This window comes from Mya arenaria, chromosome 17 (genome assembly GCF_026914265.1).
Source record: "Mya arenaria isolate MELC-2E11 chromosome 17, ASM2691426v1".
NCBI lineage: Eukaryota > Metazoa > Mollusca > Bivalvia > Myida > Myidae > Mya > Mya arenaria.
The window spans coordinates 38629031-38773201 of record NC_069138.1 but is presented as its reverse complement, the minus strand read 5'-3'; the positions used below and the strand labels follow the sequence as shown (position 1 = coordinate 38773201).

At 35.1% G+C, this 144171-nt stretch overlaps 5 protein-coding genes across 13 annotated transcripts; 3 read left to right on the top strand and 2 right to left on the bottom strand.

Moving 5' to 3' along the window:
* Window positions 1-33101: 33101 nt before the first annotated feature.
* On the top strand, window positions 33102-52857 carry LOC128224575 (sodium-coupled monocarboxylate transporter 1-like). Of its 5 annotated transcripts, none has more exons than XM_052934475.1 (17): window positions 33102-33190; window positions 34511-34581; window positions 37177-37528; window positions 38479-38547; window positions 39598-39649; window positions 40524-40591; window positions 42049-42129; window positions 42443-42516; window positions 42923-43063; window positions 43447-43668; window positions 48161-48276; window positions 48818-48888; window positions 49451-49537; window positions 49724-49893; window positions 50819-50919; window positions 51431-51558; window positions 52079-52857. In XM_052934475.1, exons 1-17 carry the CDS (start codon window positions 33170-33172, stop codon window positions 52247-52249), a joined length of 1995 nt encoding a protein of 664 aa, XP_052790435.1. In that variant the 5' UTR covers window positions 33102-33169; the 3' UTR covers window positions 52250-52857. The 5 variants fall into 5 exon arrangements, with proteins under 5 accessions (XP_052790435.1, XP_052790437.1, XP_052790436.1 ...); XM_052934477.1 differs by having other exon boundaries at window positions 33137-33190; window positions 34511-34792; window positions 37173-37528; XM_052934476.1 differs by having other exon boundaries at window positions 33154-33190; window positions 37173-37528.
* Window positions 52858-58003: 5146 nt separating this feature from the next.
* LOC128222760 (WD repeat-containing protein 31-like) lies at window positions 58004-71378 on the bottom strand. Its single transcript, XM_052931871.1, has 10 exons — window positions 71240-71378; window positions 66897-67089; window positions 66622-66696; window positions 65839-65980; window positions 64771-64871; window positions 64365-64432; window positions 63672-63813; window positions 61382-61538; window positions 60811-60880; window positions 58004-60602 (listed from the first exon to the last, which is right to left on the bottom strand). Exons 1-10 carry the CDS (start codon window positions 71278-71280, stop codon window positions 60515-60517), a joined length of 1077 nt encoding a protein of 358 aa, XP_052787831.1. The 5' UTR covers window positions 71281-71378; the 3' UTR covers window positions 58004-60514.
* A 4649-nt stretch (window positions 71379-76027) lies between these two features.
* LOC128223155 (uncharacterized) lies at window positions 76028-94372 on the top strand. 3 transcript variants are annotated; one of them, XM_052932439.1, is made up of 4 exons: window positions 76028-76240; window positions 82832-82933; window positions 87028-87414; window positions 93177-94372. In XM_052932439.1, exons 2-4 carry the CDS (start codon window positions 82879-82881, stop codon window positions 94010-94012), a joined length of 1278 nt encoding a protein of 425 aa, XP_052788399.1. In that variant the 5' UTR covers window positions 76028-76240; window positions 82832-82878; the 3' UTR covers window positions 94013-94372. The 3 variants fall into 3 exon arrangements, with proteins under 3 accessions (XP_052788399.1, XP_052788401.1, XP_052788400.1); XM_052932441.1 differs by having other exon boundaries at window positions 82832-82936; XM_052932440.1 differs by lacking the exon at window positions 82832-82933.
* Window positions 94373-96600: 2228 nt separating this feature from the next.
* LOC128224589 (uncharacterized) lies at window positions 96601-125480 on the top strand. Of its 3 annotated transcripts, none has more exons than XM_052934504.1 (22): window positions 96601-96695; window positions 104437-104607; window positions 106690-108270; window positions 108617-108695; window positions 109011-109138; window positions 109515-109658; window positions 110112-110190; window positions 111868-111959; window positions 113332-113430; window positions 113536-113617; window positions 114276-114358; window positions 115266-115556; window positions 116209-116303; window positions 117085-117147; window positions 117629-117717; window positions 118026-118101; window positions 119070-119196; window positions 120087-120556; window positions 121168-121275; window positions 122695-122794; window positions 123217-123284; window positions 123480-125480. In XM_052934504.1, exons 2-22 carry the CDS (start codon window positions 104470-104472, stop codon window positions 123565-123567), a joined length of 4080 nt encoding a protein of 1359 aa, XP_052790464.1. In that variant the 5' UTR covers window positions 96601-96695; window positions 104437-104469; the 3' UTR covers window positions 123568-125480. The 3 variants fall into 3 exon arrangements, with proteins under 3 accessions (XP_052790464.1, XP_052790462.1, XP_052790463.1); XM_052934502.1 differs by having other exon boundaries at window positions 119931-120556; XM_052934503.1 differs by lacking the exon at window positions 96601-96695 and adding an exon at window positions 102201-102237 and having other exon boundaries at window positions 119931-120556.
* Window positions 125481-128463: 2983 nt separating this feature from the next.
* On the bottom strand, window positions 128464-134111 carry LOC128223465 (heat shock 70 kDa protein 12A-like). The gene is made up of 4 exons (XM_052932745.1): window positions 133818-134111; window positions 131998-132133; window positions 129843-130837; window positions 128464-128718 (listed from the first exon to the last, which is right to left on the bottom strand). Exons 1-4 carry the CDS (start codon window positions 134109-134111, stop codon window positions 128464-128466), a joined length of 1680 nt encoding a protein of 559 aa, XP_052788705.1.
* Between the last annotated feature and the right edge of the window lie 10060 nt (window positions 134112-144171).

Below are 144171 nucleotides of genomic sequence, written 5' to 3'. Positions count from 1 at the left end.
TATATATAACCCATCTGCCTTAATTTATTTTTCTACGCATTCCTTAACTATCTAATCAAGACACATTACACATGGTTACAACATGGGTACGAACTTATTTGAGCATATGTCTTAAGTCACAAATTTAAGTTTTAGTTTTGTAGGTTTTTTTTTAAGTTATAATATTTTTGACCTCTACCTTTAAAAATTAATATAAATGTATCAGGTCATGATTATCGGTAATCTGGGACATGATGCGGAAAAACAATGTTTCGGGTGTTTTAGGTTCAAAATCATACGTAAATCTCGCCTAATATTTTGCATGTTTTATTACAAACCATCACAATTCTCTCTAGTCAAGATACCAGTCACAGGAGACAACTATATATGGGCGCACATAAGGTTTCCTTCCAAACCATCCGTCTTTATGGTCCAAAGCATATCTGGTCAAGACACTTGTCCAAGTCGGCTTTGGAGACTTCGATATTTAAATATTTGGTTTCTGTAGTTTTTCGCATAAATATTCAATGTATAGTATAGTACAACAAAGGTAGACTTAGAGGTTTGGTCTCGGATTCTAGTATATTACAGGTTGGCAATATTGATTAGAAACTTAAAATTGTTCTAATGCGTTATTCCAATTTAAAATTGATGTTTTGGAACAACTGTGTTATCCAAGCATGTACTTTAATGTAATTTGACTTCACCTAAAAATGCATTTGATCGATTTTGAGATGATTTCACCGTGAAGGGCCTCCACATCGCAAAAGTCGTTCGAATGACAAATGCGAAACAATATTCAAACAATTCATTTATAATTCAGGTTTGAGGTTCAATATTAATAAGCATACATACATCCCTTGCAACATGCGTAGGTGTAATTTGGAGTTGGATAAATTTTATGAAAGAAGATTTTATTAGATTTTCATAAAAAAAAAGATTTGCATTTTTTTCCGGATTGGGTAGACTGTGACACAAAAACGTCATGTATTTTTTTCCCTTAAAACTCAATAACACATGAACGTTAGAAACATTTTCATTTTTGGCTTTCCCCACCCACTGTTGCATGGTGGAATGCCCTTAAATAGTTACACAATTCTAATGTATGCGGTATAATTTTACATGTTGTTGTTTAACTACCTAACTGAAAATACCCAAACTTACGTTAAGAGTTGGACTATGCACGCGAACTTCGGCTGTATAATATGGTGTCGATGTTGACCATAAGGTGACCCAATTTTGGCCATCAAAGGCAAGGATCCTTGTTGTGAAGCCTGCATGATATGTTTCATAAACGTCCACACCGGTGAGCAACACTGGTTTCGCGAACATTACCTGCATCGAAGAGGTACATTATATGTTTTATAAACATCGACACCGGTTACCAACACTTCAGCATAACCTGCTTCAAGGAGGTTCATGTAAGCAATAACTGTTTCAAACAAATTGTGACTGGTTTCACGAATTTCGGACTATAGGAATTTGGGCATACAACATAATTTTTTAACCTTTCTCAGATAACTTGTTCAAAAGCCGGATTACAATTATGTTTGGCTTAGTGGTAGAGGTGTCATAAGGCAAAGGTATGGACGTGAATTAAGCGGCGACGCGGGCTATCTGAATGAAATTGGTGGCCAAGCGGCCTGGTGGTATGAAACTGACGGCCCTAGTGGCGTTTTGTTAGCAGCCTGCAGCCAATTGTATAAACGTGGATAACTCATAACCAGCGGTTATCTTTTGGTTATCTCCATGGTTTGGTCAAGTTATCCGAAAACCGATTGTATAAAAATTAAGTTATCCTAACCAGCGCGTGATTCGGCTAACTTTTGGACAAAATTTAACCGACCATGTTGATCAGTGCATTGTGGGTATTTTTAGGAAGTTTTGGCTAGGTTAAAGTTGTCCAAGTTGGTTAACTTAGCCGCCGCATTTTCTGCCTTTTTACAAACGGATAAACGGTTTGGATAAAATGGCCATCTTGGTTAAAGTTAACCGCTGGACAACTTTAACCAGCGGTTAAATATAACCAACTTTTATACAATTGGCTGCTGGTGGACTAGCGAAATAACAGACTTTTTTAAATACTGAAGAGGTATCATTAACGTTTCTTCGAATTAAGTGCAAGCTGATGGTACAATACTAATAGGTATACACACAAACTCGACGTTCTACCATTCGCTGAAAGAAAAAATCTACAGATGCACACTATTGCTAGTGTTTTAAACGGATGTCATGAAAATAAGCCTCATGTAGCCAATTTGAGCAGGAAAAAAATGCATTTGTGTTTTCAATGAATTTAAGTTTTTACTTTTGAATGAAGGTGCTTGCCAAGGTAGTTAACCAATGTCCCGCTAAATTTAATGTTTAATATTTCTGGGGGCCTAGCCGGTGTGAAGTCAGCTGCTATTTTCATAGTTATAATGTAGCAATGACATTACTTTTTCATATTAAATAAAGAGCAAACTAATACATTTTGCCGTCTTCTTAACGGACGTCTCATGATATTTTACAATTTTCTCGCCAAGTGGAACCCTTATACTGCAGACAATAACTTTGTATTTATATTTAATAATGAGCGTAATACAATTGGATAATCAGAACAGAACAGAACAGTACAGAACATATTACACGTAAACTATACAAAGTTTTTTTTTGTGTTTCATATACATATTAAATATATTACAATTACAATTATACAATGTAGTGTGAAATATTTAATCAATATTATAATCAATTTATGTTTAAGGATGAACTGGAATAGTAAATCACAATTCTATCAAACTATAATAGTATACAATAAAATAACCAATAGTTTGCTTTTTATATACTAGTATATGTTGGAACAAATGGTATTCAATGAATCACTTTCTAACATTAAAACAGACTAACATTGTATCAACATAAATGGTAACACATTTTCACCGGGGAGGTTATATTCGACTCACATGAATATTACAGGTTCACGTGGCGCTTGCCAATCAAAATCTGCAAAAATCCACAAGAGTCGAATACGACTTTCAGGATTAATATACAGTTCTAATAACCCTTTTATTATACACGTTACTGGTTTAAATCCCCTCAAACACAAATGATTTTATAATGAATGTCGTTTTAATAACGCTCTTTTTTGTTTCATGACGTCATGTTTACATCGCACAAAGATGTAACTTGTTACTACGTGGGTTCAGTTAAGTGGAAAACGCAGAAAATAGTGCACTGGATTAGAAACAGTGTGTGTTTACCACGTGATAAATTATGTCATATATATACTACGTCGGAAGGCAACATTTTGACTTTAATAAAACGAAGATAGCTTTTCTTCTACTACACTATTTAAAATCAAACATTGGACAGTCTATGTGACTTAAAAAGCACCGTCTCCAGTTTATTACTTGAGTTTGATAAGGTGATAAATTTTATCAAACACTTCGACAAACCTGTTTCAAAAATAATGTTTTGACAGTACCACGTCAGACGGCGTAATCGGGGTTTTTCTAACAATATTAACCCTTTTGTCGCTTACTTGAACTTTTCGATGTGTTTTGGTATCGGCCTGGCGGCCACCCGATATGAAGTTGCAGCTCTAGCTGCACTTTTTAATCAACATTTTTAATGGCTTAGGCTGTAAAGTTTTTTACTTTAAGTTTTGTCAAAGATATGTGAGAAAAAAAAAATACTTAAGCACCGTTAATATTATTGCCTAGATTACAACGGGTCACATCGGATCACATCGAAGTATAGTACCGTATTTATCCATTTCGAGGAAAAGATATTACTTGACAACATCGACCTGATCCTATTTCTAAAATTATTTTCGTGCCTCATATAATATATATACGTGGTAAATAAAAACAACATGGTACTCATTTTCGGCTACTGGGCTTGTCCCTGTAGTTTTCATTGTATAAACGGTATTCAGTGTAAGTTTTATATCGTCTGGCAAAATGGCTCAAATGGTAACAAGCTTGTCAATAAGCTAACGCAGTACAATATACATTTCTGACCGAGAATGCACGGAAACTGATCTCTCCTCCGTAATCCTTCATAATATATACACGCATAAGAATTAGTGTTTTCCCATATGAACACGGAGTTCCAGCAGCATAATACCACATCTATCAAACGAGAAAAATGGGATTTGTATAACGTTAGTCTTTATTTTCCAAAATAAAACAAATTTGAACATAATTAAAAGACTATTAATGAGGTATACCTGGAGATGTTCGTCATCATCATAGTTGTCACTAGACGGACACCAGGCAAGTTCAGAACTCATGTAACTCGGGTAAACATCAGGAGGACCAATAACCTGAACAGCGCCCCATCTGTAAAAATGGTATTAGTTTATAGCTATTTAAGTTTTGAAATAACGCCAAAAACTAATGTCTTAAAAAGGGAGAATGTTACCACAATGCAATATTGAATGACTATAATCATTCTTATAAACTAGTGCAAGATACATGTTTATGTTTCATATAAATATCTATGTAGGGCGGATATACAACCTTAATATGGAATACAAAATTCCTCAACATTTTGAAATGCATTATCAGTTAAATTGTTAAATAATAAATAGCATCAAGACATTAAAAGCTGTGTTATTTGTTTTAAAAATATACTTTTATTGGTTTGCTCGAAAGGTTATTTGACATGAATTAGTTTCCAGTAATACATAAACAAAAACATTTACGATTCGGTCGTAGGGTATTCACTGGAAAATCCAGTAATCGAGTCCACCCACTGTGCAATCTCGGGACAGCTTTGTCCTGCAATGGACACAAACATTCAACACGTTGCGGAACCGTGTACGAGAACATGTACGCCGCGTTTAAGGGACTCCCTTATGGTTTTGGACGAAAATAAAAAACCCACAGTAATATTAAATTATTTTACGATTTGATATCTAAACTGCAAAAAAAATACAATTAAAGTTTAAGGGACTCCCTTATGGTTTTTGGACAAAAAAAATCTCACAGTAATATTATAATCATTTTATATTTGATATCGAAACTGCGAAAAAATACAATTAAAGTATAAACAACTGGTAGAAATGGGAAGCGAGCCCACGCCAGTACATCAAGATTTAAAAAATGACATCAAAACCGCTCGCCAACAAGGATTCGTACATAAACTGCGGGGTAAGTTAACCTTTAAGCGTCTTGTTGAAATTCGTTACGAGTGCTTTTCAAAATCGTGGACTTCATTGTAAACGTAAACGATACACAGTGTGAAAAAAACACATACAATGCAAGTTCATTTAAAGAACTTTACTTAACATATAGTTATGTTATTTATGTTATGAAACGTCAATCAGAGTAAATATAAAAAGAATCTTCATTGGGTTAAATACATGTTATTGTTTTTGTGGAATAATTCAGCATAATATATACTAACCATTACATGCATGCAGATACAACACCAGCACATACGATTTAGCTAGATTCCACATTTTTGTAAAGCACAACACCACGATAATTATTTCGGAATATTTTTAAAATCCCAATAATAAATGTTAAGTACAAGTTCAGCTGAAAAGCATAAACAAATCTACGAAGGCCCTATTTCAAGCTTAAGGTAAAAGCCGCTCACACTAAATAGTTTAGGAGGAACGTTAATATACTTTAAATTTTATTGACAATTAGTTTATATTTGAAAGCCAATCATGTTCATTGCTTTTTATATTATCAAATCTTCATTGGACGTGTTGGAAGTTTGCTAGGCCTCTGAACATTTACCTGATTAATAACTATATTATGATATTGTGAACAAGACCTGTTCAGTGAATTCGATAAACAGCCAATATGGCAGACGCCGCCTACTGACAAGGTTCCATGACGCTAAAGACTGAAATAGATTCAATTCAAACAAACTTGGCCTTAAAGGTGTGGCAATTCATTGTACATCATTAAGTTGTATTAACTGTTTGGGTATAATTAACATTGCAGTTTTCATAGCTAATTCCTCGACTCAAATATACGTTAATATAATGGAATGAACCCACAAAGTGCACTCGTCCAATCTGTCCCAATGATGCTCCGAGCAGAACGTGGCATGTTTTGCAACAGACATACATAATACACGGTATCGTTATCTTATTTAAGATTTGGTAAAACTTGAAATGAGAACAATTGCACAAACAACACTGCAAAAGGGCACAGCACCTTCCCGGGTACCGGTAGCGGGAATGTCTAGCTATGAGGGCACGACACCTTGCCGGGTTCCGGTACCGGGAATGTCTAGCTATGAAGGCACGACACCTTCCCGGGTACCAGAACCGGGATGTCTAGCTATGAGGGCACGACACCTTCCCGGGTACCAGTACCGGGAATGTCTAGCTATGAGAGCACGACACCTTCCCGGGTACCGGTACCGGGAATGTCTAGCTATGAGGGCACGACACCTTCCAGGATACCAATACTGGGAATATCCAGCAATGATGGCAAGACTCTTTATGAGAGCACGACACCCTCCCGATTACCATTACCGGGAATGACTAGCTACGAGGGCACGACACCTTCCCGGGTACCAGTACCGGGAATGTCTAGCTATGAGGGCACGACTTCTTCCAGGGTACCAGTACCGGGAATGTCTAGCTATGAGGGCACGACTCTTTCCCGGGTAACAGTACCGGGAATATCCAGCTATGAGGACACAACCCTTTCCCGGGTACCAGTACCAGGGATATCCAGCAATGACGGCACGACACCTTTCCGGGTACCAGTATCATGAATGTCTAGCTATGAGGGCATGAAACCTTCCAGGGTACCAGTACCGGGAATGTCCAGCTATGAGGGCACGACTCTTTATGAGGTCACGGCACCTTCCCGGGTACCATTACAGGGAATGCCTAGCTATGAGGGCACGGCCACTTCCCGAGTCCCAGTACCGGGAATGTCTAGCTATGAGGGCACTTAACCTTCCCGGGAACCAGTACCGGGAATTTCTTGCTATGCGGGTACGACAGCTTCCCGGGTAGCAGTACCGGAAATATCCAGCAATGAGGGCACGACACCTTCCCGAGTACCAGTACCGGAAATGTCTAGGTATGAGTACACGACACCTTCCCGGGTACCAGTACCGGGAATGTCTAGCTATGCGGGCACGACAACTTCCCGAGCACCAGTACCGGGAATGTCTAGCTATGAGGGCACGACACCTTCCCGGGCACCAGTACCGGGAATGTCTAGCTATGTGGGCACGACAGCTTCCCGGGTACCAGTACCGGGAATGTCTAGCTATGCGGGCACGACACCTTTGCGGGTACCAGTACCGGGAATGTCCAGCAATGAGGGCACGACATCTTCCCGAGTACCAGTACCGGGAATGTCTAGGCATGAGTACACGACACCTTCCCGGGTACCAGTACCGGGAATGTCCAGCTATTAGGGCACGACTTCTTTCCGGGTACCATTACCGGGAATGTCCAGCTTTCAGGGCACGACACATTCCCGGGTAGCAGTGCCGGGAATGTCAAGCTACGAGGGCACGACTCTTTCCCGGGTACCAGTACCGGGAATATCCAGCTACGAGGGCACGACTCTTTCTCGGGTACCATTACCGGGAATGTCAAACTTTGATGGCACGACACCTTCTCGGGTACCAGTACCGGGAATTTCCAGCTATGAATGCACGACTTCTTCCCGGGTACCAGTACCGGGAATATCCAACTATGAGGGCACGACTCTATTCCTTGTGCCGTTACCGCAAACAACAAACTATGAGGGCACGAATTCTTCCCGGTTGCAAGTACCGTCAGTCAAGGAAATCAATTTTGTTTAAATACCCCTTACTTTTCATTAACTGTTTTAGTATAATGCATCATTATATTTAAATATCTGGACTATACGTGCTATATTTGTGTTGGCGAAATTGATGAAAATTACGTTACACTAGTTAAAAGGCTTGAAAACAGCTATATCAATCATACTATTGGAGTACCTGATGGGCTTTTTTGTATCACCTTTCAATAAATATAAATGCAACTCTGGAATACAACATTTAGTCCTTGCAACACTTGGGTTCAAGTTTTACAAAGGTACAGCCAACACTTTAAACAGAATACCAGACACTTAACGTGCATTTCGATTAAATTTAAAACAGGCATAATCCCCACAAAATGTTCACTGCACCCAAATAATCATGGTATTATTTAAAGGAATACAAAGTAAAAGCAGTGTTAAATCGCACTTAAATTTACCAAAAATGATAAATGTCAGACAGATACGTTACAGTAACATATGCGTTACAGAAGCAGTTCTAAAGAGCTAATTATCAAGTGATTTCGCCTATATACACTTGTAAGGGTGTATTATTTACTGGTTGTTACATTTGTCTTCATGTCTCATACATTGTATTCTTGTAATGTACACTACTATATTATTGTCAGTATGTGCAAATCCACTTTTCAATTATGTATGTCAGTTTTCAATATTTATGTCAATACATTCAACTGCATGTACATCGACACCAGCTAATTGGAAATTTATGTTTTGTTTTTATTCATTGTACATTCATAATTGATCATTCTATAACATATATTAAAATGTCATAATTTTGTTACTTCTGTAAAACCCAACATCATATATTAAGACGTTTCACAGTAGTGAATTATGTATTTGTTTGTTTTTATTATAAGATCATCTCAAAAGTGACAAAGATACAACGGCATGTCACATGTAATAAGTTGTTTTCTATGTTTTATTGTTCTTTATTTCGTTTTGAAAAATCCACTGGCACATATAGCGAGTAAATTGTACGTTTATTTTGCTGTAGCTCTTCAATTAGCGCCCAAAATCGGCCCATAAAATGAGAGCTTCGAATTTTGTAACCCATCTCACGCTATAGTTACATGGGTTACAGCCAAATAAATAGAACATATTACATACAATGAAAACAAAGTCAAAGTTCAACCACAAAATATCGAGTTTTCAGGTCGACATATGATCAGAGTTATGCAGTTACATTAGTTACAATGAGTTACAGCAAAGTTTCTGAAAAGTTTGAAAAAGTGTTTTTTTCTTTCTGAAATAGCGGGTTACGCGGTTACATTGGTTACAACCGGTTACATCGGTTAGACCGAAAATTTTCAAAGTTCAACATCAAAAATCGAGTTTTCAGGTCGACATATGATCAGAGTTATGCAGTTACATTAGTTACAATGAGTTACAGCAAAGTTTTTGAAAAGTTTGAAAAAGTGTTTTGTTTTTTTTCTATCTGAAATAGCGGGTTACGCGGTTACATTGGTTACAACTGGTTACATCGGTTACATCGAAAATTTTCATCAAAAATCGAGTTTTCAGGTCGACATATGATCAGAGTTATGCAGTTACATTAGTAACAATGAGTTACATCAAAGTTTCTGAAAAGTTTGAAAAAGTGTTTGTTTTTTTCTATCTGAAATAGCGGGTTACGCGGTTACATTGGTTACAACTGGTTACATCGGTTACATCGAAAATGTTCATCAAAAATCGAGTTTTCAGGTCGACATATGATCAGAGTTATGCAGTTACATTAGTTACAATGAGTTACAGCAAAGTTTCTAAAAAGTTTGAAAAAGTGTTTTTTTCTATCTGAAATAGCGGGTTACGCGGTTACATTGGTTACAACCGGTTACATCGGTTACATCGAAAATTTTCATCAAAAATCGAGTTTTCAGGTCGACATATGATCAGAGTTATGCAGTTACATTAGTTACAATGAGTTACAGCAAAGTTTCTGAAAAGTTTGAAAAAGTGTTCTTTTTTTCTATCTGAAATAGCGGGTTACGCGGTTACATTGGTTACAACTGGTTACATCGGTTACATCGAAAATTTTCAAAGTTCAACATCGAAAATCGAGTTTTCAGGTCGACATATGATCATATAACTGCATAACTCTGATCATATGTCGACCTGAAAACTCGATTTTTGATGTTGAACTTTGAAAATTTTCGATTTATCTTTTTCGAAATAATGAACAAATGCATTTATTTTATATCTGTTATTTAACATACATTATGAAGTACTTCTATATTTAATCATGAATCGATTATTTTCATTTTATTTATTCATTTTATTCATATCTACCATATATCGATGTTTACCTTCTGTAAAGGTGAGTTAAACGGCTTCAGAATGCCCATGTTTGCTATGACATGTCCTTGTCTTGTTGGTATGTACTAAATAATTAATTAGGGTTATATAGAATTCGCCCATTTCTTCAATTGATAATGAATTGACTTGTCTGTAAACTTTATTGATCAAGACTGTTTTTGTAGATAGTTGAGAAGCAATATGCTCATTATGTTGGTGCGGTATGTTTGCCCATATATTTGTCAATATGGAAAACATTGAAACAAAATTATTTAAAAATCCCTCAAGCTGAGTTTTAGAGATAATAAATATTAGGCTTTATGCAACTATCCCCCATAGAATTTTCCCAGTCTATGTGAACTAAAGAATATACTTATTAAAAAGTCCATTTGGTTCTGTTCATTAGACTCAATTTCAAAAACCGGTAAGTCATCTTCTTGATAAGCCATCAATGTGTCCTCTGGAATATATGTACGTAGGTATGTATGTCAGACACATATCAGAGTCAAAACTATGAAGGTTGTTTTTGGCCACATTCGAAAAGTAATGATTTCCCTTAATGGGAACATGCTTGAAGAAATGTGAATGCATATTGAATACAAATTGTCATTTGTCGATCATCTACGTTTTTCGAATTCTCTTTGGAAGTTTTAGTTAGTTTTTGGGCATTTGTTTAAGAAATCAAGGAAAAGTACGATGTTGACACTTTCTTGCAAATTTTCTCCTTTGTACTTTTTATTGTTACTTAAAAACATACCAAAACCTTATTTTAAAACTTCCAATCAGAACTCGATTAAACGTAGATGATCGATATATGCTTTTAAAAGTTCATTTTATATGCATTCACATGTCTTAAAGCATGTTTCCATTAAGTGGATGCGGCCGTTTTGGAATGCGGCGTTTTAAAAACAACCTTTATACTTTTGACCCTGAAATGTGTCTGACCTACATACCTACGTTTTGCAGACAACATTGCTGGCTCATCAAGAAGATGACTTACCGTTTGTTTGTTTTTAATTTGAGTCTGATAAACAGAACTACATGGACTTTTTAATAAATATATTCTTTTGTTCACATATTCTGGAAAAATTCTCTGGGCGAGAATTGTATTAAACCTAAAGTTTATCATCTCTTAAACTCAGCTTGAGAGATTTTAAAATAATTTTGTTTCAATGTTTTACATATTGACAAATATAAGGACAAACATATAGCTCCAACAAATGTATTTTAAAACAGCATGATCATATTGTTTCCAAATTAATACAAATACAGTCCTGATCAATTAAGTTAACAGACAAGTCAATTCATAATGCAAAAATGTAATGATATTACGTAATTGAAGAAATGGGCGAATTTTATTAAACCCCTTAATTATTTAGTATAAAAGAACAAGACAAGAACATAGCAAACATGGAAATTCTTTATGCCTTTGAAAATGCAACGCACCCTTACAGTTAAATAAATAAATGAAATGAAAATAATCGATTCATGCTTAAATATACAAGTACTTATTGTGTGTTTAATAGCAGATACAAAATGAATGCATTTGTGCAATATTTCGAGAGAAAAAAATGACAAATGCTTAACATACTTGCCGTATGTGCCATTGGCTTTTCAAAACGAAATAAAGGACAATGATATTTACATAGGCTTGTATAATCAAGCTGATTAAGTTTTGGGCAGTGATAAAGAAAACTGCTTGTTACATGTGACATATTGTTATATCTAAGTCTCACCTTTGTTACTGGTCAACTGGAAAGTACAATGAAAATAACCGTATTAAGGTCATACAGCATCTGCTTTAAATATGTTCGGTGTATAGTATATATCAGGTTGTTTCAAACGATCTTAAAAAAATAAAGCACTTCTGTAAAACGTCTTATATACTGTTACAATGGGCTTGCACATACTGACAATAATATCGTAGTGTACTTAATAAGAATACAATGTATGACATATGAAGACAAATGTAACAACCAGAAAAGAATACACCTTTACAAGTGCATATAGGCGTAAACACATAATAATTAGGTCTTTATAATTGCTTCTGTAACGTATCTGATTGATATATATCATTTTTGGTAAATATAAGTTCGATTTAGCATTGTTGTTACTTTGTGTTTCTTTGGTTGATACCGTTCATTTGAGAACAGTCAACATTTTGTGGGGATTATGCCTGTTAAATAAATCGAAATGCACGTAAATCATCGGTTCTCTTTTTTAAGAATTGGCTGTTAGACTTGATCCCTCGTATTGCAATGACTAAATTTTGTGTTCCAGAACCTATTGTGTATTTATTGAAAGGTGATAAAAACGCCCATCAGGTATCTAATACACATGTAGTATGATTAATATCGGTGTATTCAAGCCTCTCTCTCCCAACTCTTTATACTAGTGTAACGTAAGTTACATAAATTTCGCCGACAAAAATAATGCATATATGATTCAGATATTTTAACATAAGAATGCATTATACTAAAAAAATAATGAAAAGTACAGTCGAAACTCGTTATGTCGACTTTGTCGGGACCTAGGGTAAAAAATCGACACAACCGGAAAGTCGAGATTTCCGACGTCGACATAGCGAGTTTGGACTGTAGTAGGTATTTAAAATCAAATTTCACTTAATTTACTTTCTTCACTAACGGTACATGACGACAAATGATTGCAAACCGATTTAACGTCAAAATATATTTTAGGGATCACGTTAAAAACTAACAGAAATGAATCACAACCTAAAACAACCGGCACTCCGTCTAGGTACCAAGATGTATTTTTATAACTATCACAGATAAGGTGCTTTTAACACGTGACTTATTTATCCGCGAAATGGCACTTCCGGCCCTGACAAAATGGAGTTTTCATTCCGCGAATCTAATTTTTATGCCGCGAATCAAGTTTTTACTCCGCGAATCTAACGCCGCGCATTTGTGCCTTGAAATACGAACGCTTTCGAGATTGTGTGTCGCAGTCCGGGCAGCAGTAACAACACTAAGTAGACACACCACATACATTGAGTCGCAGATACTCCTCAAGTTGTTTGCCTGGTCAGGGCTAGTGTGTATTTAAAGTCCTCGAATTTTCAACGACGTGCACACTCAGAGAGTCAACACCATATCAATTGTTTTACTTCAAAACATGCAGACACCACAAAGTGCATCACTGGCCCACCTTAGATACCTCTAATTGACTGACCATCGAGTAAGTTCGGCAGCAACAGCATGAGTTAACCTGCATTACATCGTACCTCCTACACGGAGCATCATCGGAGATTTTGGCCGAGTCCGCTTTGTGGGTTTTGTTTGTTGTGTTTGGTGCTGTTGTTCTATTTTTCTGATTTGTGATTGGTTTTTTTTGTTCTATCTCCTTGGCGTTGACCCTCTGTCACAAAACGGGGTTTATATTTGGACTTTCAACTACTATACTTTCTCTGTAGTTTCCATATAAATATTCATTAAGTATACTATCTTATGTGTCAGTCGAGAATTTATATAAGAAAACGGCGATTTTAATTATATTCAAACAGTTCAATGAAACTAAATGATTGAAAAGGCTTTATATTTCAAAATCGTCACACTTTTACGGCCCTTTTTGTTTAAATTGAATCTATAGTCACACACGTACCCCATTCTAAAGCGTCATGGAACCTTTTCAGTAGGCGGAGTCTGCCATATTGACTGTTTATCGAATTTACTGAACAGGTTTTGTTCACGATATCGTAATATATTGACATCGGGTAGTTGTTCAGAGGCGGAGCAAACTTTCAACACGTCCAATGAAACATTGACAATATAAAAAGCAATGAATATTAGTTGCTTTCAAAAACATCAACACTGATTGTTAATAAAATTAAAAGTATATAGACGTTCCTCGTTAAATATTTAGCGGCTTGGAATCTTAGTGTTGAAATAGGGACTTCGTAGAATTATTTATTGCTTTTCATCTGGACTTGTAGTTTACATTTATTATTGGAAATTTAAAAATATTCCGAAACAATTATTGTTGTGTTGTGCTTTACAAAAATGAGGAAACTAACAGCATTGTATGTACTAATGTTGTATCTGCATGTATGTCAAGGTCAGTATAACTGATGTTGAATGATTCCCATAAACAAAAACAATACAAAATAACTTCCATAGTATAAGTTAACATCATTTGAATAACAGAAGATTTAGTAATATTTTATAACACACGTAAATGTTAAGTAAAGTTCTTTAAATAATACGATGTTATGAATTATTAGGATTGTTTAAAAAAGATCCTGACGGCTGGAACCCTTGTGATATATGCTCAAATATTGTTTTAGAAATTCAAGATTTTGAATAGCGTTAATAATGCTTTTCAGCAAGAGACTTAAAGGTTATTATATAAAGGTTTATTAAAGACTCCTTGTGTTCGAACGTTTTTCTTCTTTTTTTCTTAACTGTACCAGCATATATAACTATACCTATTTTTAGACCTTATTTTTTTCTGCAATTTCGGTATCAAAGAGTTTAAAAGTTATAATAGAAGTGTTTTCAGATGCATTACCTTGTAAAAAATGTTCGGTCCAAAACCATGAGTGAGTCCCTTTAACGCGCCCATGTTCTCGTACATTCCACAACGTGTCGAATGTTTGTGTCTTTTGCAGGAAAACGCTGTTCAGAGATTAAACAGTGGGTGGACTCGATTGCCGGATTTTCCAGTGAATACTCTACCTACAAACCGTATATCCTTCTTCTGTATTATTGAAACTTAATTTATGCCATATATTCGAGCAAAATGAAAAAAAAAAATAAACAAATATCACAACTTGTTTATGGCTTGATGATATTTATATTTACAATGTAATTGATAATGCATTTCAAACTGTTGAGGAATTTGGGATTCCATATTGAGGTGATATGTTCTACATTAAAATTATATGAAATATAAACATGTATTTTGTACTAGTTAATAAGAATGACACTATTTATTCAATATGGATTACGGTATCATTCTCCTCTTTTTGACAATAACATTTAGCGATATTTGCAACTTAAATAGCCATGAACGAAGACAATTTCATCTTTCTAGATTGGCCGCTGTTCAGGTTATTGGTCCTCCTGATGTTTACCCGTATTACGAGAGTTCTGATTTTGCCTGGTGTCCATCTAGTGACAACTATGATAAGGACGAGCATGTCCAGGTATTCTTCATTAAAAGGACTTTTAGTTAAGTTCAAGGTTGTTCAATTTTACGATTGTGGAAAAAGTGGTGAAGCTTCATACTAATCCCGATGTTTCTCGTTTGCTCGATGTGATGCGAGTATGAAATATAATGTTGAGGGGAAACTCCGTTTTCCTTTTTTCGCTTCAATCAACATGTGTCAAACTCCGTTTTCTTTAAATTCCCGGTGTATCATGGTTTGACCATAGCTTTCGATACTTTTTTTTATCTTTTTCTAAACATCTTGGTGGTATTATTCGACAACATTGATCTGATCCTGGTGATTTCTTTAAGCATATTTTCACAGCTTAATTCTTTTCTAAAAGAATCTTTGGGTCTATGTGTAAACGCAATTTAAGTACAATAAACCACGTGAGTACGATACCGGCACACGCATATGCTTTTTTAATAATTAAGTTTTTTTTATTGCATTTTTTTAGGTCCAAAGTACTTCAATAGTCGTTATGTTTACAGTATTTTGTACCGCGGCATGATGTTTTATGTAATGGCTCGGTGGGATATATAATCCATAATACAGTGGAAATTCAACAGTGTTTTAATTTAAGTTATCTTGCTCTGATCAATTTACAGGACCATTATGAACACTGTGTGTGTTAATGGTTTACAGTAAGTGTATTGCATTTTGTTCCAGTATAGAAGTTCAAATTGGCTAATTTTCATGACACTTTCGTTTCGTTAAAGATACATTAATAGCATTAGTTTGAAGCTGTAATTTATTTCTTACAACGAATGGTAGAACATCCAGTTTTTGTGTAGACTTTTTAGTATTTCACGCATTAGTTTGCACTTTATATGAAGAAAATGATACTGCTTCAGTATATTATAAAGGCAACTTTGCCGCTAGTGCGCTTATTAACCAGGTGGCTAACATGGCTCTACTTGGCCACCAGTTTCACGCCACCAGGCCGCATAGTAGACGTTTGAGGCCAACAGGCTGCTAAGCCACACATTTCATGTCGCTAGCCCGCGATGCAAGTTAATTCATGTACAAATCTTTACCTTATGACACCTCTACCACTAAGCCCAATTTAACAGTAATCCAACCCAAACTTGTCCCTCAAGATATCTAAGATAAATCAAGCAAATATTTTGCATGTCCGAATTTCTGTTGTAAAACAAGCCACTGTTTGTTTTTTAAGTAAAAGTATGTTGAACCTGTGCTGGTCACCGTTGCTGATGTTTGTGAAACCAGTCAGATAAAACCACATGTACCTCTTTGATGCAGGTCATGTTTGCTGAACCAGTTTTCGTCACCGGTGTTGATGTTTATGAGACATATCATGCAGGCTTCACAAAAAAGATCCTTGCCTTTGATGGCCTGAGTTGGATCACCTTATGGTCAACGTCGGCACCATTCTTTATTGAACAAGTTCGCGTCCATAGTCCAACTCTTGAGGTAAGTTTTGATAAGATTTATCTTTTGCGTTTTATCTTTATTAAGAATTGTTGGGTTAAGAGTGAGGTTTGTGCACATAAACTGGTTTAAACCCCCAGTAAATTTTCATTTTACTGACCGTTCCAAGGCGGTACCTAACAATTCTTGATAAACATACCAATTATATATATATATATATATATATATATATATATATATATATATATATATATATATATATATATATATATATATATATATATATATATATATTTAGTATTTATGCACTGTGTTGTTTGTAGAGTTGTGTGCTGTTCTATGTTTCTTGTTTGTGAATTTGTGTTCTATGTCTTTGGCGTTGCCCATTGCCACTAAACCGGGTTTATGTTTAAACTTTTTGCTACTGAGCATGTTTCTGTAGCTTTTTGCATATATATTGGTTTTTCCAGTTAGGTTGTTAATATCGGCATTACCCCATGGGGACGCAAAACATGTACAAATGCCGCAGACATAATAAGACTTAAATTCCCGATACGGTTAACTGTATTGAACACAGCTATTCTTCAGGTGAAGTCAGACTAAACTGACAATTACTTAAAAGTACTTTCCTGTTCAAGCTTATTTTTTGTTGGGAACAACTTCATCAACAATAATTGATAGAGGATTAACCTCCACATTGTTTTATTACGTGCGTGACCGCACGCCTTCTACTGCCAGTCGTTTAATGTGGTTTACTGACAGATATCAAACAAAATATTTTCTTTGCGCGATACATGTGTTGGATCTGTTGGAATAACGCATAAGGACAATCGTATGTTCATTATCACTATTGTCGATCTGTAATCTGCTAAAATCCGAGACCAAACTTTAAAATCTACCTTAGTTTGTATAATATTATACATTGAAACATTTCAATATCGATAATACCCGAGCCGACTGTGACAAGTGTCTTGAAATAAGATATCCTTTGGACCATAGAGATGGTTGCTTTGGACGGAAGTCTGACTGGTATTTAGATTAAAGATAATTGTGTATGCTTTGTTATAAAAGCATGACACATATTGAGCGAGCATGTACGCAACATGGGAGATATACGTATAACTTTGAACCTTAAACACCCGAAATATTATCTTTCCGCATCCCAGGCTACCGATAATCACGATCTTATACATGTCTATTACTTTGTTATAAAATAGCCAGAGAGGAGGTCAAAATTAGTCCAGTTTGGGAGAAATCAATTACGAAATTATAATTCAAATTTGTGACTTAAGACATATGCTCTTGTATGTTCGTGCCCACGTTGTCACCATGTATAATGTGTCTTTATTTGATCTTTAAGGAATGCGTTGGCAATTTAATTAAGACAGGTTTATTTGTAAGGACGTACAAAATAAACAAATAATGTTCGTTCAAGATGTTTGTTCCAGGTGACTGGTATCTTGACCAGTGAAATAAGAGTACATGGGGACTGTAGGCCAAGTGGCGCTTGGATAGAAATTGACGCAATTCAGCTTCGCGGATACCCTACAGATTGTGGTACGTTTTGTTGATGTTTTCGTTGTTAATTGTGGCAAGAATTTAGGACACTGATTGACTGCTTTTCAATTGTCGGATAACAATTATACGTATATGCGATCAATTCCGTTAGTTTAGTTTAAACATATATATTTTACAACGATCGTGAAACAAGTTATTACAACATTATATTAATCACTCTCGTTGGCACGATTTTACGCTAGAGTGTGGTCTTGTGTTGTGGGGGAAACCGGAGTACCCGGAGAAAACCCACTTGTCCGGCTTGGTGACCACGAACCAAACTCACATGCGCCCGAGCCGGGAATCGAACCCGGGTCGCCTAGGTGAGAAGCGAGTGCGCTAACCACTGCGTTCCGTTACATCCCATTCATCAGTGAATAGAGACAGACGGAATAAGTCAGCATTTGGTTTTATATGATGCTCATTTCTAAAACAATATGAAGTATCTTTCACAAACCTTGTAGGGAATGCCCCTAAAACATACTTATAAAATCTTTTTTTTTTTTTTACCTTTGAAGTACAATATTACCCGTTCATACTCACGGGCACGCATAATTTCGCAACGTGTTGAATGTGTTTGTCTATTACAGGCCCAAACTGTACCGAGCTTGCACAGTGGGTAGACTCGGTGTCTGGATTTTCCAGTGAATACGAATATGCACAAGAGTATATCTTTTTATGTACTTCTGGAAACTTATTTATGCCAAATAACCTTTAAGGAAAATGAAATTCAAATATATAAATACTTTCGATGCATTATATATTTGATTCTTTTATTGACTTATCAATAGTGAGAAACTTTAAATAGATACATTTTGTGTGTTGATAGGCTCATTAACGCAATTGTTGTTAGTGTCATTTACTTTATTTTTCCGTTTTATAGTCTCATTGATTTAAAATATTCGAGATAAACGGCAGCATATATAAATTATTCATTATCAAAACAATTAACACCATGATGCTGCATTTGTTTAATAATTTAATAATTTGCAACAGCTAATTCAATTAAAAATGTAAAGGAAATGTGAATTCCATATTGAATTTATACTGTACATCAATCCTACATTTATGATTATACACATCTTGTATTAGTTCATAAGAATAATAACAACTGTTCAATATCACCTTACGGTAACCCCCCCCCCCCCACCCCAACCCCTTTTAACAAAAACTTTTGGCGTTATTTGGAACTTTTATACGAATATACTTATATCATGTCTTTCTAGATGGGGCGCTGTTCAGGTTATTGGTCCTCCTGATGTTTACCCTAGTTACGACGATTCTTATCTTGCCTGGTGTCCGTCTGATGACAATTATGACGATGACGAACATCTCCAGGTATTGCTAATTTTTAGTCTTTAGTTTAGTTCGAAGTTGTTCTTTTTACAACGAATTTAGGAGACGACAGTTTAAAGATGCACTCGTACTCCCAAATAAGATGTTCCAAAATGACTACAATTGTTTCAATTTACAGTAAAGGATAAATAAATATCGAAAACAATGGTTCTTGTAAAGGATACTGTGTTAATGGTATTTCTACCTAATGAAACGATAGTAGATCACAGTAAATATTTTAGCACTCACAAATCATTTAATATGTTTGCGTTTTCAGCGATTAAATACACGGCTACTATCTTGTAATCAGTAATTATTATCCTCAAAAAATGCATTATATAGTTAGTAGTTAAATGTTTATCACTTAAAATTTATGTTTGCTATACATGTGTATGTATTTATTTTGATGAGAGTGGCACTTTAAACAAATCAAACAAAATGTCTTAGTGTACGGTGTTATGCGATAATGTGGTATTACGTGAGGGTAAACCCGATTCACAGTGAGAACGCTCATTTGTCTCTACAAATTTACATGCGCTCAGCTCAGAGTGTTTTTATAGTTTTTTTCTGTATATATTTGTATGGCAAGTGTTCAAGATATGCTGTATTTTTATATGTTTCGAAAGATCTGGATGGTATGTCTTGGTTGGCTTTAACCGTACTTAAGAATGTATTTCGTATTATATGCAAGCAAACTAAAACGTTTACCGCTGAAAATGATTTTTTATAAACAATAATGATGTAAAAACTATTGTACATTATCTTTTATACAGAATGGTTATTTCTTTCAACGATTTGTAGAAAGTATGTTTTTGTGTAGACCTTTTAGCATTTTACGAGTCTTTTCAAATGTCAACACAGCTTTTACCCCCCACATATTTTGACAATATCTCTGACCCGAGGTTGCTTACGTGTATAGACGACAACTTGACAACTTCCCATCAATAAGCGTTAATAAGATCTAGGGTCTCTAGTACGTCAAGGCGCTTGTTTTACGTCGATATTTACAGAAATAAATATTAAAGGCGAATAACACCATTTCGGAATTGTCTACTCAGTGTTTCATGTGTGTTTTATTAACACATACCAGTGAACAAAGGTAGTTATTCCATAACAGATCATTGGTTACTTTCCATTTTCATAGGTTCTAAAGCTGAATGGTTTTCGATCTACAAAAAACTTTCGGAACATGCTTTATCTACTAGTTCTATTTGTTGTTGTTAACATTCTCATCGCATTGTTTATACTCCTAGGTGGGATGACGTAACTTATCGATTACGACCCTTTTCTAATGATGTTATATCCGTGAAGTTGGCAGTCCAGACTGCCAGACTGCTAACTTTACGCTGTCAGGCTGCCAGACTGCTTAGTTCACGCACGCTGCCAGACTGCTAGGTTCACGCTGCCAGACTGCCATGCTGCCAGGCTTCTAACTTTACGCTGCCAGACTGCTAACTTTATGGACATAATGTTTTTTAATGTTTGGTACACAAGATGAACTGTCATTCCATAAATATTGTGTTGTGGGTCGGAAAACACTATATACCAGTGTTGTTTCGCGTGGAAATCGGTCATTTCAATATTAGTATATAGTCAATTTATTTAGTGGTATATCACCCCTACACTATAAAAGCTCAAATTGGGGGACAATTGTTAATCTCATGGCACGTTTATTAATCAGACGGCAAGGGGCATACTTTTGAACTTTATTTACTGGAAACGTTTATGTAATTTCTATTGTATATCAAAAATAGAAATAGGCCTAAAAGCCATTAGGCTGCTTAGCCACAGGACCGACATTTATAGAAAAAGATATCAAAGGGACCAATCAAGCTCTGTATTAAATGAAAACGCAGATGCATGCCCTGAAGAATAGATGTTGGTGAGAATTTTCACGAGATGTTCGTTAACAGGACGGCAAAAAGCATTATTTTGCACTTCACTCAATAATAAACTGTTGTGTTATAGCTACACAATAGGAAACATCAGGTCGCCATACCGCTGAATTTATGCCGCTAGGTCGCCAGTTCGCCAGATCATTGTCTACAAAAATATCAAAATTTAAATTTAGCGGGAAAATAGTTCAATTCCATGGCAAGCACCTTGACACGATGGTAAATACTTGAACGTATTTAATGCAGTATAATATTTCAGATTGGCGAAAAACGGGTAATTATCATGTCACTTTCGTCAACAAGACATCAAAAGCAATTGTCTGTATTTTATTAAAGAGAACGTTAATTATACTGCTGCAGTATATAAATAAATAGGCCATGAGGTCGTTAGTCCAACGTCCGCTAGGACGTCATACTGCTAAATTTGCGCAACCAGACCAATATGCCACCAGTTTCACGCCACCAGGCCGCTTTTCCACCAGGCCACCAATTGTATGGTGCCAGGTTTACACCACAAAGCCGCCAAGCAGCCAACTTGATGCCGCCATGCCCATGGGGCACCAATTCCATGCGGCTAGGCCGCTAAATTTATGATCAAACAATCATCTCATGCACCTCTACCACTTTACCAATCTGACCCACTAAACTGTAACATAGCCCTGAAATTGGTTCAACAAGATATCTAAAGGTCAAGAAACTGTTTTGTATACCCTAAATCCTATAATCCGATATATGTAAAAACCACCACTGTTTGTTTTAAATATTTGTTAATGTACCCCTTTGATGCAGGTAATGTTCGCGAAACCAGTTTTGGTCACCGGTGTCGATGTTTATGAGACGTATCATTCAGGCTTCACATCAAGGATCCTAGCGTTTGATGGCCAGAATTGGGTCACCTTATGGTCAACGTCGGCACCATATTATACAGAACAAGTTCGCGTCCATAGTCCAACTCTTAACGTAAGTTTGGTACATTCAGGTAGATATCAATTTTATATACAAGTTTAGCATAAAGAAATATTTAACCTTTCAGCGAAAAGACGAGCCGTTTCCGGAATAAACAAACCTTTTCACCGCATAAGAAAACAATAAGTAAGTTGCATATTACAAAATTTCCGTAGCACCACACTGCATGTAGCCCTATGGGGAATGGCAAACACAATACACAACAAAACAAATTGGTTTCATAAACAACAACACGTATAAAAAGAAGAACGCAAGTGGTACAAGTGGTCGAAAACGGAATGTTATCTCCCCTGAACTAGTAAAGTTGCTTCACTTGTCTCAAGTCTCAGACCTCCTAGAATTAGAGGCTTCCTGGACAGCAGCACGCCCACCCCTAGCTTTTCAGCCACATCAACAGTTTTTTTTTCAGCCAAACCTAAGCCCATTCTACCCAATCCCAGCAAGTATTGTCGTTCTGCAAAGATACCATACCATACCAATAAACTTGTAAAAACAACAGGGCGAGGAATCACGTGACCTAAAGACGTTCTCACCTGGGTCACCTCGAGGCACAACCGATGTTAACAAACAAATAAGTGACTTTATTTTCATAATAACTTTTTTGACAGAAAAAAATATAAAAATATTTTTTAGCCTAGAAAAGACTATTCTATTTTCTGCTTCTACACAAGTGAACTATTTAAGATTTTCTTGTAGTTAAATGATGCAATCCTTGGCCAAAAGTTCAACTTGATGGATTTTTTTAAAACAATTGCATCATACGTGTAGAAGCAGAAAATAACAAAGTCTATTCTAAGCTATGAAATATGTTTTTGTCAAAACGTTATTAAGAAATTAACGTGACTTAATTAGCAATCGACAAAAGGAATCCACAAGAAGCAATTTCTGCAATACCATTTTTAATTTGATGAAATGTTGATATATATGTTCTCTTTATTTCCACCCGAGGGTGATTTCAACATATACAATATTTTAAACAATCACAATTATACAATATATACTGGTTAGCGACCTCTTTTCGGCCAGAAATGGAGGTTTTTCCTATGTTACTTTTGACACAAGTTAGCTATAAAAATAAAACTTTACACTCAGACATGTTGGCTCTTCTGACAATAAACTGTGTAATTTGTTTTTAAAAATAGCTAGGGATTCCGAATATTCCCACGTGCAAAGTACCCCTATAATTTAGCTAAAATAAGCACCCTACTGTTCCAATTATTCGCCCACCCCATAAATTCACTGTTTTTACGATGTTTTTCATATATTTCTCTCTAAACTATATCTTAAAACATTTTTTATTTTATTTGACGAGTCTAGCGACCGATTAAAACGACAATTGATCAATGTTAACTATTACATACTGTTTATAGATGTATGTTTAAAATGATACAACACCTATTTGGTAAGCCTTCTCTTTGCAAAAAAAAATAAAAAGCCACTGGGATTCCTTCTTGAAACATGACCTACATTATGTATGCATATTTATTGACTTTCGAAGAGGGACAACGCATGTCCGTACAAGAATGTAATGATTAATTCTAATTTGAGTTGCTTCCCTTCGACGTAAAATTCGGCGATTACTGTTTTCAGGTTTTACCATTTGCATTCTCGAAAATTGAACTCTAAATGCAGCAATTTATGGTATTTGTATAATTTATCACCGGTTTTATACTTTATAATGACAAATCAATAATGTCGTCTGATAGTGCAAAGTATAAGGAAAATTAAAAAATTCTTACAGGGCCTCATGCAAATGGGCGCGCGCGTGATGACGTCATCCCCGTGCAACTTACAAGGTCAAAAGTGTAAACAATGTTTATTTGGGTCGAATTCCACATACTACTTACATTTGAACGCAGTTAACAGCTGATATCTGTCAAAAAGATGCCGCAATGAAACGCCAGACTGATTTGTGTAAAATATTTCGTTTTGACTGGTTTTAACCGGGTGGGCGAAAATGCTACGGGCGAATAATAGGTCGCTAACCAGTACATCAATACAAACATGTCATGACAGGCTATATACATACAGAATTAAATAAATGCAATTTATGAGTTATTAAGATATTTATATATATATGGTAGCATGAAATTTTTATAAGACAAACGGAAACAGATACAATAATAATAAATAAATAAATATGAAAGAATAGCGTATAAGGAGAAAATAAATATGGCAATTACAGTTATAACGGAGTAACGTTATAACGTGGTAACAGTTATTTGAATGGGCCGAAAATAATTATGCCCTAAGGTTAAATCGCTTAGTTAGTGTTGCTTAGGGTTGCGTCACACAATTATTTCACAAAGGGAAGCAGCCACAAAACTGCATACGTCATTGATGTATGTTTTTTCTTCACTATGTCCCAATGTATGTAATGTCTGTTCACATAATAGATGCGTAACAAAGTCTTGTGTTGTTGCTGGACGTAATGAGGGATAGCAGTGAAGAAGTTTGTTTCTGGCCTCATAAGAAATTGTACACATGGCAATATAGTGAACTCGAATGTCATCTGTCTCTGTTTCACAATGTCTGCAAATAGTTCGATTCTGGACACGTGTGTCCGTCAAAAACCGCACAACAACTGTGGCGTTGTATAGTTCGACGGAGGATTCGGCGGCGGCCCAAAGAGCGGATCTGCGTATAAGAGGATGAACCACTTCAAACCGGTCAAAGTCCGGATCGCAAGCGATGCGGGTAAGCCATTGTTGTTTGTGATAATCAACCACACGGCTATTGACGAGACGCTTCCAGGCTGATTTGGGCGGGAGAGACGAGGTATCCTTGTATAAAGTTAGGTATTCTAACAGGTCATACTTCTTGATAATGTTGTAGAGATCTGGTATTACACCTCGTTGGCCGATGGTATTGCGTATCAGGAATAGATTGAGTCTATAGTCAAATATTTGCTTGGTTAAGTTATGTGTTTTCATGCGGCAAAGTTTATGGAAGAACATTAGTTTTCTTTTGTCAATATGGAGTATCATTGGGTACCAGCCAAGAAGCCCCAGTGCCATGTCAGTACGAGTTCGTGAGGGCATATTTTGGCACATTTTCGCTGCTAGCCTTAAGACGCGTTCTATTTTCAGAATGTCAATTTGCATAAGAGTTGACCATAACTCCGCCCCATATAACAGTGATGGAACAGCAATCTTTTGCACTAAATAGGATAGAACTAGAGGGTTAACTTCGAAGTTCGAATCACGAATTGTCATTAAGGAAAATATTGAGGCTCGTTTCTTGCTCTTGCTTCAACAGCAAGGCTGCATTTGGGCGATTTATGGAGTACTGGTCCTACGTGAGTTGCACTTTTTGATGAGCGAAGGACAGTTTTGTTAATCAGTACAGTGCCATTACAGCATCTGCTTTCTTTGAATACTAGATAGGCACATTTCGTTTCATTAAGTTTGTTAGTTTCCCCATTTATTGGCATACTCTGTAACAAGGTTGATCTGGGCCTGAAGTGATGATCTATTTGTACACACTAGCGTTAGGTCGTCTGCTAACGTCGGGTTTCCGGTTCAATGAAGGACCCATATGGGGAGTCATCTAGGTCACACATGAGCTTGTTGATGAAAAGGAGATAGAGCCAGGTTGACAGTACCCCCCCCCCCCCTTGGCGGACGCCTTGGAGGACCGGAAATGGAGGTGAGGGCACGCCGTTTGCAATAACGATACTTTCTATATCCGTATAACAGTTTATTAAGGTACGTAATGTCTTACCACGGATACCAAATTCGTGCAACTTAACAAACAGTACTGCGTGAAGAACATTATCAAAGGCACCGGAAGTGTCCAGCAGGGCCACATGAGACGGTGATCCATATTCTGCATTTGCGGCTATTGTTTCTTGCAAATTAAAGGAGACTGTTAATGAGCCAAGTTCACGCTGATAAGCGTTCTGTTGAGGGTTTGGAAAATCTTTGCCTTGGACATTTGACCAAATGATAAGTCGATCGTGTACTAATTTTTCAAATACCTTGTATACAACAGGAAACAGCGGTCGGTAACTTTTGCATTCATTCTTTGGCTTATTTGCTTTGTGAACAGGTATGATAATGCCCATTTTTCAGTCTTTTGGAACGTATGACTTTGTTAGAATCATTGTAAAGAGTTTTTGTAGATACATGCGAATAATTTTTCCACCGTAGATAAGATGTTCATTTACAACTTTATCATGACCGCCGGACTTTCGCTTTTTGAGATTACGTAACAATGTTTCAATTTCTTCAGCGGTTACGTTGCACTCCAGTATATTGTCAGTAGTGCTGTCGCCCGAGCTCAAGAAACTTTGAACTTTGTTGTGCAGTTCTGTGTGGAAGTGTGTGTTAAGATTGTCTGTATTTTTCGGACGAAATACGTTTTCGTAATAATTGCTAAACGCCATGGATATTTCATTGGGTTTGCGCACTGTTATACCCATGGTTTCAATTTCATCGGGGTATGAACGCAATTGGGCTGGTCAAAGTGTGTGGAGTCCGAAGGATACCAATAGTGCATTATTTCATTCAAGAATTGTTATAAAATGCTTATTTCATTTAAGAAAACGTTTCAGTAATCCTTTCGTACCCATTCTGTAAATAAAACTGTAATCAAATGACGTCACGATAAAGCGGGAAAAGATCAACCACTTGAAATCACTTTTAAACGTACAATAAAAACACTTATGGCAACGATACATTTAACATATCATAATTTAACACTTTCTAAAATGTTTATTTATATTTAACGGCACCTTCTGACACAATACAAATAATAACAAGATAAAAAATCATGTATATTGTTATTTGATGCATTGCGATCCGAACATATCCGGAGATGTTGCGTTCATCGATAGATAAACGCAATTGTTCATTCATAAGTTCATTTAGGGAATGGAAGTTGAGGTGTAAATATGGAGGGAGATAATTACATTCGCTATCAGTTATCTCCTCAATCCATTGTATTGTATTCTTTGTATTTTCATTAAATAAATAATGATTTAACAAAGTGCTGATCGGTTAAATTATCTCGAAGGATCTTCAAACATTTAAACTGTATCGTAAAATAAATGTAATCTAAGAGTAAAGGCAGACTAAATTATCGATGACTGAAACACATGTTAATGTTCAATCTGGACTTAATAGTAAAGTGAAACAACTGAATTAGAAATATTAAGGGGGAGGGGAAATTGACTACAACACTTTTTTACCAAAATCAGTGAAAACTGAAACATTTCTTTTACCCTGTAAAGCAAAACAAGGAGGGCATCAAATATACTCCAAATATGGAGTCAAACATTTGAAATTAGAATTATTTTTTTGACTAACGCTCGTATAAGTTCGTGCCCGTGGCACCACGTGCTGTTTATCTTGTTGATTACATGGCTGACGGAAAGCGTTAAGAAATACATAAGGACAGATTTGTGTGCAATCTGTTTATTCTAGGTGACTGGTATATTGGCCAAGGAAATAAGAGTACACATGGATTGCCGGCCGAGTAATTACTCTTGGATAGAAATTGACGCCATTCAGCTTCGTGGTTACCCTCCGGATTGTGGTACGTTTTGTTGATAGTATCGTTGTTATATGTGGCATGCGTTTAGGAACGTGGTTAACTGTTTTAGAATTGATAAGTATATATTGTCGGATACCAATTATATGCATGCGACAAAGTCTGTTACACTCAATTAATCGAGGAATAGAGGCAAACAGAATAAGTCAGCATTGGGTATTATACGACGCCCATATCTAAAACAATATTAAGGTCCTTCACTAATACAATAATTCGTGGGGATTTTGAAGTACAATATTTTACAAGGGTAAAACAGATATGCTATACTATCTGTTTCAATCATGTGTAAAAGAGTTAAGCAAGTGAAGAGAAAATTTATTCCTAGTTTAGTTTAACAATAGAGTTTTGTTGAAAATCCATTTCATTCAAAATAGGGAAGTTGTCAACGATATGAATAATTATGTTATTGGGCCAAAGCTCAAGACTATCTCGTCAACAATTAATCTTTAAACATACGTTTATGTGCCAAATTTCAGGCCCATTTACCCTTGGCAAACAGTTCGAGCTGGCGGCTACGGACGTCTCTCTACCACCGGAAGTGACTCCATTAAGTCACGTGACCACTGGTTCCCAGATGGTATGTGGAGCGGAGTGTCTGAAACTTCCGGGGTGCGGTTCGTTCTTGCTGCTTCCCGACTCCTCGCAGTGTTCGTTGTACTCCGGAAACCACTTGAGCGCACTAGTGGGCGGCTCCGTAGGAATGCAGTACTTTCTGATGTTTTAAAGGCCTCGACATGCCGGACCCAGGATTAGCTCGAGCTGCTGGAATTTGTTTGAATACACTGTTGGCATTGCTTTCGTAATAGACTTACATGTATTTGCAGTAAAAATAAAATTATTGAAACGGCATATTGAATTTATATCCACTCTTGTTGCGTAGAATATATGCTAATACAAGCACGGCTTGTTCGAAAATATGATTCATTGCAATAGTATAAGAATTCAGGCATGTTCATCCAAAAGTCTTATTTCGATGACAAAGATAAGGCTAAGATCAATACTGAATACTGGCCCTGGTCTCAATATGTTTCACTGTATAGCAACACTATTAATTCAACCGTTTCTTTATCATTTTGAATTATATTTTTGAATTATTGATTGGAGTTGTTTTAAAAATTGTCCAGCATCTGAAGCACAGTATTGACGCACTACAAATAAACCTGATTCTTCAATTTCCAAACAAAAAAATCATTAACCTGATCAATTGATAAAATAGACATCGCCATTTTAAAATGAAACATATTTTGCTTCTTACTGGCAGCAGAAGGAAGTTCTTCACTTTTATTTTAAACAATTCAGTTTTAATGCCACCAATTTGTCAAGATAACATGTAACAACTGAAAAGATTGAAATTACACCAACTTCCTTTATTAACACAAACTGTGTACCTAGACCATCAGCTTGAACAGTATACTACTTCAACTACCATTTCCTCATATTCAAACATTACTAGAAAGGTCTGAAAGGCAATCGTGCTATCTTCAGTGATAAATGAAGAATGATAAACTCCTGTGTTATAAATTCTGCTGCAACTTGAGATCACCAGTATGTACAGACATTGCCAAATTTATTGCATTTATTACTTGTGTCTTATCAGTGCTCTATGCATAGATATTGTACTTGAAGTTAACTATGATTTTATTAAGATGCAATTTTTCACTCTGTATTGATGTTCACATACTTTAATTTCTGTTGCTATACCAGTGCCACTAACAGATAATCTAGATTAATTTGTTTTTATTAGCTCTACTGGCCAAAGGCCAGAAGAGCTTATGCGATGATAATGTGTACGTAGTATGTGCATCCGTGCGGTCATGCGTCCGTGCGGTCATGCGTTCGTGCGTCTGTAAACAATTGGTTGTGAACACGATACAGTCTTCCTTTCGAAAACCAGCCAGATCCGCCCATAAATGCCTAGATTATGGGCCATGAAAGTTTTAAAGAAATGCTGTCTATTTTTAGCCAGGTCTGCATGAGCGAATTCTATTTTTAGCCAAGTTTACATGTACATGTAAATTCAAGTCTAGAGTTAAGGGAGACAATTTGCAAATCTAGGATTTTGAGAGACAATTTGCTTTTTGCTTCTGCAGTTGATTTTGTGAATTACTCTGCCTTGTTCTTGTTAAAAGCCCAAAGGCCATTTTTTAGTTCTGTAGTTTGCTCATTCATTTTAATAAAATTGGTTGTGAATGTTTAAGTTATGCACCTGGTGTCATTACTGGCCACACCCAGGGTTCACAGGTTTGGTAAACATAAATCTGGAAAGGTTTGAAAATCTTTTTGTGTGTTCGTGCATCCATCTCAGCACAATTGATTGTGAATGTTTGTTCAAATTGATCAATGTTGTCCTAGGATGCCCTTGACTTTGACCTTTTGACCAACTTTTTTTAACTTTTAAAACTACAGAAATTTTTACTATGAGTACAGTTTTGAAAGCATTTTTTTGTCAGATGACTTTTACTTGGCACATATTAAAATAGTTCATGCAACTAATCTGCTTACAATACTTTCTGGGCTCAGATGTTGAACGTGCTACGTTTTCAGGTAACCCAAACACAAAACATAAACTATATGTCTGTTGCCTTTTACCCATACATACATGCTGTAGATTGATATGACCACAAAAGCCATGCCAGTAGAGCATAGGCCCTTTTTGGCCTCTCGTTTATTTCTACAACTGTTGTCTATGATCATTTTCATATCATATAGTTAGTACACTTCATTATATACAAGGCAGTCAATGTCTAATTTCCTATAACAACTCGGCAATAAGCCTTTTGACATTTCTGCTTTCAATTGTCTTTATATTTTTCATTAACATTTCTTTCTAAGTTTGAAGTCTGATCACTGTTAAAAAACAGGCTCTACTTTATGGCTGCCTAGAAATGTCTTCCAAATTGATAATTATTTAAAATAACAATAACCTAATGCCCTTATGGAAACATAGTCCAAACATTCCTCAACGGCTATGAAATTATTTTTGAACAAACCTTTTTGCAGTTTACAGCCTTTAAAAAATCAAGATTTTCCCCCAACCAAATGCACTGCTTAACCTATAAATAAATGATTTTTGACATATTATACCGTAATCATTTTCACTCATTGCATGTTTTTCTGCTACAATGTTATCGCGTTTTCATGTGTATCATTTTGTTTTCACATTATTACTTCACTCATGGTTCATTGCTAATCTCATTTTATGTAAATGTCTTCTTGTTCAATTGTAAATAATGACAAATGCTGCCCAAAAGAGCGTGATAATGGATATACTCTTCCTGTCATTCATGATATTTGATAATTGTCAGCTGCGGCATCTTACATGAATTGCATTACTTTAATTTTGCCTCAGATTTAATAGTATGTGTGATGGTTTTATGTTGTTGTTATTAGAACAGGGGTTATTTTGATAAGCCAAATATCCTGTACATTATCATTTCGCCAAAGTAGTTCATTATAGATTCATATAACACTACAGACTGGTTAATTGTAATGGTAAGCTATTTTTCAATTCTTTTAAAAAAAATCCATCCTTTGATATAGCCTTCATCTTACACCATTATTTCCTAGAGCTTGACCTTGCATTTCTGTCATTCAGGCATGGTTGAAATACATTTCAAGGGACTAGACACCAGATGATACCATTGCAAGATGAAAAAAAAAATGTCCAAAACTTGGAATTTATATCTTAGTGTACATTTTAATTGAGTTTTTGGACCGAGTAAATCCCAGTTATTTTCAAAAATAGCTTCTGAGTGGGTCTTGTAAAAATCACAGGACCCCCACATGCTATTCTTTAGTGTATACACACAGCTGAGACAGGGATAGAAATATCTATTTTTTCATATAAAATATTGCATTTTTGACCTCATACTAGCCCTTATTCATAAGTTCAGTCTTGTTTTAAGGAAAAATTGCACTTGCTGATTTTGGTACTTTTGGTTCATCCCCAATTGATCCAATAAACCCTGGTATAATAATAATAATTATGGAGAAATAAAGACATACTTTATAATGTAATGTTAATTGGGCTCAATTCCAGACCTATTCAGATTATGAAATAAAATACTGCATTATAACTTTTATTAAATCATAGACCAACTATAAAAACGCACAAAAGAGAATGTTCCTTTTCATATACATTGTTCTTATTTTTCTGAAATTGAACTGCTGGTGTTTAGGCATTGGTCTATGACAGGTGTGGTTGACTGTTGATATGTAAATTTAACCAGCTACGATCACAACATCATATGCATACACCACTGTCAGCATTTTAACTGCTACAGATAATGAAGAACCTCCAATAGCTATACTCTTATAAATAATATTCAACCTTAAATTGTTTAAATCTATTTTGTATTACATTTTTCCTTTGAGATTCATTAAAAACATATACAACCTATCAATAAAATTTATATCCGTATGCACTTCAGTGTTCATGTTTTGTGATTTCCTTCTTAATACCAAAGCCAAAAAAGTTGTTGTCATAGCCTATTAGTTTTTACCCAATTTTTTAACATTGCAATGCTTAAGTCAGGTCTGCTTCCATTTTCCGACTCCTTGCTGCTGTATTACTATTCCCCACTATGCCCTTTTGTTAGGCAGAGCTTCCATCAATAATTATGAATTATATTTGATATTCAAAATGTCAATTCAAAAAAAGTTTAAAAATAATACAGACACATAATTGTGATACTTATTTGAGATAAAAGCAACCCTTACCATTTGTATTGGTATTGAGTGTAGTTACAACCCATGCACAATATTTTTTTAACATTGACCCTTGCAAATGCCCCATTAGCGTTCCTAATGCACATCAAAAGACCACAGTCTTTAAGTCATTCCATTTTTAATAGTTTTTCAGTTTTCAATAATGTTCAAATACTTGGTTTAACTTAAGTAATTAAAGAATAACTCCGGTCAGACTTCCATAAAAGTATATAATTAATGTCTCGATTAGCAGGCAGTATAAGAAACAAACAAGTTTCTTTTACTTTTTTATTATTCAAAAGATTGCAGCTTGTTCGTTATTCACCGCTGTAAACCATCTACTAAGTAGTTTATTTTTTGCTTTGTGCATCAATGTAATTTATAAACTGTCAGAAGCAATGGCCTTGCAACTGTAATATAATAGCAGCTGTAATACATGGTTAAGCATAATTCGTCGGTTGAGCGAATTATAAAGGAGAGAGTGTTTATCGTTAAATATAGAACGCATACAGTGAAGAGGAGGATTTATGTTTCTTATATAGTGAATGTTGTTTATGATTTACAGGGTAAGTCATGCACAATGTAATGCGAAACAAATTGCGTGTAACATCATTAAAGTGACACTATTATTCAAAATCTATACAAGCACATGTATAACAAATATATATTTTGTGTAATAAACCTTTAATTTATTACTAACTAATGCATTAATGGAAAATATGTGTAGTGTGTTTAATAGCTGAAAACGCAAAATTATCAAATGATTGGTGAATGCTAAAAGATTTACTGTGATCGACTATCATCTCATAAGGTAGAAATACCGTGTTTTCTGCACCTTTCTTTCAAATTAAACTCGGTAACCTTCATATTAAGAACCACTGTTTTCGACATTCATTCATTCATTTTCATAAATTAACAAAAAAATGTATTAATTGTGGTAAATGTTATTTTGTGAGTAAGAGTGCATCTTTAAATGTTAAATAAGACGCGTACGAAATATTCAGCAGGAATCCAGCTAGAATTTTGCAGGAAAGTGGCAGGAATATCAAATTTACGCATGTAATCCGGCAGTAATTTATTTGTGGACAGAAATGGTATGAAACTGGACTGTACTTCATTCATTTACGTTCAGAAAATATTTAACATGTTACAAAATTACAGTTGGAAACTATTTCTGGACGTTATTTTTGAAATACAAATCTTTTATCAGTGTGCTCTGATAGTTATTTGACCCAGCTGCTTTTGTTTATATTGCCTGGGCTTATCAGTTAATCTAAGGTCTGGTAGAAACTTTCAGTGAGTATGTAGATCATCAGGGCTCAGTACCGAATACACTCGGTGGATTTAAAATGTGCAGGCGTGTTTTCTTGATGTAAACATCAGCCAATGGGATTTAATATTTTGAAGATTCCTATTGTTTTGCTAGATATAAAAAGTATCTCTCTTGGTTTGAAGGTAAACACTTATCTTAAAATGTATCTTGAATTAAATGTCATTCCATGTATTTGGTACTTTATGAGTCATTAAAACAGTATGATATAGATCAGTTAAATAATGATTTCCCCTCATAGTTCATGACCCAAAGACTTTCAGATTGCGCTCAAATAGAAAACATAATTTTACATTAAACGAGGGATGATCGGGTAGCTCGTAAACTATTGCTCGAAAATAGAATAAATCACTATATACTTGGAAAGCATATATATTTTGGAAGGCTGATATATTTTGTACACGTTGTATACAAATTAGGTAAATACTTTGAAAAATAAAAAAAGAGTTACAGCAAATTACAATAACACAGTAAGGCGTACCCGGAGCACACCAGAGTAAAACAAGAAGGCAGTATAAGAAACAAACAAGCTTCTTTTTCAATTTTTATTTTTCAGAAGATTGCAGCTTATTCGTTATTCACCGCTGTAAACTACCTACTTGCAACTCGAGGGGTGAAAGCGAAAAGGTTCTATCACCTTCTTTATTTAATGCCACTTAGAAACTGTTCGTACTCACTCTAGAACTGTAATATGATAGCAGCTGTAAGGCATTTAAACCTAATTCGTCGGCTGGGTGAATTATAAAGGAGAGAGTGTTTATTGTTAAATATAGAACAGATGAAGTGAAGAGGAGGATTTTTGTTGCTTATATATTGAGTGTTGTTTACGATTTACAGGGTAAGTCATGCACAATGTAATATCGTTTGAAATGCAAACAAAATGCATGCAAGTTATCATTTAATTGAAACTATTATTCATAATCAATACAAGCACATGTATAACAAATATATATTTTTAATCATAAACCTTTAACTTATTACTAAGTAATGCATTAATGGAAAATATGAATGACTGACATCAAGATTGTAACCGTGTATTTAATAGCTGAAAACGCAATATTATCAAATGATTGGTTAATGCTAAAAGAATTACTGTGATCTACTATCATCTTATAAGGTAGAAATACCGTGTTTTCTGCACCTTTCTTTCAAATTAAACTCGGTAACCATTGTTTTCGACATTCATTCATCCATTTTCATAAATTAAAACAAATGTATTAATTCCCGTAAATGATATTCTGTGAGTAAGAGTGCATCTTTAAATGTTAAATAAGACCCGTACGAAGTTTTCAGGAGGAATCCGGCTAGAATTTTGCAGGAGAGCGTCAGGAATATCAAATTTACCCATATAATCCGGCAGAAATTTATTTGTATGCAGAAAAAATATGAAACTGGCTTGTACTTCATTTTCGTACGGAAAATATTCAACATGTTACAAAATTACAGTTGGAAACTATTTCTGGCCGTTATTTTTGAATTACAAATCTTTTATCAGTGTGCTCTGATAGTAATTTGACTAAGCTATTTTTGTTCGTATTGCCTGCGCTTATCAGTTAATAATAACGAATACAATCGGTGGATTTCAAATGATCAGGCGAGTTTTTTTGATGTTAACGCAGCCATGGTATTTAAACCTTCTGAAGATTCCTATTGTTTTGCTGGATATAATCAGTATCTCTCATGGTTTAAAGGTAAACACTTATTTTTGAATGTATCTTTAATTAAATGCCATCCATTGTATTAAGTACGTTATGAGTCATTAAAAAGTTTATGATATAGATAAGTTATGAATGGTTTTCCGTCATAGCTATAGTTCGTGACTCAAAGACTTTCAGATTGCACTCAAATAGAAAACATAATTTTACAATGTATTTTAAAAAGGGCAATGTTTAAATTGAGTGTATCATAAAGCCCTATAAATGTGTTTGTGTGACGTAATAGTTGCTGGACAAAATACATGTTGATCAGATTATAAAAAAGGCATAACCAACCAGCAAGTTGTGTCCGTGTTAGGAAAGTGAAAATTATAAAATATGCACCAAACTCACAGAGTATTCCAAAAACTTTTATTTCAAATAAGTTTGTGTACACTATAAGTGTTTCTTCATTTCTTAATAAATTTGTATTGCATTCATTATTGATTTTAAAATAACAAAATATTAACTCATGCAATTTTCATAAAAGTATCTAATAAAATAAATTATAATTTTATGAATGAAAAATATATTATTTTTATTTAAACAAAAGTCAGAAAACGTTTAAGCAATGTTGTAAATTCCAGTTACATTAATTATTGCGTGAAATTTCACGGTCACATCTTTACAGACAGACTTTTAAAAGTCCGATTAATTAAAATATTACGTCCGTTGTTATGGTCATTCCGTTTGTTTGGAAAACGTACATTCTATTTTATTTTTAAGTTCGGATATTTTACGCACTAAATTTTGAAAATTCCTGCTCCAAAATTCCGGTTAATTTAAATATTACGTCCACTTAATTACGGGCACACGTAAACTGTTCTGTTTTCCTTAATTCTGGGTGTAATTCCCATATTTCCGTACGTAAAACAGAAAGTCTTACGTATGTATTACGGTTGGAAAATTTCGCACAGGGAGTACAATTGTAAACAATTATCTTTCACATATGACAGAGAATGCTTTATTTTGATGAAAAGCGTTAGTAAAAAATACAAAAATAATATTTTAATGCTTGTATGAACAGAATTCTGCTCAAAATAGAACCTACAAGTTACTGGCTGTCTTCAAAAGTAAAATTTGAAGAAATCTAGTTGGCAATATACTATTTACAAACTAGTTTAATATTAACAGTTATCATTTTGATAACTGATAAATAAATGAATTGTAAGTTAGTTTTCAAAATCATTGCACATACTTATTTGTAATCACCAGCGGATTTAGAAGGGGGCACCCAACGCGTGCCCCCTCTAAAATTGCCCAAATTTACTTTTTTTATCAATAGGGGAGAAAAAAGTATGTAATAAATATGCTCATAGTACACAATTTCCGACTGCAAATTGTTAAAATGTTCTTGGTGGAGCAACCCCGAATCCCCATGCAAACAGTTTATGCCATATACTTTCAGTTCTACGGGTGGTGCGCATGTCAAAATGTTGCGCCCCTTAGTAACGCCTCTCTAACGTCAATTCCTGGATCCGCCACTGGTAGTGATATATAAATAATTAACAAGAATTTCATTAGACAGAATGACAGAAGACATGAAATTTAAACCATGGGACTGGGTGGTGTTCGCTGCCATGCTGGCCGTCTCCATGGTCATCGGGATTTTCTATGCAGTCCGTGAAACCCTCGGCAAAACCGAGGCCACGACCGGCGAGTATCTCATGGGTGGCCGGAAGCTTGGCCTTCTTCCGGTCTCTATCAGCATTCTCGTGTCGTTCTTCTCGGCGATCGTTATACTGGGAAACCCAGCGGAAATGTACACGACGGGGACCATGATGTTCATGTTAACGATAGGGATGCTCCTTTCAATCTTCCTGGCTGCCACTATCTTCGTCCCATTGCTGTACCCACTTCAGCTTACAAGCAGTTTTGAGGTTCGTCTTGTGTTTTTATTGACTTTCATTGACTTTTCTTTTTAAACACATCGTCACGATTCGCAATTGCTGATGGAGACGAATTTCACGTATATGTACTGTCCTTTATTTCTCGAGACCTAAATTTTCAAAGGTATACGGGCTTTATATATCTTACCTTTCCCCTTATTCAAATGGACAAAAACCACGTACATTTGATACACATGCAACGAAGGAACCTTAAACATAAGGTATACGGGCTTTATATATCTTACCTTTCCCCTTATTCAAAAGGACAAAATCCACGTACATTTGATACACATGCAACGAAGGAACCTTAAAAATAAGGTATACGGGCTTTATATATCTTACCTTTCCCCTTATTCAAAAGGACAAAAACCACGTACATTTGATACACATGCAACAAAGGAACCTTAAAAATAAGGTATACGGGCTTTATATATCTTACCTTTCCCCTTATTCAAAAGGACAACATCCACGTACATTTGATACACATGCAACGAAGGAACCTTAAAAATAAGGTATACGGGCTTTATATATCTTACCTTTCCCCTTATTCAAAAGGACAAAAACCACGTACATTTGATACACATGCAACAAAGGAACCTTAAACATAAGGTATACGGGCTTTATATATCTTACCTTTCCCCTTATTCAAGAGGACAAAAACCACGTACATTTGATACACATGCAACGAATGAACCTTAAACATAAGGTATACGGGCTTTATATATCTTACCTTTCCCTTTATTCAAAAGGACAAAATCCACGTACATTTGATACACATGCAACGAAGGAACCTTAAACATAAGGTATACGGGCTTTATATATCTTACCTTTCCCTTTATTCAAAAGGACAAAATCCACGTACATTTTATACACATGCAACAAAAGAACCTTAAACTTAAATGGTCACTAGCATTGATTTCTTTTTTTACTTTATTTTGCAGTATCTGGAGCTTCGATTTAACTCAAAGGTTGCCAAACTGACAGGAACATTCATCATGATAGTACAACAGGTATTCGTGTGCAATTATCAATAGAAAGCATGATAAAAATATATATGTAAATATCCATCATAACATTCAATGTCACTGTTTTTGATCTATGGAAATATCCATCATAACATCCAATGTCACTGATTTTGATATATGTAAATATCCATCCTAACATTCAATGTCACTGTTTTTGATATATGTGAATATCCATCATAACATTCAATGTCACTGTTATTCTTCTTGTTGGCATTAGTACATAGAAATTCCTTTTCGACATTTTTGTCGACATTTCATGATAATATCATTTCAAATGAAATATTTATGGTAACTTTGAAATGGTAACTAACACAACCACATTGAGCATTACAGAATTTGAATAAAATTTAACACCAATAAAATCTAATTGTGAAAATAAAACCTATTTTTTGTTAAAGCATGTGTATAAACCTCCGACAGGATCGCCGAACAGATTCACATTTAATCATTCATTCAACCAAAACTATATTAAACAAGGTACAAATCCTCCAAATTTCCATTTGGAAACGAAACCAACTTCCCATTTACTTTAAAAGTTTCCATTTGCCTATTGAATGGTTTTATAAAGTGATTAATTAAAAAGCTCATGCATGCACACTGACTAATATTAAGGCATTGGCGTTGTATTTCGCGCTGATCACTAAGGAAGTTAACATTAATTTTAAAGATGCACTCTTACTCACAAATAAGATTTACCACCATTTATAACATTGTTTTAATATTCCAAAAAGGATGAATAAATGTCGATGAAGGATACCGAGTTGAATTTTAAAGAAATGAGCATAAAACACGGTACTTCTACCTTACAAAACTATAGTAGTCCACGGTAAATCTTTTAGCATTCACTGATCAGTGAATATTTTTGCGCTTTCTTCTATTAAATACACGGTTACATTCTTGTTATCAGTAATTTATATTTTCCATAAATGCATTATTTAGTAAGTAGTTAAAGGTTTATCAGTCAAAATTTATTCACCGGACTGCCGACTTAAGAAGATCAAAATAAATTCTAACTTTACCTTAATTCATCTTCAGGTACTGTACATGGGCATCGCCTCGTTCGCTCCATCCACCGCACTGGAAGCTGGTATGAACTGCTGTGGCTACGTCATTTAAGGAACATTCTCTCAGATCGAAAATAAAAGAGTTAACAATATATTCAGGAATGCTATATCTATATATGTTCTATTTAATGTCAGATAATTGATATGACTTCCTTCTTAGGTTATGCATTCTAACACTGTTTAATTGAAAATCATGGTCTGTTCTGTGTCCATGGTTCCGTAATTTTACCAGTTAATATACCTGCCATTTAAAATAGCTACCGCATCTAAAACAATTCCCATTAAAATCAAAGGCCAATTATAAATGTCCACGCACTTATAACTCTGTAAGTGCAAATATGAGTGGTTGCTGTTCATTCGAAACAATCTCTCCATACATAATGTAGACCACTAAACAAACAGTCGCTTTGTTATTGGTCCAAGGTCAGTGTGTGTATACCACATGATAAATTACGTCATAAATGCTTCGTCGGAAGGCAACATTTTGCTTCGAATAATGACTTAAAACAAAGGTAACTTTTCCCTTACTTCACCATTTTAAATGAAACAAAGGGCAGTATTACCGGAGTTTGATTAGGTGATTAGTTTCCTCAAACAATTCGACAAACCTGCTTCCCAAACTAATTTTTTGACAGTACTCCAAGTGCTTTAAGAAACTAAATTCTCAATCAAACTCTAGTAAAAGACCAAAGGCGCGGCACTGTAAGCGGCGTAGGCTGCGCTATGTTTCATTTAAAATGGTGAATAAATAGTAAAGTTATATTTGTTTAAAGACTTCATTTGAAGCAAAATATTGCCCTCCGCCGTAGCATTTATGACGTAAATGATCACGTGGTATTCGGTTCTTATTTGATCTTATCTTAGTTTATCTCAAATTATCAAGCTATAATATTTCAGTGACGGGGTTTCCGGCCTGGGCGACCATCCTCATAGTCGGGTGTGTTGCAACAGTCTACACGTTCTTGGTAATTGTAGTGTTTTTTCAGCGTATTTTATCAGGTGAATCGGTAGATTTAAACAGAGGCTAGGCTAGTAGGCAAATAAGGTCTCAATAACTAAGTTCGTTAAATGGTTATTACACATAATAAGTCATTTACCAAAATAATTGTTTACCGATTGTGTCGCCAATACAACTTATAACCTTTTACCATTGCATTACGATGTATAGTATCATGTATGGTGCGAAAGGAAGAAACTTTAAATTTAGCAGATTTGTTCTAGTCTGTAATAATAATAATAATAATAATATGTTCTTACTGACGGTATGATGGTTTAGACAGACGTGTTTCAGTGTGTTGGCAAGTGATATGTTTTTTTCGTTTAGAACGGCATGCATTTTAAGGCGGTGGTTTGGACGGACGGGTTTCTGTGTGTTGTCAAGTGATATGTTCTTGTTTAGGGCGCATGAAGGCGGTGGTTTGGACGGACGGGTTTCAGTGTATTGTCAAGTGATATGTTCTTGTTTAGGGCGGCATGAAGGCGGTGATTTGGACGGACGTGTTTCAGTATGTTGTCAAGTAATGTGTTCTTGTTTAGGGCGGCATGAATGCGGTGATTTGGACGGACGTGTTTCAGTGTATTGTCAAGTGATATGTTCTTGTTAAGGGCGGCATGAATGCGGTGATTTGGACGGACGTGTTTCAGTGTATTGTCAAGTGATATGTTCTTGTTTAGGGCGCATGAAGGCGGTGATTTGGACGGACGGGTTTCAGTGTATTGTCAAGTGATATGTTCTTGTTAAGGGCGGCATGAAGGCGGTGATTTGGACGGACGTGTTTCAGTGTGTTGTCAAGTAATGTGTTCTTGTTTAGGGCGGCATGAATGCGGTGATTTGGACGGACGTATTTCAGTGTGTTGTCAAGTGATATGTTCTTGTTTAGGGCGGCATGAAGGCGGTGATTTGGACGGACGTGTTTCAGTGTGTTGTCAAGTGATATGTTCTTGTTTAGGGCGCATGAAGGCGGTGAATTGGACGGACGTATTTCAGTGTGTTGTCAAGTGATATGTTCTTGTTTAGGGCGGCATGAAGGCGGTGATTTGGACGGACGTATTTCAGTGTGTTGTCAAGTGATATGTTCTTGTTTAGGGCGGCATGAAGGCGGTGATTTGGACGGACGTATTTCAGTGTGTTGTCAAGTGATATGTTCTTGTTTAGGGCGCATGAAGGCGGTGATTTGGACGGACGTATTTCAGTGTGTTGTCAAGTGATATGTTCTTGTTTGAAGGCGGTGATTTGGACGGACGTGTTTCAGTGTGTGTTGTCAAGTGATATGTTCTTGTTTAGGGCGGCATGAAGGCGGTGATTTGGACGGACGTGTTTCAGTGTGTTGTCAAGTGATATGTTCTTGTTTAGGGCGGCATGAAGGCGGTGATTTGGACGGACGTGTTTCAGTGTATTGTCAAGTGATATGTTCTTGTTTAGGGCGGCATGAAGGCGGTGATTTGGACGGACGTGTTTCAGTGTGTTGTCATTGTGGCCGGCTTGCTCACAATCTGCATTCAGGTTAGTTATCGATGAATCGAAGCAAGACGTATTAACTGACAATATATAAAAGAAAACATTTTCGCTTTTGACTTTTATAACTCTGTTCTTGCATGTTGCGTCAACATTAACAAGTTTATTTTCAATCTTTTTCACATAAATTAAATTTTACATTTATAAAAATGTATATGCAATCAATCATCTATTCTATACAACTATTGTCATCTAACAATAACTAATTCCTTGTCCAGATTTGTGTATGAATGATGCATGCTTGGAAACTTGGGTGTGCGTGTGCGTATGTGCGTTTTATTTTGATTTTGTCCTTTCACAGGGTGCAATAAAAGTTGGCGGCATGGATCGTGTGTGGGAAGTCAACGAAGAATGGAAAAGGATATACTTTTGGGAGTATGTTTATGTTATTTTGGTTGGTAAGGCTTCTAATAGGTCTCGGATTCAGTCTGTTACACATACAAGTATATAATATGAACAGTATACATATTTAACTCTTTTTAATGACTGTATACTGCTGATCTTGACCAAACGTTTACAATATTCTAGCAAATATTTAAGACACTGACCGTGTTACACATTTTAATTAGCGCGAGCACCTGCAGTAGTTTCACGTGAAAACTGGTGTAAACTGTACGTGTGTTGTCTTCGTGCACCTTATTGTTGGATTGAATCTGTCTCGTGTTCTAAAATTGCTGCTGGGTTTATCACAATATTGGCCATCGAATTAACAGAAAGATTTCAATTATTTGCAACTAATTTTATACCAGACTAAGTATGACTTTATACATGTATATTCCAGTGCTGACCCTGATCCCCGGACAAGACACAGTATATGGACCTTAGTTGTTGGAGGGGGTGTCCTCTGGTTAAGCGCCTTTGGTATGAGCCAGCCAAGCGTCCAGCGCTACTGCGCCGTTAGCACTCTCAACAAATCAAGAGGGTACGTGGATAGCGGAATATGGGAACAACATGAGATTCTAAAAGCAGTCTGACTGAAGAAAATGCAAGCTTACCTGTTTAGATCATAACCACTGCACTCAGTAAAGGGCGTATGCACATTAGGTTGTTGAATGGTCAGATGATTTAAATCCAGTCATTCAACAATTTGCATGAAGGTATAATTAATACACAAAAAACAGCTGACTTGGTAATCGAAATATTCCCTTGTTTAATAGTTATAATAAAACTAATATATCTTAGTGTAAGGATCCTTCAGTGACTATGTGGTACTCTTTGTGAACCTTTTCTCAAAGCAAAAATAATTATAATTGTCCAATTTAAGGGCGGTCTTAACTAACATGGATTATAATTGTCCAATTTAAGGGCGGTCTTAACTAACATGGTAGGCGTCGTTATCATCATGTCGCTATCCTGTCTGTCAGGCGTGGTCGTCTTCGCTTACTATGTCCAGCAAGGGTGTGATCCACTCTCAGATAAGCAGGTCAGCAACCCCAACCAGCTTCTCCCGCTGTTTGTCATGGAGGTTCTAGGGTATCCCGGTCTACCCGGCCTCTTCATGTCGACACTCTTCAGTGGGGCACTTAGGTAAAGTATGATATGTTCAATTATTTGTTCACAATCGGTTGCAGTTTTATCTAAAGTGCAACACTCTATTAAATGTAAGATAAGTCACTCAATCAAGTGTATGCGCACGTGGAGATATATTATAGTGTTTTCATTGCATTTTACGTTAGTTTTAACCTAGTCCTAACATACTTAACACCATCGTATATGTTGTAACAGAAGATTTGTATCTGGTCAAAAAAAATCATTTACTGAACACTTAAACAGCAGCAATCGCCATAATAGGCCAGAAGGAGCTATTTCTTCATATTATAACACCCATTTCAGCTCAATGTATCCTTATCTGTCCTGAATTAAAACAGTAGCAAACACCAAACAGTGACATACCATAATCGCCAGAAGGGGCTATATTTCTTCATATTACACCTATTGCAGCTCAATGTCTTCTTATCTGTCCTGAACTAAAACAGCAGCATTCACAATACAGTGCCATACCATAATCGCCAGAAGGGGATATATTTCTTCATATTACACCTATTGCAGCCCAATGTCTTCTTATCTGTCCTGAACTAAAACAGCAGCAATCACAATACAGTGCCATACCATAATCGCCAGAAGGGGATATATTTCTTCATATTACACCCATTGCAGCTCAATGTCTTCTTATCTGTCCTGAACTAAAACAGCAGCAATCACAATACAGTGACATGCCATAATCGCCAGAAGAGGCTATATTTCTTCATATTACACCCATTGCAGCTCAATGTCTTCTTATCTGTCCTGAACTAAAACAGCAGCAATCAGAATACAGTGCCATACCATAATCGCCAGAAGGGGCTATATTTCTTCATATTACACCCATTGCAGCTCAATGTATTCTTATCTGTCCTGAACTAAAACAGCAGCATTCACAATACAGTGACATACCATAATCGCCAGAAGGGGCTATATTTCTTCATATTACACCCATTTCAGCTCAATGTCTTCTTATCTGTCCTGAACTAAAACAGCAGCAATCACAATACAGTGACATACCATAATCGCCAGAAGGAGCTATATTTCTTCATATTACACCCATTGCAGCTCAATGTCTTCTTATCTGTCCTGAACTAAAACAGCAGCAATCACAATACAGTGACATACCATAATCGCCAGAAGGGGCTATATTTCTTCATATTACACCTATTGCAGCTCAATGTCTTCTTATCTGTCCTGAACTAAAACAGCAGCATTCACAATACAGTGACATGCCATAATCGCCAGAAGGGGCTATATTTCTTCATATTACACCCATTGCAGCTCAATGTCTTCTTCTCTGTCCTGAACTAAAACAGCAGCAATCACAATACAGTGACATACCATAATCGCCAGAAGGGGCTATATTTCTTCATATTACACCCATTTCAGCTCAATGTCTTCTTATCTGTCCTGAACTAAAACAGCAGCATTCACAATACAGTGCCATACCATAATCGCCAGAAGGGGCTATATTTCTTCATATTACACCCATTGCAGCTCAATGTCTTCTTATCTGTCCTGAACTAAAACAGCAGCATTCACAATACAGTGCCATAACATAATCGCCAGAAGGGGATATATTTCTTCATATTACACCTATTGCAGCTCAATGTCTTCTTATCTGTCCTGAACTAAAACAGCAGCAATCACAATACAGTGCCATACCATAATCGCCAGAAGGGGCTATATTTCTTCATATTACACCCATTGCAGCTCAATGTCTTCTTATCTGTCCTGAACTAAAACAGCAGCAATCACAATACAGTGCCATGCCATAATCGCCAGAAGGGGCTATATTTCTTCATATTACACCCATTTCAGCTCAATGTCTTCTTCTCTGTCCTGAACTAAAACAGCAGCATTCACAATACAGTGCCATACCATAATCGCCAGAAGGGGCTATATTTCTTCATAGTACACCCATTGCAGCTCAATGTCTTCTTATCTGTCCTGAACTAAAACAGCAGCATTCACAATACAGTGACATACCATAATCGCCAGAAGGGGCTATATTTCTTCATATTACACCCATTGCAGCTCAATGTCTTCTTATCTGTCCTGAACTAAAACAGCAGCATTCACAATGCAGTGCCATACCATAATCGCCAGAAGGGGCTATATTTCTTCATATTACACCCATTGCAGCTCAATGTCTTCTTATCTGTCCTGAACTAAAACAGCAGCAATCACAATACAGTGACATGCCATAATCGCAAGAAGGGGCTATATTTCTTCATATTACACCCATTGCAGCTCAATGTCTTCTTATCTGTCCTGAACTAAAACAGCAGCATTCACAATACAGTGACATGCCATAATCGCCAGAAGGGGCTATATTTCTTCATATTACACCTATTGCAGCTCAATGTCTTCTTATCTGTCCTGAACTAAAACAGCAGCATTCACAATACAGTGCCATACCATAATCGCCAGAAGGGGATATATTTCTTCATATTACACCCATTGCAGCTCAATGTCTTCTTATCTGTCCTGAACTAAAACAGCAGCATTCACAATACAGTGCCATACCATAATCGCCAGAAGGGGATATATTTCTTCATATTACACCCATTGCAGCTCAATGTCTTCTTATCTGTCCTGAACTAAAACAGCAGCAATCACAATACAGTGACATGCCATAATCGCCAGAAGGGGCTATATTTCTTCATATTACACCCATTGCAGCTCAATGTCTTCTTATCTGTCCTGAACTAAAACAGCAGCATTCACAATACAGTGCCATACCATAATCGCCAGAAGGGGCTATATTTCTTCATATTACACCCATTGCAGCTCAATGTCTTCTTATCTGTCCTGAACTAAAACAGCAGCAATCACAATACAGTGACATACCATAATCGCCAGAAAAGGCTATATTTCTTCATATTACACCCATTGCAGCTCAATGTCTTCTTATCTGTCCTGAACTAAAACAGCAGCATTCACAATACAGTGCCATGCCATAATCGCCAGAAGGGGCTATATTTCTTCATATTACACCCATTGCAGCTCAATGTCTTCTTATCTGTCCTGAACTAAAACAGCAGCAATCACAATACAGTGACATACCATAATCGCCAGAAGGGGCTATATTTCTTCATATTACACCCATTTCAGCTCAATGTCTTCTTATCTGTCCTGAACTAAAACAGCAGCAATCACAATACAGTGACATACCATAATCGCCAGAAGGGGCTATATTTCTTCATATTACACCTATTGCAGCTCAATGTCTTCTTATCTGTCCTGAACTAAAACAGCAGTAATCACAATACAGTGACATGCCATAATCGCCAGAAGAGGCTATATTTCTTCATATTACACCCATTGCAGCTCAATGTCTTCTTATCTGTCCTGAACTAAAACAGCAGCATTCACAATACAGTGACATACCATAATCGCCAGAAGGGGCTATATTTCTTCATATTACACCCATTGCAGTTCAATGTCTTCTTATCTGTCCTGAACTAAAACAGCAGCATTCACAATACAGTGCCATACCATAATCGCCAGAAGGGGCTATATTTCTTCATATTACACCCATTTCAGCTCAATGTCTTCTTATCTGTCCTGAACTAAAACAGCAGCAATCACAATACAGTGCCATGCCATAATCGCCAGAAGGGGCTATATTTCTTCATATTACACCCATTGCAGCTCAATGTCTTCTTATCTGTCCTGAACTAAAACAGCAGCACTCACAATACAGTGCCATGCCATAATCGCCAGAAGGGGCTATATTTCTTCATATTACACCTATTTCAGCTCAATGTCTTCTTATCTGTCCTGAACTAAAACAGCAGCAATCACAATACAGTGACATGCCATAATCGCCAGAAGGGGCTATATTTCTTCATATTACACCCATTGCAGCTCAATGTCTTCTTATCTGTCCTGAACTAAAACAGCAGCAATCACAATACAGTGACATGCCATAATCGCCAGAAGGGGCTATATTTCTTCATATTACACCCATTGCAGCTCAATGTCTTCTTATCTGTCCTGAACTAAAACAGCAGCATTCACAATACAGTGTCATACCATAATCGCCAGAAGGGGCTATATTTCTTCATATTACACCCATTGCAGCTCAATGTCTTCTTATCTGTCCTGAACTAAAACAGCAGCATTCACAATACAGTGCCATGCCATAATCGCCAGAAGGGGCTATATTTCTTCATATTACACCCATTGCAGCTCAATGTCTTCTTATCTGTCCTGAACTAAAACAGCAGCATTCACAATACAGTGACATGCCATAATCGCCAGAAGGGGCTATATTTCTTCATATTACACCTATTGCAGCTCAATGTCTTCTTATCTGTCCTGAACTAAAACAGCAGCATTCACAATACAGTGACATACCATAATCGCCAGAAGGGGCTATATTTCTTCATATTACACCCATTGCAGCTCAATATATCTTTGTCTATCCTGAACTAAAACAGCAGGAATTACCATACAGTTCAATACCATAATAGGCCACCTATTTCAGCTCAATGTCTTCTTCACTGAATGCCCTGGCAGCCGTTGTGTGGGAAGACATTCTCAAGCCTTGTGTTGGTCATCGTGTGTCTGAGACCGCACGTACGTGGATCACCAAAGTAATAGGTAAGATATTTAAAACATGTGCATGTAAAAACAATAACAATATATAACTGAAAGAATACACGCCATTCGGTCTTGCAATGACCATCGAGTATTCGAGCGATTTACACACCATAACTTAACATGGTTTTGTTTTTGTTTTTACGTATCAGTAAAGTCGATGATAGGGAATTAACTAACGATGCAAAATTGAAATACTAGTACATTTGAAGAACAAGATGATTAACTACGTTACAAGAGTCGCATCAGTATTGCTAATATATTTCTCAATAACAAAAAGCAATCACACAATAGCGCAGTTATAATTGTTTTGAACACTATTGTCTTTAGTTACAAGATTTTAGAGTCGTATTGTTGTTATACAAAATCGATTGAACAAGACACCAACTGTACAATACCTTTAAAATGTTGGACACGCACCTTTTCAACACAAATAACGATGGTTCAATAGTTCAATCGTTTTTAAAAAATGCATGCGAATAACAATTTCTTGATTGATTGTGTTAACAATATCTGTACACGAACCTTATCACATGCCTTGCAGTACTAATATTCGGTGGAGCGGGAGTGGGCTTTGCTTTCGTTGCTATGTCGCTAGGTGGCTCCGTTGTACAGGTACCTAGTCTCTATTTTTTATTAATAGACAACTTGTACAATGATTATGTTTTTATGTCGTCCCTTTGTGTGACGCATCTAAATTCACCTTTCTACTGCACGGACGATGCTGTATCGAGTTCCTAGTTAATGTACAGCATTCTTCTCGTGTGCTGTTCTTTGCGTGAAGAGATTCTGAGGTGAATCATTATTTTCAAAGGATATTTTTTTCTAGTAGTGAGTATCTGGTTAAAAATGCAAGTTTTGAGTGTCTGTTTTGTCTGTTCCTGTAAAAGTTGAGGCTACACTGGTGATTAGCAGTCGGATATACATCACTAATGTATCAAGAGTTTTGGGCTAAGACAATTGTCAGAAACGAACAACGTCATTTGCTTTATCTAACTCTAACTCGCGGATAAGTTTTCTTTCCTCTGGAATTTAATAACATGGATGAGAGTAATAACGTACATTTATTTCTAGCACACCGGATAGGCATTTCCGGTTAAAAATTCCGGATATGGATTTTGTTTAGCTTGTAGGGTCCTTGGCTTGTCCCTGTAATTCCGCTGCTTTGTTATAACAGGCTTCCTTCAGCTTTACCGGGGCCGCATCGGGACCGCTGCTGGGGATCTTCCTGCTCGGTGGCCTCTTTCCGTGGGCAAATTGGCTGGTTAGAGTTTGTTGTATTTTTACCCATGTGTTAATATCGCAGGGAACGTAAAGCAGTTTAAACTGTTATAATATTATTTTAGGCAATCGCTTAACATTATACAACCAAAGCAATGTTTACACCATGCATTGTTTTTTCAATTTTTAATTAAAGATTATTTCTAATGCGTTATTGCTTTCACACAAGGGTTGTACGATTGGCGGATTTGTCGGGTTGGCGATACCGATATGGATCAGTTTTGGATCATACGGCCTGCCCAAAAAACCTTACGCGCTGGAGTTTCCAACTTCCAACTGCACCGTTTTGGAAAGTCTCGTCACAACTACAATACCACCGACAACTACGGCCTATCAAATGTAGGTTGTTTTGCCCTTCTAGTTTTTTTTAAATGATTCAGCCATTATTATACTATCACATGTGAAAACATAAATTTTACTAAAACTTTGACGACCTGTCAGATGGTTTCTATGTATGGTTGTATCATATCTTGGGGGAGTGCTTACTGTTGCTTCGGCTTAATTAATTTACTGTAGTTGACATTTTGAGAACGTAACTAAATCCTAATTTGTTGATATTATCATTTCTTTATACTTAATTAATGTTGCAAGTCGGTATCCCGAAGAATCATTATTTAATATTTATGTCTGTTAGCCTTTGAACCATATGCATGTAAACAAGATCTTAGTTAGGGGTTAAAACTATGCTTGTTTCCGTTTTCCCGGAAATAAGATAGTTAAAATTACACAATTACATTTAGATAAACTACATATAAGCACATTTTAAGGTAGACAGGGAATACATCTGTTCAGTGGTTGAAAGTTTTCCTTGCATAAAAGTTAAGAAATGATAGAACGTACTAAAAATTATTTTAATTTCGCGGTTTTTTATTGTTTGCTTCTCGATTTTGACCAATTTTGCGAGGAAGAGGTATAAAATTTGCCATCATCAAATGGTAAACTGAGCACTGAGTTGGGTCGGTTAAAAATATCCGAGATAATTAAACAATTAAAAACTTACAACAACTTGTTTAAATATTTGAATGAGAATATGTATAGAATTCTATGTGAACCTAACCACATTATATAGTTCCACCCAAATTAACAATGATATTTATACCACCATTTCATGGAATTTAAATAAAATGCTCACTTTTCATTCAAAGCTATGTGTTCAGTTTTCCCTTCATCTATACGAGTTCGATGTGGCCGATGACATTGCAGCATTGACCTTGGAAATACCTTTAAAGAGAAATTCTCAATAAGTTTTTCTTCTGTTTGCCAGTTCGGGCGTTGAGCATCTCTACACATTGTCGTACATGTGGTTTGCCTCCATCGGCGTGGCTGTCTCTGTAATTGTTGGTCTCATCGTTAGCGCCATCACCCGTAAGTATCCGCTTGAATCCTTTTTAGAGATTCTGCGTAGCATTACGTGTACGTCCACTTGTTTAAGTGCAGTTGGCCATAAAAGTCGTTTGTGAATAATCCCTTTAAACATAGACCGGCAGGATCACTGGCTCGCGAATAAAGTACTTTCCTTTTATCGATTTTCTAAATGTCATTATTGTTCCTACTCAAACCTAAACGGAATCGATCACATTGTGTTTGTGTTATCGATTGCACGCTTTAAATTTTAAAAAGTACACATATATAACTGGATTATGTATACCACAATTTATTTACGCGCTGTGGATATCGACGACAGGCTTTTAACTCAAAAAGGTTCTCTGACCTGTATTATGTAGATCACAAATAGTCAATGTATTCAGGATATCGATTACATTGTATATACTTTGTATATATAAAAAGTACACATACCTGGAGGATGTTGATCACATATTATCTATGTGTTCTGGAAGTGCAATCTCCCGCATGTTATATTTCTCATCGTTCACAGTGCCACTGTTGGGGAGACCGGAGGTGGACTCGAAATATCTTATTCCGATATTTGACCGTCTGTTCTGTTACTTGCCTGATAAAATACTCGCCCCGCTCAGATGTGGCAGGAAATATAAACATCCACAAGTAAGTATTGATTACTAGCTTAAAGAAATCATCAGTACAAAGAGGAGTCTAGCTTTTATGTTGCCCGAAGAAAATCGAGTTTATCATCCATTCGTCAACGGCGTAGACAATCTTAAGGGACTATCACAATACAAGTTTGGTGAACATTAAAAAGTTTCAAAGGTTCGGGTTTTTTTATTATATTAATGTGCATTTTAATGGTAAAACTTACTTCCCTTGTAATAACATGTTTTAGTATAATACGATGTTGAGCATATTTAGGAACAAGTTTTTTTTTCAGAGATGTTTTGAAGTTCCGTTTGCGATTTATTTTACGCAAACGTTTATCCGGTTTACGTGAATATGTTTTGAGTCAAAATTTTCTAGACTATTAAATCAACTATTTATTGTGGTTTCTTAACGATACATTTCCGAATAAGAAAAAAGTTCAATAAAAGAGTAAATAATAGTGACTTAAATTAGTTCATATATAATTTTGATTTGTTTGAACGAATGTTTATAATTATTCTTGCGTATCCAGGAAATCTTAGAAGAAACATTGAAAGAAAAGAACATGGAACAGAATGGGACATTAGTTAAAACAACATCATCACATCGTTATACAAAAACACAGGACGTCAATGGATCGGATGGAGCATCGGTAGTCTATAGCAACAAAGTATTTACAGACGATGAAATGAATCAAATATAACAGATACTCGACATGTTGTTACATTGTCTTTGTTCATAATTGTTTTTACTGACACTGAAAATGAACATTTGCATTCTGAAAAAAGTAGTTTTTAGAGATTATTTGTGTAATAAATATATTGCATGCTATTATCATAGTTTATTTTCTCCCACCTCAGATAAAAAGATCCATTAATTTAACCATGCTAGAAATTCTTATCTTGCCCACGGGCGAAGATAAAATGCCCGTATGGAACTTCTTTTAATGGTCACCACATTGTATTTACCTCCCTTGTTGAAGACTGTCGTCTGTAGCGCATCATGGAAACCTTGTCTTGTGGCAATATCTAGAACGCGAGTTATTTATATCTCGCTTCGAATGTCACCAGAAAACAGTTTTCACGCACCTTTCAAGAAATAATGCTTCACTCTCCTTATAACTATTTAAAGACCGATCAGACCATTTACATACTCGGAATCACTGCGCGAATATCCATGACAACCACGAATATTGCATATCCGTACGCAATCATTTCATTAAGTACAAAAGAGTTCCGGCAAAAAAATACATTTTTACTTAATTTTGTTTAACTGAGGTGGGAGAAAAAGCATCTACCATAGCCGCTCGTGTAAGATAGGTTCATCCCGACCCTCGCGCAAGGTGTTTTGCGGAAACTCGGTAAACCTCGTTTCCGCAAAACACCCTACGCTCGGGTCGGAATGAACCTATCTTACACTCTCGGCCATGGAAGATACTTATAATCCCCAGCAAAACCAAAGATTTAAGGAGAGGAATATTGTTCTGGCATTGTCCGTTTGTTCGTCATTTTATCCATCCATCCGCCCGTCAGCCTTTTCTGTCCGGAACTATATCATTACATGCATTGGTCACATTATGTTTAAAGGTGGTCACGTGATCAAATTTTGACTGCTTGTAAAAGTAGGTCACATGGGTCCAATTACTAGGCCATTTAGGTCAAATCTTAGAACAAATCTTTAGAATAAACTAAACATTGTATTTCGCCAAATATTCACCATCGTTAATCAGAATGTTTCCTTTGATAAACTCTTTGACAATTTTAAACTGGGTCACATGTGATAAAATATAAGAACACTAAGCCATTTTTGTCAGGATTCGTGTAAAATTTGTTTGAAACTAGGTCATGGGGATCTAAAACTTGGTCACTAGGTCAAATCTTATAAAAACAAAATCGTGTGAACTCTCCAGAAACTATATGTTTGCAATATTCCTGGTCCAATTTGTATGACTAATTTGAAACTGTGTAACGTTTGGTAAAAAACTAGATTACTAGGTCAAACAAAATGCTACACAATAAAAATATTTTTTATTTCAAACATTTACAAACAAATTCATATCTCATACCCAACGTTCATAAGAGTCCATTAATCTGCAGCTGCAGTGCATCTTTTGGTTGGAATATTTCACCAATACTTGATTTTGTTCATCTACTTTGCCTTATCATGCGGATGTTCAATGAGTATGATTGTTATATTTACATTATGGTATGTGTATAGCTGTGACATATTTGTTTGATGTAATATGTTGTACGTCATGTTGTACGTCATATACCTGTAGTCTTGGAAATTCTTACGAAACCTTTATTGCAAATCCCAACACTTATCGCAATCGTTTTCATCAACATTTTTTTTGTTGAATGCGCTTGAACCGTCATCTTCGGCGTTAAACAAAAAAATGTAATGATTTTACAAATATGAAAATGATAACGAAAATTGAGTGACGTGAAAACGTTATGTTAACGTCAAACAGACCTTGTCCTAAAGACTTTGTTAGGCTTTCTTTTTTCGCGGTTTCCATAAACTAAAAGAAACGTTATCCTTAACTTTCTGACAACGGTGTCCTGGTCATTTTGATAGACGCAGTTTCGATTTACGAACAATTAATTAATACGAGTATACGGTTGTGAATTGTTTACAAAAATAACGTTTTATCAACGCTAAGAAAAGTCAACATTCCTAACGTTGAGATAACGTCCTTCATAACGTTAAGACAACGTTGGCACTACGTTGCCACAACATTGAGCCAGCCATGCATTATAACGTTGTATGAAGTTTGTGTATTTGTTTCATAAGTTACGTTGTTACAACTTAAAAAACATTCATAACGCCGTGGCACTATCATTATGTAGCTTTTATTGTTTAGAGACACATCTTACACCATAAGTATTAACAAGCATATCCTCCACCATGTACATACATGTATTGCTATCTTTGATTGAAAAGTTAAAAAACAACTCATCTCAATATCGTCTCTGACTCGTCTTAGCGACTTTCCCTTCCAATAAATCTCTCTTTCCGTTCTATATCATCTCTCCTTTTTGTTTTGAACACTTTTTTTAAATATTTAAATATGAATATACATATATATTTCTTTTTTTTCCCCACTCGAATGTACATAGATTACAAGTTAGTTACTTTTTCATTATTCCTTTTTCGAATAAAGCCAGTTCCTAATTCCTTATTCTTTTATCGAATAAGGAAAAAAGAAACAAAACAAAACTAGTTTCTTATTCCTTATTCAAAATATATTATTGCAAATAGGCGAAAAACACTTCTTTGTAATGTGTTTCGTCTTTTCATTCCAATTAAGTTACTTTGGGAAATGAAACAATACAAAATAAAAATGAATAAGGAATACTGCAAGGAACGACTTCCTTATTCCTTATTCAACCACCCCGCAATATGCTAATTTCCGTTATTTTTTTGCAAACGTTAAAGACAAAAAAGTATCTGGAAATTACGGAAACCCTATAATATATTATTTTAAAAGCAAATGGTAACTTGAAGACGTTTCCTTTTTGTTTCGGTATAGTTAATATTCTACTATTTCCACTAGAAAATCAAAACTGGTAAGGTTACACGTACACATACATGGTTGCAATCTCCAAGCACACCGAAAGGGATGTAACCGCTCCATATATTCAATTTACTGCGCTTTGACCTGAAAGTTAATCGATTAATAACAATCGAGCATCTTTGTTTACTTCCACGATCAGTGATGCGTGCCAGTTGTCAAATGTGGATTTCATCATTTCTTATTCTCTTTTCACAATCAACATGCTCTCAAATTAATGACCACGGTGCGGATCTGCAAGACAACATACCTGGGATAAAACACACGAATTCTGAAGGCTTGACAACTTGTGATTCAAATATGGCGGATGTATCCACATGTGACAGAAACATTGAGGTGACAAGTGTTCATTCAGATCAGATTTCTGAAGTTCACAACGTTCCTGTTAGTGTTCTGATAAGACCCATTCCTTCCATTTTGGATGAAGACAAGGTGATATCCTTAATGGAAACAATTAAGGTATGCGCACACGTTTATTATTTTACTGTATCATAAAGGTGTACACAGGTAAAAAAACAACATTTATCATTGTATGCAGGGGCGGGTCCAGGATTTGAGTTTATAGGGGGCGTAACTTTGGGGTCTAACCTTTTGACAATGTCAAATGGTACATTGTACATGATATTTTACTGTTGGCTTCTTTGAATTGAACCATTGAAAAACTGTATACATTTGAAGTTGTTTAAATAAATTGTCTAAACATGGAAGAAATTGAAGCGCAAATAATGTCTAAAAGTCACCATTGAAATCACGCAATATCGTTCAGAAGCGCAAGTATGAAAAACACGGCCCTAGTGTCTTTCAAATTTAATTCTTTTTCAATTTAATAAATTTTGCTATCGTTGCAAAGAAGAAATAACAAGCTTTCAGAAAATGGTTTGGGTTTTATATTTCTACTTTTATAAGCTATGCAAATAATGTCTAAAACATTTAGTAAAAGTCACCGTTGAAATTCGCGTAATATCGCACTGAAGCGCAAGTATGAAAAACACGGCCCCAGTGTCTAACTATTTCAATTCTTTATCAATTTAATAAATTTTGGTATTAATTTAATATTAAATTAACTACTGGAAGGATTTTGATGAATCTTTGAATACTGATTGCTCAAATTGTATAAATTTAACTCTTACTGACTTTCTTGAACACATTTCCCTCCTTGTCTTTCCATTATTATTTTGTTCATACAATTCTAATCCAAAGCCTTAACCATGTAAAGTAATTTAATTAATTTCTTTATAAGGTGACAAACTTAAAATGTGTACTGCACAACGGGTGACCTTTAGTTGAAATTTGTCCAATGGTTATCCTTTTTGAAAAATTAAATAAATATATTAAATAAAAATAAAAAAAAATCCCGACCTACCGACCCTATTTTTTTCGCCATGTTACCGGAAACAGGTATTTTTTTGGCCTAATATGATTAATTAATAGTAATTATTAAGAAAATTGACCAATCACGAAAAGTTTTGGCTAATTTGACAAAAGAGTAAACCATTGTTATACAAATGGCTGCATGCCTCTTGGAAACAATTACATACCAAGTATTTACAAAATTGCTGAAATAAAATTCCTTAATATGACATGTATCTGTTTGTTTGTTTAAGAATGAAGAAACAAGACATAACGTACCACCTATAGATGTTCTGTGGATAAAGGGGAGACAGGGAGGCGACTATTTCTACTCGTTTGGTGGCTGTCACAGATACGAGGCTTACAAAAGACTTAACATGGAGACAATACCATGCAAACTTGTTAAATCGACTGTTGACAATTTAAAAAATTATTTGGGTGGTTCAACACCAGATTTGCTTTGAATAGTTGATCTTGAATTTTGTGTTTACAATTGTATCGTATTGTTTATTTGCATGTTGAAAATTTATGTTTGTACATGAACATAACTTTGTATATCTTATATGCTTATGTTAACTAAATTAATTCTTGGTTTGATAAAGTAAATTGTTGACTTGTCATGCCAATGCACTTTTTCCAGATAATTTTATTTATGAAAGCCATCCATCATTAGGATGCAACGATGGGTTAGTGCATTTTAGATTTCAACATCAAGATTATTTTTATGTTTAATTCAAATTGGTTAACCATAATATTATTTTTGTATGGATTACATGCATGAATAACACCATAATGACGCAACTATTTTATCATGATATAATAAAGGGAGGTAATTAAACACATATTACTAAGATTAAGTAGCAATTTTATTAATTTGTTTCTTAAATAACAAAATGCATACATCAAAAAAGTTCTGTATTTTTTATTAAAAAAAATTCAAACCATTTTGTAACTTTTACATGGAACTTAACCAGTAGCATTTTTTGTATTAATGATGGATGGATGGATGGATTACCTTAAAGGGACTATACTCCACATTGGCACCAAAAAAAGTTTTTTTCTGTAACGAATGTCAGGCCAATTATTAAATAAGATGTTTTACTCTTTTATATCATAGTTGTAAAAAAAATTACCTAAATGTAAAAAAAAAATCTGGGCGGAGACCGGGTTCGAACCGGTGTCGCCAAAATTGCATTCCAGCTTTCTATCCACTGTGCTATGAAGGATTACCCTAAATGGTTGGAATATTTAAGCTATATACTTTACTTGGTAATATCATGTGATAACATCGACTAGCCATTCATGCATAAGGAATGAATTCTATTAGGTTGACATACCTAGTAGTCGTTTTTAATTGAAAAATACGAAAAAACTGCGAAAAATAATTTAACTGTAAACTATGTGCTACTTCAGTTTGTAAGTTTTAATGCATTATACATATCGATACCAAGTTGTTTTTTTTTTGCTATTTCATCATACAGAGTGCAGATCCTTTAAGTATTACAAAAATAAAAACAAACTACCTATGTCATGTGTATTTTAAATCATTTAATTTTCATCCAATACAACATCAAACACTTACAAGGGTCCATCTTAACAACCATATAATGGCTTTTAAATGTAATAAAGCAATTTCATTGACTTTAATGTTCTAATTTTAAAACCGACTTTTGGAAATTGTTTTCATCAACTGTCACTGAACGTGACAAGTGCCCCTGAATGGGCCTTGTCAGATGGATAGCCATTAGTAAATGACATATATGTTATATATATAAAAGGTTTGATCCAATTTATCTTGTCAATTGCTTTCAAGAGACGCTCTACAAAGCGGTGTAGTTTGACTGGATTGAATGCAATTTTCATTTGACTCTTTCTTCTTGTTCCAAACTTTGTAAAGGAAAAGGTTCTGCAAATTGATTGGAAATAATTCACCAAGACCTTGACCTTTGACTTACTGACCTAAGAATCAATATGAGTCATCTGCTGGTCATCACCTATCTGTATACCAAGTTTGAGGTTCTTATGTACAAGAGTTCTTTAGTTTTTGATAGGAAACGGTTTGGACAAACAGATAGTTAGATTACTATATACCGTCCAAAACATAGGAATGTTAGAGAAATAATGAAAGACACAAGCAATAAATATTAAATTAATTACAACAATACATAAACAAGTGCAAATACCTAAAATAAGTAAAAGAAATCCACAAGATGCACAAATCTATTGTCCTCCATTTCTCTGGGCCTGGGGTCATGTTTACAAACAGTCTCAAGGATGAGTTCAGACTCACGTGGCAAAACTGCAACTCTTCATTTCATTGTAACCTTATTTCTAGTTGAGTATTCATGATGAAATTTGCTGAATTGTATTTCTATTTAAAAATGTTAAGTTCTTTACATTTTTTTTTTGTATAACCAATAGAATAAAGATGATTTTTAGTAATTTAATAAAAGGGCTTTTCTGAGTCTGAGTCTAGACTTGGACTTCAGACTGTTCCTAATCATAAGCCCAGTCAAGTCATTTCCTTACTTTATAGAATCTCACTGGTGACATATGATTTTATAACCTAATAATATCTGAATAACTTTATTTTTCCATTGATTTATTGAAAATACATACTTTTATGATAAAAACACTTCATCTTTTCTTTTAATTTTAGTATGGATTAATGGAAAAAGTTAAAAAAATCTAATTAGTTAAGAAATTAGTCAGCCTTAGTAATGGAACTTGCTGAATACATATATATTTGAATTGTCAATGTATGTACATGTATTCATACTAAGTTTCGTTACAAACTCTTCAATTGTTTTTAAGTAATGTCAAAACAAAGTAATGTTTTTGAATATATGTTTGAGTAACTTTAACTAAATTATAAATTATTATGCATTTTTTTGGAAAACAGCATTTTTTTTTAAATTAACCTGTCAGTCTAATATCACATTTGAGATTCTACTTAAAACATAGACATTTATCCAAATAACAACACCAGTCTGTATGTATACTTTAACATGAAGGCTTGAGGGTGGTGAGATCTTTTCTTGGTGGTAAAGGACCGATGGTCTTCTTTTCTTTTGTGACATTGAATAGTACAAAACATCATGAGCTTCCTATGAAATTGGTTATCCCACTGCCCCAAATAATCTACACATCTAAAAGCATTTACCACAGACTGCAAAACTGTACCCCCTGAACTTTAAACAAGGGAATAAAATATCTCACAGAAGGTTTCAAAGTACAGTTCAACACTGGAATATATTGGAATGGATTGAAACATCCTGACATGTGGTTTACAACCTTGTAGCATATTGTTCAACACATAATGTCAGCTGTATTGGGACTTCAGACAGCCTTGGGCACTTCAAACAGCTATGGTTATTTCAAACAGCCTTAGGCACTCCTGAACCATCCCACATGTTGTTTTACACCACAATCTTTTGGCATATTTGCACCAGAACCGTCCAATGTGTTACCATGTTTAACACTAGTCTTATGGCATGTTTTACATTGCAATCATCCAACATGTTGTATGGCAATACGTTTCGCACCAGCATCACACAGCATGTTGCTTTACACTAGAATCTTATAGCATCTTTTTTGTATTTAAATCTTCTTGTAAAGTTGTTTTTCACTAGAATCATCTGGTATGTTGTTTAACACTAGAAAAAATTGTGGCATGATCTACACTAGTAACGTATGGCATGTTTTTCACATTTGAATCTTCTGGTTATGTTGTTTTACACTGGCACAATGTCATTTTTTGTGGCATGTTTACACTTCAACATTGTGGATGGTTTACAATGGCACAACGTGGCATGGTTTACATTAGAACATTGAGACTTGTTAAACAATAAATCATCGGGCATTTTTTACACTTGAATGTTGTGGCATGTTTTACAGTAGAACGTTTTGGCCTGTTTTACACTAGAAAGCTGTGGCATGTTTTACAGTAGAACGTTGTGGCATGTTTTACACTGGAACATTGTGGCATGTTGTTTTACACCACACCCTGTTGGCTTTAACCTGACAGGTAATGGTTGTTCGACACTAGAACCTAGTCCGTTGTACTAGTCTTCCTTCACTCGGATACAATTTCAGCTCATGGATTCCTTCATTGAAACTTGACACACAAATGCTGAAATTAAGACATTTTTATGTTTTATAATACTGCTACTCAGTTTTGGGTCTTTGGACAAATTCATTATCTTTTTAATCAGTCAACAGTTTCTTTAATATTATAAAAACAACTGACACTTTTTCAGTATTTTAATTGAATTTTAATAATAACTGTTACCATGGCAACTATTTTTTTAAAAGCAGAAACTTTGTTTAAGATTTTGTACCTGTTATCTTCATATGCTATAAGCGATGTGAGGGGGCCAGAACAGCTGATGGTACACTGGGCAATACATGCTGGAAAAAAAATAAGTTGGGAATGTTTAAAAGCACATGAAAGTTAAAAAGCCTACATATCAAAGTTGTGTTATCATAATGAGAATACATTTATAAAGGTAATGCATATTTGATAATATAAGATATAACATTTGATAATGAGAAGGGCACTGTAAGTGTATGCAAAAGCTCCTCTGTTTTTAAATGTCAATCAGGCAGCCAAACTCAATAAATATTTAAGCCAGAGCTCTGGGACTTGCTGCATATAACCATAGTGATCATACAACTTTTCATATTAATATCTTATGCAATTTTTTTTTTTTTTTACGGTCAAGGTTAAAGACTTTTAGGGGCTTCAACAACTGATATTAGTAAATCCTGAAAAATAGCTTGGAGTCTGTTTGCATCGAACTGCCAACAGGTCAATATCTTTTAATAAAAGAAAACAGACAAGCTACTTGTATCTAAAAACATTCACGTCAGTCACCAAAAATAAATTATCTATTAAATAAAACTACTCACCTCGTGAGTTTTGATCCCAGACGCGAACTGAACAGTCCCGGGAAGAGGTTGCCAGTAGCGGGCGATCACCGGGGGATGGGAGGAATATACACGACTCCAGCGCCTCAGAGTGACCGTGGTACTCCTGAATAATCTGTAGGCTTCGCAGATCCCATAGCTGCAGTGTGGTTTTTAAATAATTAAAATGTATTTTATACAATAAAATAGGCAAGAATGCCTCCTGTTAGCCACATTACAATCCGATGTAGATATTTCACAACACCATTTTAAATAAAACTAGAAGCGCCGCAATGCGACACACCAGGTTTTTGTTATGGGCAATCAGAAATTATAGCCAATTAATTTGTTGTATGAGCAAGTTCAATCTGCAGCTTCATATAAGCTATATTTACACTAAGATTCATCACTATCCATCAATTCTAACTAAGTTGTTGGGCAGAAAAACATTTTTCTATTATTAGGAACAGTGACCTTGACCCCACCCCCAAAGCTAGCTCTTCACATAAGCTACCTTCGCTCTAAGTTTCATCAATATCTATCAATGCTAACTTAAGTTATTGGGCAGAAACCATTTTTCTATTTTTAGTAACAGTGACCTTGATCCCACCCCCCTCAAAAGAAATTCCAAGCTTGCTCTTCACATAAACTACTAGTACCTACACACAAAATTTCGTCAATATCTATCAATCCCTAAAGTTATTGGGCGGACACCATTTTCAAATTTTAAGTAACAGTGACCTTGACCTTAGCCCCACCCCCCTACTTAGCCCCACCCCCTAAAAAGCAATCCCAAGCTAGCTCTTTACATAAGCTACCCACACACCAAGTTTAATCAATATCTATCAATGCTTTCAAAAGTTATTTGGCAAAAACATTTTTCTATTTCTAGTAACAGTGACATTGACTGTAGCCCCTCCCCACTCAAAAGCAATCCCAATCTAGCTCTGTACATATGCTACCTACACACCAAGTTTCATCAATATCGGTCAATGCTAACTAATGTTATTGGGCAGAAACCATATTTCTATTTTAAGTAACAGTGACCTTGACCATTTTTCTATTTTAAGTAATAGTGACCTTGACCTTAGCCCCTCCCCACTCAAAAGCAAACCCAAGCTAGCTCTTCACATAAGCAACTTACACACCAAGTTTCATGAATATCGGTCAATGCTAACTAAAGTTATTGGGCAGAAACCATTTTTCTATTTTAAGTAACAGTGACCTTGACCTTAGCCCCTCACCCCTCAATAGCAATCCCAAGCTAGCTCTTCACATAAGCTACCTACACACCAACTTTCGTCAATATCTATCAATCCTAACTAAAGTTCTTGGGCAGAAACCATTTTTCTATTTTTAGTAACAGGCGACCTTGACCTTAGCCCCTCCCCCTCAAAAGCAATCCCAAGCTAGCTCTTCACATAAGCTACCTACACACCAAGTTTCATCAATATCTGTCAATGCTAAAGAGCACTGCTTCTATTTATTACCAAATTTTAATAAAGAGATTAGTTTTAGCAAACACTTCGACCAACCTGTTTGCAAAATAATGTTTTGACAGTGCTCTGTCAGACGGCCGTATTGTGAAAAGGTTTGTCGAAGTGTTCTATGAAACTAACCTCTCAATCAAACTCTGGTAAAAGACTGAAGACAGGGCATTGTAAGCGGCGAAGGTCTCATAATATTTCATAACAATAAATTTAAAATGAATTTAGAGCATACAAAACTACCTGTGATACAAATTGCTGCTCCAGTTTTTTAGGGAAACTGTAGAACCAGGATTAAAAATATTATTACTATTAAAAATAGTAAATACATAAACACTTATATGTAATGGCAGGCCAGTCTAACAAGAGCACTATAGCACTCAATGCTATATCAACTCTTTTCTGAAAAGGTCATCAGGGCTCTGTCCAAGTAAAAGGTACATTCAAGTCCCTTTGCAAACCACCTTGTTCAACAGTACATATATATAAAAAAGACTTCCCCAGATATATTCCCTGACTGTCTGAATATCAATCAGGCAGTATCTAGAGGGGGGCAGAAAAAAACAACCTATTTTTATTTTTCCCTAGCCTATTATACTCTGCCCTATGTACCAGTATCCAGTATAGTTCTTAGATATGCCTCAGTGATTCCATTAAATCGATTAGACAGTAATTTTTACAGTCCAACAAAACACTCTGATTCTACTTTTAAACTTGAGTAAGGGCCCCTACTAGTTTCTACCAGAAAATTGGACTCAGGTGAGATAAACAGGATAATATCTGTACACTTTACTAAATGGACTAACCGTAGCTTCACACCCATTGCCACCAAAACCGTTACTACACGTGAGGCAGTAGTTTCCGTCAGGGCTAACATCACAACACATCTGGATGTACTGTTTGCGGGGGAAGTTGTGGGTGATTGACATCGTCCGTGTGTCAAACAACCTGAAACAACATACAATGTAATGCTTTCATCTTGGTTTTACCAGTATTTTTTTACAAAGATCAAGACATTGAACATGTATTCAGTATCTCCTACTTAGAACCAAGAAATGGCCATGCTCACATTTAGTAAGAAATCGGGTGAGAAAATTGAGAATATAATTTCAAGCTAAAACTTCAAATTCTAAATTCTCCTAAAACTCAATATTAAACAAAGCCTAAAAAACAAACACTCTATTATCAGTAATGAATCAAACTTTTTGAGAAACATACTCTTGTTTTTATCCTTTCCGCCTCGAGCAAGATTACCAGCCATACTTAATTATATGCACGGATGTCTTTACTTAAGCTTAAAATATTGTTATAGGTGAAATGAATAATGTAAAAGATAAAAACAACAGCTTCTAACCTTGCAGCCACAAACATACTGTGAAGTTGTCAATGGCAGACTCGAAAATAAATTAAATAAATTGTCATGGTTGTGAGAAGACAGCTGCAGTGCACTGCATAATGACAAAATTGTAAAGAAAGAAAATGTTCTTTGAAAATCTAACCTGACTTCTTTATCTTCCCCAGTCTGGACTAGAAGATGACTATCGGCTACAAACTTCACATCTGTGACCTATAACAGTTACAATAATGCTTGTTTTTTCCCTGTCGGAACTAGGTAACTGTTGACTAAAAACTTCACATCTGTACCAACAAATACAGATGTTCTCTACCCCAATCTGTGTTAAAAGATGAAAGTCAACTACAAGTTACTAGGTACAGTTATGAGTTTTTTCAAGAATTTAAAGTAAAACATAAAAGAATATATACACGCCAGTCAATTTTTATGATATACAAGTTATGTATAAACATGTAATATTTTCAACCACAATGCTTACTATCTTTTTTATTGAGCATCATCTATTGTGACATTATTCACCCCAATGCTATATAATATGAGATAATTCCTACTAGATTTCTGGATGTCTTATTTTCTCTGAGAAACTGTCCTGTCTCCACATCCCACAGTTTCAATGTGTTGTCACGAGACCCGCTACACAGCAGGCTGTTGTCTGGAACATAACCAATATGGACTTATATCCATGGATACATGATACATAATCATTTTCAGCTCAACTCTGCAAACAGATAAAAGCTAATACATGTATAATTATGCTGGAGTCTGTTCTTACAATAACTTGTTTTTATTCTGAGAGTCTACGATACAGGATGTGGTGCACATGGTCCAGGGGCCCGATTACCCACAATTCCTTCGGCAAGAAGTCAGAATAAATGATAACTCAAGACCACCATATCCTTTCCCTAAGCTATACTGAAAAATGCATTTTGCTTCAAAACAGTTTTATTACAGTATTACAGTCTGCCCTTTATATTTTAAGTTTACAATGTAATTATGGCCATTCTTGCTTGAACAATTAATTACTTGCTATTGTGGCAAGCTTGTCCTATTTACATTTACAACATTTGTAAATTTTCTTTTGACTTTGTACCTCTTAATAAATGAGTATTTTTTATACAATGGAAGAATTCAGGACAATTCACTACTCTACTGTTATAGTAAAAAAATCGACTTGACAGAACTATGTTTCCAAGAAATCAATAAGCACAGAGCAGTCTAAAGTAGGAAAACTTAGTAATGAGAATTAATTAAGTATTGTAATGGTTACAGTATTCCTTGAATAAATCGGCATTAATCTTAAGATATTTAACCAGACATTTTGCTATTCTGACACAGTTTTTAATTCCGGAAACTAAATCTTAAAATGAGATGTATTCAGAGTCAAAGATGTTTTATATCATAGCATTAAATAGATAATATACAGTTATTTTTCCAAAGATAGGAATGAAATTATAGCTTCCATATTTTAATTCAAAATAATGAGCTTGGCCTAAATTGTTTCAATTTGGATATTTCCCTGTGTATTTATGATAGTATTGAGAGTGTTTATCAGAATTTTCTCACTATTTCGCCTCACATATTATCTATCCTAGCATATAATTTGCAGTAAAATTTGGTACCATTGTTTAAATCTATGGCTGAAACGACCAGTTCATGTCTGTTGAACTCCCTGATCGGGCTGGCATGCCCTCTGTGCCACAGTTTAACTGTCTTGTCCCGAGACGCACTGAACACTCCTCTACAGTGAATACCATAGCAAACCTGAAAATGATCAATTAAGAAAAGTAAGTCCCTTAGATCAAATACTGACAAGCATGTTACTTAAAAGGTTCAAATGAATTAAGAAAACAATATTTTCCGTACTTGTATGCCTTTTTTTATCTTGTGATCAGAATTATGAAATTAATTACACAAGGTTTAACATGTTATTGATTATTCTGAAAAGAGATGTCGTATATATGGCTTTTGGAGATAAACAGATGTCATAGAAATGAAACCTGGTTAACTATTTATAGAAAAGTGTGCTGCAACATCATATACATGTAGTTGTCATGTAAGTGTTAATGGTTTATACACGATACCACTTACTAACTTAGGGTATATACAACTTCTGTTGTACTCCCTATTCAATCTCTTTTCTGAATGACAGAAGAAAAGATATGGGCTTGTAAGTTAATGAAAAATATTATAATTATGTTTCCTTCGTAGAAACAGTAATACATACATAAAAAAGATATAGATTTCCATGACTGTGGGCTTAAAATAACTTTGATTGGAACTATTTGGGATATCTATTGAAAAATGTAGAGTGTTGATAAAAAAAATTGCACCCGCGTACTTACTATGTTCATCATTATACCAAATTCTGAACCATTTCAATTGCAAACAAACAAGACCCTCACCTTTGTGATTTCTCGATCATGTCCTGTCCATCTGTCCTCTAGCCGGTGGTTGTGGTAGTCATACAGAACAATCGTCTGAAATATATGGGTAAGTGGTACAATATTTAGACTCGACCATCAACCATGGTCTGCATAAATAAGTTATTATCTGTAAATGGTAACACCACATATTTCTTGTTCATTAATTTGAACCGGTAATTCGGACATTTTCATTACCACTAACCAATACTGCCCCATAGTACTAGTTATGACATGCTGACAGTAGACCAACTAACCTTGTCCTTGCTCCCAGACACGCAAAGCCCTGGCTGTATCTTGGCCAGGCTGACCACAGAATCTGAGTGGACTGGACCATTGCCAGCATGTATCTCTGCAGGAACACCTGCATCATACTTGCCATGCCTGGATTCTTCATGGCGATTTGAACGAGACTTCATCCCTCCCTCAATACTGTCAAAGCCTTGAGCTCTGCAAAATAAGTTTATACTAATTCAATGTATAGCCAGCTATAAGCTGATGTATGTGAATCACTCTTGAGTCAGTGTCCTGGTAGAAAGATGTAGTAATAAAGTGTTAAATGAAGAGATATGAAGAAAGGTCAAAGAAGTGTTATGTCAAAATGAAGAGATATGAAGAAAGGTCAAAGAAGTGTAATGTCAAAATGAAGAGATATGAAGAAAGGTCAAAGAAGTGTTATGTCAAAATGAAGAGATATGAAGAAAGGTCAAAGAAGTGTAATGTCAAAATGAAGAGATATGAAGAAAGGTCAAAGAAGTGTAATGTCAAAATGAAGAGATATGAAGAAAGGTCAAAGAAGTGTAATGTCAAAATGAAGAGATATGAAGAAAGGTCAAAGAAGTGTAATGTCAAAAGTATGTTAATTGAAAAAGTAAAGTTTGCTTAATTGATGACAATGCCTATAGAGGGAGACACTGAGGTAAAAGGGGTTAGGGCAGCTAAATAAAATATATGCCAATTCTGAAAATAATTAGACACATTTTGATTGGCAATAAAGGTTGCACTCAGATTCTCACCCAAAGATACTGGATTCCAGCCCACTTTGGGTGTACCCAAACCTCTAGACCACTCTCACTCCTGTGGGGCTTGGACCCAAAATCTTTCAGTAAGAAGCCATCACCTAAACCTCTAGACCACTCTCACTCCTGTGGGGCTTGAACCCAAAACTTTTCAGTAAGAAGCCATCACCTAAACCTCTAGACCACTCTCACTCCTGTGGGGCTTGAACCCAAAATCTTTCAGTAAAAAGCCATCACCCAAACCTCTAGACCACTCTCACTCCTGTGGGGCTTGAACCCAAAATCTTTCAGTAAAAAGCCTTCACCTAAACCTCTAGACCATTCTCACTCCTGTGGGGCTTGAACCCAAAATCTTTCAGTAAGAAGCCATCACCCAAACCTCTAGACCACTCTCACTCCTGTGGGGCTTGAACCCAAAATCTTTCAGTAAGAAGCCATCACCTAAACCTCTAGACCACTCTCACTACTGTGGGGCTTGAACCCAAAATCTTTCAATGAGAGACCGTCATCTTAACATCTAGACCAGTCTTTCCTTGGCTGGGCCTGAACCCAATATCTTTGGGTGAGAGGTTTTCACCTTAACCATCTCTCACCCACCTGTGAAATAAAACAACACTGCAAACGCATATACCTTTGTAATTATACTGATCCAAAACCATACTGTAGAATACTTTATCAAAGTAGATCTATTTTTGTAGTTTCCAATTGCATTGCTTCATGCTGTCTAGATGATTTATTTAAAAAAAAAATCACTGCTACGAAACAGTAGCGTAACAATATACAACTTGCAACAGGTTTAACACTTTAAACACAATGAAAATGAACAGCAGCTTATCATAATGAAGTTTAAGACTCAGCAGTTTATGAATTTGTAAATTTAAAGACACAGTTAAGCAAAGCAATTGAGCACACTTTTAATAAGTCCAGACAATCTTTAGTTAAATACTTATTTACTTGGTCAGTAATAGGATTACATTCAACAAATCAAACCGCAAGGACTTTATCTTTTGGTCAATAAGCTTGTCTCAGACTTTTATTTGGGCATGGCAAAGTTTCATTTGGTTTAAGGTCATCTTAAGCTACTACCTGTTAACTTAAAGACTGATTGTCACTTGAACTTATTATCTTAAGATAACTCACTGCTAAGAAATCTAGATGTGAAAAAAATGTTGAAAATCTGCATTATAGACAGCTTATCAATTTAAAAATCTCATGTGTCTGTATTTAAATATTTCAGTATACATAAAACACGTTATTATTTAAACTTCCATAGAGTAGCAGGTATTTTGCACCTATATTATTTCTAATTCATCAAAGGGACATAGTGTGATGGCAATTTTCAGCAATAAACCATGTGACTTGATGATCTACCAGGGTGTGAAATTTAATCAACTTTTAACTACATGTATTATTAACATTTAACTATCATTCATTTTAATTTATGCTACTAATTTGCCTTTTATGTACATGTAACTTGTAATATCCCCAAGATTTGCCCCCTGGTATAATTTGACCATGGGCGTAAATATATCCACACTGGTAAGTTTGCTCTGAAGACATTTTTTCAATACATTTATACAATGTATGTCACTTAAGAAAATTGTACGTTTTAAGTACAATGCCTATCTGTATTGCTTAGGTTAAATGTAAAACACAGAGTGTTTAAACAGACTGAAAATAATACTATACCTACATGTATAACTGACACAGTCGAATAATGGAATTATAAACATGTTTTTAAACCTGACAAAAGGGTACAAATTTGTTAAATAGTAACATAAGCGGCATGCTCATTCCAAACATAATGTCTTAAACTCGGTTCAAAACTTAAAGGATACAAATGTTCATAATAAAATATTTTAAAATCACCCCAGTAAAGCCTTTGCCAGTTACCTCCCTTTGACCTTTTGTTGTAGCTGAAAAGAAGGTATGAAATTTAAAGAGTCATTTCATAGTTTTAGGCACCAGTCAATTGTAACCACGCCCCGCCCCAGGTCCAGGGGTATACCGGGCCGGGGATAGCCAGGGAAATGGGCAGTGTTTTTACCTTTCAATGCAGTGGTTTTGTCTTCGTGCAAAATATTGTGGGGAATGGGCCTTACCTAGGGTACCTGGGTGTGGGGGCATTTGGCGGGGATTTTACCATCTGTTTGTCCCCGCAGAGCAGGGATTTAAGACGGGGTTGGTTGGACCGAAAGTCAAAGTCCCTGCTATTCCCCGGACCTGGGGGGACCGTGGTAACAATTGACTTGTGCATTATTTGGAAAGCCTCTTAATTAGTTCTTCAACATGTGCAAGTGTAAAACACAGATACAAGACCATACTGATTAAAAGATGAAGTTCAAAATTGTTCTTCAATATGGTGACAGTCATTGATAATAGATGTTTTATCTCAAATGAAAAAAAAACACAAAAGAGGAATAATTTGCCTGTAGTACTATGAATTATCTGTTTCTGTATGGGAGGGTCGTAGATTCCAATATTGGCTTTTACACAACTGGAGAGTATCGGCGTTTTGAGTAAGTCAAAGTTAAGTGAATGTTTGAATGAATTAAAACTACTGGTTGAGAAGCAGTTTCCAACAGAAAGCCGTTCTGATAAATTGCTTTTTCACTTACTTTCTTTAGATGTTCCTAAACTAGGTACTGCAATTCAATTTATATATAATTATGGTTACAAGGCAATTAACAGTTGGGAGTTCATACTGAGACACGCGAGTATTTGTTATTGTTATTTTATGTTTCATGTTTATTTTTAATTTTTGTACAAAAACTCACACATGGGGGGTCATCACGCACAGTGAATTGTGCATGTTTGTGAACATAATTTGCATATCTAAGGTTTTCCTAAAATGACTTAAACAAGTGATTACAAGTGTGTACATTATATTTGTGAACAGTTTTGTCGGGCTAGTTTCACACCAGATACATAAATGATATGACTTTAAAGAAGTATTGATTCATAAATCATAGGGTTTGAATTAATGGTAAATGCTTAAAATTAAATAATATTTTCTTACAGATAAAATAACACACAATAAGCACCTAAATGTCAAATGCGCTACGAGCTTCAGGTGCAGTTATCTAAAGTGTGAAAATTATACTATTGATTTAAACATGTATGAATAATTCAATAAAAATCTGTAAAAAATGTTTCTCAGCGAGTACCCGATGTGTACTAAGTTTATTCAAGGCGATGGAGAAAGAATATTTGAAGTTATCTGATTTAAAAAAAAAAACACTGGTTTAAAACACTTTTGATAAACACATATAGATGTTTCTACTTTATTGTCACTGCTATGAACTTTGAAAGAATTGGGAGCTAATAAATAAAATAAAAATTATGTTCACAATTTCAAGCCAACAATTTGTTTGAAACCAACCTGAAAGATAATTTACGGCAAAGCAAATGCAAATATTTTTTTTTTTTTTACATTGGTGCTGCAAATAAAATAAAAAAATAGATGTATATTTATAAATCAATTATAGTTCAGGAAAAATCAAAAACTATTCTATCTGTAAATTTACACATTTCGTGTACTTTTAGCAATTTCTTGGACATGTATAACACGTTTTACTTACTGGTGCTTGGGGCCCTTGTTCTTACTGAATAGTTTACCCATGAGGCACTTTAATCTGATCAATGAGTCATGACTGATTAGGTTAATCTATTGTTTCTTAAAATATTTTTTTGTGGTTGTCGCATGTAAACAAATCTGGCGTTAATTTCTTACTTTGTAAATTTTGCAAAAGGTCAAATAGCAGCAACTTTTAGACATTAGTCTGCTACAAATTGACTCTTTGTTAATAAGCTTTTTCAAAACTTAGCTACCAGGTAGGAAAAACAACAACAGTGCTTGTCAAAGCAGTCCTGGAACCTTTAACGTTAGTACAGTACCGCTTCAGCGTATACCGTTCTTATATTTGCAGCTTCATCTTTTTCAGCTTATTAAAAAAAATGCTTTGACGGTCCACAACCTATCATTCAGACTACTCTAGACATAGAACCGATTTGGCATGGACTTGTTCAAATTCCATATTTTGCACTGTGTGCCACTGATATGTAACTTCCCAAGTAAGGCGAAAAATCGCAAAAATCCGAGAACTACTGCTGTCCAAGAAACAGAACTCGCCCGTACTGGTATACTGTTGATAGACACAGACACAACAATAATATATGTATGCGTTGCTGATTAAAGTTAATAGTTAAGTGATATATTTCCTTGACATTTTTGAAGTTTTGTTTGGTTTTGTTTAGATATTATAAACAACATGTGCGCTGTGTTCAATGAATAAACAAAGTACTTGAAGACACTAAACTTTGTCGAGGTGCCCGTGAAAAGCCAGATTGAAATGTTAAATATGTTCAGAGCTACAGAAATGTTCCATCGTAATTATTGATGCAAGATTTATGAGCCTTGCTTGACAGATGTGCATTGCCTCTGTTAAAATGTGTACTAAGCTTCATTCGCATATCCTGAGCGGTTATTGAGTTATGGCCAAGATTCAAGTTTTTTTAACAATGATACTGACAACGACTCCCAGGCCGAGTGCGCTCAGTATTTTAACCACATAGCGAGAATACTCAGATTTGAAGGAAGCGATTCTGTAAGATAGTTATGACGATAAAGATAAAGGTTTTCACAATACGTAGACTTCATTCTCTTCGAACAACAGACTCAACTTATAAGAGTACCGCGGAGCAAGCACTAACGCTCGTCTTTTTTCTCCAGTCTAATGAATAATGAAATTGATGAAGAAACTTATTCAATAATTACTTTTAAAGAGATTGAAAAAGAAGTAAATACATTGAACAATAATAAAGCCTATGGAATTGATCAAGTTGAAATGAGAATATCAATAGTAAATCTGACATATTTAAGGATATATGCGTTAAATTATTACATTTAAATCAAGACTAGGGAATTGTTCAACAATGTTGGACAACTGGAATTATTTATATTAATCCTATATATAAAAATAAAGGAGATCCTAGCATTCCTGAAAATTATCGAACTATTACATTATTAAGTTGTCTTGGTAAATTGTTTACTTGCTTATTGAATAATCGCCTTGATTAATACGTCGAATCTAATAACCTTATTGTTCGTAGTCAAGCCGTTTTCAGAAAAGGTTATTCAACGGGCAGCATGTTTATATTGAATTATTTAATACAATACTTGAATAACATACAAAAATAAATATATTGTGCATTTACAGACTTAAAACAAGCATTTGACACAGTCTGGGGTGTGACAGAAACTAATTGATACACATATAAATGGAAAATGTCTTAAACTAATTCTGAACATGTATAACAAGTTAAAATCATGCGTATCAAACAAATCAGAATACTAAAACTTATTTCCAAGTAAGTCCGCCAAAGGTAAAATCTTTCTCCGCTTCCCTTTTCACTATTTTTAAACGATTTGAACTATTATTTGGCCAGACATGTGATAAATGACGGTGTTAATATTCAAGATCCTGCTCATAATGACAATATGCACACCTTTCTAAAACTACTAGTATATATTCTGTTGTATGTTGATATAATAATCATGTCAGAAACAGAAAATGGGTTACAAAATGCTCTTAACACATTCTCTAACTATTGCGACACATGGAAATGAGCGGTCAACGCTACAAAATCAAATATACGTAGTTGTTTTGGGTAAAGACCGACACAAGCTAAAAAAATTCAATTTCCAAATACACTCTAGATGTAGTAAATGAGTATAAATACCTCGGGATATATTTCAGTAGAACCGGTATTATACCATATAGCTTCACAGGTCTCTCGAGCAATGTATAGTCTGATTAGAAATTCCAATCGTCTATCACTACCAATTGACCTACGCATAGAACTTTTTGATACAACAATAAAACATATTTTACTATAAAGTGCAGAAATCTGGGGTTTTGGTAACAATATTATATTGGAAATGGTTGGACTTAAATATTTTAAATACGATCGTATATACTCAAATTGAAACGCACGACTCCAAACTACATGAAATACGGCGAAACAGGAATTAAATATTTATCGAGTGATATAGAAGAAAACAGTATTGCCTTTTGGGGGAGATTACTTTTTTTCAGACGATAACACACATGATAAACTCTCATCACTGATATAAAGAGTAAATGTTGGGAATCGGACAGAAAAAAAATACTATCGATAATCGGTTTATGAAACCGATCAATGATCGATTATTTATCATGTTAATCATTTTTTAATTATCTTTGGTCATCATATTTAAGCTACAGTACATGCACCAATTTTAAGCACCAATGTTCCCTTACAATATTGTTTGTACATTTCTTTGTATAAATTACATAACTTATTTAACGCAACTATCCTTTAGTGTTTACAAGTTACTATAACAGAACATGAAACCACATGCTCTATTTTTGTCTAACATTTAGTATTATATACATATGTAAAATAAACACAAAGAAAGATATCAATTTCTTTTTAATAATCAGTCTGTAACAAGTACAACAAGCTGTTGAATATTCTATATGTTTTACAAGACCATTTTCTTCCAGGAAACTGAGAAAACTAAATTCTTACATGGTAAGAAGTAAATTAACGGTAACATGTTTTAAAAATCAACTTCAAACCACAAACATGAGAAGTTGAGAACCAATACTTTAACAGTTAAATTACAAAGAAAATGTGTTATAAGGTACTGTAGTGCCATACTGACTTCATAAGAATATGACTAGATAACTTAACATAGTATCACTTTAACATTTCAACATTACCTAGCATTAACTAGAAAACAAAACATATTTTCATGAAATAATTATTACTGGCAGTCGGTAGCGTTTACGTCCCTTTTTCCATAATCGATTGTTCAAATTTCACTTTCGATTGTCGTCGACGAAGGCCTTTCCGATCAATTGTCGATTATAATCGATCGTTGGCACAACACTATATATATATATATATATATAAATGTCGAAAACAATGGTTCTTATGAAGGATACCCAGTTTAATTTGAAAGAAATGAGCATAAAACACGGAAATTATACCTTATGAGACTATAGTAGATCACAGTAAATCTTTTAGCATTCACCAATCATTTAATATTTTTTGCGCTTTCTGCTATTAAATACACGGTTACAATCTTGTTATCAGTAATTAATATTTTCCATAAATGCATTATTTAGTAAGTAGTTATAGGTTTATCAGTCAAAATTGATGTTCGTAATACATGGGTAAGTATTGCTTTTGAATAAGAGTCTCACTTTAAAGCCTTCTGTTTCGAGAAGGCGGAATGGTGTACATGCTGGTCTCCATGGCGGTAGACGGGTGCAACCAAAAAAGAGCAGGGTGCATCAGCCTCGTATTATTCCTTAGCTGTAATCCTAAATATATTTTATAATCTGTCCTCGCCTCTTAGTTAATTCACTTTATATGGGGCTATTAATGACAAATGTTATTTTTGTTGGCCAGTTGAGTAGTTCGAGTTCGATTTCTGCTTTGCGTGCATATACCCATGAGTTTGTTCGTTGGCCAACTTGACTCCGAACAGTCTCATGGGCAAATTACACCAATTTGAAAGTGCCCACTCATTGTTACATGCCTTATTTATATTAATTGACACAAAACAGTGAATCAAAGCATGGTCATACCATCTCAGACAATTGGGTACATTTCATATTTATAGGTTTTGAAGGTGAACTACTAGATCTACTTTTTACTGTTTACATTTTCACCGCATTAATTTTCCTCGTACACCGGATATTAGTGATTTTACAGAATACAAAGTGGGTGCGTTCAACCAATTTTATTTTTTATATGAGAAACGTAACTTTTTTCGAACGTTGTTTCATGTTTAGTAAACAAGTGGAGCTTTCTTCCCATATATCGTGTTGAGGCTCTGAATCGCTAGAAATCAGAGTGATCTTGCATGCAAATTGGTCAATTTACTCAAGAATATATAGGGAATTTATTTAGTGGTGTCTGACCCCATTTCCCAAATATCCCAGTTAAAGGTTTACCGAAATAAATAACTTCCTTGATTGTCGTGGCATGGACCATTTAATTGAGGCGAAGGTCTCTCAGCAGCCGGTATATTTAAAAGGAAACAGAAAATAATCAAATGATCACGTAATGTTTTAATTATCAAAGATGATTACATTATCGACTTGAATTAAATTGCTACATTTTCATAACTTCAATGCATTAATTTAATATACAGTAAGTTGTATTGTATTCAAAATAGTTTCAGAATTATTTAAGATTTTGGCCGCGATATATTTGACTGTAATATGATATTTGTGACAAATGCGCAGTAGTTGTATGTTTCTTTTCCCCAATATATGGAAATTCCCTCGATCGCTTGTGTATGGACTGGTTTATTATTTCAAAGTAGTGGGCTAGCTCATTCAATTCCTCTTTCATCGAAAACAGAAGGACGTAATATCACTTTGCGTAGTGCACATTTAACGGGATTTTAAAAGCTAATGTTTTGTGCAAAGTAAAAAGTTAATCGGAAATTGTTATCCGTGTTTTATAGTTGTTGCTTCTTTGGCGTTTGGAAATGGGAAACGTCGTTCAAGGAACCAAATTTAGTGAGTATATTACGTCATTTCATTAAAAGGCTTTATATTATCTGATTGTTTTTATGTAATATTGAATACGTCATGCCGGAATGTTTAGAGATAAACGTTTAAAACAAAAATACGCATTTCTGTGATTGTATAATATTATTCCTGAAATGGTTCAAAGAACTTAACTTTATTTTATGATCAACAACGGACTTATAAACGATTACTGAATACCTCCTTATATGACCAATCCCTTAAAGCTTCACTCTCACAGATTATCCGTTTTTCCAACTTTTTTTATTTTAGCTCACCTGAGCACGAAGTGCTCAAGGTGAGCTATTGTGATCGCCCTGTGTCCGTCGTCCGTCGTCAACAATTTGACTATTAACACTCTAGAGGTCACAATTTTGGCACAATCTTAATGGACGAGTTCGATATTGGGTCATCTGGGGTTAAAAACTAAGTCACCAGGTCAAATTAAAAGAAAAGCTTGTTAACACTCTAGAGGTCACATTTATGACTGTATCTTCAGGAAACTTGGTCAGAATGTTAATATTCATAATCTCTAAATCAAGTTTAAATCTAGGTCATGTGTGGTCAAAAACTAGGTAATTATGTCAAATAATAGGAAAAGCTTGTTAGCACTCTAGAGGTCACATTTATGACTGTATCTTCAGGAATCTTGATCAGAATGTTAATAATCATTATCTCTAAGTCAAGTTCGAATCTGGGTCATGTGCGGTCAAAATCTGGGTCACCAGGTCAAATCGAAGGAAAAGCTTGTTAGCACTCTAGAGGTCACATTTTTGACTGTATCTTCATGAAAGTTGGTCAGAATGTTATTATTAATAATCTCTAAGTCAAGTTTAAATCTGTAAATATTGATTAGTTCTAGGACAAATTCGAATCTTTGTCATGTGCGGTCAAAAACTATGTCACCAGGTCAAATCTAATTAAAAGGTTGTTAACAATCTAGAGGTCACATTTATAAATGTTTCTTTATAAAATTCGGTCAGAAAGTTTATATTAATAATCTCTAAGTCAACTTTAAATCTTGGTCATGTGCGGTCAAAAACTTGGTCATTAGGTCAAATCCTAGGGAAAGCTTGTTAGCACTCTGAAATCACATTTATTACTGTATGTTTATGAAACTTAGTCAGAATGTTTATATTAATTAGCTCTAAACCAAGGTAAAATCTGGGCCATGTGCGGTCAAAAACTAGGTAACCAGGTCAAATTTAAGGAAACACTTGTTAACACTCTAGAGGTCACATTTATAACTGTATCTTCATGAAAGTTGGTCAGAATGTTAATATTTATAATATCTAAGTCAAGTTTGAATCTTGGTCATGTGCGGTCAAAAACTAGGTCATTAGATCAAATCATAGGAAAAGCTTGTTAGCACTCCAGAGGTCATAGTTATAACTGTTTGTTTATGAAACTTAGTCAGAATGTTTATATTGATTAGCTTTAGGCCAAGTTTGAATCTGGGTTATGTGCGGTCAAAAACTAAGTCACCAGGTCAAATTAAAGTAAAAGCTTGTTAACACTCTAGAGGTCACAATTATAACTGCATCTTTATAAAAGTTGGTCAGAATGTTAATATTAATTATCTCTAAGTGAAGTTTAAATCTGGGTCATGTGTGGTGACAAACTAGGTCATTATGTCAAATCATAAGAAAACTTGTTAGCACTCTAGAGGTCACATTTATGACTGTATGTTCATGAAACTTAGTCAGAATGTTATTCTTGATGATCTTTAGGTAGAGTTTGAAACTGGGTAATCAGAGGTAAAAAACCAGGCCAATAGGTCAAATCATAGAAAAACTTTGTAAACACTGTAGAGGTTACAATCTCTCTTTGATCGCCATGAAACTATGTCAGAATGTTTGTGTTTATGAAGTCTATGTCAAGTTTGAAACTGGGTTACCTGAGTTCCAAAACTAGGTCACGAAGTCAAATCATAGAAAACATTGTTAAAACACTGTTGAGGCCATATTTTCTTCTTTATCGATATGAAACCTGGTCAAAATGTACTTATTACAGAAAGATAAGGTTTGCAACTGGGTCATCCGTGATAACACTTATTTCAAACTTGAATTGGATCATGTAGGCGATACAGGGCCTTCTGGGCCCTCTTGTTTTGTTTTGGAATTAGCAATATTTTGCGTAAATATTTGCAAACCAGTGATGAAAGACTGTTGACAAAAGATCAGATCGCAGATTCTCATATTTTCATTCCAAATTTAATGTTTTATGGCTTAAACCGTTACTTACGGTTTAAGAAAAATGCATAAAACATCAATTATGGAGAGGAAATATGAAAATCTGAGATCTGATCTTTTTTCATCAGTCTTTTATCACTTGTATTCAGATATTTACGCAAAAAACTCCTCGTTCCAAGACAAAAAAAGTTGTCAAAAAGTTCAATCTGTGAGAGTACAACTTTCAACGTTTATTGTCAGGTAAAGATATATTATATAAGTTTTTCTCGGCATGATTTCGCAATGTTCCTCCGTAAACGACTGTTTAGCTGAAGGCTGCAAATCCTACATTCTTAAATAAAGATATTCTGGTACATATGTATTCCTTTTTATGCCCCTACCTAAAGAGGGTGGGGGATATAGATTTGCTCTTGTGAGCCCGATGTTGCGCGTAACTCCAAAAGTACAATAGCCAAGTGATGACACTTTACAGGAATGTTACGCAGCATCGGCTTTTGTGTGACTTCGCCCATCAAATGCAGGGTTAATGCCTTGACCTAGCTAGAAAAAGCCTATAGAACATTCAATATTTAATCATGCGAATATACTAAACTATATTAGTTAAAGCCCCAAATCTTGATAAGAATCTTAGCCAGCATTCGAAGTTGTGCACCTGGGGATGTGAATGTTGCTTCGCCCAATCAGTGCAGAGTTATGGCTTTTGTCTTTGTAAACAATTGTCATAGAATGTGCGTGAAGTTAGCTGGACAGCCGGACAGCCGGATATTTTTACGGCTGAAGAATAAAATTTCCGGCCGGAGAACATATATTTTAGCAGCGTCTCATACGCACAAGAGTGAAGTAGACATAGTTACACCAAGTAATAGCTGTAAGGGGCATGTTTACGCCTACCACCTTATATAGGTCTTCACTAATCGAAAACTCGTTGACCCGTTTAATAGACTCACAAAGGGCCTACGCTCACTTACCACACCATTTAAGTCACACTGTGGGAAAACTCGTTGAATCGTTTAAGGCTCTCGGAATGTAGGCGCCAAAACCTGTTTTCCGGCTGGTTCTGGTACTCGCTAGGACGACGTAGACGCTTAATTACCTAGTAGGTGATGTAGGACACGCCAAATTGGTCACCACTTTGGTGAAACTGTTGAACACGTTTAAACACTCACGAAGTTGCCCGCAAAACGATAGTCAATCCGTGTGATGTATATCATTCTGTGTACTTATTTTAACATCCAACAATCTTGTACGGTCTCGCATATGTATGCGCTCTATGGCGTTGCCTTTGACAAACCCCAAACTTTCTACCACTATTTAGAATTGCCGAAATAAGCTTATCAAACAAATCGAACTTATGTTTTTATAGTAAGGTCTGTAAATTTATACAAATACTTGTTCATCTTAAAATTGATTTTACAGCTTGACCTGCAATTGTTTTTAGGCATCTGAAAATGAGCCTCCGCGAGTTAAAACCTTTCCCAAGTCATAAAACGTATTAACAAGCTAAATTTCATTACCATTGTTATGAAAATAATAATTTGCCGACTGCCGTCCTCCAGTCCGAAAAAATCATTATTATTGTTTTATCAGTATTTTTCATAATTTACAACTAATTGCCAGCGTGCACAATATTCTGATAATAAATAAAGACTTCCTTGCAATTCTGCAAATTTATTAGCAAACACAATCATCAGCATATAGAATATGAAAAAGTTTAAACGAATCAACAATGATACCATTAATACCCTTTTATAGAAAATTGACTCTAAATCATTCTAAAACATCGAGAACAAAAAAGGCGATAAACATTCTCATTAAGGAATGAATTGCGGGGTTGATGTCATTATCGGGGTATGAACGCAATTGGGTTGGTCAATGTGTGTGGAGTCCGAAGGACTCCACGCGTACTTTGACCAACCCAATTGCGTTCATATCCCCGATAATGACATAAACCCCGCAATTTATTCCTTATATTTACACCAATAGTTCATTATTTCATTCAAGAATTGTTAAAAAACTACTTCATTTCATTTAAGAAAACCTTACAGTAATCCGTTCTTACCCATTCTGTAAATAGAACGACCCGACTATAACCGGAAACATTTTTTCAAATGACGTCACAATAACGCGGGAAAAGATCAACCACTTGAAATCACTTTAAAATTGAAACACTTCTGGCACCAATTTATTTAAAATATAATAAACTAACACTTTCTAAAATGTTGATCTATATTTTACGGGACCTGCTGACACAATACAACCAATAACAAGATCAATAGCTTTCATGTATATTGTTATGCAATGAATTACGATCCGAACATATCCGAAGATGTTGCGTTCATCGATTGATGAACGCAATTGCCGCAAGGCAGTTCATTTAAGGAATGGAAGTTGAGGTGTAAATATTTGTCGTTCACCTATAACATATTCATATGCTCCACTCAGCTCGTTACAGTACCCTGGAAATCACTCATGAATACATAGATTTAATGATATCAAATATTTTCCCAGAATTGCATTATTGCACACGTTTTTGAACTTAATTTTATATATGGTGAAGACCAAGAAATACAAGAGGGCGTTCAAGATGGACGCCATAAATATTGCACACATTTAAATAGATAAGACTGTTTATTTTGATATAAATTGCTCTTCTTCCCAAAGTACCTTAATTTTACATGCTGCATTGACTACCTCAATGACAAGGTCAAGGCCATTTCAGGGTTAAGGAACGAAAATGCCACAAAATTTTATATTTGTGTGTATCCTTTAGTGAATGACATAAATGTAAATTGAACATTTGTAATATTTAAATCAGCTTACTTTTCCTGGAATAGTTAACATAATTTAGTAAACTACTAGTTTTCTAGTTAGGGTAAAGACCCTCTCAAGATATATAAAATATGTCCACCAAATCTAATATGGCCACCATGTGGAATTGACTTAATTATTGAACTTCTCATTGGTATGATTGGCTTAAAATGGGCTTTATGGTTGCCGAATGTGTAGTTTGGGCTATGAAAAGGCCTAAGAGAAAAGAACAAAGGTTACTTTGACTCTGAATGGGCTAAAATGCCTACATGTGGTCTAATAGGCACTGAACATGCTTAATGACAGCTGCACATGAGCTTGTTTGGCTTTGTCATAAAGGCTGTCAAAATCCGGACAACTTAGCACTGATAAGGCTTATTTGGACTGCACATAGGTTTGTTTGGCACTGAATAGGGCCAAAAATAATGAGATCTTTAAGTCTTAAATAGAGCTGAATACATGTTTCTTTGGATCTGCAAAAGCTCTATGGTTGCTAACATTGGTCTCTTTGACACTGAATATGCTTCATTAGAGCTGCGCATGTGTTTGTTTTGCTCTGAATGATCTTTATGGTATTCGCTAAGATATGGTCTATTTGACATTCATTAGACTTCATTAGAGTTGCATTTGCGTTGAATGGGCTTTATGATTGCCAAACTGTATTATTTGGCACTGATTATGCTAAACAAAGGTTTCGTATGTGTTTCTTTGGCTCTAAATGGGGTTAATGGTTGTCAAAGTGTATTATTATTTAGCTTTGACTGGGCTTGTGGTTCCCAAACTGTATTGTACAGATTAAGCTTAATTAGAGCTATTCATAAACTCGCTTAGCTCTCACTAAATGGGCTACATGGTTGCGAAAATGTAGTCTGCTCGGTACTGAGTAGGCTTAATTGGAGGTGCATATGTGTGGTTTTGATCCATATATGAGTTGTATGGCTGCCATCATGTGATCTGTTTAGTACTGAGTATGCTTATTTAGAGCATGGGGTTGTTTTGCTCAAAATGAGGCTTAGGGTTGCCACATGTAGTCTTTTTGGTACTGCAAAGGCTTTATTAGAAATACACAGTTTGTTTTGCTCTGAATCTGCTTTATTGTTGCAAAAACGTGGTATATTTGGCACAGTGTAGTTACATATGCCTTTGTTTTGCTCTGAACGTGCTTTATTGTATTCAAAATTTAAATGATAGAGAACTGGACTGACTTAAGTATAGACCCTCTGAGGTTTGTTTATATATGAAAATGCTTTACTGTGGCCACTAAGGGGATTGTAAGGCATTGGAAGGGTTTATGAAGAAGCCTTATGTAGTTAAATATGCCGATTGTAGTGCTGCTTTGGTGTTGATGGACTTAAATGTTGCTTCATTTGTGTTTTTATTTTGAACTAAGGCGGATGCGGAAGAGCCCTCCTGTGGTTTGTTTGACTCTAGATAACCTTTTATGTGCAGCAGAATTTGGATTAATTGGGCTTTAATTGATTTGAGAACCTATATAGCATTTCTTTACACTTAATGGTCTCAAGTTTAGCAAATCTAGTGACTATTTGGCACTTGATAGAGCTGCATAGCCTTTTTATTGTAGGTTTGGCATAATATGGACTGGCAAAACGCACACAGTGGCCTTGAAAAATGTCAGTCTATGGTGGAAGTACGGCAGATTTGGATGGATGGTACCAACTATGTGGTTGTATGAGCTTTGTTAACCTCGGCTGGTGCTTGTTTCATAATATTTTTTCTTGACTGTTACCACAATATGGATAGAGAGGGCTGATTGGGACCTACTCAGTGGACTTAAAGAAACTCGATTTGGCTTTCTAAATATGTATTTGACCTGGGAAAGATGTTGTTTTGGGGTTGTTAGGTACTGGAATAATAACACATCAGGTTGGGAAACACTGAATAAATTCAAAAAGTGATGCAACCGCCTGGATAGGACCACATAAAGCTAGCAAAAAGTCATGCGCTTAAATAGGGCCATTGTACGGTACACTTGATTTTTATGTAACAAAAATAAAATGAAATATAATTAAACATGTTTAGTGATTTTATTGATGTTAAGACATTTTCAAATAAACTAAAGAAATAAGTAATAGCGCTGTCTATATTGGTCATATTGGCACTTTGAAATTCAAATGATTTTGAACATGATTTTGAAATGCTTAAGTGCATCATAAAACAGTTATATCATATATCTATAAAGATATATTTTTAATGGCATGGGACAAATTTGCACCTGGGGTATTCTTTGGACGCGTTCAAATGGTATAATAGAACATAAATTTATTAGATAAAATGCAAATAGTTTGTGTTGAATAGAACAATAATGAAGCTTATATTACCGACGTAAAATATCAATATCTGTACTTAAAATGACTCTTATTTACTGGCGATATTACGTTGCAATAGTATAAGAAAAGTAAAGCGATATCTATCTTTTGTAAACAGAAAAGTTATACTGAAAAAAATAAACGCACGTATTCAATTTTATTTCATTCTAAAAAAGTATCAAAAATGTGTTTAAAATTGTACTGAAATAGAAGTGTGATAGCTTTATTTTATAACTAAATGTATTTGAAAGTTTAGCATTCCATTTTGATACCATATGAGTCTTCAAGACAGACCAAATAGTTAAACTTGAAAACAAAATATTTAAATAAACCAGATGCTAGTGGACTTTGAAAATATTTGAGGTGGTACGTAAACTTTAACGTAAATTCTAAGTAGAAAAAGGGGCATAATTTTTTCAAATTCTTGATAGTGAACAAGTGTGCAAAGTTTCAAAGCCAGATGTCAATGGACTTTGAAAATATTTGAGGTGGTACACAAACTCTTACAAAAACTTTAACATAAGTGGTTACGCCGACGCCGACGCTCGGGTGACTAGGATAGCTCCCCTTATTCTTCGAATAGTCGAGCTAAAAATGGCATGATATTTAAAACTATTCAGTCCTTTGTAGAAACAGCCTTTCGAGAAATTTAAAAAAGTAGGTTTTACAGAACAAAAAATGTCTTAATAACAATTTCCCTTCTTTACGTGTTTACTATTAAACCCTGCCAAGTTAAAATAAATACCCCAAAATCAATTGTTGTGCTTATATGACATGACATACCAGAGGTTAAATTGATCTCACCTCCAGACTTGGGGCAAGTTTATACTCATTGGTAAATTTTCCCCGTGGGTATTTGCGTTCATTTGCACATATTTGCACCTGGGGTTAGTTTGCCCACAGTGGTAAATTTGCCCCTGAGTGTAAATCTTGTTATATAAACGTAACAATATACTTGAGAGTCAAACAGTTTAACATTTAAACCTCTTGAAAAACAGCACTTTTTCGCGATCGGCTTTATTAGCATTCATTTGAAGAACACAACGTTCTTTTCATAAAGTCTTAAAAACCTTTTATTGAAAAGTAACTCAATATAGAAAAATATAGAGATTTTCATAAATTGCCAGTTTCTACAGAAGTGTAAGCAAATAAAAAAAAATGTTTGCCTTTTTTCTATTGACCTTGTCCTTGCTATTGAAGCGGTCAGTTATTAATGTTAACATGAATAACAGTATGAAAAAGATATATGATATATATTTAGATATGCTTTTAATCGACACTAGCACCCTTGACATTACACCGACAGCGATAAAGGCTACGCCTACAAGGTCACGTGTCTGCTAAGTAAGAGCCCTCCGACAAATACGCAGAAGCAGACGATAATAATACAGAAGTTTTACTCAGAAAAAGGCATGGAACTTGGTTAAACATAGCAATTAAAGGAATTATAACATTGAATTAATTCATTTTTATTAATTGAATACAATGTATGATTCAGGTAAAAATGATTTAATGTCGAACATTTAAAATCAATTATTTCTAAATAGCATTTTGTTTCAGCAAAAGTCTCTTTTTTCAAATTCAAATTTATAGAAACTAAACGTGTATTAATTTCCTTTACGAAAGTCAACAAACGGCGTCTGTTTATATCAAATGACAAAAACCGATGGTTTTTGCTGTGTTTTTTTCCTTTCACCTGTTTATACAAGTTTAATGATTTATTAGTACATGTGATGATATAACTACTTTAATGATTCTCTCAATGTATTTATATCAATTTCAGTTTCAGTTTATTGGCAATATCAGGATATATGTGTTTTTTGCCTAAATTAACATCAAATTTCACAAATATCCATGTTAGATGAAATGTAAATCTGTTCTAACAAGCAACAAAGATATTAGAAATGATAATGGTCACTACTATTACAAGTTTATGCTTTGATTTGCTTCATTTACAAATGCTATTTTGTTTTATCTATACGTATTTACATTTTTCATAACCTTTATTTATACTATATCACGGGTTCGTGGTGATATTAGATCTTTAATTATCTAAATTTAAAAAAAATCTAACTTAAATCAGTTGTCTTTTCCCCTTAAAGTATGTCAAAACAAACTGAAAAGTAAATGTATATACTTCGGATTTAAAATTTAACGCAGAAAAAGGAGACACATTTCTAAATAAAAATAAATCGTTGTTGTAAAAAGTTGTAAAAATGGTAAATCTGTGTGAGGGCAGCTTCGAAGGTTACTTTGTTATTAAACAAGAACAATGAAATGCATAATTTGAGCAGCATTAAGGGAAAATGTCAGTATTTCAGATTATCTTAACTATCTCTCAGTTGTGAGAAACATATTTGTATAGAATTAAAAGGCGTAATCACACTACTGTTGATAAGTGTATATTGTTGTAGGTCATGGCGGATAGCAAAGGTTAACTGATAAGCCCCTCCTAATCTAGACGATATTTGGACAGTCGTGCATCGACCTGCTGTTGTTACTTACGGCATGTTGTTATGCTATGAAACGTTGGCTTTATAAAACAAATCTAATAACTACCCTAAATATTATTTTAAAGTTACACTCTTTTTCAAAATCAATTCATACACAAGTATTACAAACATCGCGTTTGATTGTAAAACCTTTAACTACTAACTATAATGCATTTATGGAATTTTTTAATTACTGGTATAGCGTGTTGCTGCTTTCAGTGTATTGTGATGGCCATTGACTTCGTTAAAAATTGCGTATATATATATATATATATATATATATATATATATATATATATATATATATATATATATATATATAACATGAAATATTGTATACGAACAACATTCATGAAACGTAAAAGGAATGTTAACCCGCGTTTGAAGTTGTGCTTCTGGGATTGTAGCTGTGCCCGGAAGAGTAATTTCCATTGACAAAATTAAACTAAGGCATTTAGAACACTCAATGTAGAGTTACATTTAATAAATATGAAAAATGTATTTACGTTTGAATCATAAACCATCACAAAGATGTGAGAATCCATGTGATGTAAGTTTTCAAGCGAAGATGTGCCCATGTGTTCAATGTCAAGATCGATTTACTATAAATAGAAATACTTAATGTATTTCCTTCATTTATTTAGTTAAATTAAAGTATTATGATAAATATGTGTAGGTATATTTCAATGTGGAAAGTCTTGTATTGTCTATATCCACTTCCATCCCCACTTTTTCGTTGTGCAACTGGTCAGTTTGATGCACTTTCATCGACTTTGAGCGGAATAATGATCCTTGCTATGTTTCTTATAACCTTATTTAAACCATTTTTGCGATCTAGTGTCTGTTAAGCTTAAAAATGTGCCATTTAACGGGGCCTTTGGTAAATATTTGGCTACTGGGCTTGTCCGTGTAGTTTCAATTGTCCTTTTAATTAATTCTACAACAATCGCTAATTTCAGAAAGAAAACCTTCTTTAGCCCTTGTACTATGTAAGGACAGGGATCTGATGGATGCAAAACAACTATGCACTTCTATGGACGAAACAGGTTGGCTCAGCATATTGGATAACACTAGTGACAGCCAACCACTCAGTTTGAAATTGACGACAGAAAACATACACGATGTTGCTGTTATGGTCAAAAAAGTGGTGATTTTCCTAACAAATGGTTTGGATCACAGGATGATTATGCTAACATACAGTCTTATGAAGTGCAGTGACGTTAGGTCAAAGGTAACCATATATTTCAGCGATTCGCAATGCAAAGAGACCAGAGAAAACAGAAACAGATTAATACGGTCTGTTACGCATGGTCTGAAGTCACAAAGAATAGTTTCTTCACTGATTGGTATGTTTTAATTGTTTGTGTTGTTTAAGGAATATTTTGAAATAACAATTCTTTGATTTAAATACCGCTTAGTTCAGCCGGTGCTAAGCGGCGTTGACAATGGTGCACTTTCACAACTGTCAATGTTCAGTCTCCATCAAACTGAAACTGGTGTATTTTGCGTTTCCGAATGATCTGTTTCCCGGACAAAATTTAATAATAACGACATATATAACATGCATTTTAAATGATAAAACCTAGATTCGAAACTACATACTTTTCGGTAAAATATAGAGTTTTATCAGCGAAATAACAACGATGAAACTGCACTCTCACAGATTGAAGTTTTTAATCAGGTTGCCAACGAAATCTAGGTTAATAGGATGGGGTTGTCGTTGGGTGTTGAGCGGGCGGGAGTCAAACATTAGTTTCCGCCCATTTACTAGAGCTAGCATTGAAAGTTGGCCCGTAGGTAGCTTATGTGAAGAGCTAGTTTCGGGTTGTCTTTGAGGGGGGAGGGTCAAGGACAAACTTACTAAAAATAGAAAAATGTTTCCGCCCTACAACTAAAGTAGGAATTTATGGGTAGAAAAAATGTGAAGAGCAAAGTTGGGTTTACTTTTGAGTGGGTCTGGGTCACTATTACTAAAAGTAGAAAAACGGTTTCTGCCCAATAACTTAAGTAAGAATTAATGTATAGTAATAAAAATTGGTGTGTAGGTAGCGTTTGTGCAGTGCTACCTTGGGACTGTTTTTGAGGGGAGTGGGGTCAAGGTGAAGGTCACTGTTACTAAAAATAGAAGAATGTTTTGCGCCCAATCACTTTAAAATAAATTAATGGATAGTGATGAAAGTTGGCGTGTATGTAGCTTAAGTGGTTTAATTGGATGCATAGAAATATTAGTTTTACAGCCGAACCAGTTGTTGTAGCAGTTACGGGTGCCATTCCCGCAGAAATTACCGTTTTGCATAATGAAACTCAAATGAAAAAAACAACATTACTAAACGTCCAACACAGAAATTTCAAACTTCTTAAATCATACACACAGAAAATGTCAGTGCAAAAGGAAATAAACGAAAAAGAAATAATTAAATCAGTTTTTTAATTCAATATTAAAACTTGAAAAACGAGCTGATTATGCTATGCCACTTGAAGGAAATAAAAAAAGGATATAAACTAAATAGGAATAGAGAACATAAATAGTATGCTAAAAATAATATATAAGCATTAATATAGATGGCAGAAAAAGTAAAAGACATTACTTTGATTATATAACTGTAGCTTTTACTAAAGAAAATATTAAAAGTTTCAAAAATTTGAGCGACGATGAGAAAGAAAAAAAATATATGAGAAAACGTAGAATATATTAAACGGAATATGGAGGGAATAAAAAGTATTGCATCACAAGAGAGTGAAGTTCTCAAATCCATCGATTTCGTAAATTTATTTCTGAGAAAAAATGATATATAGTCCGATACCAGTTGTTGCAATTGAATGAAACAATGAAGCCAGCAGAAAAGAGTATGGAAGTATGTGTCCTGCTGGCAAATATTTGAATATAGAGCCAGGATTAATAAAAATGAATTGCGACGGTACAAACACAGTAAAAAGTGCTTTCTTTAAAGTGATGGAACAAGATGGATATTTGTGTACCTAAAAACGTAAACATTTTCTTTTTAAGTAAATTAGGATGAGACTATTACAACCACTTTTAATGGTAGGTAAGATGGTATTAACACCGATACAAATATCTAAGGATAAAATCACAAGGATTTAATGAAAAAATAAAATAAGCTGAAAATGAAGCTAATATATTGAGTGAACACGATCCTAAAATACAGCTGGAGAAAACTGCAATGCCGCTTTCTATTGTGTTTAATAGTAAAATGAAGCACCAACATCATGGTATAAGATTAAATATAGCACTTAAAATCACATTTATTAAACAAATGAAGATAAAGAACAAATTGGCCACTTTCAATTAAAGGTTAAACGGTTTAATAATGAGGTCAGTACAGCTGAGACACTGATGATATTATGAACTTCTAAATAGAAAGGCGGATTGGATTTCAGAAGGATCTGATTGGACAATTAAAAGCGTTGATAAACATATCATTACCATTGTAAAGTATAAGCCTTTAAGAGGTTCCTCATATCTACCACTACCAACAGTCATAAAAACAGACAAGGATTAATTAATATTAGGAATGAAAAGGACATTGAATGTTTTTTGCTGGTGTCATTTCGCATACACCTGCACAAAAAGACCCACAAAGGATAACTAAATATAATAAAAACACAAACAACAACTTTACTATGAAGGTTTTCAGTTTCCAGTAAAGATAGAAGATATCACAAATATAGAAAAATCTAATGATATTAGATTTAATATCTATGGAGCTAATTGTGCCAACAATTTTTTATCCATTATACATTTCAAAGACCATTGATATTAAAAATGGAACTTGTGTTCTTTTATTTAGAGAGCGTAATCAAACATTTCAACACATTAACGAATACACAATCAATAAAACATAATCGAAAATTATTTGGCAAATACTGCATTCAGCACTTCAAAGAAGAAAGAATACCCCAAAACTCGTACAGACGTTTGTCTGGCCAACAATGATATGCAAAAGATAAGTTTTCAACTCCAGGAAAGAATAAACTAAGGTTTGAAAATTATCATAAGCAATTAATGGCACCATTTGTTATTTTTGCAAATGTTGAAGCAGAAGTAAAATCAGCTAATGAACCATCAAGAAACTCAGCCACTGATTATTAAAATCATATTATGATAAATAGTCTAAGCCCGTAGCAGTGTATCGTTGTTTAAACTCTATATATCGTTTCATACATATTTTAATAAAGAAATTATAATAACCAAACAACCATAAAAAGATAGAAAGCCACATCTTGCCATATTTGAAAAATAATTAATTCAATTGTGATCTATTTGGTTAATAGTTTTCCTTCAAAGGCATTCACTTTCTTAAGGCAGTGCTTTCAAGACGACATTGAATCTTTGAAAAGAAAACGAGGCTACCCAAATGATCATGTAAATGATTTAAAAAAGTTTGACAATACCTACTTACCACCAAAAAAGTATTTTTATTCCAAACTAACAGATGAAGATATATCCGATGATGACTACAAACATACAAAAACTGTTGGGTGTAAGACAATGGTATATTAGTACGATCTCTTTCTAAAAACAGATGTTCTTTTATAACCGGATGTTTTGCAAAACTTGTATTGAGTACTACAAGTTAGACCCATGTCATTACTTCATTTTTCCTCCAGCTGGTCTCGTTTGGGATAAATATCTAAAATTGACAAATGTGCAACTAGATTTAATTACTGTTATTGATATGCATTTAATGGTTGAAATAGGATTAAGGGGTGGTATTCTTGTATTTTGGAATCATGAAATTCTGTTTAATTCTGTTTATAACTCATCTGTGTCAATTAATTCGTCGGTCATTTCTCTAAAACTCTTCATCCCGGCGGTTATTTGTTTGTTAAATTCTTTGAGTAACTCCTTTTTAGAAGATTTGTCAGATTTTTCAGCATTCGTGTGTGCTTTAACAAGCCCATCTGTTTGTTTGTTTACACTATCCTGTGTTTTCTGAATAATCAATATGTTATACTGTATATTTGTTTCGATTTTTGTAATATCATCTTTTGTATGTTGTGTTACAGTCGCAATCATATCTGGTAACTTTTCAATATCATAATCGTCTAAGGGTTTGGGAATTTTTATAAACACATAGCGGTTTTTTATACAAGTATATGCTTCCGTAGGATCCCAATTTTTTCTATTTTATTACTAATCAAAAATATTTACCTGGTCTCTTCCCTTGAGAAGGTAGTTACCTTTTTTTTCTTTTTTACATAGTCTGCTTGTACAATGTCCTGTCTATAAATATTTTGTGTGCTTGTAGTTGTCTGGTTGTTTTGGGATTCTCCGGAAATGCTGTATTATAACCGCATTGTATTATATTGTTCCATAAAAGTTTGTTTTAACTAGCTTCTTTGGTTTGCTTAGATAAATAAAATCAATAAGTACCTTAAATGCAGAATGGTAAAGACATTTATTAATATTTTGCTCAATTCAGACGCTACTGGTCTCTCTTTGCGATAGTGATTCAAAGAAACATGTAACGGGAACAATATAATTTAATGTCTTCTGGTGCCTTGTAATACGATTGAGAAAGATAACACACGCAACAATTTGTATGCCTGCCCTGAATAAAAAAATCAATTATGTCGTTTTGATTTTTCTCGCAAACATAATCATCAGGTATTACTATTTTCTGCTGATCACAATTCATTTCTGCAACAGGTAATATTATAACGCCTGATGCGTGAAATATGTCTACTAACACTATTTCATTTTTTCTTGCAATCTTGTCCATTTTATGAATTAAGTGCTGATATTTTGACTGCTCCAAATTCTTTGCATACAAATAAATTTTATCATTATAAATTAATGGTTTTAATAGCATATGAAGGAGCGTATTAGTCTTTCCTGAACCACTTTTGCCAGAAATCAATAATCTAAAACAAGACTGTGGCATGTAGTTATAAATTTGATTAAAATAATTATTTTTTGTTTATCGTCATAACTCCATCATATTAATTTCTTTAATAAAAACTGAGGTTGAAAACTTTATCATGCTTTTATTATTAAAGAAATATAAAGGCAGCCAAACCTGCCTTTAAGTGGGTCCCAAATATGTGACTGTGAAAGGGCTAGCACCGTAAATGGATAACTGTAAAAGGGTTATCGCAGTAAATAAACCGTCACCGTAGAAGTATGTAGGGTGTTCGCCGTCGGGGGTTGACATATTTGGAGTTTACTTGTGTTGAGTATTGCAACATAGTAGGTTTACAAAAGCATTAATTGGTTTACTTCAAGTAAATGCAACAGTAAATGGATAGTGGATTCATTTGAAATCTACTATCTCGCGACGCTCAACTTTAGTAAGCTCCAAATTGATCAACTGCGCTACGAAGAACACATTACATACTACTGATAAAACATTTGATATCAAAATTAAATAAATATTAAAACTATATTCCTTTAAGATGTCTTATGTATGTATATGTACGTAATATGGTGTCAACACACATGGATCTATATATTATCGATAGGTCACTCACAAACATATATAAATAGTAGATTATAATCTAATTAAGTACAGTGAAACTGCGTTCCCTCAAAGAAGCGGTCGTTCGAGAACCGGCGTTCCCTCGAGGTCGGAGCTTGGTCCCGAACTTTTTTCCTTCTATTTTCATATAAAATATACCCACGCTGCATCGAAACCTAATTATGTCGAGCAGTCGAGCAATATCCTCGGTCCCAAGTACGCAAATCGTTCACAAAACCCTATGGGTCCCTCTAAGTCCCCTCTACATTTAATTATGAATTTCGGTGAAACTATACAATATGAAAAAAGACGGTCTACGTCATCGGCGATAAGAACAATTGCGTTAGTGCATTCCGCGGACAGCAAAGGGTGTGCACAAAATCTCAAAAAAAAATAGCACAAAGAAACAGAAAATGTGTTCATTTTAGTGTACGGTCGTACTTTTTTCACTCGTGATCATAGAAAAACTATATTTTAAATCGTAGTTTCTATAACACTCATGAAATAAAATTCGATCTGACACAGAAATCAACAAATATCATCTTTATAGGTATTGCCGCTACAATGGATAATATATAATATCATTTACAAAAACATACAGTGTCTTTTGTTGTTGTTGTTTTTTTCAGCGAAGCTTACTTTGTCTGCCTTTCAATGGAAATCGGGAATTGACATTTGCGTAAACACTCACTATGACGTATACCCTTCTTGGATATCAAGTTGCTGCCTTATTGCCCCTGGGAAGTTTCTTCTTGTGGATAACGGAAATTCATGTGTAAAAGTGTTGGACGCCTTTGACAATTGCATCGCATTTCAATTGCCTTTTGTTGAACGTCCAGTGGTGGCCTGTGCGTTTTTTCAAGGACAAGTGGCAGTAACTGTTCCTGTCAGTAATTCAATCTTCATTCTGTGTCTTAAGAAATATAAATTATACCGCACACACCAAATTCATACCAGCCACCGGTATCACAGCATTGCTTTCAATCCAGACTGCCTGTATGGTCTGTATAACGATAGTGATAAATGTATTAAAGTAAACGTTTTAAATCCTCAGGGGGAATTGCTTCAAACAATCACAACTACCATCAATATAAGGGATGCTGCCATTCCTCTTATGTTTGTAACTGTCAGTACTAGCGATACCCTGAAGCCTTGTATGTTTGTATCGTATAGTTTAACCGATACAATACTGCGGATAAGTCTAGACGGGACAAAAGTAAATGAATACCGCCATTCAAGCCTTTCACAAACGACCGGGACAACAGACGTTGGCTATGGACGGATACTGGTCTGTAGTTCTGGCAACAATAGCATCGTGCTTTTATCGGGAAAGAATGCCTGCCAAACAATACTCAGTGAGGACGACGGAATCAGGCACCCACGAACAATAGCCTACTGCCCTGAGAGTGGGAAAATGATAGTTGGCACAGATCAAAATGTGAGATTGTTTAATGTCATGAACTAACCACACAATGGGTTGTATACCTCAACTATGTATCATTGCCTTCCGGTTTATTGCTGTTGTTGTTGTTGTTGTTGTTGTTGTAGTTGTTGTTGTTGTTGTAATAAAAAAATGTAAATATTACTATATATATATATATATACGTATGTATTAATACATTATACATGTATTAATCATTCTTGCTACGCAAGAGCGTGGTCAAATGTTGTTGGGGAAACCGGAGTACCCTGAGGAAACCAACTTGTCTGGTGTGGCAACCACAAACCAAGCTCACGTGGACTCAGGCCTGGAATCGAACTCGATTGTCCAAAACCACTATGCGAACCGGACAACCTAGATTCTGGGACTTGGTCTCTAACACTAATCGGCTTGATTCGGCTTGACAGTGTTAAACCTTTCATTGCAGCCAATTAACAGTTTCAATCAAACCTAACCAGCTATGTTTAATTTTTGGATGTAGTTTGTGTTTCAAAAAATGTATTGAACATGTTTTTGTTTCTTTGAATAAAGTAAAAACGTGATAGTTTACCGTATGTGCCGTTTCATAAAAGTGGTGGTCAGGGTTCAGTTTCAAAATAGATCGTAACTCTTAAGAGCGTAAATGTCAATGCGTTACTACGTCTTTGTGTAAAGTGCTTTTCAATAAAAAAATATAATAATATATAAGAGTCTCTCCGTAACATTTCGGGTGTCACTGAGCACATTTAAGCAGACTAAAGTACATTATTGAAATGGCAAATGCTTAAATCTCGAAATTTGACATGAATATCGATGGCTGAAGGGTTAAATAAAAAAGCTTGTTTTTGCCAGCGAAATGGTACATGTATAAACAACCTGTTACATATATTTGATAGGCAAGATCTACAAGTTCACATTCAGTACTGAAACTACTAAACTATCAGGAAGTATAAATTAATGTAAAGAACTTAAAAGCCTATCAGTATTAATTATTAAAAGCAAAACAATTTAGCAACAGATGATTAAGATTTTACACAGATAACAATATATATATTTCCTTTGTTTAAGCCCATTAATCCTGGTGTAATAATTTTGGCTGCAATTTAAGGACCACTGAGTAACCCTAGCATGCAAATACTAAAGAAGTATGGACCTTGATAAAAACACGTTAATTAATAGCGAATGTAACAAAGAACACAACGAAATCTACAACTTAGGAAACTCATTGAAAAATGACGAAATATATTAGACAGATAAAATTCACCTGGCATACTTACAAATACGCCAGGTGAATTTTATCTGTCTAATATATTTCGTCATTTTTTCAGTTATAAAGAAAACTTAATATCTAACATCTGATGGAACCTTTGGTGGCTCTCTGGGATTCGCCGACCCTCTTGCCCTTAAACACAAAGGATAAAGAGGACCCCACCCCCCACCCCAACTCCACTGACTTGTTTTAACTCACCCAACACGTCGTTATTTACAACATTGTTTGATAATGAAGACATTTTCTATTGGAACTTCTCTCTTACTTTAGTTGTTCGGAACTGTACATCGAAAGTGATACCTAGAGCTTAAACATATCAATCAATACACGGTGTGCCACATATACGGTTAATTCCTGTATATAAAATCTAACTTATCGACTTGTGTACTTAAAAGTTCACTTTAATATGTCCTGATCACTTCTTCATCAAAATATCAATAAGGCATCATACAATTAAATCGTAGCGTCAGGTTTAAAAAATGAGGGTTTGTACGTGCGTGTGTTGGGGGCGGGGGGGGGGGGGGGGGGGGGGGGTACAACTACTCTAGCCACTGAGAGTATTCAGTCTTAGACTGCGAGTCATAATCATAATGTACAGCATTTAATCTTGTTTAGAGGTACTCTGTTTTTTAACGTGTGTCAGTGTAGCATGGGCACTGACACAAGGGATCCCCGCACAACGTCCTGTCTGCATTTTATTTCTGTTAACGCGGGGGATCAAACCTGCGAGCCCTGGGTTGACAGTCAATTGTCACCACCGATAGACAACGGATTAACAATAATATTACCGCTTACTTGCGATGTCTATATTTTTTATCATTTGTTAATAGCGGCGAGCATGGTCTGCAGCCAATTGTATAATCAACTTAACCCTTATTAGTATTTTACCTACGGTATTTTTTTCTGGTAAATTAGTGCAAAGTAATTGTTTAGAGCAAAAGAATGATGTTACTAGGTTTTTGCCCTGGTACATGTTGTAATTTTACCATACTCAAAAAGTAGTCATTCTAAAATGCCGTCCAGGCTACCCATCATTAAAAAAAAGCCTGGACGGCATTTTAGAATGACTAGGCTACCCATCATTAAAAAAAAGCCTGGACGTCATTTTAGAATGACTAACTCAAAAAGGTCAATAGATCTACGCTATATACAGTACGGTTCTTCTAAGAAGTGAAGATCACAACAGAAACAGTTGGCCGACCTAGATTGGAACGAGAAATTGAACTCACCATTTACCCATTGTTAAATATCTTGTTCAGGTTTGTAAATTATCAGTGTGAATTAATCTGTATGTATTTGAAACAGTACATGTTGAGGGAGATAACTGGCGTACTTGGATGTCAAGATAAAGTTGTATGTAACCTATGATTAGCTGTTTGACCATATTACGATATAAAATAAAAACAAAGTCTATATAAAGCTTTCTGGCGAAGTTTTCGGCAGTTTCTTGTTATGATGGTAATAAATTACATTTTATTATTGTATATAATGTTGAAAGTGCTGCATTATTAGAAATTTTGTAAAGTAATATGATTTCGCGACGACACATTTTGTCTTCACAGTCGTATCATAAGGACATTCAGTGTTTCATTAATATTTCTTCATCAAAAACCCTTAATAAATAAAGTAACAAAAAAGTCATATGAAGACTTCGATAGAACAAGTGTTAAAACTTACTCTCATAGGTCTAAAAGTATATTGTAATGAATCAGCTTCTGGGTTTAGCTACAATAATGAGCGATCAGGGATACTTTTTTATTATTATTTTGACATTTCTTATGTATCCCTGTAACCCTACAACTCTCTACCATATAACACCGGGCAAAAGAATATATGGTCATGTTGTGCATCGATGTTGAATAATAATGACAAAATTGTTCAATATAGTCCCGACAGTGATCTAAACTGGATTTAATTTGTCATTAGAGTAGTTATTTTCACATAAATATATTCTGGGTCACGAATCATCTTGGATGATGGACGTCACAAGTCTGCCATATTAAAAAAATGGTCAAAAGACTTGTTGACGGCCATTTAGCAGGACTACTTCTGGGATAGGCAGGGTTCCCACCACAGGTGCTCGTCACATTGCCTGGATACAGTAATACATACTTATTTCATATTATCTTCTCTTTTTTTCTTTTCTTTTTTTTAAATTATTTATTTATTTCGTTCAAGATAGTGAATACATGTCATTTAAAAAATTATTCCACAATTTTTCATGAAAGAAAATTAGTATAATATATAAATAAATATAAGGTAAATATGTGCAAAAAATCATCAATTCCAAACGGACCTAATCAATAGAGCATAATTCCTAAAATAATTAAGATAATCTAATAATTTTTACTGTGTGATAAGGTAAGATTCCCATCTACAAGAAAAATATAACTTTTATGTTAGTAAGATTGACCTTTACGGCATATTCAAACAAAATGCACCGACCAGAAACTGAAATTCGCCATTACGAAAGAACAGGGAGGTTGAAAAACAACAGATTTTCCCCCCCTAAAACACTGACTGACATGCAAACTTTGCGCATGCATTACAAAGAGAAGCTTAAAATATCATTCCTATCGTTAAAAACTAGTTGAGTAAGACACGTATTTATCCAAATCGAACATTTTTTGTTGCAGTATTTCTACTTTCAGGTACGAAACTAGTTAAAGTTAGTAGTCTCGATCATCTAGACGCTTGCATCTGACACTGTTCTGTATTGAATTGACTCTGATCAGAGCGGTTGAATGATCGAGACTAAGAAGGTATCCATTACCACATGTAAGCGTTTATTGATCATGCTGAGTAGCTGTGTCTGCATTGCCGTCTGCATTCAAAAGTTATTTTAAACGAGAAATTGGCTGCAGTTCGTCGGGATTCGCTTTATTATAAGCTGTCAGTAAATATCATGGATGCTTTCTACAACGATCTTTTTAGTCTACAGTATGCTTTTGATCATGGATATTAGCGATCTCTGCATTCATCGAAAGTTATTTTAAACGTGAAATTGGCCCTAGTTCATTAGAATAAACTTTACTTACGCTGTCAATAACATACATGAATGCTAATTGCAATGATCTCACTAGTCTGCGAAGTGCTACACATCCTGACAAATACAGTCTGTACGAAAGTTTGTCGGACCTCGGCTCCCGCCGGTAATAAATGACGAGGTCTGACAATTGCAGCTATTTTGTAGGCCCGCGTGTCCGGCAATAATGTGTGGGGCAAAATGATTAAATAAATATCTGTTAATCGTGTATCGTGTGAATTTCATTAACTAACCTATGTTTACTTGATCAAACCAACTTTAATCAGTGCGTTTATCGACCCGAGCTCCCCGGGTTTTGACGCACAGAAATCGTAAATGACCCGAAATTGATGCATCATAAATGTGTAATATTAATCATTTGAAAGGAGCCGCAAGGCATGATCTAAATGCCTTTTAAATCAATTTAAGTCAAGAGCAATTAACACCGGAAGTGACAACTGATTATCGATCTGGAATCTGAACGGATTCCATGTCAATTAGCAGCACTCAAACTCAATGACGTGTTAACTCCGTCCATTATGCAAATAAACGGATACCTTCGTCTTTTTCGCTTAGTAGGATGGTTTAAAAAACAACAATGCTTAAATATATTTTGTTTTGCTTTTTATACCATGTCGATTTCAATTTAAATAATAAATATATATTTGTATTAGTTTTTGATGTTTAACAGAAAATAAGAAAATAATAGACATTTTTCGTATCACATGCAGGGTTGTCAAATTCGGAAGAAAAAAAATGCTGGCGAGTTTCTTTGGCAATAAATGTTCCTTACTGCTAAAAACGGCCCTTTTCTCCTATAACATCTCTTTTCGAAATTTAGATAATCGGAATCATTATCTTACGATTCGGCATATTTGTTTATTCAACATTGCCGACATATTGACACGATTCTGAACCATGACCTGTGACGTCAGGCTCGTGATAATTAAATATAGTTGTATTATTGGTAGTTAATAATAACTTGCAGAATTGTTTCCACGAGGAAAATGAGACAGGAATGCCCACAATCTGCGCAGTCAACGTTTTACACATCTTTGATACCACTGACTTTATTTCGCGATTTTCCAAAATTCTTAAAATCGTAACATGGTGTTTTTTTAGTGCATTGTATTTATCAATGTTAATACTTCATGGAAATAAATTTATAGCAAATAAACAAGCAACAGATATGAAAATAAATGACCCTACATTACAAGTACTTAAAATTAAGTATCTATGAAGCTATTGATCGTGGATCTCGGTATGTATAAAGCTATGGATAGATAAGTAAAATTGCGTATCTATGAAGTGAAGGGTTAATTAATTAAATACTCCCAAAATGCCCCCAGAATGCAGGAAATGAAGCGCTGAATTTCAAAAATTTCCGGGTGGGGGGGGGATGCCCACGGATCCCCCTAGCTGGCCGCCTACTTTTCTGTTTCAGTCGCTTCAACAAAAACTTATTGACAACCCTGCACATGGTCTAAAAAGCACGGGAAACAGGTGCACGCTTACCTTCTGTCAATTTTAATTAAAGTGAAAGAAGAACGCGTAAAACGTTTTCAGTGTACAGTAAAGTTCTGTAATATTATAGATATATTATTGTTTTATTGTTATGCCATTTATTAAAAAATAAAAAATAAAAACGATGTTGCAATATTGACAATAGGAACGTTGAATGTTTTGTTTTCTTCCGGACAAAATGAAAAACATGAATGTGAAACTGAAAATAGAAATTATTTATGAGAGATGTCGGTGCAACTCAAAAATCGCTGTTGCATGTAGGATTCATTCTGATGCATAGAGTTACATGCATAATTCCTGTTTTCACTGAACATGCAATTAATAAATAATACGTTCACAACATAATTTTCCATGTTTTGACCCTGGGAATTTTTTAACCACCTAAGAGCAGGAAATAAGACAACAAGATATAGTCCAGTGCTCCAGCTAGGCCTATATAGCAGGGTGTGGCACAAATCCTTTCCACCCTTCTGTGCTCTTTTGTTTGATAGAGCAAACTTAAGGTATACAAAATATACATAATTTTGTCATGAATTAAAGTAAAAATAACAGCTAAAGTGTTCATAGCAAACTTATGATTACTGTAGTATTGAAAGTAGTTACTACACATGCACATTAAGAATTGAGCAATGGCCCTTGCAGTTATACCCCATTAGGGCTCATTCAATGCGCATCAAAAGTGCCCTTTAATAGCCTAGCACCCTACCCTTTTCAAATACTGACTGGAGCACGAGTATACTATTAAGTTATATTGATAATAATTTTTTTCTCTTACTTGAGATTTTTCTAGAATGAAAAGTGGATTAATACAGCTGATCCTAATAAAACACTGGATTTGTTTGTTTTTTTATTTCAGTTTTGGACGTAAGGATAATCATGTACCTTGCAATGCCATCTTATGACAGATGAGAACTATAATTTATGAAGAAAGACCAAGTATTTAGAAAAAAAAGAACAATGACACTTAGAGATCTGATATTGACTCTTGAAAATCAGATCTCAAGAGTCATTGACTTGGATTTTAGACCCTGGAAGCTCTGACTTTCACTAGATGTACATAAAATTTTTGGTCCTGCAAAATCTGGTCCGGTCCTGCAATGTAGACTATATTGCAGGACCTCGTGTCCTGCAATGTGATAATGACTTTCGTACAGACTGAAAATATGTGCTATTCAAGTGCGAATCTATGAATGATGCCTTTAGACTGACCTTGCTGGTATTTATAGACATTGAGAAGACCAAAGTTCTTTGGCCAGTAGACATCATAAGTTTTAAACTTGTGCGAAATAGTCACTTATTTTGCATTTTCACCCATGGTTGAAGCGAAGATTGATGTTAAGATATAGCTGAATTGCATGCTCACTGATGCAAGTAGATCAAAAACAGTTTTGTTCAGAATGTATTTCTTTAAAGAGAGTTAAACTCTTATAAAATGACACTGGATGTTATGAGTTCAAGTTGTTCGATAAATGTTTAAAGCTTCCCTCTCACGGATTGAACAATTTGACAACTTTTTTAAACTTTTGTCTTGGAGCCAATTTTGGCGAAAATCCATGAAAACCAGTTAAATAAGACTGCTGACAAAAAACAGATCGCAGATATTTATATTAAAGTTCAAAAATTGATGTTTTATGCAATTTTCTTTAACCGTTAGTAAACCATAAAACATAAATATTCTAATGGAAATATGACAATCAGCAATCTGATCTTTTGTCAGCAATCTTTTATCGTTGGTTTGCAGATATTTATATCAAAAGTTGCTCTATCCAAGACAAAAAATAAAATAAGTTGTTAAAATAGTATATATCTATGAGAGTGCAACTTTAAAAATTGTTCAGAAAGTAAGTTTTTGTTCTGTGAGTAAAACTTTTTTTAATGTGATATTTGATTATATTTACCTTGAGCATGCATTTATCCACTAATTACAAAAATTGGTATTGTATACGGAGATCAGCCAGCACCAAAGCATGCTGGCTGATCAGGGTCCACACTGCTCTATGCACAGATAGTAGATAAGCCTTTAAGTTTCCAAGTAGCAAATAGCCTAGACCCTGATCATGCAAGCTGATCAATGTCTTCACTGGTCATAGGGGCCAATAGTATTCAGCATGCTGAAGGTTTATCAAGTTGTTCAATAAATGTCAAAGAAGTTCAGAAAGTGAAAGGTTTTGTTTTTGAGATTAAAACCCTTTGAAAATGACATTTGATGTTATTTAACAAGTTGTTTATTGAATTTTTAAAATGGCCGATAAATTTATTTTTAGCATGTTGAAATGTTAACAATATTTCACTGAAATGTTTCGTTGTAATAACTGTGAATAAAGGTTTAGAGAAAGTTTGGAATTTGCCAAAAAAAACTTGAAAAAGTCTGGAATTTTACTTGCAGAAAAATGTGGGAACCCTGGATAGGAGGTCGGGGATAATACTCAGACCATGCAATACTGAAGACAGGTATTAAAATGGTATCAGTAACTCTCTCAAATGGTTTCCAGGGTAGTACTCAAGTGTTTCATTTTGATAAGAGGTAGTAGGTAAACCCTTAAAAGTAGGCAGAGGGTTTTGTGTAACTCCACAAATGGGGATAAACAGGTTGGTGAAACTTGTCCAATTAGCCTTATTAGGAAATATTGCTCGATGTATATGTGTTTTTCTGTAGACCTTGCAGTCAAAGATAACCTGTGAAATTGCAAGCACTTATTATCCCAGAGTAGAAACTTTCCTGGGTTAAACCGATCCGAGTACACCACTTTTCCAAGCACTGCCACTACCCTTTATATGCCAAGCGCCAGGCAAAGAAGCTACTTGCACTAACTCTCACACTCCAAAGGCAGATGCCTTCACCACTAGGCCTTTGGCAATTAATGCATGATTGAGAAATAATCATTACTGAAGAAGTAGCATTCTATGCCTGATTTACCTGAAAGTATTAATGTTCTGCACACTCAGTATATATATGCATATGTTTTCAATTTGTCTTTATTGTCTTAATGATCAAAAAGGCAACATGACGGAATTAAATGCTTTGATACTTGATGTCTTTTAGTCAAAGATTTACTCTAAAGTTTAAGGCTTTTCTTATCACATGAATGGATTATCAATATTTACTGAATTTGACTTAATTATAAAGGGACTCGCTCATTGTTTGTAAAATGCACGTTTTAAATAAGTAATAAAGTGTGTCATATCATTAGGCATGTTAAAACTTGAGTACTGATAGCTTGAAACCTTCATCAAATGTTGACATTTGCTCAAATATTGTCTTTTGAAGTGCACAATTTCCCAAACAGTTGCTAACACAATTCAGCAAAATGCTGGTAGCTAGCGTGATTGGTATTATCACATGATGCTTTCAGGGTACATGTATTTAATAAGGTTGAAAATATCCAGCCTGATGATATGTATGAGTTCTTGTGGCCGAGTGGTTAAGATATGGTTTTCTATTTTTTATGCCCCCTTTTGAAAAAAGTGGGGTATATTGTTTTGCACATGTCGGTCGGTCGGTCGGTCTGTCTGTCTGTCGGTCGGTCGGAATACCAAATGGTTTCCGATCAATAACTTGAGAACGCTTTGACCGAGGGACCTCATACTTGGTATGTGTATTGGTCATCACCAGCAGATGAACCCTATTGATTTTGAGGTCAGTGGGTCAAAGGTCAAGGTCAGTGTGACCTTTACATGAAAAACGGTTTCCGATCAATAACTTGAGAACGCTTTGACCCAGGAACCTCATACTTGGTAGGTGTATTGGTCATGACCAGCAGATGAACCCTATTGATTTTGAGGTCAGTGGGTCAAAGGTCAAGGTCAGTGTGACCTTAACATGAAAAACGGTTTCCGATCAATAACTTGAGAACGCTTTGACCCAGGGACCTCATACTAGGTAGGCTTATTGGTCATGACCAGCAGATGAACCCTATTGATTTTGAGGTCAGTGGGTCAAAGGTCAAGGTCAGTGTGACTGTAAGCTGAAAAAAGGTTTTCTGATTGTCCATATTTTATTTAAGTGTCCAAATCCTACTAACAATTTGGCTCCCAAGGGGGCATAAATGTTTCACTAACATCTCTTGTTTCTTGACTGTACCAGTGTGCGTCTGATCCCTGTTTAAAACCAGATTTTCTTTTTATACTTTAATTGTTTTGTTTTATTTTGCAATTTCAGTATCAAAGAGTAAAATAATTATATAATATTTAGTGTTCGGATGCATTACCGAGTAAAACAATTTTGGGTCCAAAAACCTGAGTGAGTAAATGATTGACTGAATGTTTTATTTTGTATCATATATGAATCTTATTTATGCAAATTTATAGAATACAGTCATGTTAAACTCAATATGAAAGCTAGGTTACTAAAATGAATTGTCAATAAAAATTTGTGTGTATTATGATTATACCCAGTTATGCAAAAAGTCTTATCGGGAGGTTTTAGGATATCATCAAGTCCAAAAAGTTTCATATAAGACACATTCTTTCAGTTTATCTTTTCTTTTGAGATGTGAAAAGTAAAAAAATAAAATATCAAACTATTTCGAAAAAAAAAGAAATTTGAGCAATATTGCCTGATATAATTGTTTCAACATAATGAGAAGTTGAATTAAATTTATTCCAAACAATTCATAGTTATTTTATTACCAGTAATTTATATAATTTCAGTGTTATCAGACATTCCAAGACTGAAGTGAAACAATGGCAGAGGAGAAGGTCCAGCTACCCTTTGGCTGGATTGTGAAGCAGTCCAAGTCCTACCCTGACCGCATCTACTACTTCAATATAAACACCGGGGCCAGCACATGGCAGTTTCCAGATCTCCTACAGTCGTACATGGTAACACACCAGGCCCTGATTTCAGAACAGTACTTGGATCAAATCTCAATCTCTAAAATCATTTAACCATATATCTGCATACAGCATGATTTGAATTTGTATATATATATGTTTTACACCTGTTAAAAGCACATTTTGTCTATTTGTATTTTGAGTATGAAATTATTTGGTCTATATTTCATAGAAAAATAATTATAGAGCAAAACTGTTCTTTTAAAATAAGTATAATTTATTATTTTTGAGTTATAATCTTTAATTTTCACGCAAGGAATGATTTTCTTTAGAATGTTATGCACTGATATTTAGCAACATTATGAGGCATTTATAAGAGAAGGCGCTTCTTGAAAGAGTACAACGTTAGTAATTTTGGATCATGCTATACTTAATAACTAACTTGTGCTGGAGAATGAGTCAAGCTGGAGAGTGAGAAATGACTTTTAGTATTGACGTGAAATTGGAGTTTGGTTCTGCAGTTCTTATTGGAACCATAGGTGGCAGTTCGGTCAGCGACGGTGAAAAAATTAACAAAGCATATTTCTGCAGAAAAAAACATTTCACCAACTCTGGCCTGAATACTACCACCTTTAGTTAGAACTGAGAAATGTACTTAGTTTCCAAGTTGAACAGTTTTAAAAGACACTGTACCTGAATGATAGATTCTCAATTTTAAACATTTAAAAATATGATTTTTTCTACAATAACGATAACAGAACTGTTTTACCTTAGAGCAGAGATTACATTTTGCCTGAAAGAAGCAGTTTAAATTAATGGAAGCTGTGTGTCTGTGGGACATTTCCACAGCAAAATAAGTAGTCAGGTTGAGAGACACCAATTGCTGTTATTTTTATCTGCTTCCTGGGTCATTTTGAAGCCCCTGTTACAGACTGTTTCATTTTTAGCTCGACTATTCGAAGAATAGGTGGGCTATACTACTCGCCCCAGCGTCGGCGTCTGGTTAAAGTTTTAGGACAAGTTGGGATTTTCACTTATAAGTCCAATACCCTACATTCAATTGACTTAATACTTCACACAGTTGTTCAGGGCCATCACATGATGAGGTTAGATAACTCCATATTATTCTTTACACAGATTATGGCCCCTGATTGACTATGGAACTTAGGTTAAAGTTTTAGGGCAAGTTGGAATATTTATTAATAACTTCTATATCCTTTGTTCAAATGACTTAATACTTCACACAGTTGTTCAGGACCATCACACAATGAGGTTACATAACTCCATATCCTTAATACAAGTTATGGCCCCTGATTGACTTAGGTTTAAGGTTTAGGCTAGTAAAAGTTAAGGGCAAGTTGGGATTTTAATAAAAAAAACTTCTATACCATTCATTAAATGCACTTAATTAAATTCAAAATTATTTGCAACCAACTTACAACAAGAAACATAACTCCGTTTTAAGCCTAAATACAAATTATGGCCCTTGATTTTTTTGATTTTTTTATTTTTTTTTAATTTCCTTTGAAAGGCATATTTGTATATATTCTAAACCACATTTTCATAATGGGAAATCAAGTTATTTGAATGACTTGCGTCATTGTTTGGGCGGGCTGGTGGGAGAGCAGCATCAAAGTCACCTTATGTATCGAAGAATTTTAGTTAGGTTTGACATAAAGAGATCAAACTTGGTATTATTACATCCTTATTGTATTCTAAGACAAAGCAGCGTAGTCGAGCGCGCTGTATTACGACGGCTCTTGTTTATTTAAGTGAGCATTGTTTCCTTAAGCTAATGGGTTTATAGTTACTTTCTCCAAAACTTCTGGGCAGGGGTACTTTAGTTTTCAAATTCATTATTCAATATTGTCTATCTTTTGTTTTTATTAACAGTCTTTTTACTTTTTTACAAAACCCACATTATTTCTGTTTCCATTTAATTAGAATGATAATATCATTGCTACAATATAACTATACCCGCCAAATACAATATTGATTGATAAACATTGTATACATGCATAATATGCAAAGACATTTTTTATTTTTTTATTTATTTCATGGAGATACTATGTTGTTGGATTTATTTGCGTAAAATTAATATCTATAATATCTAGCCACTTTATGTTGCAGACTAATCAAGAGAAGTCCCTGTCAGGTCTGCCAGTACTGTCAGCCACCTCACTACAGTCCCCAGACCCAGACTGCGATCCTCCGTGCCTTGGCTTTCCTGACAAACCAGAGAACCAGTCTGGAAATGTTGAAAACCAGTCTGGTAAACATGATAACCAGTCTAGAGAATTGGAGAACCAGTCTGGAGTACATAAGAACAAGAACGTGTCTAGTTCTAAACCTTGTTTTCCTTTGAACGAAGGCAGAAAGGGTGTAAAAGATATGTTGAAGAAGGTTAGGAGCAATTCTTTGCCTAGATATTTATCACAGGACAAATCAAGGGATGTATCTCCTGCTCAGGTACCACGTGATAAGACAGTCAATTCAACAAAACAGACTCAGTTTGCTGGTGCTAGTTCAAGGAAAATGGATACCGAAAGAAGACATTCAATTAATAGTGTTGGGTCTGTTAATTCTGAAAGCAAAAGATTGAGTTCTCAAGACAAAAGTCACAGTACAATGGTAACGTCAATCCAATCAAAGGAGGCTGTGATAAATCAAGATTGTGGAACACTGAAGCACAGTAATAATTCCATGTCAGAGAGAATAGGTGAGTCACCTAAACTCAGTCAGGGGAAAGGTCCAAAAGAAAGGATACTTAATGTTAGTAAAGAGAATATAGTAGAAGCAATCAAGGAGTTGCAGCAAGTTAGCGATATCCTCAGGGCTGACCTGAGTAAGACCAAAGATTTTGTTGGGCTATCTACTCCAATAGGTAGAAGGGTACCAGCATCTTCAACTGGTAAAGATGTAGCAAGTGTAACAAGTAAGAAAGAAAATGAGAAGGCTAAGCCTAGAGTTGATGAGACGTGTGAACGGCAGTATAAATCCAAATGTAAAATATCCCCTGTGAAAGCCCCTAAGCAGAGTGTTAACTTAGACAAGAAACTCGGCCAATCGGTTTCTAAAGTTGCTAGTACTTCTCATATTGAGAAGAATGAAGCACCTGGAATGAAAAGAAAGATTGTTATCCAAAATGAAGATGTTGATAAGAAATCAAATTGTGAAGTGGTGCTTCCTCTATCAAAAAGATTTAAGTCTTGCACAGATAAGTCAGTTATGAAGGTTACAGCTAATGACAAGGCGAAGGACAAATGTGTGAAAAATACAGACCTGGAAAAGAGACAAATCAAGGGTTCTGATGATGGTAGTGATAAACGAAAAGTTGTTAAACAAAGACAATCAAAACAAAATGAAAGTCGAAAAATTTCATTAAAAGATACAAAACTTACAAACCTGAAACCAGAAACAATAAACAATTCATTGCAATCCCAAACTGATTATGACTTGAGAGTTAACACCAGTGCTAAGTCTGAAAGTTTTAATTCTGATGACAAGGTACGAAAACTGAAGGGAGGCTTCAGATTTGATGGAGAAACCAATGATGATGATGATGATGACGTTGGCGACTCTAACAACAACACAGAGCTGAGGCTGTTTATTGGGGAAAAGGAAAAGCTTGTAAGTATACAGTCATGGATCAACAACCTAGAGGACGGTGGGTTCTCGTCAGATAGCTCATCACAGGACTGTTTTAAACAGGTGGGTCTATTTGTAGTTCCACAATATTGAGACAGTCTTTCTTCACTTTTTTCTTAGTTTTCTTTTTTATTATGTATTACAAATTTTGTGTACACATGATGAAAAGGGTTATAAATAAGGTGTTATTCGTTTGGACAAGTCAAACCACTTGTGTCAAAATAGTTTTATGAATGTAATAATAGTAATGCAATGCAATTCAAATAAAATGTTAATTGATTCAGTTGTTCAAGTAATCAACTAATTTTCTATATAATGTTATGAATAAATATTTAGAAAAAAAAACATGTTGATTAATTTCTTGGAAACAATATAATATACAAACATACATGTACATTTTATTTTTCAGCTAACTACGGGATTGTTCAACCAATCACAAGACAGTGGTTTTCACTCCACACTTGTGTCGCCACAACAGAAAGAGAGAGGTGTGGTGTGTGATATGTGTCATTTAGCAGCGTATTTTAGATAACACTATTTTTGAAAGTGTACAGAGAATCCAGCAATAATATAGGGCTATTCCATTTAAACATGTATTTTAAAGAAAAAAAGTCTTGGTTTCGTCATAGCCTTGGTGAATTCATCCGCATCAGCCTTGAGTGCAAAAGATTTTGGCCATAATTAAAAAAAAACATTTGAGATTTTCTCATGAATATTTGTACAAGTTAACCAGTGACAATAGAAACATGTGTAACAAAGCCCTTAACTCTTTTGAAAAGTTATGTTCATTGTCTTGTACATAGGATGGCCAGGAGAAGCAAAGAAGGTTGACATCACTTCCCGTAACCTAGTTTCCATGGAGATTGAGGAATGTTTGGTGCCTAAACAACCACTGGAGACTAAGACCCAGGTGGAGACCTTTAGATATGAGGTAAGTATAGGCTCAGGGTCTTCTCAAAAATTTGATAATTTTGAGTCTCAAAGGACATTTGTTGAAAGTCCAGTATGAGCCGAGATATCTTTGTTATAAATGCATAATCAGAGCATAAGTATGAATCCGGGGAATTCCAAATCAAAGTAAGTGAAAACCCCAGGATGAAATTTTAATTCTTATTATCATCACCTTACCATCATTTTCATTGACATCATAATCATTCTCAATGGTTTCTCTGACATAGTGGGAAGTGACTTAAAACGGTTTTCTAATGGTGATCTGTATTGGTGTCTGTTAACTAGGAAAGATAACTATGATAATATGTAATAATCATGTAAGATTATCCTTAAATTTGATTGTTTTCCCTGTTCAGGAGGAAGATATGGAGATTGATAACGTGCTGACAGAGGTGCGGAGCCAGCTCAAGTGTGAGCCGGGAACTGGAGTAGGCTGTATTGATATCCCTGTGGAGAGCTGCACAACTAGGGGAGATAAATCTTCTTTGACTGAACTAGAGGTATGTACATGTAATTAACTGGAAATAATTTAGGAAAACATGTTTAGTTTCGACATTGAATGTCTTATTTTAGATATTTAATGTTTTATAGTCTGCCCATGAATAGTGTCAAAATATTAGTTGTAAGGAATTCTATTGGAAGAGTTATACGGCATTTATATTTTGTTTTGAGTCAGAGGTCGAAATTGGCACACTGCACTGGTAAAATGCTTACCGGGCTTGTTAAAATTCTGGATTTCATATAGCAGGGCTTAATGACTGCTTTTTATAGCAAGCATCAGTATTAGGATTTAGGCTTGTTTATCCAAAAGTGTTATTTCAATGACTGTTAAATGTGCATTTTAATTTTCATTATATTTTTTAATTTGAAATATTCGCTCACTTGTGTTCCAAATATATGCCTTGACTGTTCAATATGTGGGTCTCCTGAGCCTGTTATTCTTCATATTGCAGCTACTGGTAGTCCTGGACACAAATGTGCTCATCTCTAACCTGGACATGGTCGATGATCTCAAGGACTGGAGCATACAAGGTATGCAATCATAGGGAGAACAGCCAAGAAGCTTAATTGATGGGCATCTACTTTTGAAGCAGAACTTGCTTGGTTTAATTCCCTGTCATATCATACCAAAATAGTACTTATAGTACTTAAGTAATTATAGTAATAGTAAGATAGCTTAATTCAAGAGCATCTACTTTTGATGCTGAACTTGCTTGGTTTAATTCCCTGTCATATCATACACATGTACCAAAATATTACCTATAGTAATTATGTAATTACAGTAATAGTAATGATGAAAATAGTACCTGTGGCTCACACACCTTTTGCCCATGATTACGAAACATTCTCAAGTCCATGGTTAGGCTCAGACTCAGAGAAGAATCATCTTTATTCCATTTGTTTTGCAAAGATGAATGTAAATACTTGAACATTTTAAATAAAAATGGCAAATTCCATCATCAGTACTTGACCAGAAGGAAAGTTACAATGAAATGAAGGTTTGTGATATTGCCACTTGAGTCTGAACTCAGACTTGAGGCTGTTTGTAAACATGACCCCAAGTGCTCATATATTGCATATAAAGGATGGAGCATTTCATGCTGGTTAAACCATGCTTTTATACATGTTTTACACCAACTGAAGTAAAGAACCAAGGATTATACATTATTTGTCGAGTTAATGCCAGAAGATAACAAGCCACATTAAAATACAGAAGGCATTGATACCTTCTGGCTTTGACCCCACAATAATTATGTACATCCATTAGTAAAAAATCTCACAAGCGTGTAAATTAGTAAGCTGAATAAATCTTGCTTTTGAAACTTCTAAGTTTTTTTATTGTTTATTAATTGCTATTCTGAAAGACTTGGAGAGTAAGTATTGAGTGTTTTCCAAGGTGTAAGTTTCTGACCTTATAAAACAAGTCTTTAATATTTTCAAAGTATAGCAGGTCTTCTTGGTTGTTGTGCTTGATTCATGAAGTAGCTTTACATACGGTTGTGCTTGATTCATGAAGTAGCTTTACATACGGTTGTGCTTTATTCATGAAGTGGCGGTTGTGCTTTATTCATGAAGTGGCTGTACATACGGTTGTGCTTTATTCATGAAGTAGCTGTACATACGGTTGTGCTTTATTCATGAAGTAGCTGTACATACAGTTGTGCTTTATTCATGAAGTGGCTGTACATACGCTTGTGCTTTATTCATGAAGTAGCTGTACATACGGTTGTGCTTTATTCATGAAGTAGCTGTACATACGGTTGTGCTTTATTCATGAAGTAGCTGTACATACGGTTGTGCTTTATTCATGAAGTAGCTGTACATACGGTTGTGCTTTATTCATGAAGTAGCTGTACATACGGTTGTGCTTTATTCATGAAGTAGCTATACATACGGTTGTGCTTTATTCATGAAGTAGCTGTACATACGGTTGTGCTTTATTCACGAAGTAGCTATACATACGGTTGTGCTTTATTCACGAAGTAGCTATACATACGGTTGTGCTTTATTCACGAAGTAGCTATACATACGGTTGTGCTTTATTCACGAAGTAGCTATACATACGGTTGTGCTTTATTCACGAAGTAGCTATACATACGCTTGTGCTTTATTCACGAAGTAGCTATACATACGGTTGTGCTTTATTCACGAAGTAGCTATACATACGGTTGTGCTTTATTCACGAAGTAGCTGTACATACGGTTGCAGGTTTGGGCTGGGTGTGTTTGTATGTCCCCTGGATTGTGTTGATGGAGCTGGATCGCCTCAAGTCCACCGTCAGTCATGGGAAACCGTGCCTGGTAAGTCTGCTTTAAAACTTACTTTGGTTTAACCACTGACATATATGCAACAAGTACACAATATTGGCTTTAACTCAACCAGATAAATAGCCTATAAAAGGGATTATATTTCATTAATAAATAATAGCATGCCACATGGTTTTGTAATCTTATGGGCTACTTTGACAAACTCTGACAAACAATCTCGGACAATTGCTTCTTGTGAAGGCTCCTTTTTATGTTATTTAAATCACTGTATGATGATGGATACGCTTAAGTCTAGTAAATAACTGGAGTTGTGCGTGTATTAATATATAATGGATATATTGGATGTAGTGAATTGTTTTTTTTAAATCCAAACTATAAAAGTGTGTGGATTGTACACTACATATAACTGTATATGTATATGTATTGACAGTCATTAAAAAAAAAACACTTAAAAAGTATGAGAAATAGTTTTTATCGTAAGATGTTTCATGCTCATTAATATTAGTTTAGTTCAAACATTATTTATATTATGGAAATACATTGAAACACCCATATTATACAAGTATCATTGTAAGAATTGAGGAGAAAGCTGAAAGTTAATATTATTACATCCCTCCTTGATCAACGTCATTGTGTAATTGAACTAAAACTTTTCTTCGAATAAATTGCTTCTCGTTCACAAAAAAATGATATACAAAAGACCCTTAGAGTCAAACACATAAAACAAATAGATGTCATAAACATGTATAAAGGCATTGAAGGTAACGTGTACCCTGCACCGCTGATGTTGATAATTAGTTCTGCATATTTTGTGTTGGAAATGATTAGGCCATTTAGTTATTGTTTGACCACATAGTAAATGCCTGTTTTTGTTTTTATTAATGATGACGTTTTCTGTGCTACGCTGATGTGATGTCTTGATGATGTTCATGTCAGAATCATGTCATTCAAGTATTGTCTATGGGAGTTTATATTGCAGTCTTCTAAGCAATGTACATCCAATGTTTCAATGCTTTTTCATGAAAGTATTCCATTGTGATGCGCTAGCTTCATATTTTATATGATTTGCACATGATGTGAAGTTTTTTATGTAGAGGTGGGTAAGACACATTTGATGTACTGGTATGTGTCAGATATGAACTTCAATTTCATCAAAATTGTTTTTAAGTCAAAATAAATCACTAAAATATGACATCGGTTCAAATCGTGGTGGGTTTTCATCGACTGTCAGTATACATCTTCACCCTAGTACAATAACTCTATAAGTGCAGATAGAAATAAAAGCCAATGCTGAGATATTGTGACAGTTTGATGACATGTTAGCTATTATTTGCCAAAACTAAGATAAGATATGGTCTTTTCTTAAAAAAGTTATAGTTATGGTAACATTGTTGGCACATTTCAGTCCTCCAGAACCCAGCATCAGGCGAGGAAAGCCATCTCATTCCTTAAGCTGCTGTTCACTTCAAAACACCCCAGAATAATTGGTCAAACAGCCAAACAGGTAGGCCAATTGTTATTAGTTATACAATGACTAATGTATTCAGAGCATGCAGAAAACTGAAGTGTTTATAAAAAGCAATGATGACTAATTAAATTATGTACTCAGATGGAGACAGCCAGGGAGGAGTTTGAGGCAGAATGTAATGATGACCGGATCCTCCAGGCATGCCTGCAGTGTCGCCATAAATGTGAGCTGGATTCTTTAATTTTACTGTAGATAATATAATAAATTGAATTCCAAGTCTATTTATATGATCTATGGCAATAAATTCGTATTCTAGGGAGAATAAAAGCCTATAATAAGTATTGCCTGCCTACTAAAGATCATATAAATAGACTTGGAATAAATGGTTTCAGTTTTGTTTCTTCCTTGTGTACTTAACATAGCATAAGGAGTTATTTAACTGATTTTACTCTATTTTTTACCCTTCATCTATCCTACCATATTATATTTACAGTAACATTCAGGAAATAAACTGATAATGCATGAGAGATATAGTTGGATTTTATGATATACCCTAATAGTTAATGTATGAAACACTTGAAAAAGATTTTCTATGAATAAAATCTATTTTTGGAGAATATCATTTACAGACAAACATGTATATTGCATTATTGAAAAAATATACCAATGCAAGCTTCCTAAGTCATTTAAATCCTTTTTATCAATTTGAATGTAGAAAATTCGTAACATGGTTGAAATATAAAAAAAAATAGGATATTGATAAGTTGACTAGGATAAAGTTTTACTATGTAGAAGACCTTTTTGGCCCTTCACTTGCACCATATTGGGATACGGAAGCTAATCTTACATGTATGCATGTATCTGACGTTCTTTTATTACAGATGGAAATGCTATCTTGTTCTCCAACGACCACAATCTCTGTATCAAATCTTTGGTCACAGACATTCCAGCCTTCAACTCAAAGGTCTGTTTCATAACTATGGGCATTTAGTAATGAATAAAATAGTTTGATAAATCAGGCTTGCAAGCAAATCTAGCTATATGGATATAGCTTGTCAGTTCTTTGAAGAAAAAACTGAGGTTTTGTGACAGCCTTGGTGTTGTCAGCGTAGTCACTGTGAAAAAACGTTTGAAATTAATTAAAAAATCTTGGCTTTAACTCTAAAATAGTTTTAAGATATCCTCATGAAATCTAGTGCATATATAGCCAGTGTAGTAACGCAAATGCAATTCAAGGCCAATTACTCTTGCTTTAAATATAGTCAAGCTATTGTCCGTTATCGACTGAGCAAAATGGACTAGGGTACTGTCAATTTGCATGCTCTTGTCTACAAGTTTCATATTGCCTGACAAAGTTTATAATCGATAAGTGACGGGAAATGGGCAACCATAATCGCTCATTGATTCCGTAATTATCAGAAATGTATTTCCATTCCAAATATTTGAAAATGACATTTATCTTTATTTCTTAAATTTTTAATAATTGGCCCAACATTGGATGGCAGAAGAAAAGATTCAAACATGAATTATTTTTTGTACATTCATAGCACCAAGTCAGATATACATATATGATGTCTTGACTTAACAAATGATATTTTACACCCTATTACTATCAGCTTTTAAGTAAGATAATAAAGTGAGGTAAAAATCCATAATTGATGATCATATTCAATTATGGCTGCCCATTAAGGATTTATCGATTTATTCTATCATCATGTCATCACTATGGTCTATTCTTTCTGTATTCAGTTATAAAACTTTGTTCTTTATATAACTTCTTATGATAAAGTACTGTTAAACGATGATCAAATTTTACTGAAAAAACATACCATGAGTAAAAAAACACTTAAAAAAAGGTATTGACTTTTCAGGATATTCTTAGTGGAATAGAAAATGTTGCCGCGGAAATGAAACAATCCAAAACCACTGTTGACCAGATCTCTGTACAACTTCAATCACCATTTCAACAACAGCAGAAAAAACTACAGCCCCAACAGCAGCAACAACAGCAGCAACAGAGAACAATATCCCCAGTAAATACAGTTGCCATGGAAACAGGAAAATTCCCACCAGAAGTCCAGAACCGCGAAGTCCAGTTTAACACAAAAGTGGTTAAAAGTGGAGATAACAGCATGGCCAATGGGCAGTGCATGAAGAATCTGGTTTGTATTGTTAACAGAAAACTGCAGTTGTTTAAGTAACTTTTTATAAATAGTACCATGTCCTCATAACTACAGAATTTGTTCATTTAAGATCTTTTTAAACAATGGAAATAAAACTATATTAATATTTCATCATTGTATGCACATTGTACAAAATTTATATTTTGACCATAACAGTTACTGAGGACTCCTTTAAGAACATTTAACTTTGTACACATGTTTCATAATGACAACTGGCCTATTTGAAGCTAGACCAGGTATTGAGTACATATAAAGACTATTAACAGGCTCAATAAAGAATGTCATGCGTGCTTTTTGAAATTTAAGTATGAATGTAGGGAAAAACATAATGTTTGCAGTTATCAAAATTAATTTTTGGAATGGACAAGCTCAAATTCTTTTTTTGTTTTTTCTTTTTTTTATTAATATGTATACAACAGCAATATCAATACAAAACACGGTACATCATATACAGAAGAAAAAAACACACACGATATTTTCAATTATTATATGACTTTCTTGTCACGCTCAAATTGTGCTTGGCATCAATATTTGTAACAAGACATACTATATAAAACTGAGAATTCGAGCCAGCCTTAAAAGTAATCTACCAGTGCCAGACTTGTGCTTATTTTGACCACTGTGTTTGCAGCTGGACAACATTTTCTGCAAGTTGAAGATGTCCCTTAACCAGGTGATGGGACACATACTAGAGTTCGAGATGAATGAAGCATATGGGGATATCTGGTGTGTAATGATAACCAAAATGTAGATAATACTCCAGGTTCTAAAGTTCAGTATTAATTCTGAAATCAGGATTGAAAGCTTTTAACTTAAGACTATTGTACTGTTGTAAAAACGTTTTTTTTCTGACTTTTGCATCAATAACAGTATGAATACCTTGAAATGAATATAAATAACCTTGGAAACATTTTCTTAGCAAGATTCCCTCATACTCAAAAAGACCCCTGCTATTTTTCAGAATTCATAATTATCAGCTGTAAGAACCCCTGGTAAATAATTACCGAATTTTTCGGTAGATAATATGCAGGATTAATAATACACAGGATAGAAATAGTCCATTATTCTCAGAAGATCAGAAATCATATTCTGAGGTGAATAGCTGCATTCTATCTGACAGAACATTGGGAAATATTATTGTGTCTTTTATCAGGAAATTATGAAAGATAAACCAGGTTCCAAGTCCCTTTAAACATGGCCAAGCTTTAATCTCTATTTTTCTTTTGTTATATTTTTTTTTAATTTCTCCTTTTGGAGAGTTTTGAGACTTACAGGAAATTGGTTTAAAGATAAAACTATTTTCATTTTGTAAAATAAACTTTAAAGTTATTGATATAACTTAATAAAGTAAGATACTTAAGCCCATTATGTTTGAATTATGGGTCAATTTGTTTTATTTGTACACAGATGTTATATTTGTTCACATATTTGTTCACAGGCAAATGGTGTATCTTTTCAAAGGCAAATGTTATATTTGTTCACATGCAGATATTATTTCTGTTCACAGGCATTCCATAGTACTCAGAAAGCCCCCATGGTCGCTGAAAGATATACTGGAGTGTTGGAAAAAGTAGGTGGTTTCTGTGACTTATTATAGATAAGAATAGGTTATCGTGACTGTGCTGCTTTTCTTACTGAGGTAACTATGCTCAAGACTACATGTTCATGTAAAATGTTGAGATTTTATTAAAAAACTGCTATGTAAGAACATATATGTGGATCTTATGAAATGAATGTCTTGTTGTGTTTCGAAGAATGGCAGACAAATACAGATTACTTTGTATGGCGATGGCATCATTTTCGATCAATAAATTTTGAATGACTCGGTGTGGAAACTTAAAAGATGGTATGCACGTTTGTAATGGTCAGCAGATCACCGCCATATTTGTTTTGGGTTCATGGTGACCTTTACTAGAGTTTTGGCCACTGCTGACAAGCAACATACTATTCAAGGAATTTTAGTTTTTGAAAAAAGTAATTTCTGGCTCATGTATCTTGTTGTTGATCACTAATGTTGATGTTTCTCATTCACTTCAATATTGTGATTTCAGACACTGGATGGCGGTGTTTGGAATGGTGTTACCACGACGACTCATCCACAATGTTCAGACACTCATTGACCACTTCTCATACACACAAGGTACTGTAGATTGTTTCACTAGTTTCAAGAATACAATTTGAACCATTTTTTAGCTTTTCAGTTTTCATTTAAGTAAAGTCTAGGTATTGTTATAGCTTTGGTGTCATTGTCTTGGATGACAGAAAGAAAAAAACGTTAACCTTGGCCATAATTCAAAAACTGTTCAAATATTAAACTTATATGTTTCGAGACCTTTTGGTCAAGTTAAGCAGGACCAATTACTCTGGATTAAAAAAGTATTGACTTGCTTTTTCTGCTAAAAATGTTTTGGTTCTTTTGTTATTTTATTCCACCAATTGTCCTTTCAGGTCACACAGTTGACATGATGGCCAGAGGAAGTGCTGACGCCATGGAGATACTGGAGGAGTGTGTCAAGAGAAAAGTGTAAGAAACCTTTCACTTTTGGTTTAATTGTTACAATTGTGACTCAAATTATAATATAGGGACTACCTCAGTAACAGAAACTACAATATAGGAACTACCTCAGTAACAGAAACTACAATATAGGAACTACCTCAGTAACAGAGCATTTAAGTCCAGCCATATGCCACCATATTTTTAACTATCTTGTTCAGGCATTTGATTTTTTCAGACAACACACAAAAAAAGTATACAACCCTTATCTGTTAAGAATTATTTCACAAGTATTCAGGTGACTGAACATTTCTTATATATTTTGATATTTCTGTTTGGAATTCTTTGTCATGATGCTTTCAAGATCATGTTTGCACTTTCTGGTCCTCACCCACAATAGGAACTCTAGTAGTTAAGGAACATTAGGGCTTAAATGCAGTTGATCAAGCTTATTATGTGGCATTTTGGGAACAAAAAAGTAAAACAAATATACTGGCCCCAATTTCTCGAAACTTCCTAAGTCCCTTATAACAGGATTAAGCTAATCTCACTATTTTTGTTGTTCTATAAAATGTGTTTATTTTACTTCAAGAATTTTTAAAAATTATGTAGGAATAATCTATATGATTATCAGAATAAACCATTTTTCATTCATCAAAATCCATTTTCAGTATGTATTTGGGCTAATTGAAATAAGCGACTTAAGCCTGTTAAGCTTAAGAAGTTTCGAGAAATTGGGGCCTGATGTTCAAATTAAGAATGAAGATCCAGAAGTAACTTGGGAAGGTTAGGATTATTTCGTCAATTTAAAAGAAATTACCCTTTGGGTCAGAGAATCTGATTCGTGGATGCCTAGAAAATTTGAATAGCTCAACCCTAATTTAGATGAACTAAAGAGTGTTTATACAATTAAGTTCAATTGAATTGGTTATAAATGCAATAGATCTGAAATAAACTTATGAATTGAATTGCTATAACATTTTTCCTTAAAAAAACAGATACGGTCCAACTGTTGAGGAGATGACAAGGTGTGTGAAGTGTATGAAGGACCTCTGTCGTGGCCTCCACACCAAGAAAATGCTCCCTCAGAACATTCCCAGTCTGGAGGAATACCTCAAATCTAGTGTATGTGTGAAGTATGACTTTGGTGTCAGTAGTGATGTTCCAATGATCGATTATAATAAAAAAATAACTGGTTGGGTCAATTAACGACAATTGATTGTATTTGGTCATAATCGATCATCGATTGAACTGGCGAATTGTTTTTCTTCTTTTTTTTCGTTATTTGCGTTCAGTTAATATCCATCAATTTTCTACTTTGATTGCATTTATACATTCGGAAATGTTCAGATGTTATTGTTAACAACTTTGCCGAAAGCAACAACAAAACTTAATAACTTCAAACGTAGACAATTATAAATTAGCATTGTTAAGGATAATGATTTATTTTACAAGAATAAAACTACAATTAAGGTATTGTTAAAAACAGATTGTACTTTTGATAATTGGTTACCTGAGTGGAACCAATTATCCATAGTCAAACTAGAACCGATTCCTAACACAAGGTGTCAGTATAATACCCACAAGTACCTCAAAACAACTTATTAAGACCATAATGGGATATAATGAAAGTTCTTACTTTTTTTTCCTATATATGTTTTTCATTTATGCTACTATATCAATAATTAGCAGGTCTAGCTGAATAGGTTTTTGCCCTTTTTAAAACCCTAGGGTTGAATGCTGTTTTGCTTGTAATACAAAGGATTTTTGCTTAACAAGGACTTTTTGCTTTAAGTAACCTGCTTTAATCAGTATATAGCCCTTTATTCGCCATTCTTATTTGACTATGGTTATTTCAGCTTGGAACACTGCCTGTCATATCAGTTCACAAGACATCTTCCATTTTACCATCAACTGCCACATCAGCCTCTATAACTCGAAATGCTAACATATCATCAACTGACCATAGTGCCTCTAGTCAAACTTGTGTTCAAAATGTTGCTCAACCATTCCAGAAAAACAATGGAAGTAACCAGTTTATTCCAGAAACTGTGACCCCTAATATTTCAGTGAAATCCGTTCCCTTCAAGTCTGTGATAACAACTTCTACTTGCAAGACAAGTAAACATGGTGCCTGCAGACAGAATAATGACAAAGTTGGTGATGTCAAGTGTTCAAGTCAGATTAAAGCTTCCTCTAATGTGATGGATAAATCAGAGAAAGATGTAGCTAATACTGCAAAAACAACTGTTATGAGGGGAAGTAACATTAATCAATCAGAAGGTGTATCTGTTGTAATTAAAACAGGAACTAATAATATGCAAACAGAAAATGATGTGATAATGAAAGACAAAGATACTTCAAAAGAAGAAACAACCATAAAAAGTGGAAGTGACCTACCTACAGTAGGAAGTGATGTCAGAGCTGCTGCTATGACAGCAGGGCAGAAATTAGAAAGGATTTGGAAGTGCATTCACAAGAGTTGGTACGAAAATGTTCATGTAATTGTCAGAAAACCTTTAGTTAGTTTATATTCTTTTGTAACATTTTGCATACCAGTAGTAATGCTACTGTACTTTTAGTTACATAATACTGCTGACAAATATAGAAGTATAACTTACTTATGACTGTGTTTCTGTTAATTGCAAAACAGTGATTTTTCTTCATGCAATTAACTGCCCAAAAATGTCAAATTTTCCCAAAAAGTATGTATTGTTTCCCAATTTGATAAATGGAGATGATGTTTATAAATAAAGGGCCCTGTTTTCTTGAAAAGTATATAATATCTTGACGAGACAAACTCTTCTACAGTGTAATATATATGCATAAAAGATGTGAAGACATGAATATTTGCCATTATTTTAGCCATTTTGGCTGGATTTTGTATTTTGCCAGTCAACTATTTTTCCCAATTTGCAAGGCACAGATGGTGAAAATAATTCCAAAATAATCTCTGCAAAATGATAAATGTTTCGTTAGAATTTGTGAAAGTGCGGTACCTGTCCATTCCCAGGTAACAGAAAAAATGACTTAATGTTAAGTTTGTATCAAAAACTAGAAAAAAACAACATTATTTTATATTTACCTTATCTGCAGCGAAGAGATCCACTTTGGATTTGATGTTGTCAGTGTTCCGGAAACCATGGTAACCAAACTACAGTTGCTCACCTCCTCTGTAATGGAGCTCAGGAAACCCTATGTTGGGTAAGTGAGGGCTCTAGGCCCTGCTCCAGTAAAGATCATAAGGCTTAAGGTTGTAACTATCTAGGTGTAAGTCTTTTTTGGTATAAGCTACATGTTTCACTAAAAATATCATACTGCATTTATTGGATTGATTCTGTCCTAAACTACAGTTTTACCTGAGAACTATCAAGCAGTGTATATATATATAAATATCTTATTGAAACGGAGCCCTGGCGTGGTTAACTCTTATTAACACAGTTCAAATTATAGATTCATGTTCATTTATCCTAAATGATTGGTTATAAGAGGCACCTTTTCCCCTCAGATTTCGATGTAAAAAAATGTCTTACAAACAGTCACAAGCTCTTGACATTTTTTTCTGAGCTTGATTTCATGAGAAAAAACTATTTTGTTTACATTTATGTAAAAAGGATGTCACTCTCAACAAATATGGTGGCCAAAGGTGGCAGACAATTTTAACTTTTTTCAATGTGTCCTATAACCCATAACATAGATTAAAAGTTTTTTTCTGGAGATTTTCCAAGGATTTTTTTGCCTGCGTCTTATAACCACTATCATCTTATAACCAGTCATTTACGGTAGTAGCCAGTATTAACTCCAGATTTTGTAAAATTGCTACATATAATGCACCAGAAAAACATTAAAATTTTATTCACTCATCTAGTTTAGAAGAAAAAAAGTTCAGATATTGTCAAATCCAAGGTCTTTGCCTTTGTGTTGTCATGCAGACACCTTTTTATAGTGATTATTGAATTACTGAAATGGTAAATGATATTCATTATAGCGTCACCTTCGTGCTATAACTCAATAACTGCATATAGAAATAGAAGCAGACTATAAGTATCTTCCATGGCCGGGAGTGTAAGATTATAAGTATCTTCCATGGCCGAGAGTGTAAGATAGGTTCATCTAAGAATTTCTAGCATGGTTAAATTATTGGATCTACTTATCTGGGGTGGGAGAAATTGAGTTCTTGCACTAAGGTGACGATAGATGAATTGATGTATACATATTCACTACAATATTACAAGCATGTAACACAAATAACATATTTGTTGAGTCTTCCACTGACTGAGATTAGCATCTGATGAGCTCCACTGGGTTTGCATTGTTATAAATAAGAACCGGCTGTCAAAATGGACAGTTTAGTTGACAATTTGGCAGGTTCAAATTTGGAAAAAACAGTTAATTTTGAGAAGAATAAGTAGAAGCTGGTCGGTTACCTTACCTTATGAGACGGTTCAACCAAAACATTTTGAGTACTCAGTTTTCAAGTTTCTACTTGAATTAGTTTACATATGGAAAACTTTGATTGTTTGAATGATGAACTTGAGGTTTGGCAATGGAAAAATTACTTGAGATGAATATGTCCTGTTTAAATACTTGTATATATATGGCTGATGTCCTTTACTCTTTCAGATTGTTGGAGACTGCTGTTACAGAGTTGAACACACGAGAATCTGATTTTTTGTCTCTATGCAATATGTGCAATTCCTTCTTCTCTAGATTTGACATTCCAGTAAGTAGATTTGACATTCTTTAAGGGAAATGTTTTGAACGAGGAGAAATATTTGTACTTTCACCATATTAACTTAATGAAGGACCTTTATTGCCGTTCTTACTTTGTATGATTCAAAATGTGTACATTAACATTAATATTTTTCAACAACTAAAAATACATGTCCATTCACAATGCACGAGTTGTGCTTGACACTAAGGACTATGTCTATACATGGAAGCTCTTTTTTCATTGTGTACATACATTGAAAACTTTCTTTTCTTAGTGTTTATACATAATAGAATTACGGTTTCATTTTGTACATGCATAGAAAAGCTTCTTTTCATTGTGTACATTTATTGAAGAATTACTTTTCACTGTTAATATATAAGGAAGCACTACTTTTCCATTTTGTATATACATAGAAGTTATTTGTCCCCCAGGAACCGGAGCCGGCCATCACAGTGACACCTGTCCAGATGCTGACACTCTACAGCCTTACAGAGTTCAGGTGAGAAGTATTATAATCTCTATATGGGTAGATTATCTTTTCCACATGCAAACATTTAGTGCATGGAATATTTGCTTTTGAAATGCAGATATCTTGTCTATTCATTTTCTGTCTTGGAAGATTCAAATATACCAGCAAGATGACACTAAACATAGAATCATGGGGCATGGCCTTAATTCGTGTGTGTATTTCTAGGGCCACCCTGTGTCAGTTCCACAGTCAGCTGGATGACATGCTGCGCTTCCTCTACCAGTTTGTACAAGCACTAGCGCCCGATGACTGAAAACATTGGATGCTTTGTCTATTTGAGAACAATTTTGGACGCTACTTGAACACAACCTCTATTGGTTTGTACACGCTCAAGCACCTGATGACTGAGGGGATATTTTTGTTCTTCTCAAACCTCTTCTGGTGCCTGTCCTCTAACTGTACATGCAAGTGATAGTACCTAATGACTTACAAGATTGGACATTTGTTATTCACTTACTGACACTACAGTCCCCAATTTTAATTATTGTCCATTTTTTAATGGTTATCCTTTGTTGTTAAGCGAAGTGGATATGGTTCTTAATTTGGTGGGGGATATGGCAGTCTCCGACTGCTCTTGTTTGTTTTTTCTCATCTTCATATGATTTACAAAATGGACTCTATGCATTAACACTTTTGGCTTATAATTCTTTACTAAACAATTGAATAATACTAATTCATTTCTGCTTAATCCAGTACATTATATGGGATTGACATCACCATGCAGCAGTATGTTTGTACAAAGCATTGATCATGTTTATTAAATATTGACTAGTTTATCTATTTTGAAAGTTTATTTTCAAGTTTCTTTTTGCAGAGATTACTGATTTTGTATTTTGCAAAGAATTAATTATGTTTATTAATTATTTACAGATACCTTTGTTTTGAAAGTTAATTTTTAAATTTTCCTTTGCATGTTTGAGATACAATATATTTGATTAACTTTCAGTATATAATTAAAATGTTTACGGAGGCCGTTTCAAAAATTATCTTAGACAATTTAAGTCGTAGATTGATAATATCTTAGTGTCATAGTTCTATTTTTCGGTTAACATATTTGAGTGAATTGAAACATTAGCTAGTATTAAAAATGAGCAAATGGTTTGAGAAATAAAACAATAAATGTGTTGAAATTTGGGATTTTTTTTACAGATTTCAGATTTTTATCAATTTATGACTAAGATACCTTATTGAAATGGCCTCTGAACTGGACTAGTTTCCTTGCTGATTTAAACCTATGTACTCATATCAATTTATTGTGAGATGGCTAAAGGGACCTACATTGTTTCAGATTAACCAGTATGTCAGATAATAATATATAAGTCATGAACATTGAAACTGATAAGAAAATATGGTGAATCAGTGGGGTTTTTTTACACAAAAGTATGTATCTCAAATCAAATCAATGAAAATAAAGTACTTTCAGATAGTATGAAGCAATTATATTATTTGTTAAGTGAGATACTTAACTTAAAAAAATGATTTAAGATAAAAAATGTCTTAAGATGTTATATGGATACCAGCCCAGTATAGCTAACCATATATTATATTTAAGTTCTGAGATAATTTTCTTAAGCGAAAGTACTTCTGACAAAAATTGATGACAATAATTCTGTTAACATCTTGCGCACAGGCAGTTTATAGCCTAGGTTAAAATAGAAGCCGTTCACATGACTGTCCTTTTTTTGCGCCAAAGATTCGGGAATACATTTGTATGCTACAGAGGGTTCGTACGAAGTTTTTAATTTTCGGGCCCTAAATTACTACAACCTTGTTACTCAGATAACGTTGAGAATTAATGTTGAGAAAACCCTGACAACCTCTTTATGTTTTTAGAACCTATTTGTAAAGAGCTAAATCATGATTGTTAAGATATTAACTCTAATGAAACTTATTTGGACCCCTTTTAGTCCAAGGTCAGTGATTAATTTTTCATTTATTTTTTTCTTTGTGAATAACGATTATTTTGGTGTTGGCGTCAGATCATGTTATTTACTTGAACTCAAAATATGATGTTCAGATGGCCTGACTTCAGTGTAATTTTCATTGATTATCAAAGAAAATCCATGTGTTACAGTTACATGGTGATTTAGTCATTGTTCTAGTCAATATGTTGCTCACTTTGTTAACACTTAATTAAATTCTAGTTAATAAAAAATATGAAATATTTCTTGTTTTTTTATTGCTTCAAAGCCCATTACATTAGGTTTATGCTCACTATCTTGGTTTTGATACAATGTGTGTAATGTTTACATGGTAATGATAATTATGTGGACTTTAAATTAAAATTATCTTAATGATTATAACTATGTTCTAAATTTTATTTAGCAAGATCAAGATAAAGTAAGAAATTTAGCCTAATGAGATAACTTGCTACTAAAACTTAGATGTATCAGGCTTAACAGTCCAGAAATTGTTGCCTTTGTGCCTTTACATAAAAAAAAACTGAAAATTTAGTCGAATTGAAAAAGCTACTTTATTTTGAAATGCATTATTAAGAAATTTCGGAACATTGTGGCCTGTATGCTTCTTCATAGAAAAGCTGAATGAAAATTAGCCGAATCGTATAAGCTACTTTATTGTTAAATATATTATTCTCAAGAAATTTCGTGACATTGGGACCTCGGTGCTTCTGCAAAGGAAAGCGAAATTATAGCCAACTTTCTATAAAAACGAATGTGGCAATTTTTTGCATACACCAGTATTAGGTGTCCAGTAGGCAGACACCAGTATTAGGCTTCCTGTAGACAGACACCAGTTTTACATGTCCTGCAGGCAGACAAGTGTTTTGGCGTCCAATAGACAGACACCAATATGAAGTGACTTGTAGGCAGACACCAATAAAATGTGTCCAGTCGGCAGACATCTGTATTAGACCGGTATCTGTTGGCAGACAGGTATTAAGCGTTCAGAATGCAGACACCGCTATTTGGCGTCCTACAGGTAGACACCAGTATTAGACGTCCTGTCGGCAGAAACAAGTATTTGACGTCCTGTAGGTAGACACCAGTATTTGACGTCCTGTAGGTAGACACCAGTATTTGACGTCCTGTAGGTAGACACCAGTAATTGGCGTCCTGTAGGCAGAAACCAGTATAAGGCGTCCTATAGGTAGACACCATTATTAGACGTCCTGTAGGCAGAAACCAGTATTAGGCGTCCTGTAGGTAGACACCATTATTAGGCGTCCTGTAGGCAGACACAAGTATTTGACGTCCTGTAGGTAGACACCAGTATTTGACGTCGTATAGGTAGACACCAGTATTTGACGTCCTGTAGGTAGATACCAGTATTTGACGTCCTGTAGGTAGACACCAGTTTTTGACGTCCTGTAGGTAGACACCAGTATTTGACGTCCTGTAGGTAGACACCAGTATTTGACGTCCTGTAGGTAGACACCAGTATTTGACGTCCTGTAGGTAGACACCAGTATTTGACGTCCTGTAGATAGACACCAGTATTTGACGTCCTGTAGGTAGACACCAGTAATTGGCGTCCTGTAGGCAGAAACCAGTATAAGGTGTCCTATAGGTAGACACCATTATTAGACGTCCTGTAGGCAGAAACCAGTATTAGGCGTCCTGTAGGTAGACACCATTATTAGGCGTCCTGTAGGCAGACACAAGTATTTGACGTCCTGTAGGTAGACACCAGTATTTGACGTCGTATAGGTAGACACCAGTATTTGACGTCCTGTAGGTAGATACCAGTATTTGACGTCCTGTAGGTAGATACCAGTATTTGACGTCCTGTAGGTAGACATCAGTATTTGACGTCGTATAGGTAGACACAAGTATTTGACGTCCTGTAGGTAGATACCAGTATTTGGCGTCCTGTAGGTAGACACCAGTTTTTGACGTCCTGTAGGTAGACACCAGTATTTGGCGTCCTGTAGGTAGACACCAGTATTTGGCGTCATGTAGGTAGATACCAGTATTTGGCGTCCTGTAGGTAGACACCAGTAATTGACGTCCTGTAGGTAGACCCCAGTATTTGTCGTCCTGTAGGTAGATTCCTGTATTTGACGTCCTGTAGGTAGACACCTTTATTTGACGTCCTGTAGGTAGACACCAGTATTTGGCGTCATGTAGGTAGATACCAGTATTTGGCGTCCTGTAGGTAGACACCAGTAATTGACGTCCTGTAGGTAGACCCAAGTATTTGACGTTCTGTAGGTAGAACCTGTATTTGGCGTCCTGTAGGTAGACACTAGTATTTGGCGTCCTGTAGGTAGACACCAGTTTTTGGCGTCCTGTAGGTAGACACCAGTAGTTGACGTCCTGTAGGTAGACACCATTATTTGGCGTCCAGTACGTAGACACCAGTATTTGGCGTCCAGTACGTAGACACCATAATTTGACGTCCTGTAGGCAAACACCAGTTTAAGGTGTCCAGTACGCAGACACGTGTGTTAGGTGTCCAGTAGGCAGACACCAGTATTATACATGTCAAGTAAGCAGACACCACTATTAGGCGACCAGTAGGCAGCCACCAGTATTATAGATGTCCAGTAAGCAGACACCGCTATTAGGCGACCAGTAGGCAGCCACCAGTATTATAGATGTCCAGTAAGCAGACACCGCTATTAGGCGACTAGAAGGTAGACACGAGTTTTATGAGTCCAGTACGTAGACACCTGTGTTAGGTATCCAGTAGGCAGACACCAGTATTATAGATATCCGGTAGTAAGACACCACTAATAGGCGAACTGTAGCCAGAAATCTGTATTAGGCATCCAGTAGGCAGACACCAGTATTTGGCGTCACGTAGGCAGACACCACTTTTGGGCGACCAGTAGCCAGAAGTCTGTATTAGATGAGGCATCCAGTAGGCTGACACAAGTGTTTTGGCGTCAAGTAGGTAGACTACACTTTTAGACAAGTTGCCAGAAATCTGTATTAGGCATCCAGTAGGCAGACACTAGTAGTTTGCGTCTAGTAGGCAGACACCAGCATTCAGTGGCCAGTAGGCAGACACCTGTGTTTTGGCGTCAAGTAGATAGACACCAGTAATTTGCGTCTAGTAGGCAGACACCAGCATTCAGTGGCCAGTAGGCAGACACCTGTGTTTTGGCGTCAAGTAGATAGACACCAGTAATTTGCCTCTAGTAGGCAGACACCAGCATTCAGTGGCCAGTAGGCAGAAACTAGTATTAGACGTCCTGTAGGCAGACACCAGTATTTGGCGTCACGTAGGCAGAAGCCACTTTTGGGCGACCAGTAGCCAGAAGTCTCTGTATTAGATGAGGCATCCAGTAGGCTGACACAAGTCTTTTGGCGTCAAGTAGGTAGATTACACTATTAGGCGACAAGTAGCCAGAAATCTGTATTAGGCATCCAGCAGGCAGACACCAGTAGTTTGCGTCTAGTAGGCAGACACCAGCATTCAGTGGCCAGTAGGCAGACACCTGTGTTTTGGCGTCAAGTAGATAGACATAAGTTATTTGCGTCTAGTAGGCAGACACCAGCATTCAGTGGCCAGTAGGCAGACACCAGTATTAGACGTCCTGTAGGCAGACACCAGTATTTGGCGTCATGTAGGTAGAAGACACCCTTAAATAAGGCTTCCAGTAGTCAGACAATAGTATTAGTTATGCAGTATTACGTACCCCAGTATTAGATGGCCAGTTCTCGGAGTATCATTATCTATAAAAAGTATTCTGATTCTGAATTGGTTCAGTGCTGCTCTTGATTTGTACTCAGGGTGGGGAAAACAGAGATTTCCAGGCCCGTTAAAATACAAAAACGCATGTCTGTTAAGCAAGTAGCCGATATGTTAAATATTCAGAACACAGCTGAAGCCCTAGGTATATTTAAACCAAGGCAGTGTAGGGGTGTCCGGAGGCATGCTCCCTCGATTATTTTATTCAGGGATTTTTTTTTGTGTTCCAAACAATTTATCACCCACATTTTTGCATTCTCGTTCACCAGAGTAATGATGCTGTGCGTACCACATCAGGTTTATCATTATCAAACCTCTGATAAATGAGAATGCATTTTGCACCACCGCAATTTTCTTTATAGTCAAAGATGATTTTGCTGTCCATTACGATAACGTCTTTAATAATTTAAAAAAAACTTTTAATGACACGACAGCATGTGCTAGGGTGATGTCACTAACGACTGCGTGATCAGCAGTTATGGCGACGGGGTTATTATTTCATCGATCACCAGTGGGAAATTTGCACTTGGTTTTCAAGTATGCTGTTCAATGCGTTTCTGCCGCAAGGTTTTCTTATCAGAAGTATGAGTTTGTACATGGCAGGAGTGAACATGACTCTTGCACCGCACCTAGTCAAAACAGCCACCATTGGCATTGCCAAGGACAAACAATTTATGGTAAAATATTTTATTTATAAAACCATCGTAATTTATCTCTCTTATAGTTTTGCATATGAGGGCTATTTTGTTTTAATTTTGTATTAAATTTTGTAAATTTTTAAAATTGGTAAAATTAATTCATTTGTTCTTTACACATTTCACATCTCTGCGTAATTTACAAATGCGTGCTGTTAAGGCAGTCTAATTTTACTATCTCCTCTTTGCCAGTCTCCTGAATCCTTGCTTTGACTATCAGCTCGGTTTCACCAAACATGAATGTGACGTATATTTTTACGTTGTCAACGGGATGCCGTATATCTACAGTTCCTACTTTTTCACTTTCCGGTTCTGTTACAAGCGACGGATCTTTTAGCGTTGATCGAAATATATTGATAAGCGTTCTGTCACTGCCATACCTTTGCTCAAACATTTGAGTAAACTTAGCGTCGGTCTTCATTTCTTCATCTACGGAGACAAACACACTGAAGTAATTTTCAATGAAGTGACATTTTGCCTTCTCGTTGTACACTGGTTTAATGTGTTTGTGTTTCTTTTCATCGAAGACGCGATGTATTTCGATTCCATATGTATATTTCATTATTCTGGATGTCACAATGAGTGGAAAATGACCAAATTTTACAGCCCCTTTAAGGACCGACATACCAGGATCTTCGGGCACAATTAATTGTTTTTCACGAAATTCTGCTTTTACTTCTTCCTGTAAATATCCGCATTCGGCAAACCCTCCAACTAAAATTATCGTTTGAACACTTCGAAGTTTCGGTTGCTTAAAGAGTTCTTTCAAATGGTTAGCAATCTTTGTTATGATGTCATCAAAGAATAATGATGCGAAATTCTTCGCCTCAATTCTAATTTTGCCGGGCTGTACTTCCATCTTGTCTTTATATTTTGTAACACCGGGATTTGCGCTTTTATGTAAACTTTCCGGAAGTTTGAGTGACAATTTACCATGGTTTGGCTGAAAGGCCAATTTTTTAGCTTCAAATTCCCTTAGAAGTTCAAGATAATCATCTTGGAACTTTGTTTTCAGCTCATGCATTCTTTCACTACCATATACTTCTTCTAAAAGTCCAATGAAGTTGTTATCAACGTTCGTGCCGCCCCAATCCCCACCGCTAGCTCTATGTATTTCCCTCAATGTTCCATCTGCTTTCCTCTCATGAACTGAAATATCGGCTGTCCCTCCTGGAATGACAGTGTTTGATCAGTCTTTACTTAAATTTTAGATAAAGACATTATAGCAACTCATTTCATATATTAAAAGCGTCTTGATTTTTGACCTGACGTCATAATTGAAAAACGTCAATTGAGCGCGTTAGATTGCATCGTTTTAAGTGTACAACGCTATAAACCATCAAATTGGTATTTATGATATAATAAGGTATCACATTCATGGTCATTCAAAAGGACATTCATTAACTCGTTTGCTACAACTGATATATAGCTCGCCATAGCTCGTTCTTATCCGTTTTAAAAAAGTTGTTTAATAATTTCTATTATGGATGACTGTATACTACCCTGTATTTATGGTTCATTGTTAATACTATTGGTGCCTCCCTTCAAATTTCTTTAAAACATGCACACTTCTAGTTACTATGGTCATCAAACGGAGACCGAATACCATGCAGTGTTTGAAATAGTTTCCCATGAATTTCCCTCATGTGATTGGCCCTAAATCTCAATTGTTGGGATAGTCGCGGTTTGTTTATGAACGATATTGCCATGGGGCGGGACTGATTTTCTCTTTACGGCAATTTGCTACATAAATGTTCAAGTCAGAAACCGACATCTTTTTATACAAAAACCAATGATGTCATGGATTTACATTTGAAATAATATTCAGTGATATTTTTAAAATGAGCTATAGAGAATTGATTAAAGAGTATAGTCCACAATTGACCTCATATTAACACCAAGGAAATGAGTTATATAAATTCTATTTTCTTGTCAGCTAGATGTCTTCTGTCAAATTTGTTCAATTTAAGCTCACAGGGTCGTGGTTACCAAAAACCATGATGATTATGTTCTCTGAGAAATTGTGCTTTTATATATATTTTAAATTGTTAAAAATACCTCGGTAGTTTGATTAAACAATTATGGACGACAACGCATGGCGAACAACAGGTTAGATTAGCCTTTCTTATGTATTTGAGACAATTGGTACGTGTAAGTGTAAACTAGAGGCCATATACTTAGTTAACTCATAGCCTGACCATGTTTCAGGAAATGGACTTATTTCTCAAGTGAGTGATCTTGAGCACTTTTAGGACTTTTGTTTCTTGATATTTTATGGTATAGATAACTAGTTTCCATCACCACCAAGTCTTAACTGTTTGCATTTATACCTCCTAGATCCACGACCATGTAGCATGTCCCAGTTCCTGCCAGAGCAATGCTCGCCTCGGCACTATGTGACTCACACCAGATGGATGCAGCCTCTGGTTCTAGAGCAAGCTTAAGCCTCGAAGTGTCTATCCCGGCCTGTAAACAATAACACAGAACTTAAGTTAACATATTTCCCACTGGATTATTATCGGAAAAAATGCATTGATATTAATTCGAAACAATATACGTTTTAGTATATACTGAAGTAGCGACCAATCATTGCAAAATTAACCTCGGTTGCCGCTTCCCTCATAAACTGTTTTGCTTTGTCATCCCAAATCGCCGGAACAGTTATAACAAATGTTATGAGCTCAATGAAAACTTTGCCACGCTGCCGTTTGATATGGCCAAGAGCCGATTCTTTCAGATAACGTAGAGACATAGTAAATATCGGGAAGGCTTCCATGCGGTCCCCTCTAGTATCTGCGATTGTTGTCGTTGATCTTGATAATGTCTGATGCAAGTAAAGTAATGAAAATATTTTTAAACACGTTCATGTTTATGGTTTAAATAATTGTATTATAGGTTAGTGCTATATTACACTAAAATTAGCACTTCGATAAGTAAAGGTTATTCTGTCGTTGCCAGTTTATTTATTACTAAGAACGAATTAAGTTAAATACGCTTATAATAACGAGAGCTGTCACACGAGTGACAAACACCCCTACACGTCGCCGCAAACTTTTTCTTTAATGGTACTCGCTCATGTTTGTGTAAAGCGCTCATTTTCGTATATCGAAATTAAGTGTGGCAAATCATTTAATTGTAGTGTAAACAATAAGATACCAAAAGCTTGAACCCTTCAGCAAACGATGATATTTGTTCGAATATAGTTTTTGAAGACCACAATATTCATTAGCGTTAACAACACAATTGGTCATTTTATAATGGCTTTGTTGTTGTGGGATTGGTTGATTGACATTATCACGCGATGTTATCAATGTATTGTTAAGAAGGCAAAATAGCCACCACTTTTTTATATGTCTAGGTGGCCTTGTGGTTAAAGCGTCGGTTTTCTATATTATTTTGATACGCACCCAACTAAAGCCAAAACACTTCTTGTATAATTTAACTGCTTTTTTTCTGTAATTTCGATATCATAGAGGGAATGAATGATGAAATAAGTGTATTCAGATGCATTACCAGGAAAACTTGTTTTTGGTCCAAAAACATGAGCCAGTACCTTTAAAAGGGTCATGGCGTCGTCAAACAATAGTGTATTCCCACAAAAGTTGACCAGTATTTGATGGTGTTGAAAAAGAGTAGTTATTGTCTTGACACCGTATTATTGGCAAATTTTAAGTTGTTACCTAAGTCGTGTACCAAGAAATATTTAAATCCGTCAACCCTTTCATGAGTCCGAACAAAACCAACAGACCAACCGAGCTAGATACCCCATACACCACCCAAACTTTATTTGTTGGGGTAAAACATACATAACTTATCAACTGTATTATATATTTCGTTGCACTGTAGACAGCTTCTGTTGTTAGTTTGAAATTTGTGCAAGAAACTTAAAATGCATACTCATAAAAACATCATTCTGAAGCCGCCATGGCCGATACGAACCCAGAAGACATGAGTTTGAATCCTCCTGTCGCTGCAAAACGTCTTTTATAAAGCGATTTATGTTCTTATAATAAACGGTTTTTCTAACCGTCTTACCTATAGATATCTGTTATTGAGCCTTCTTCAAATAAGTGATCTATTGTAAGTTATATGTCATATCTATTTTATTTTTGAGACGACTGCTATATTCTTTTGATATCACCAAATTTACCGCTTGTTCGTGCAAGACCATCTTAAATCTGCTAAATAGACGCCAGCCCTCATCCTGTCCTTCCTCAGCAAACTGAAAGTATTTGGTTTCAGCATCGTATCCGAATGAATCGAATACGTCATTGTGAAGTAAAACGCATGTAGGTGTTTTTGACGACACATTCTTACTTCCACAAAACCATGTGTTTGAAATGATTTTCAGTGGGTTGGACCTCGATGAGAATGCATATCCACTGTAGGTTGTTCCAAGATCCAAAGCAACCACAAACGTTTCGCTATGGTTTGATTCGTCCATATTCAGTCCTCATTTCAAGTTTATGTATCTGAAAACAAATACGATGCTCAAAATATTTATACAAAATGCTGTGAGTATCCATGTATTTAATGCACCAGTCAATTGTAACCACGCCCCCCAGGGTATACCGGGGATAGCCGGGGAAATGAGCCGTGTTTTTACCTTCAAGGTGGCCCCGCGGTGGTTTTGTCTTTACGCAAAATATAGCAGAAAAAGTGGCCTTGGGTCCCTGGGGTTCGGGTGCAATTGGCGGGGGGTTTACCAGCAGACCGTCCTCGCAGGGCGGAGATTTTGCCCGGGCTTGGATGGACCGAAAGTTAAAGTCCCCGCTATTCCCCGGACCTGGGGAGGGGGGGGGGCGTGGTTACAATTGAATGGTGCATTGTAACGCCGCATTGCAGCATTGCCGCATACACGTGATTTTTATTTCGTTTATGCGGGAATTTTCAACGCATAAACAGGGCGACCACGTTTATGCGGCGACGCTCAACGCATAAAGCAGATATTGGTTATATGGGGCGCAACTGTGCCTCTTTGACACATAAAAAGGTCTTACTAAACCATGTATTATAAAGCTAAAAAAAAGTTCTGATATTTCTACAAAAACAATGGTTATGACGTTGATGATGATGATGATGTCCGTCAGTCCGTCCGTCCGTCCGTCCGACCCGAAATATTGTGACATGGGAGTATCCAGAGTCACTTACATTTATTAATTGGTGTATGAATGATGAAGGTGGTGGTTGTGATTGTGGAGATAATGGTGATGGTTGTGATGATGTTGATTATGATGATGATTAAGATAAGTGCGTAGCATATTACAGCCATTTTGAAATATATACGGGAATGATGATGATGATGATGATGATGAGGGTTGTGGGGATGATGATTGTGGTGGTGGTTGTGATTGTGGAGATGATGGTGGTGATTGTGATGATGTTGTTGATTATGATGATGATTACGATTAGGGCGTAGCATATTACTGTCATTTTGAAAAAATACGGGAAATGTGGGCAGGCAAATAGGTCAAATTTAAGGTATTATTTTAAAGTTGAGCCAAAATTGAAAGTTGAAAATAAATAATTACTCCCCTTTGAGTGTTCACATCTACATTTTCTTGGTTACAAATGACTAGTGCAAAAACACAATCAATGAAAGAAAGACGTCAACGATGACCCTAAATCAGTCATTTGGGTCCTCTTGTTCAAGTGCCCAAAACTAATGTTGTGTTGAAATTTTTGGAAACAATATCATTTTCAAAAATTTTCCTTTCGTTGCCCTGGTAACCAGAGATATACGCTGATGACATAGACGTGAATAAATTTCACAATCGCACAATTACCAATGGTTCTTGACATTGAAATAATTCTTAGCTCATCTGAGCACAAAGAGCACATGTGGAGCTGTGAGGATTGTTGGATTTCTGTTGTTTGTCCGTCGTTAAACAATTGACTTTTCTAGAAACGTTTGAAATGACGCATTGTCAAGGGTACATGCTATTTAGTCTGACAAAAAGGCGAGAATATATGTAACGTCATACGATGATTCAATTTTCTGACTTTCCAAAATGACAGTGTTGTGTGTTGTTGTAACATATATTCCCGCCATTAGTCGGGCCAAACGTCATTTCAAACGTTTTCGCAGAAAGATCAATTCGTTTGGTTCACATTTAAACCGATCTTACTAAATCTTTGTCAGAACTTACGTCTCAAAAAGACTAGTTCAAAGCTTGGTTATTAAGTGGACACAAACAACTAAGGCCGATCTTGATAAAACCTTATCAAACACTTTTGTACTAGTATGTATTTTGATTGGTTTTCTATGCGGCGAAAGTGTGGCTTTTTGCCACATAAGAAAAATTGAAAATCACCGCATAAACGTGGTCGATTTCGTTTATGCGGCGATGCTGTTATGCGGCGTTACAGTGCATAACAAAATAACATATAATATAGAAAAATAATAGTTCGGTATTAAAATAATATAAACCCGTCCCTACTGTTAAAACTTGTTTATTTTCATAATATTTGTAAACACAAATAAAGCCACAACTTTATGGTATCACTACTTCAACAGGGATATTTACTTTTGATCAACACATGTTTAGAGTTCGACCTCTAGATTGTTTAATTCATAAGAGTTATTGATCTAAAAAAGGAAAATAAATTATAAAATCATATTTGTTTTTTTAATAAACTTTGTGTTTAAAGCGTTCAATATTGAATGTGTAAGTTTAACGTTCTTTCTGTTCATACTCGCCTTATCTGATCGTTATGCTTATGTTCATAAAACTGTAACCCTTTTTATTTTACATGTGTTGTATATAATAGTTAGATGCCATGAAGTGAAAGACTAGTTATCACACAAAACAGTTTTTCGAAAGTAATTATTTGATAAATACTAACCAATCAATAACATTTTTAGCTAACTTTAAACAAATAGTTTTATATGTTTTATAATTGACTGCACAAATTGTTTTGCTTAAAATTTGAATTTTGTTTTGAACAATCACATTTAGGAAAATAGTATATGCCTTGGGTATTAAATTAGAAAAAAAGTATGAGCATATGTAACAAATCAACAGTGTTTACCTAATATATTTCAAGAAAGAAACCCCAAATTGCGTCCAAGCAAATATGGTTTATTGCATTGAAGAAAAATCTTTGCTCGCTCCGAGAAAAAGAAGTAAAAATGTTCGGTAGGTAAATGTTTCGAAAGCTATATTCAGATGTAAGTAAAACAAATACTTTTGGTGTAGTTATTACATAAATCAGTCCCTATTAAATTAAGAAAATCTAACAAAAGTAACTAAATACTGCCTTTATCCTCAATCTTGACAACTGACTGTTACTTCCCTTGGAAGAAAAATAGTTCTGTGATGTTATCAATTTCAAACGGAGTTTGAATGGAATTGTAGATAAATCGTCACATCGCTTAGCAGAAATGTTAAACACATCTTCCTTATTTTAAACTGTAAAGTTAGTTGCCAACGATTTACCATAAAATAAAAGTAGATGCAAATTGAAATATCAAATAAGTCATGTACCGGCACCAAACATGAAATCTGCATTTTCTATCAAATCATAGATTATCCACCGGCAATTGTAATCATGGCCCCCCAGGTCCAGGGAATAACTTTAACTTTCGGTCCAACCAAGCCCGTGTAAAATCCCCGCCCTGCGGAAACGAACTGCTGGTAAAATCTCCGCGTAATGCCCCCGCGCCCAAGGGACCCTGGGTAAGGCCCATTTCCCGCTATTTTTGCGCTAAGACAAAACCACCGCATTCTCCCAGCACTGTGGGGCCACCTGGAAGGTAAAAACACGGCCCATTTCCCAGGCTATCCTCGGTATACGCCAGGACCTTGGGGCCGTGGTTACAATTGATTGGTGCATTGGCATTTTTCAGTGAACATGGCAAATTGTCTAGGCCAGTGCATGTGTTGAACATTGGGGTGATGTGTCACAATTTGCTATCATGTATACTAGCATGTAATCTAAATCATCTAAATTAACGCAAATAAACTGTACACAAAGTGTGCCTTTTGTATTAACGTTCTTAAAATAGGTTTATGCATGCACCGGTGCGCATCACTATAACCACTATTATGTAAATAAGCAGCTGCATTTGGAACATATATATTCACATAACAATAAAACTGACAGAGACTGAGGTTAACTTTTGGCTAGAGATTTAATAAAATCAATATTCTGTTACACATTCTTTGACTTAAAAAAAGTCAGAATACTGTGTTAGGTACTAAAATGACTACCACAAATGAATGTGAATTGTTTTACTTATAACGGAACATTTTAAAACTGAAAACAAAAAAAAAAAAATGTTTCTTTTCCACACTAGTGTAAGATGCGTGGTTTAGTCTGCAAGATTCGATGTAAAAAAGTAACTAGTTATCAATGTGATTAATCAGGAATTATGGGCAAATCAAAGTTTTGGGTGTCTTAATACAAACATCAACATTCACCTTGTTCGTTACAGTCCCAAGGTATTGGTTTTTAGCTCGACTATTCGAAGAATAGGTGGGCTATACTACTCCCGTCGGCGTCGGCGTCCGGTTAAAGTTTTAGGGCAAGTTTAAATTTTCACTTATAAGTCCAATTCCTTTCATTCAATTGAGTTAATACTTCACACAGTTGTTCAGGGCCATCACATGATGACGTTAGATAACTCCATATTATTATTTACACAGATTATGGCCCCTGATTGACTATGAAACTTAGGTTAAAGTTTTAGGGCAGGTTGGGATATTTATTATTAACTTCTATACCCTTTGTTCAATTGACTTAACACTTCACACAGTTGTTCAGGACCATCACACAATGAGGTTACATAACTCCACATTATCCTTAATACAAGTTATGGCCCCTGATTGACTTAGGTTAATGTTTTAGGCAAGTAAAAGTTAAGGGCAAGTGGGGATTTTAACAAAAAACTTCTATACCTTTCATTCAATGCACTTAATAAAATTCAAAATTATTTACGACCATCTTACAACAAGAAACATAACTCCATTTTAACCCTAAATACAAATTATGTCCCTTGAATATATATACATATTTCTTTTGAAAGGCATATTTGCATATTCTTTACCACATTAACATAATGGGAAATCAAGTTATTTGAATGACTTGCGTCATTTTTCGGGTGGTGGGAGGGCAGCATCACCTTATGTATCGAATAATTTTAGTTAGATTTGAAATAAATAAACCAAACTTGGTAATATTACATTGTTATTGTATTCACTTCTAAGTCAAAGCGGCGAAGTCGAGCGCGCTGTCTTACGACAGCTCTTGTTTATTGAATAATACATGATTGCTTAAAAATGGTGTTTGGACCGACATAAAGTTATCAAACTCGTAGGGAAACGTAACCTTAGGGTTTCATTTGACTATACCGACCCAAAACTAAATCCAAAGCTTATAAACAACAATTCTCATCACTATTCACCAATCTTTCGAAGATTCTGAGCCGAACCTCCATCTTGAACTCACGTGCGAACGTTCTTGAACGTCCATCGGGCCGCAAAACGATAATCGATAATCGGCCGGGGCCACATCACTGATATTCGCCGAGTTATACAAAAAGCAAAACCGTAATTAAGCATTTAAAGATAGGGAATCGCAAAGGATTTTAGGAAAGTATGCTAGTTATCGATAACCAGTGTATAGAGCGTTTTTGTTCTTAATAAACTAGTTTTGGTTTTATCAAGGGTTCACTAACAATGTATTTATTGTAATAATTTCAAATAAAAATAAATCTAATTTTATCGGTTGTTTTACGAAAACCAAAACTGGGTTTTGAAACTATCGAAACCCACTCCGGAGGCAGTTTCGTCGATTCGTTTCATATGAATACTAGTTTCACTTTGAAAATAATCAAAGTGCTGAAAGCACTGATGGACTAGGGCTTCATTCAGGGGAATGTTGACAACCATGTTCTTAGCATTGAAAAAATCGGCCCACATCACAAGGGTTCACTGTTTAATGGGCTAGCTTAAACTTTAGACTAAAACTGCTTGCAAGCTGCAAAGGAAATTTGAAAAATCTAGTTAAGTGTGTGTAGAGTGATAGGGGGGGGGGGGGGCTAAAGCGTTAAATCAGATAAAGTCAAAGTTCTTTTGAATTTCTCAAAGTCGTTAAATCAGACTTGTACAGATTAATTTACGTGGTTGGCACGCATACTTAATTTGATCAAATCCTTTTATATCAAAGGACTGTTATTTGCAGTTTAAGAGAAGATTTTCAATGTAATTATATACTATATAGAAAACCTGTCACCTCTTTTTCAGGGGAGCTTTAAACCATAGGGCCATACTTTGAACAATCTTTGTAAAAGACATCTACATTGTAAACCTATGTCAGACTGCATACACAGTGCTGTTAGGAAGTAGTTTTTATTTAAAAAGTGAAGAATTATTTTGTCCCTCTTAATTTGTGCTTGGTTTAATTCATATAACATGTTACCATGATAACTTAGTGCTGTTGATAAATATTAGGCACTGCCTTCTGTCTAATGCTATTCATATTATTGCTGCAGACTTTTGTACATAGCAAAGCAAGTTGAGTAGACTAAGATGAGATGAATATCGTTTTTAAAGTATGAAATATTGAAATGTCGTTTAAATACTTTGACCATAAAATTTCATAACATGGTGCCAGCAGTTCATCAGACTGCTAGTGAGAATGGAATACCAAACATAATTTTATTCTTTATTTTATACCAATCGTCAATCCACATGCAATACATATCACAAAATACTTTAACCCATATTCCGCTCCAATGCAATACGGCCATATACCACTCTTGTGACGTCACGTCATAACAAGTATGTTGCGCAATATTAAATTGACGTCATTAAACCAATGAGTGCATCCTTAAAATGAAATTTATTATGCAAAGATGTGGCTTCTAAGTGATCTAATCAGTATTGTATATAATAAAAGGGTTATTGGTACTGCGTTTTGATCCGGATATGGCAGAATGTCATATTTGATTCTGGTAGTTTTTTTGTAGATTTTGATTTTACTCGGCTTGTGCCTTGTGAAATCCGAATCTGCAAAAATCTACTTGAGTCGAATACAACTTCCTGGATCAAAACGCAGTACTTATAACCCTATTATGTACAAAACCTGTTACCCCGTGGACAGAGCATATTTAACCCACAGGGCTATTGTAACTTTGAACAATCATTGTAAAATACAACTACATACATGTACAGGATGCTTAAGGAAGTAGTTTGGAAAAATTAAGAACTATTTTCTCTGTCTTAATTTGTATGCATTAGATAACTCAATAAATGCAGCAGTTGGCCATTCTTGTATTGTCCTCTGTCACTGTCCTGATAGCTCCCTATCTCAATAGATGCAAAAGGTTGTAGGTTCATGATTCTCCTGGTCCAATATGTCATACAGAAAGACGATGTCGAATGTAGAATCAAGAAGCTTTCTTTTCAGGCACTCCAAATTCAATAGTACTGTAACATTTGGAGTGCCAAGAATTTGTTGGTATCAGGTGTTGCAGTACATTTGGCAAATACTTTTCACCCATCCTTGTAAATCTAAAAAAGCTTTCATTTTGCAAAAGTAGTTCATATAACTATATTAAGGTTGCTAAATCAGAGTTTGAATAATTCTGAAAACTAGATGTGCCTTTAATTGCAGCAATTTGAACTCCAACTCATAATGTCAATTAAGCTGGTTATGCAATACTGCAGTTCCTTGATGTGGGGATTGCTTTATTTACTTGAATAAACAAACAGTTCTTGCGTTGGAAAGTATATTGTATTAAAATGCATTTTTCTTGCCCTGACTCCATCCAAGCCTTAAATCTTAGATCAACATGTACTTGGGGCTATGTGTAATATCAATGAGAACTATAAATTATGTTCAATTTAGTGCCACTTATGATATTTCATTCCACATACAAAAACACTAACATGTTCTTTAAAACCAATATCCTATGTTATGATAAAACCATTGCCAAGTTGGTTATTTGAAAATACAAGAAATTATATCTGGTCAGGGTTTGACATAGTCTTTCTAGACAGCTGAACTTGTTTTGCAGTTACTTTGAAAATCTTCAAAAGCTAAACTGAACAAGACTGGAGCAAAAAACTCACAATACCAAAAGGGGTTTTAAAGACTTGAGATCATTCTCACATCACCTATACCATTAGTTCTTATCTACAGACTTAAGTCAACATAATAATTAATGTTTTACATAAATATTGCAATGAATAAAACATATTGCAATAAGTGCCAATAACATAGCAATCAAGTATGATCACTATTGGCCTAAACATGAGATTTCAACATTTTCCTGATAAACAATAAATAATTTTCTCATTTTTTGCACAAGCTGAAAAAATGGGCTCTTTTTTAATACTTCACATATTTCATGGCTTTCATCATTCAAACTAACATTTCGCTTGTTATTTCAATATTCAATGATTGTGTAAACATTCAAAAATGATGGTTAAAATTAACATTCATGCTAATCACGCCTACCAAAAGCACCTGACTCACCAATCAGTATCCAATTTTGGCAGGGCTTATTGGTGGTTCATTGAAATCAACCATGACCTCCCACAATCTGCACTGATCAACAGTAGTTAATGAATTGTTTCAATTGTTTTCATTTTCATAAACTTAGAAAGCAACTGCAGTGAATAAAATGTATTCCTCATCACTGAGAGAAAGTTTAGAAAAATGAACGGAGCCGAGTTACATCTAGTAGGATATCAAATCCTACAAATGTATTCAACATTTTATATAACCGTATTTAGTAAATGTTAAATTTTTGGAAGTCTAAAAAGTTTCATTTTTTTGTATATCAAAGAACATTTGTGTGTATAATTTTGATGATATTTTGTGATTCATTTAATTTCATTCTTGTTTCATTTAGTGTTCAATCCCAAGCTTTTCCTTACCTTTCCCTCAAATATTTCACAAATTTATATTGATCTATCAACAATAATGCATCACCATACTGTATCTCTGACTGATTTTTGATTTGCATTCTTGGCTAGATAACAAAAAGTGAGCAGATAGCGTCTTCAGAAAAAGAACTTGTAAAGTATGCACCAGTCAATTGTAAATAGCCCCCCCCCCGCCCCCGACTTTCCGTCCAGCCAATCCCCGGTAAAATCCCTGCCCTGCGCGAACGAACTGGTGGTAAAATCCCTTGAATTACCCCGCACCCCACGGATCTAAGGTAAGAGCAATTCCCTGATATATTTTGAGGGAAGACAAAACCACCGCAATCACCCGGCATTGCGAGGACACTAGTTTTGGCTTCCATCACTTTAATGTTGATATTTATTTTTTTGATGTTTATAACACGTCCAAAAAGGTAATATATAATGTGTTCGCTGAAGTTCTTTAGCTACGAGGACACCTGAAAGGTAAAAACACAGCCCTTGTTACTGGTATATCCCCGAGGGAGGCGTGGTAACAATTGACTGGTGCATTATAAGAGGGGAAATCAAAATTGAGCATGCAAGATTGTTTTATCAATGGCGATGGTTTATCACAATGTCATTTACTTACACTGAGAGTGGCTCCAAGACTTTTCTATGCACACAGGTAAACAATCATCTTATTCACAGATGCTGTGCACATATTAATACATTTGGCTTCATTTAGAATGAAACTTCATAAATAAGTATGCGAATATTTGATATTTTTTATCTCCATTTTGCAAAATTGGAATCACATGATTTTTTCAAACGAACTTTTATTGTTTGAAAATTTACGTGTCAAATTAAAAATGCTACCCACGGTAAAATGAAAATAAATCCGTTTGATAGTTGTAATCATTCAATGGCGGCTTTATTGATAAATTTCCTAAATAAAACACTATGAAATTCACATCATCAGCATCCGGAAGTAGTGATAACATACATGTCTGAATCATTCGGCCGCTCTGATCAGAGTAAATTTTGAGGTCAATAAGTAGACTGGTACCCTGATTTACTTTTTCTAAAATATATAAAGTTATACAGGTACGCGGGATATGGTTTTTAGTAAACATTAATAGTATTTGAACAATAAAATACCAAAAATCATGTTGTATTTAAAAACGTGCTAAGTGCCATGCGATGATTAGTTAAAAAAAACTTTGTATCGAAAAGAGAATATCACGGAAACATGCAATTTATGTCGAAAAAAAAAGAATAGGGACCGACTTCGGAATACCAACATTGTATACAAAAGATGATATTACTTTTTTTAAACCAACTTTCCTGGTTGTTTTCTACTTAGACCGCACGCTTTATTCGCTTGACGTATGAATTCACAATTCATTTCGAATGCGCGACGGGCACCGCGGTTAGCTGATACTGGTTTCTTTTCGGATAAAAGAGAAAGAGGGTACCAGTCTATCAATACAGAGCATTGAACGGAAAAATTTCGATGCGTACTTTTCCAATATGTTCATATTCTTATTGCATATAATCTGACCGTATGCAAGAACATTCATGTAGTTAACCCGATTAACTCACTCGCTACGTATCCATTTCTTGTGCTTCATTAAAAGAACATACAAT

Bases quoted from the DNA above. Each gene is read 5' to 3' on its own strand.
- LOC128224575 (XM_052934474.1), top strand. From the start codon at position 34,011: ATGGGATTTAATATTTTGAAGATTCCTATTGTTTTGCTAGATATAAAA. The intron at 39,650-40,523 runs GTATGAACTGCT...ATAATATTTCAG, and splicing joins ATCCACCGCACTGGAAGCTG to TGACGGGGTTTCCGGCCTGG. The intron at 49,894-50,818 runs GTAGGTTGTTTT...TCTGTTTGCCAG, and splicing joins ACAACTACGGCCTATCAAAT to TTCGGGCGTTGAGCATCTCT.
- LOC128222760 (XM_052931871.1), bottom strand. From the start codon at position 71,280: ATGGGTAAACTATTCAGTAAGAACAAGGGCCCCAAGCACCA. The intron at 65,981-66,621 runs GTGAGGGTCTTG...GATCATTTTCAG, and splicing joins ATGATCGAGAAATCACAAAG to GTTTGCTATGGTATTCACTG. The intron at 60,603-60,810 runs GTACAAAATCTT...TCTTAATTTCAG, and splicing joins ATAGCATATGAAGATAACAG to CATTTGTGTGTCAAGTTTCA.
- LOC128223155 (XM_052932439.1), top strand. From the start codon at position 82,879: ATGTCAGTCTATGGTGGAAGTACGGCAGATTTGGATGGATGGTACCAA. The intron at 82,934-87,027 runs GTTGTATGAGCT...CGCTAATTTCAG, and splicing joins TGGATGGTACCAACTATGTG to AAAGAAAACCTTCTTTAGCC. The intron at 87,415-93,176 runs GTATGTTTTAAT...TGTTTTTTTCAG, and splicing joins AATAGTTTCTTCACTGATTG to CGAAGCTTACTTTGTCTGCC.
- LOC128224589 (XM_052934502.1), top strand. From the start codon at position 104,470: ATGGCAGAGGAGAAGGTCCAGCTACCCTTTGGCTGGATTGTGAAGCAG. The intron at 108,271-108,616 runs GTGGGTCTATTT...TTTATTTTTCAG, and splicing joins CACAGGACTGTTTTAAACAG to CTAACTACGGGATTGTTCAA. The intron at 114,359-115,265 runs GTCTGTTTCATA...TTGACTTTTCAG, and splicing joins TTCCAGCCTTCAACTCAAAG to GATATTCTTAGTGGAATAGA.
- LOC128223465 (XM_052932745.1), bottom strand. From the start codon at position 134,111: ATGGACGAATCAAACCATAGCGAAACGTTTGTGGTTGCTTTGGATCTT. The intron at 132,134-133,817 runs GTAAATTTGGTG...TATTGTTTACAG, and splicing joins TGGTCTTGCACGAACAAGCG to GCCGGGATAGACACTTCGAG. The intron at 128,719-129,842 runs GTAAAATTAGAC...GCCAAAACACAG, and splicing joins AGACTGGCAAAGAGGAGATA to GTGTCTGCCTACTGGCCACT.